General features: G+C 42.3%; 1 long non-coding RNA gene across 1 annotated transcript; it reads left to right on the top strand.

Annotated features, from left to right (window-relative positions):
- The first annotated feature begins 27741 nt into the window (after positions 1 to 27741).
- On the top strand, positions 27742 to 28368 carry LOC113030492 (uncharacterized). Its single transcript, XR_003273589.2, has 3 exons — positions 27742 to 27908; positions 27983 to 28127; positions 28210 to 28368. It is a non-coding gene; the product is annotated as an uncharacterized LOC113030492 (long non-coding RNA).
- The last annotated feature ends 115811 nt before the right edge of the window (positions 28369 to 144179 follow it).

Raw genomic sequence — 144179 nt, 5'->3', positions numbered from 1 at the left:
ATATTTTTAAATACAGGAAATAACAGGAAAATGTAAAACAACCCCCAAAATTACCCACATGTACTGAATAAATCAACATGCTAACACATAATACATCATGTTTGTTTATAAATCATCCCTGTTTATATGTATCATATTGATAACAACCATTTTAACATTACATTGATTAATCATGTAAATTCCCTGCACCTGTCATAGACGTCCACATGTCGCCCTTAAAACCCACCCAGTCCAAAGTTCTAATGCTGAACATCATATCGACCTCCAAGTCGGGTCATGGTTGGACGTCCAAACTGTGGACCATGTTTGGACTTTGTATCGATGTCAAGAATTGTTCCTGGACCGATGGGCCCAACACGATCTGCACATCTGTCCGACGTCCAGTGTTCAGTGGGAGCAGACCCTTTTTGTAGTGCCTACGTCCTTTTGCAAAGTAACCTTTGTAATATTATCATATCTTTGTCTTCAAGGCTTGAAGACTGTCAGAAGCAGCAGGTGAAATAAATTTAAGACTGTTTGTTGCCTCAGCAACTTCAAGTAATACAAATATGAATCGCTGTAAAACGAATATAACCTAAACAGAACCCAGTGAGGGCAATGTTTGCATTTTTTTACTTTATTTATTGGTTTAATTTCATCTTGACTTTCATTTAATTTTCCCCATTTTTGTCTCTTTACAGTTCAGCTACAACCGCCTTCCAGCTCATAACAGGCACATTGAAATGGGACGCATCGTTGCAGTGCTGAGTGCAGTAGATGACTCATGCCTTATTTAACAAGGCGGCCTCTCTGAATGAGCTCGGCAGGCAAAATAGATGAGCAGCTCTTCAGAAAATGAGCACAGAGGAAATGTAAAATGGAGGCGAGGCAGTGGGTTGTTATTTATTTATTTATTTTTACCCCGAGTCCCATCCTCCAGGCTTTTGGCACTCGGAAACACTGGCTGGCGCTGCCACTCGCACCTTTCATGGCATTCTCTCTCTCTCTTTGACGAAGCTTCAGTTTGTCCCTGGTGGGGATGCAGCTCTGGCCAGGATGACATGGAGAGAAATGCAATGTGACAGCAGCAACAGCAATGGCTGGGGGTAGCAGGCTCGTGTTTATGGTGGTGGTTTATATGTTACAGAGATTTGGGAACTGTTTTAATATCAAAGCAGGTCCGTTTTAATCCAACTGCAGTGCTTACATGTATTAAACAACCTTGTTCGACCATCCGTCACAGAAACAAGAGCATTCACTGACCTGAACATATTAACCAGGTTAATACCCTGTGCCAACACCAGCACCTTCCATTACTTGATCAGTGAGTAATTCATTTGATACTTTTCTATATTTCAGGAATGCATCTCATCGACATGCATCTCCCTTCAATAAGTAGTTTCAGAGAGACACATTTGGAACAGCACATGCTAAGAATATAAGCTATGGTACTCAGTAAAACTATGGAAACTCTTTTTCTTGGAACTTCAGATCATTGATAAACGACACTACTAGAGATGGACCGATCCGATATTACGTATCGGTATCGGTCCGATACTGACCTAAATTACTGGATCGGATATCGGAGAAAAATAAAAAATGTAATCCGATCCATTAAATATCACGAAAGCACCTCACAAAACTTGCAACACGCCGTAACTCACCTCAGAACGTTAGCATGTGGAGCAGTATGCATCACGTGATAGAGCGGCTGTGGCATGCGGGACCTGTGGTCTGGATAGCATTTGGAGCTTCGCTAGCAACCTGGCATTTCATCTCCGACAAAGTTATCCCCGAGAGAAGTAAAGCAAGTGTGTAAGTCCATCTCTGAATGTTTGTAAAGCATTCCTGCGTTAAGCTTAACGAGCGACTGCCTCTCGCTCTCCGGCTGCTACTTCAATCGTGAAACTGCTTAAATGATCAGCTGATCGGCTTTTCTGTCGCGAGTCCGTCTTTGTTTTTGGCCCACTTTGCACCAGAAAGAGGAAACCAGCGGCTGAACAACAGCAGCACGTTTAAGCTTGATAAGCTGTTGTTAGAATTTATTTAATATTACTTTCTACTCGAGGATCTTTTTCTACGTAGCTGACGGCTGGTAACTGTGCAGGGGCGGATCTAGCAAAGTTTAGCCAGGGGGGCCGATAGGGCATGAACAGGGAAAAGGGGGCACAAAGACATACTTTTCTTTCTTATTCTCATTTAAAATGTCGAGCTTTTAATAAATAATTATCTGACACCCAAAGTTTTAATTTGATGTAAAATGAATAGAAGTCAATTACTGTATATAGTGACTATTAAGTCTAATATATATACCCTAGTAAGCTATAGTACTTTTTCCTTTGGGAAGGTACCATCTGTGCAGTCTGCAATTTTGTTGAAGAAAGATGTTGAATCTATTTAATATTTCTTGAAAAATAATTGATTTCTGTGCATTTTTTTTCACACTGCATCAAATTAAGGTTGATTACGTCGATTAAGCATCATGAGGTGGAGCGTGAGGGGTGGTTCCCTATTTTTTATTTATTTATTTTTGTTGTTGCTGGGAGTTGGAACCCTATTAGTTAGGTTGCTTAATATTTATGCTAAGTACTCTTTAAAATACCAGAATAGGGAGGATGGTGTAGGTCTAAGTTTATTAGATTGATCAGTATTGCTGAACTATGAAATATTTTTTTTTTGCATACAGGTATAACAGAATAGCTTTAGTGTAGTTGTTGTTTTAAACTTGAGTATGAACTTATACAAAATGCAGCAAGATATTTAAAAAACAGTTTTGTTGATTAAAAAACACTATATCGGATTCATATCGGTATCGGCAGATATCCAAATTTATGATATCGGTATCGGTATCGGACATAAAAAAGTGGTATCGTGCCATCTCTAGACACTACTAGACTTTTTTCTTACACAACTTTTAATTTGTTGAGGAAAAACAAACATCTGGTTATTTTAACCACTTCAGTGCAATAATATCTTTTTAAAGTTGAAATCAAAAAACTTTTCTTGTGGCTGACCTGAGGTTGTTAAAACAAACAGACGTTTGGTATGTTTTTGTCACTGCAGGAGAACTGCTGGTTCTTTGAGAGGCTGTTGCACAGAGCTGCTTTGTCACCACGCCAGCAGAAACCCGAGTGATGACGGTCCGAATGCATGGCGTGGTCGTCTGTGCACAGATCCTCATCGCTTGACTCAGGGTCGTGCAATCACATCACTGATCTGCAGAAGCTTTGTTACAAAAAGCTTCTGCAGATCAGATCGAATCTCCCTATGAAACATTGTTCCTTTTATTTATAGTGCTCTTTGTAGGTTGTATACCATATCACAGATGTTGGTTGATTGCTGCCCTGGAGTGTTAATTAACTTAATTCAGCTGTTAATTCTGCCATTTTGCTCATAATAACTTAAGATATTATTTTCCCAGAGTGCCTCATCTGTTTTCCACGGCAGTTTCCCAGGATCAACTCACAAACATTTTAATCTTGTACACTACACTTAATAGAAAAGTGTTAAAAACACTTGAAATGTACATATGGTTACAACTACTATATACAGCTTCCTTCAGATCCTGAAATACTGAGATAATAATCATGTTTCTACAAGCTGTGTGCCTGAGCTTCACACTGTAGTCTCAGATTTAAGGATTACAACACGCAAAGCAAGCATTAAAGATTTGATCATTTTTTGACTGTATGGGATAAATAATGTTGCTGCAGATTTACAGGTCACTCACAAACAGTACAGATATCTGTGTTTAGTAAAGATAGTTCAACCATCCTCTGTGACTACCCTCTGTGACTTGAAGCCATCTTTGTAAATTTGTAAAATATTTATTTTTTGCATTTTATAGATGAACAATACACATGTTGCATTTTTATTTTTTCATAGCAGGACTAAAATGGGTGACCTCGAGGAAATCTGACAGACACCCTATGCTCAAATAAAAATATGTATCAGTAACAAATATCTTGCATGCAAGTTTAAAAATGCAAGTCTGCATTATTTCATACTTGTATGTCGCTCCTATTTATTGCATTATTTAATTCATGTCATACATTAAAATATTAGTTATAGTTATATAGTAAGGGGCGATCGTGGCTCAAGAGTTGGGAGTTCGCCTTGTAATCGGAAGGTTGCCGGTTCGAGCCCCAGCTTGGACAGTCTCGGTCGTTGTGTCCTTGGGCAAGACACTTCACCTGTTGCCTACTGGTGGTGGTCAGAGGGCCCGGTGGCGCCAGTGTCCAGCAGCCTCGCCTCTGTCAGTGCGCCCCAGGGTGGCTGTGGCTACAATGTAGCTGCCATCAGCAGTGTGTGAATGTGTGTGTGAATGGGTGGATGACTGGATATGTAAAGTGCTTTGGGGTCCTTAGGGACTAGAAAAGCGCTATATAAATACAGGCCATTTACCATTTATAGAATGTAAAATACTAATTTCCTCCTGCAGGGAGGGGCGCCATCTCTAAAATAAATAGAACATTCTAACAACAGTGCTCTTGTTTGGTGATTGTCTGTGTTACCGCCCCCCTCACCTCCACTAGTGGGCTTGCACAGCATTGTCTTTTTTTTTTTTTTTTTGCGCCTGTCCCATTTGGCTCTTTTGCCATCAGAATTGTTGTCTAAAGGCTCTGACCAACTGTGAAGCACTTTGGTCAACTTTGTTGTATTATTATGTGCTATAGAAATTTTGATTTGATTTGATAATCACTCATCTGCCTGCTTTGTTATGCTGCTTTTCTCTTCTTTACATCATTGCCACTTCCCCACGCTATGCGTCTCAATACTGACATCATTACTCTAGTCCAATCATCTTCTTGTCCACCTTCTTTGAGCCATTCAGCTCCTACTTTGTGTGGTTTAAATCTGTGCTCTCATTCTCCCATTCATGTTTCATTCCAGCAGCCCAGCTCTTCTCCTTCTCCAAATCAAATAAACATCAGTCAGAGCTCCACCCAAGCCTCAGTATTTATCTTCAGCACCACCACCATCTCGACTCCGGGGGTCCTGTCCTAAGTCCTACCACCGCTGGGATTCTGTTTTGGGTCATCGGACTCTAACCTCCAAATACATTATTTTCTCTGTCTCAATAAATAACATTCAATTCTTCGAAGGATATCTTCTTACCGAATTAAATTAGTAACTCTTTGAGCGACATGGGGCACCAAAGCTGACATACAAGGTGGGACACGCATGAATAAGAAACGTCAACTGTTCTAGGAAAACATTCATAACTTGTTGTTAGTACTACAGACAGTGGTTTCCTGAGTAAACTTACTATTACTAATTTTTCAGAAGTTTCACATATCTGTAAGTTTATGATGGACAGTTAAACAGTTTAAAGGACCAGTGCTCAAATAATTACAAAATGACTCAGTGCAGATAATGTTTATGGTTTAGAATTGTGTGCCTAAAATTACAGTGTGAGAACAAATGAATGTGTTGTGTGAGGACATTTGAACACTCACACACAGTGATTTCATAGATGCTGTTTCTTTTTTTCAGTTCTTAAATTTGTTGTGGGGACAAAAGTTATCCAAACTGGACTAATGGGGAAAAAGTAACACTTTGTTAAATCCTCAATTAACTGAATAATCACATATTTTGGAAAGCTGAGTTAAAATTTGACTACCCATGCCCAGGCCTCATTGCTGTCAGGCCTGTTGAATCAAGACACCGATAAATTTAAGCTGTCTGACAAAGTGAAGCAAAATAGTAGAGAAACAAAGTCACTGACATCTATTAGTATGGAAGTGCTACAAAGGCTATGATCAAGGCACTTGGCTATTGAACCATAGTGAGAACCATGATCTACAAATGGAAAACCTTGGAACAGTGGTGAACATTCCCAGGAGTGGTTGACCGACAAAAACGACATCATCAGCATTTTTTTTGCACACAGTGCGTCAGTTACACCCCTTTGTATATCATCTACAGTGAAAATAACAAAGTTTTACAGTTTGCAACAAAATGTCAATCATATACTTCTGTAATATTCTGGATATTTATAATTGAGCTATTTTTATATATTGCATTATTTAATTTAGTTCAGTCTGTTATTGTTTTTATTGTCTTGGAGCAACTGTAAAAACATAATTTTTTCAGTGATTAATAACGTATCCTGATTCTGAAAAGGCTCGAGTACAAACAGAGAAGTGCTGAGGCTTTTAAAGCAGTTGTGATGCTTGATGCTGGAGCTGATGAAAGGCAGAGAGTCTACTGGATAAGAAGTAGTGATAAAAACTCGACCACCGTTGTGTTTTTTTGTTTTAGATTTATCTGTGATGGCTTATTTTTACATAAAATTTTCGAAATGTTGGAACCAAGTAAGACAGGGTTTATTAGGGATCAGTGAGAATAAGTAGTTTATTTTTGGCAGAATCATCATTTTAATGGTGGCAACTCGTCCCATGACTAATATAAATTCTGCAACGTTTGACCTCATCCTCTACTGTTTTTTTTATTAAAGAAATATTACTCAACCGATGCCGTTTCTTATATATAATTTCCCACTCTTATATATCCTCAGATAGAGGTATTTAGTATATAATGACCTAAAATGAACTGCATGTCATGTTTATTCCAATGAATGGCAAATTTCACATTTATAGAAAAAATTTCTTTAAAATTGTTGACTTTGCTGAGTATGTGTCATGGGGAGGTCTTCTCCTTGTTATCCTTGTTCTGAATGCAGATAGAAGTTGACATGTAACAAGACGAGCTAAAAAAGCCTCAGAACGTTCTTTGACCTTTTCCAAGTCAGCGGTCCATTTCTGTGCCACTTAATCAGACAAACATAACAGTGGCATGTCAAGCTTGGACTTGCTCGATCAACACTTTATGGGTCAAATAACATCACAGGGTTTAGGTAGTGCACAGTCTGCATTCCTACCAATATTTTTCAGATCATCAAACAAAGATTTATATTAAACAAAGATAATCAAAGTACCAGGTGATACGTAACTAAGTACAAATCCTTTGTTACTGTACTTAAGTAGAATTACTGTTTATTTTTACTACCTACATTTTAACACAACAGGAAGTACTTTCTACTTTTGGTTTAAGACATTGGATGAAGTGTTATTATTTCGCCTCACTCATCATTTGAACCCAAACAGTAAGACATGAAAGGCAATCTTGAAGACGTATCAATCACCAAGCTAAGAGAGAAAAAAAAAAAAACTAAAAAAAAAAAACTAAATGTATGAAATTAAACAGAAATAATCAATCATTGTTGTCGAGTGAGCACTGGTGGTCCACCATTTCTGCACAGAGTGTGTCGCAGATGCTGTTTCAGATCATCTCCTGAGTCGACATCCTGAAAGAGTGACCAGAGCACCTTGTTCATGTCTAAAAGAAAAGAAAGAATTACTGGGCATTAAATCTGTTCTGGCAAACATCTACTACCACCCTCAGACTGGGGGGTTGGTGGAGAGGCTTAACAAGACCTTAAAATCTATGATTTCACAAGGATGAAGGCTGTTGGGATTGCTGGTTAGACCGTCTGTTGTTTGCAGTTTGGAAGGAGTCCCAGGCTTCCATGGGCTCTTTTCCCTTTAAGTTGCTGCTTAGCAGGAAGCTGTGGGGGGTGTTGCACCTAATTAAAAAAAACTGGGACAGACGTCAAAGCCCACGCAAACAGGGACAGAAATGCCAGCAGTGTCTTCACAACACAGTAGCTAGGCTCAGGCAATTTTCATCGGTAGACAACTTTTTCTTATTGCTCCTTTTATTTAGCTCAAAAGCATTTGCGAAGTGGCAAGGACCCATCATGGGCAATATTGACTATGAAGTGGTGCAGTCAGACAAGGGTGGGCCCACACAGATATAACCCCAACTTCCTAAAAGCTTGGGAACAGGATGCTTCTCTGGTGACCGACATGAGTTAGAGCCCAAAGTGCCAAATTCATCGATTCGATCCTCAGTCCATTGTGATGACCATCTCACACACATCCAGAGTGTGGGTGTTGCTGCATTGCAACAGCAGTTTGTGGATGTGTTCTTTCCCCTGTTCTCCCCTTCTCATCGAGCACCATTTTGAGTTCCACCTTGGCGTGATGGTGCATTCACAGCCCCACATATTATGTGACCATAAAGACAAATTGTTCAGAAGCAATTGGCTGCTATGATGGAAATAGGAGTAATAGAATATCAAACAGTGCTTGGTGTAGCCCCTTAGTTCTTGTAGTGAAGAAATATGGGTCTACACAGTTCTGTGTAGGTGGATTTGACCAACATGCAGAATGCCATGTCTCGAGTCCAAGGAAAGAACTCCCTTGTCGCACATTGTCTGCATGCTGATTATGACGTTATCATCCATAGCGACACCTGGGCAGAGCATATGCAGTAGGTAGCCATGGTCCTGATGCAGGCACGGCTCATGGCCAACCCAAAGGAGTGTGCAGATGGATGGAGGGAGGTACAGTAATGTAGGTTGTCACTTGGCAGGAGCATTCCCAAACAGACAAAACAGCAGCTGTCGCATCCTGCTGTGTACCAAGATCAAAAATGAGGTGAGGCAGTTCTTGAGGTTGGCCAGTTCATCCTGAAATTCACTGAGCTGACCAGATCCTTAACTGACTTCAAGAGGCTGCCCCAAATGTGCCCAAGTGAAAGGAGCAGAGTCAGGTAGCATTTAAGCAGGTAAAGGCGGCTCTCTGTGGGGAACCCCTCATCCTGCAGACTGATCCCTCGAGCATGGGGCTGGGGGAGAGAGTCTACGGCCCCGTTGTTTACATCACCCGAAAGCTTGAATCACTCAGTGGTGTCTGGCTTTCCAGCCTTTTAAAGTCCTGCCCTCTACACACTGTTTCTCACTCACTATGTGTTAACAGACCTCTCTGCACTGAATCATATCTGTTATTAACCTCTGTCTCTCTTCCACAGCATGTCTTTATCCTGTCTTTCTTCTCTCACCCCAACCAATCACAGCAGATGGCCCCGCCTCTCCCTGAGCCTGGTTCTGCCGGAGGTTTCTTCCTGTTAAAAGGGAGTTTTTCCTTCCCACTGTCGCCAAAGTGCTGCTCATAGGGGGTCATATGATTGTTGGGTTTTTCTCTGTATCTATGAAGCGCCTTGAGGCGACTTTTGTTGTGATTTGGCGCTATATAATGATGCTTAATTGACGTAATCGACCTAAATTTAATGCACATGTAAAACAAATGCACAGAAATCAATAATTTTTCGACAATAATTACACAGGTTCAAAATATTCCTTCAACAGAATTGCAGACTGCAGAGATGGTACCATCCCAAAGGAAAAAGGACTATAGCTTACTAGGGTATATATAAGACTTAATAGTTACTATATACAATAATGGACTTCGATACATTTTACATCAGATGAAAACTTGAGTTGTAAGATTCAGATAAGTATTTATTAAAAGCGAGACATTTTAAATGCGAATAAGAAAGAAAAATGTTGCTTTGTGCCCCCCTTTCCCTGTTAATGCCCTACCTGGATCGGATTACATTTTTATTTCTCCCCGATATCCCAGTAATTTAGATCAGGATCGGACTGATACCGATAATGTATATCGGATCGGTCCATACCTAGTTAGAACCACCAGAAGACTTCCAGACTCAGTGCAAACCAAAACACTGCTTACTTGGCTTATAGAGTACTTGTGGATGTGAGGAGAGATGCCCACTAGAAGTCGCTGACATTTTATGTACATTTGTGCTACTTGTTTGATATTAAACACATTCACAGAGTGCTTGAATTTTCGCTCTAATGTACTATAATTTTGCTGCTCTTAATTTTCCTTTATTGGGGTGGTGGATTTCTTTTGCATTGTTTTTTCCCTCGTGTACAGTAAATTAAATGTTTTCACTAAAGCCTTGTCAGCTGATAGCAAAACAAGAGCAAGAGTGTAGGAACCAGCTTGTTTTGTTTTTTGAAAAACACTGATTTTCATAATGGTGGATGGCATTTTTTAGGACAACAGGTGAAATGTTTTTTTGCATGCATCCATCAGCTCCTGTCTTCAGTGTACATATATTATGAACACATTTTTACAGTTCTACACTCCAAATTCTTGTACTAGTGTGATAATTTCTTTCTTGATTATCTACACAACCTTAAATGGTACGATGGTTTTATTTTTGGAAGAAGTACTGAAAGCTGAAACAAAACAATAAAAAAAACAAACAACTAAAAATAGGTGCAGCAAAATGTGTCAAATTAACCGACATCTTTGCTGTGAACAGTCACAGAAGGCTGCTGCTAGCACCAGATGTGGACTAGTGAGGAAGAGCCGAGGAAGGTGAAATGAACGTTGTCAGAAATTAGAGGAACATAATTAGGAAGAGAGAGGTTCAAGCATTGTGGTAGAATGAAAGGCTACTTTGGCAATGAGCCACTGCTAATAGCTCAAGTGTAGCTTTTAATTGTCACATGCTGCAGTGCAACTACGAACTAACCAAAGAAACACCTGTACCACGCTGAATTAAATCTGTTTCAATATCAATAATTAGCTTGAGGGTCTGGACCATTGACTGTAGAAAAGATGGATGACGCGACCCCGCCTCCTCCCATTGTGCAAAAATGAAGCCAAAATATCCCACTTGTGGAGGCTGCCATCTTGCAAATTTGGAGCCAGAGTCTGCGCAGTAGTGACTTGAGGTGGAGGAACTGTGTAACGCTCCCGCCAACACACCCGCTGGACGTGACCGCTAACACGCCCCTCTACACTTTACGCAGCCCGGCGACTCAACAGCCTGGTAACATGGAAACTTTAAAAACAGCAGCAGAACATTTCAGTAGTGTAGTCTAATTTGTTCTTTTCATTTAATAATAGAGTCCATATTATATCAACAGCTACATTCACCCTGGAGAGAAACTAGTGAGGGAGACCATCAGGACCAAGCTGGGTTTCTGGCTCCAGAGGTTTGGAGAAACTTCTTCCCTTTGTTTCATCACAGCTGTCCTGTGCCAGATGTTCTGTTGACCCACTGAAAGAGGCTTCATTTAAGAAACACCAGGAACACTGAAGCTCATCGCATTGATCAAGCAGGACTCATGATCTTCACCAGCAGCTCCCTCACAGGGAAATCTTCAGCACTCCTCCGTAGGCCCGCCCCAGGAGATGGATAAACCCAGCATTTCACGAACACTGTGATGGAGACCTTTGGTTTGTGTAATGTTATAAATACTCGGATACTCCCCAGAGGCTCCGGACTTTTACATAAAGATATTATATTCAGTCCTGTAGAAAGTTATATATTTAAAAATATGTGATCCTCTCTGGTTACTCTGGTATGAACAACTCTGAATCACTTTATGGTAAATAACACATTATCTGCAAAAAACTGCATTTTGTTGCCCTGTACCTGTGACATGTGCAATGACAATAAAGTTGAATTCTATTCTATTCTAAAAAACTGTTTGTAGTTCAACATACAAGTGACGACCTTTGACCTTCATCAGGTTTTATTTAATTGTGTCAGAGAAACTCAAACGTGCTCTTCATGCAGCTGAGTACATCAAGTGTTTAAAACGGAAGCAGCTGTCTGAAACACCAAACCGAGGTCCTGTTAATGCTGATATATAGTGACACAGTTACAGGGGTGATTAATCCTTTTGTTTTTTTGTCTTTAACTTTATAAATAAAGCTGCAGCTTTCACTACAGCACATGTGGTACTTTAACCTTTGTATTGTTTTCATCAGTTCATTTTGCAGTTAACATGTGAACATGTTGGATGATCTGTCTGCTGTCACTGTGTGGTGCTGAGGTCTGAATCTGAGGGCAGCTCCTGTAATCACAAAGAGAACAGAACCATCACAAACTGAATTATAAAGTTTATCTCTTACATCTGAAATAAATCTGATCCTTCTGTCCTCACACTCAGGATCTGAAGTTCTTCTCTTACATTTTTTTCAGTATTACAGTACACTACAGTACTTTAATCCATACTTCCTGATTAATGAGGAGTTACTGAAGTACAAGCTTTTAAAAAAGATGTTACTGTCTTTACAGATGTGGCAAGAGACTGAAAACATGCTGTTGTTTGCACATATTTAATATTCAGCTCTGCACAGGAGCTGAAGCAGGATGCAGCCTGTTGCTTTTACAGTATAATACTTGTAATAAAAGTACAGTAACAGTAATTAGTGACTGAGTAGCCCGGAGCGTTTCTCTTGATTTCTTTAGTAAATTCATTCACCTGCACAGATTAGCTAAACGATTATTCTAAGCACCGAGTGCTCTGATTACCACTGATTACCACCGTTACCTTCCCCCTCCACATCTTTTCAAATTCAAATCAAATTCAAATTCAAATTTTATTTGTCACGTACACAGTCATACACAGTACGATATGCAGTGAAATGCTTGGACAACTGCTCGTGACCTAAAGAAAACAAAAAAGGAAAAGGCTATGAATAAGATAGGAAATAAATATGAAAAATTAAAAAGGGTAAATTTAACTAGGAAGGAATAAAATATAAATTAAGGTTAAAAATGAAATAACTGTACAACACAAATTAGAATGAAGGGTAAATTTAACTGGGAAGAATAAGATAAAATATATAAATTAAAGTTGAAAATAAAATAACTGTACAACAAAATACACAATATAGAACTATATAAGAATGTATGAAGAAATATAAATAAATATATACACAATAACAGCAGTGTGATTTAAGTAATGAAGTGAAAACAATGTCCAGAAGGTCCAGTGTGCGTGTAAGAACCATATGTGTGGGTCAGTACTGTGTGGTGGTGTGATTGAGAGACCGTATCGCCTGCGGGAAGAAGCTCCTCCTCAGTCTCTCTGTGTTGGTCTTCAGGGAGCGGAATCGCTTTCCTGACCTCAGCAGAGAGAACAGTCTGTTGTTGGGATGGCTGAGGTCCTTCACCATCTTCCTGGCCTTGGTCCAGCACCGCCTGCTGTAGATTGAGTGCAGGTCAGGGAGCTCGGAGCGGATGGTGCGCTCAGCTGACCGCACAACCCTCTGTAGAGCTCGTCTGTCCTGCATGGTGCTGTTCCCGAACCAGGTTAAGATGTTTCCCGCCAGGATGCTCTCTATGGTGCACGAGTAAAAGTTCCTGAGCACCTTGGAGGGCAGTTGGAAGTCTCTCAAGCGTCTGAGGTGGTAGAGACGCTGACGGGCCTTTTTCACCACGGTGTTGATGTGACAGGACCATGACAGGTCCTGCGTGATGTGAACTCCGAGGTATTTGAAGCTGTCCACTCTCTCCACTGGGCACTCGTTGATGACGGGGGTCTGGTAGTTCCTCTCCTGCTTAGTGCTGAAGTCCACTATCAGCTCCTTTGTCTTACTGACGTTTAGAAGGAGGTTGTTCCTCTGGCACCAGTTCTCCAGATTCCTAATCTCCTTCAGGTAGGCCGTCTCGTTGTTATCAGAGATCAGGCCCACCACGACGGTGTCGTCAGCAAACTTGATGATGGTGGTGGAGCTGGTAGTGGCCACACAGTCATATGTGTACAAAGAGTACAGCAGGGGGCTCAGAACACACCCCTGGGGGGCTCCAGTGCTGAGAGTGGTGGAGGCTGAGACATGTCCGCCCATCCTTACTGCCTGTGGTCTGCCAGTTAGGAAGTTGGAGATCCACTGACACATAGATGAGCTGAGTCCCAGATGCTCCAGCTTGGTGGTGAGTGTGGAGGGAATTATGGTGTTAAATGCAGAGCTGTAGTCTATGAAGAGCATTTTAACATAATTCCCCCTTCTAGTGTCCAAGTGAGTGAGTGATGTGTGGAGGAGATGAGAGATGGCATCGTCTGTGGAACGATTTGGACGGTAAGCGAACTGTAGTGGGTCCAGTGTGTCTGGCAGTGAAGAAATGATGAAGTCTCTGACCAGGCGTTCAAAGCACTTCATCACTACTGAGGTGAGGGCTACAGGGCGATAGTCATTGAGAGAAGCAGGGTGGGGTTTCTTCGGGACAGGAACAATGATGGACTCCTTGAAGCATGTGGGGATTACCGACTGAGATAAAGAGATGTTGAATATCTCAGTGAACACAGGAGCTAGCTGGTATGCGCAGTCTCTGAGGATACGACCTGGGATGCCGTCTGGTCCTGCTGCTTTCCTGGTGTTCACTCTCCTGAAGGCTCTCCTTACTTCATGCTCGGAGATGACGAGCACGTTTCCGGTGCTGGCAGTATCTTCCTGTCTGCAGCCGTTAGCGCCGCTAGCACTAGCATTGTTGGAGTCCTTAGCTGCAGCCTCGAAGCGAGCATAGAAAGTGTTCAGCTCGTCTGCCAGAGTCACGGCCGCGTTCGTCATACCGGTTGTTGGTGCTTTATAGTCCGTTATTGTCCTTAGTCCCCGCCACAGGCTCCTAGAGTCACTCTGTTGGAGTTGTGACTCTAGTTTCCTCCCATAGCGCTGCTTCGCCTCTTTCACCGCCGTCGTGAGTCCCGTGTTGTAGGCAGCGGTTTTCCAGCTTTTCTCTAAACCCTTGGTACTTCTCCAGCTTCTTGTGTTCCTTCTTCCTCATCTTGCTGTCATTCAGAACCACTGCATCTATCACTACAACCATCTTTCTCTGCTTGTCCACCACTATTATGTCCGGTTGGTTAGCCATCACCATTTTGTCCGTCTGTATCTGGAAGTCCCACAGGATCTTAGCTCGGTCATTCTCCACCACCCTTGGGGGTGCCTCTCATTTTGACTTCTGGACTTCCAGGTTATACTCGGCACAGATGTTCCTGTACACTATGCCGGCCACTTGGTTATGGCGTTCCATGTATGCCTTGCCTGCTAGCATCTTGCACCCTGCTGTTATGTGCTGGATTGTCTCTGGGGCATCTTTACACAGCCTGCTCCTGGGGTCTTGCCTGGTGTGATAGACCCCAGCCTCTATGGATCTTGTACTCAGAGCTTGTTCCTGTGCTGCCATGATTAGTGCCTCTGTGCTGTCTTTCAGTCCAGCTTTGTCCAGCCACTGGTAGGATATATATATATATATATATATATATATATATATATATATATATATATATATATATATATATATATATATTGATCCAGGCGGTCCACACTGAACGCTTGTAACACTCAGTGGTGGGGAAAAGATGACAACCAATAAAATTCTAAAAGACAATTTATTAGTACAATGTTTAAAAAAATTAAAGGATCAAACTGTCCCGTCTCCCACTTGCTAAAGGGATGAAACACACAGTCCAAGGCCAGAGCCAGCGATGCCACAAGTCAGTTGCAGTCTACATGTCAACCAGTTCAATAGGGATCAGCAGTTGTCCTCCAAAACCCACTGCTCTGTAAGCAGAAGGCCGGCAATCACTCAGGCCTCAGCAACCCAACGCTGCCTTTAGACTGCAGAACAGTAGGCCCTGACCTGCACAGAGAGATGAAATATCACCACATCTTCATTACACAATTCACAGTGCAGCAACTGATCCATCATAAATCAAGTCACCTTAGATCTGGCCACATGACATACCTGCACAGAGAGACAACATTTCACAGCAGTGTTTGTAGTGTGGGCTGTAAGTAGACTAGAATATCAGTGCAATCAAATAAAGCTGCCTTCAATGAATCCAACTCCATCACAGCCACTGGCCCACAGCAAATGTGACACACAAAACCACTCCCACACCAGTGCAACTTCCCACAACCAACATGGAGATGAATCCATACAGGCAACATTACTATACCATGATACACGCTCAATATATGTATACATCAGCTTTGTCTTCAGTACCTGAAAACCATGCTCCATGGAGCTGAGATCAGGCGTTGAAGTAAGTGCTGGTCTCAAGGCAAATAAATGAGTCGGAGATTGAGTTTGCTTTGGATTGCTTTGGATTATTATCCACTCACGCTGTAAAATGCAGTTTTGTAACATTTTCTTGTCTCTGGGATGTTTGAAATGTGTGTGATGTTTGTTTCTTTAGTTTATTGCTGAGTCAGTTCCAAAATGCTCCTGAATTAAATACAATAGTCTCGTGCATTCACACAGGTGAACTCAGATCAAATAAAAGAAGTACTGGATGGTCTCTTTCTTATTCAATAAAAACTCTGAGCGTTCTCCATTGAGGAGAATCACATGGAAAAGGATATTACTACACTAACGACCAATACTGAATGGCCATAATGAAAACAGAATGAGAATGCTCAAGTACTACTACAAGAGTATTTTTGGTACAGTAATTGTTGCACATTATTCCACCTTTTTGTACGAGCGAACTCAGGTGCAGTTTATTTACAGTGACACCAGGTGATATGTACAACAGTGCCGGGAGAAAGGGGCTCCAGGGATTCCTGGGAAAAAGGGTTCATGTCACGGCTGGCGGAGGGAGCCGTGTGGTGTGGAGGAAAAGGAGGACCCAAGATGCAGCAAACTGATGATACGAATGACGTTTTATTTACAAAGGTGGTGGTGGCAAAAACAGGCAACGAGGTATGAGTAAATTACAAACGGAAACCTAAACTGGGAGAACTAAATAACAAACCTGAGACCATACAAAGGGGGTGCAGGGCAGAGGGACGCAGAGACAGGACACCATGGAACGCAGATGAATGCAGAGATACGCAGAAATACACGGATGAATGCAGACGAGCCGTCAACGAACACAGACCGACACCCACTAAATATACACACACAAGGTAATCAGGTAATCACACACAGGAGGGAAGAACAGCTGAACCTAATACACATGGGGACCGGAGGAGACAAGCTGAACACAATAACAACAGACACAGCCCTTCAGAACAGAACAGGAAATCCAGAACACGAGCCTTCAAAATAAAACAGGAAACAGACTGATGTACAACACAACACGGGGACATGAACAGAGCACCAAGGACAGACACAGGTAGGGCTGACAATACACCAAACTTCAGGTTAACCCCTAAACTAATACAAATTAGAATAAACACAAAACGCTGGGTCAACGACCCAGGACCATGACAGTTCATGTCACACTCTTCTTCTCCCTCGTCAGTCACTCACTCTCATACCACCGTTCACTCACAATATCCACACTCATGATCAAGTCCAGGGAAAAGCAGGGAAGGGTTGAGGATGGTCTATACATAGGGAGAGAACAGAGGAAATTCGGTGGAGGAAAACAGGATTTACTGGAATGAGCTGGAGCTACACTGATGGAAGCAGTACAATATGTAGCACAGAGCCTTAAGTAGTGGCAGAAGAGGTGCGAGGATCGATTGCTGGTGTGTTGGGGAAGGAAACTCCGCCCAGCGAAGAGGAGGAGAGAGAGCGAGAGAGACAACAACAACAAACCCAAACTGGAGAGACACGGAGGACCCTGACATTTTATTTATTCAGCACTTTACTTAATCACTACTGTCTTTTAGCTTCTTTTATCAATGAATTGCAAAAGCATTAAAAGATAACAGGCAGATTTCTCCCAGTAATTGTGTATTAAACATACATGCAATGGTTTGAAAGCTTACAAACACAGCTGCCATGATTAGTAAGAAAGGCGTGAGCAGTTTAAAACTCCTGCTAATAGGAAGATTGTGCCTCCTTCTCATGTGTATGTTTTACTCACATGAAACAAACTGTGTGTGACTGAGACTCGACTGTGTTCCTCTCAATAGACTCGATCATGCAGGTGAGAGTTTAGAGTCCAGGCATGAAATCTATGGGCTGCCCAGGGCTGTAAAGTCACTCTCACACACATTCAGTTATCTCAAAGGCCGACCATTTAGACCCTCAGGTGTTGTAAATCTTGCACCTTGGCTCCCCGACAAGTCAGGTGCAAGGATTACCATTCCACATCCATTGCTCACATGAAAGCCCCTAAGTCCCTGTTACACAAAGCAGGCACAACCATCCCTCGCAAGTGCTCCAAAAAGTTAAAGGATAAAGAAAAGAGTTCTTGGGAAAGTATTCTGTACAGAAGCCAAAAACCAGAAGTGACTTTGCAGCTATTTAATGAAAGTAGCTGTAGCTGCTGAGCTTTGTGCATCATCACATTGAATCTCATTCAAAGCTGCTCATGATGTGCATATTAACACTGTGTTAGCTATTAATGAGTAATTATCTCAGACCCACACCTTTGCAGACCAGAAGGGAAGCAAATAAAAAAAATCTGCGTATTTGTTAAACATCACTAGTTTTATGCACATCCTCGTTTAACTGTATAATATTTCAAAAAAGACTTTTCTTTTTTACTCGGATTTCCCTTGCACTCTCAGTATTATATGGAAATTATTTCATATGTGGTACTACATTTTTGAGGGTACTAATCCTGTATGACTGGTTAGAGGTATCTGAACTTTTAACAACTCTCTGAACTTTTCCTATAAACCCTTTTTTGCACTGTTTTAAAATTTAAATTCCTTCTTAGACATTAAAATCGCTACACTGTTGCTGAGGAGCCTGGTAGAGTTAACTTTACAAACACTACTGCAATTTTCCCCATTAAAATTGTCTGTACTGGCTCCACAACAGCAAATTTTCCAAACCACATGAAGATTTGAGAAATCTGAACCTATCCTTTAGTATTTTATGCATTATTTTCTAGGTTCAACTTCAGCTGAGAATGCAGCATAATTAATGCAAGTACGTAGATCTAGGGAAGTACAGTTCTACTGTTACCACACGTTTGTCTTCTCTTATCTAACAGACTTGCTACATAGAGCAAGTTATAGAGCTAGGTAGGATCCAATTATTTTCTTTGAGGGTTTTGGGTTGGTAGAAAGGTAAGTCCCCCCCCCCCGCTTTTCTAGAATGGCTTTTTATAGATAAGTAAACCAATCCGCCTCAACTCCAAATCTTACTGTGGCATTGGTCATCTTTGGAGGGCAACACTTTAGTTTCCCCTGGGCAAGGATGTAAAATAATAATATACAACTCTGGTGACATTGGGTTAAAAGATGAGGAATTGTTAGATGCAGACGTTTTAGGATACCAGAGCACCTTCTGGGGCCACTGAAGAAAGAGGTGGATCTCATATTGTCCCTTGGAATCATTCAGCCTTGTGATTGGTGTAACCCAGCTGTTCTGGTTCTCAAGAAGGATGGCTCCATAAGATTCTGCATTCATTTCAGGTACCTTAACTCTGTTTCAAAGTTTCACTCATATCCAACACCACGCATGGATAAGCTGATTGAGCACCTGGAAAAAGCAAAACTACCACTGACCTCTCTAAGGGCTACTGGCAGGTCCACTCAGGGAGGGGTCTTGGGAGTTGACAGCTTTCTGCACGTCATGGGGGCTGTTTGAGTTTATAGTCCTCCCATTTGGTTTACATGGGGCTACCTTCCAGAGACTAATGGACCAGGTACTGTGTGGACTTGCTTATTACACATGTGGAGGACATTGAACATCTGAAGGAGGTCCTGGATCATTTGCAGTCTGTATTCACCATTGGAGGTGGAGTTATGAAACCACAAGTTGATAAAGTCCAAAGCCATTGAATGCTGTCCTCTTCCACAGACTAAGAAGCAGTTGAAGTCCTTCCCGGGTGTGGCTGCCTTCTACCAACGATTTATTCCAAACTTTGTCGCTAGAAGTGCAGTCTTGATGGGTATGACAGGCTCACTGTGCCCAAATCAGGTTCAGTGGACTACAAAAGCAGAGGCAGCTTTTTGGAACATCCAGCAGTCTCTGGGTGAAAACATAGTTCTTCACAGTCCAGATTTTGATGCGGATTTGACTTTGCAAACAAATGCTTCTGAAAGGCGTATTGGAGCTGTGCTTCTGCAGGGACCACCAGTGGACCAGCATCATGTCGCCAACAACAGTCGCACGCCATTTTCCAGAGATGAGCTCTGTGGCATGGTGAAGTTGTAGTCTCTGACTATTAAGTGGATGCTCGGCTCCTTTAAATACAACCAGCCATGGATGGAGTTCATGCTGTTCAGCCACTGCGGTGCTTTATGGTCAGTCTGCAAGATGAAGGGCACAAATGAGAGGATTACTCATTGGTACCTAGCCATGCAGCCATTGAGGTTAAAAACATCTCTGGAAGAGACAACATTACAGCTGGCTATCTCTCTCTTTCGCTGTTCTAGCGAGAGTTTGTGAAGCAAGGGGTTGTGCAATGGCTGCACCTGCAGCCACACAACTTTAAAGTTGGGCAAAGATGTGCTCTGGGATGCTACTGTGTTATATATGGGAAGTGTTGATTGGACCATACCAAGTGCAGCTCTTTCACTGGTGACAATAAATAAGTAATTTTTAATGTTGTGCCTTTTCTTTGATTTATGGTTTGCTTTGTATTTTATTGAGTATTATTGATTTGAAGTGATTCTTACTGTTGCTTTGTTGTTTGATGTTAGATAATTTGTTAATATTTGTGTTCGCCTGTGTGTGTGTCAACTTGGGCTGATCAGCCAGTATTTAAGCTTCCTTTTGATTCTTGTTACGTCAGTTTTGTTATGTGGAGACATACAAGTTACTGTTTTTGTAACTAGCCTAAACATGATACAAAAGGCACGAAACTCAAAATGCTGGGTCATAAGACAGGAAATGTGTTTCTCCATGACTGCAGTTGGCAATCAAAGCTGTGATGATTATGAGACAGATGTCACTCGTGGAGTCCTTTGTACTTGGATAGTGCCGGCATGCAGCACCAGAGGGACAAAATGTGGAGCTGTTGGCGGTGTGCAGCACTGCTGCTGGATTTTTGGAAAGTGCTTTTGAGTTCATGTTTAAACAGCAGTATTTTCCTGCATCCTTAAAACCCATTTATTCAAATTATTTTATTAGATATTTCATAACCATATTTATAAAATTCATGCTAGAATGGCTGTATGAGTTTAGCTCATGTGTGTTCCTGAGATTACATCACCTGAGTCGGCCTAAGGTTGTAGAATAGAGCATTTAAAATGGGTTCTACAGGGAGTGCAGAATTATTAGGCAAATGAGTATTTTGTCCACATCATCCTCTTCATGCATGTTGTCTTACTCCAAGCTGTATAGGCTCGAAAGCCTACTACCAATTAAGCATATTAGGTGATGTGCAACTCTGTAATGAGAAGGGGTGTGGTCTAATGACATCAACACCCTATATCAGGTGTGCATAATTATTAGGCAACGTCCTTTCCTTTGGCAAAATGGGTCAAAAGAAGGACTTGACAGGCTCAGAAAAGTCAAAAATAGTGAGATATCTTGCAGAGGGATGCAGCAGTCTCAAAATTGCAAAGCTTCTGAAGCGTGTGGAAAAACCAAGGCGCAAAATAACTGCCCATGAACTGAGAAAAGTCAAGCGTGCAGCTGCCAAGATGCCACTTGCCACCAGTTTGGCCATATTTCAGAGCTGCAACATCACTGGAGTGCCCAAAAGCACAAGGTGTGCAATACTCAGAGACATGGCCAAGGTAAGAAAGGCTGAAAGACGACCACCACTGAACAAGACACACAAGCTGAAACGTCAAGACTGGGCCAAGAAATATCTCAAGACTGGTTTTTCTAAGGTTTTATGGACTGATGAAATGAGAGTGAGTCTTGATGGGCCAGATGGATGGGCCCGTGGCTGGATTGGTAAAGGGCAGAGAGCTCCAGTCCCACTCAGACGCCAGCAAGGTGGAGGTGGAGTACTGGTTTGGGCTGGTATCATCAAAGATGAGCTTGTGGGGCCTTTTCAGGTTGAGGATGGAGTCAAGCTCAACTCCCAGTCCTACTGCCAGTTTCTGGAAGACACCTTCTTCAAGCAGTGGTACAGGAAGAAGTCTGCATCCTTCAAGAAAAACATGATTTTCATGCAGGACAATGCTCCATCACACGCGTCCAAGTACTCCACAGCGTGGCTGGCAAGAAAGGGTATAAAAGAAGAAAAACTAATGACATGGCCTCCTTGTTCACCTGACCTGAACCCCATTGAGAACCTGTGGTCCATCATCAAATGTGAGATTTACAAGGAGGGAAAACAGTACACCTCTCTGAACAGTGTCTGGGAGGCTGTGGTTGCTGCTGCACGCAATGTTGATGGTGAACAGATCAAAACACTGACAGAATCCATGGATGGCAGGCTTTTGAGTGTCCTTGCAAAGAAAGGTGGCTATATTGGTCGCTGATTTGTTTTTGAATGTCAGAAATGTATATTTGTGAATGTGGAGATGTTATATTGGTTTCACTGGTAAAAATCAATAATTGAAATGGGTATATATTTGTTTTTTGTTAAGTTGCCTAATAATTATGCACAGTAATAGTCACCTGCACACACAGATATCCCCCTAAAATAGCTAAAACTAAAAACAAACTAAAAACTACTTCCAAAAACATTCAGCTTTGATATTAATGAGTTTTTTGGGTTCGTTGAGAACATGGTTGTTGTTCAATAATAACATTATTCCTCAAAAATACAACTTGACTAATAATTCTGCACTCCCTGTAAAGTGCACTGCACTGTGTGCCGGCGCACTTTTTCCATAGGCCATGGTGGACTGACTGACCTCAGCATGCTTCTAGTGGTGGGCACATGATTAACATGAGGGGCGTGAAAGCTCGGGGAACCCTTGACCAATTTGTTGTCCACCAGGCCACGGCAGAAGCAGATATGGTATGTAAACATTGTTTTTTTTTAAACCCTCTGGTTAAGGTTAATGTGGGCGTGTGCAATGAATATCAGCGCTATGTGGCCAGAAGTGTGATAATATCATTTATTTTGTGTAATAAGCAACTGCAAGGATAGATGATTACAACAAATAGATGACTAATACATAAAAGTAATACATAGATGAATAGTGATGATGAGTTATGATGCGTAATCATGGGAACAAGCGGGTTTACAAACGGGAGCAGCTGATTAGCATTAGAAAAGCTGAAATAATACAAATGGAAAAACTAGTCTGTTTCCACAGATGTAGCATTGAGCTTTTGAGTTCATGACTTGGTTCTTTTTTACTTCAGCTACAGTCGAGGCCTTTGAGGCACAGATATTGTGTTTACAGGTGTTCCACAGACTTTCTGTTTGCACTTCTCTAATTGCACTAAATGTGCACTGTTACAAGAACGTTTTTCTTTCTACTGTTTTCTATTAATTTATGTCATTTTAAGTAATGCAGGACAGAGTTCTTATAAAGAAAGATTTACTTATATTCTCAAAAGTTAAGCATGACAGGCTTTTTATCTGACATAAAATGTATAGAAATCATACATATAAACCAACCAGACTGTACATCACTGTCACAACAGCGTTTGTTTTCATTCAAAGGCTTTATGGCTTTTCCTACAATACCTGGTGGGCCGGGCCAATTTCTTGTCCCAGTCCAGACCTGCCTGTGGATTTCTCTGGTTTCATTTTATAATACTGGACTTATTTTTCTATGAAGGTTGGAACTTTGAGAGTTTAAACAAGAGAGAAAATTGTGGAAATGTTCATGCCTGTCTGATAAAAGTGTATGAAGTTTGCAGTGAGGGGTTTTACAGCCTTAAAACATCTATAATAATTGTAAAAAATTAAGTTGGCTACTTCGCGAATTTTGCCTATCACGGGTTATTTTTAGAACGTAACTCCCGTCATAAACGAGGGGCCGCTGATAGGAAAAAGTGTGAATGGGTGACTGAGGCATGTTGTATAAAGTGCTTTGAGTGATCAGGTAGTGTAAAAAAGCACTTTATAAGAACCATTTACCTTACATTCATCTTGCACAGGCTTTCCAATAGCATTTTCTTTTTACTGTGTATGTTGATGTTGTTTGACCTGAAGTCCTCTTGTGTGTGAGTTGATTCTTGCATGTATACAATCCCAAGAACTTTCATGTTTGGTTTGTTATTGGTTTAAAAGACATTTGGACACTGGAGAAATGTCACCATTTTTGCTTAACGAGAAGGTCTGTGCAACATGATTTAAGGTCAGCATGCACCTTTGTGCTGTGATAATGTCACCAGACATGCAGAAGACTCTTTGTCCTCTGGCAGTAGTACCTGGGATGTGAAGGTGTTGTTTTGGCAGTGTGGCCAGGAAACAACACCCGTGCTGGGTTTTTTGTGAGTGCAAAACACTCTCCTGGTGTTTTTTCCTCCTCCTCAGCCATGGGAGATAAAGACTTTGGGATTTAAACATCACAATAAATCTGACAAAGGAAATCTATTTGGACTGCATGACTTGTGACTCAACTTGTATGGCATGACAGGGGTCTGGGATCCTCTTCACTGTAACCAGATTCCACGTGATGTTCCTGGGCTTCTGGCTCAGAGAGCTTCTGACCCACTGAGGATGAACCAGTTTTTGTCTGAAGTACACTGAGCTGTTGTGCTTGGAGAACACGCTCCTGAGTTTCTCTGATAAACCTGCTACATAAGGCAGCGGTCCCTGACCTTTTTTGCACCACGGACCGATTTATTGTCAGACAATATTTTCACAGACTGGCCTTTAAGGTGTTGCGGATAAATACAACAAAATAAAACGATACGACCAAGACAAAAATGGTGGTATTTTGTAAATATAATAATAAACACAAACTCACTGTGTAATTATGTAACTTTATTAGCAGCATCCTCCTGAAACGCGCCAACAACATTGAGAGCATTATCCTCCCCTTAATGCTCTCTGGTCACTATGGTAACGCGTAAATGTTTCTTTCAAACACACAACTACAACACGGGAAAGACCCAGGGAAACCGAGTTAATGATAAAAACCCTGAAAACCATCAACTTCACACCACAGCCTCAACTCTCGCGGACCAGTACCAGTCTGTGGCCTGGGGGTTGGGGACCGCTGACATAAGGGATGACAGTGTTGTTCCGAAGGTAACGATACCTTTCTTTTCTTGGAGTCCAACTCAGACCCACTGAGTATAAACTCAGAGAACAGAACTTAGAAAACAGAACCATCCTCACCCCAATCAGATCTGCACACTGTTAGACCTCTGCATTACCGCCACATATTTTATATACAATGAGGGTTTCTATAGACAAAAACATGGCTGTGCCATGGGCTCTCCGTGACACCTATTATAGCCAACCTTTACATGGAGGAAGTGGAAATTAAAGCTCTTGGCCCTTTCAAAGGGACAGCACCTAACCACTGGTACAGATACATGGATGACTCCTGGGTCGCAATCAGAACCCAGGAAGTAGATTCCTTCATGGTTCACATCAACTCAGTGGATAGAGACAAAGTTCAGCAGGGAAGATACAAAGGATAAATGTTTGCTTTGCCTGGACTGTGCGCATTGAAGAGAATGGAAACCTGAGCACTGAAGTTTACCAGAAGAGCAGTTTCAGCAACAGTTCTTTCAACCTCGCTGTCTGAGGGAACGTTACAGGAGCTCGTTGCTTCTGCTGCTGTCAGACTCTTTAATTTATCCACTGAGGTCAGATCCACACATGTGGAACAGAACTGATCACACATCAGTGCACCCTGTCACTTTGTATACCAGAACACACATACTAGTCCTTTAATCTCTATATTTATCTTAATATTTATCTATCATAACTCTTCACTCATTTTATATGAGCGCTTGTTGTTTGTTGTATATTTGCTGCCTTGACAACTCAGTTCCTCTCTGGGATTAATAAAGTCACAACATCTCAGTGTAGGTCACACAAAGCCACTAAGCTAGTTTTGAGATCCCTTCCCAGACGCCTTGACACCCACTCACATCTTATGTCTGTTGATCTCAGTAAGTCACATGATAGGGTGAGGCAGGATCTCACAGTGGTTCCACGCAATACCTCTGCTGATAGAGACACCTTTTTTCAATTCAATTCAATTTTATTTATATAGCACCAAATCACAACAAAAGTCGCCTCAAGGCGCTTCATAGATACAGAGAAAAACCCAACAATCAGATGACTCCCTATGAACAAGCACTTTGGCGACAGTGGGAAGGAAAAACTCCCTTTTAACAGGAAGAAACCTCCGGCAGAACCAGGCTCAGGGAGGGGCGGGGCCATCTGCTGTGATTGGTTGGGGTGAGAGAAGGAAGACAGGATAAATATATGATGTGGAAGAGAGACAGGGGTTAATAACAGATATGATTCAATGCAGAGAGGTCTGTTAACACATAGTGAGTGAGAAAGATGACTGGAAAGGAAAAACTCAATGCATCATGGGAATCCCCCGGCAGCCTATGTCTATTGCAGTCTAAATATTTAAGACCTTATATGTGAGGAGCAGGATTTTAAATTCTGGATTTAACAGGAAGCCAATGAAGGGAAGCCAAAACAGGAGAAATCTGCTCTCTCTTTCTAGTCCCTGTCAGGACTCTTGCTGCAGCATTTTGGATCAGCTGAAGGCTTTTCAGTGAGTTTTTAGGACTTCCTGATAATAATGAATTACAGTCGTCCAGCCTGGAAGTAATAAATGCATGAACTAGTTTTTCAGCGTCACTCTGAGACAGGATATTTCTAATTTTAGAGATGTTGCACAAATGGAAGAAAGCAGTCTTACATATTTGTTTAATATGTGCATTGAAGGACATGTCCTGGTCAAAAATGACTCCAAGGTTCCTCACAGTGTTACTGGAGGCCAAGGTAATGCCATCCAGAGTAAGAATCTGCTTAGATACCATATTTCTAAGATTTTCAGGGCCGAGTACAATAACCTCAGTTTGATCTGAATGAAGAAGCAGAAAGTTAGCGGCCATCCAGGTCTTTATGTCTTTAAGACACTCCTGCAGTTTAACTCATTGGTGTGTGTTATCTGGCTTCATGGACAGATAGAGCTGGGTGTCATCTGCATAGCAGTGAAAATTTATGCTATGGCTTCTAATGATGCTGCCTAAGGGAAGCATGCATAATGTAAACAGAATTGGTCCTAGCATTGAACCCTGTGGAACTCCATAATTAACCTCAGTGTGTGAAGAGGACTCTCCATTTACATGCACAAACTGGAGTCTATTAGATAGATATGATACAAACCACTGCAGCACAGTACCTGTAATACCTACAGCATGTTCTAATCGCTCTAATAGGATATTATGGTCGACAGTATCAATCAATCAATCAATCAATCTTTATTTATAAAGCACTTTTCATACAAAAAAAAATGTAGCACAAAGTGCTTTACATAGGTAAAAGCAGCCCACCCCACCCTCCAACTCACTCCCCGCACTCTCATTAACATAAATGATGTGAATACACACATATCCCCCCCCCCCCCCCCCCCCCACACACACACACACACACACACACACATATACACACACGCGCACACTTAAAGAGTAAAAATTGGGCTGGGCTCGCATGAGCCAAGTGAGGAAACACTATAACAGGGAGCCGTCTGCACCGGGAGCCGGTCACAGACCGCAGCCTCCAGGCTGGGCACACAGCAGGAGGGAGGCAAAGGAGCCCCCCAGCCAGGCTGAGAGGACCCCCAGAGACCCAGCAGCCACAGTCGATCACAGCCCCGGTGCAGAGAGCGCCCTCTGAGGAAACACTGGAGATATGACACAATAGGCTATATACAGGGTAAAATGATAAAATAAATAAGAACGGGATACAATATAAATATAAATATAAATAGAGTAAGAAGATTAAAAATGAATAAGAATAAAATCAATAAATATTAGGTAAAGTCTAAATTAATAATAGAATAACAGGATAGAATAAATAAGCATAAAATAAATAAACGCTAAGTAAAAGCTAAATTAAAAAGGTGGGTCTTGAGCCTGTTCTTAAAAACATGTACGTTCTCTGCGGCCCTGAGCTCCTCCGGCAGGCTGTTCCACAGACGAGGACCATACCACTGAAAAGCTGCCTCTCCGTGAGTATGTGTCCTGACTTTAGGGACAATCAAAAGGCCAGCACCAGAGGACCTCAGGGTCCGCGAGGGTTCGTATGGTAAAAGCAGATCTGAGAGATAAGAAGGCCCGAGACCATTAAGACATTTAAAAACCAATAAAAGAACTTTAAAATGTCATGGTCCGTGGTCCTGTGTCTGTGGAATGCGTGATGCTCGGGTAGCCACACCCCCGGGCTGGGCCATCACCAGCACACCTGCTCTCCATCCCGGTGATTACACGGAGATCCACTTAATCCGGCGCTGACGGATGCTCCACGCCAGTCCGTAGTCATCCCCACAGTGGTAACCAGACTTCCACGAAAAGTGTGCATTCTCTTCTGCTTGGAACTTTGTTTAACCTGCCTACTTCTGTCCAGGTTTCTACTCGGCGTCTGCTACCTGCCTGTCCTCCGGCTCAACTGGATCTCGCGGTGCTCACCTGGCCCACTCGCCATTCCACGGACTTCCTGCCCCCACGGACTGCCACACTTCCCTCCCGAGCTCCCACGGTTCCGTTCTATCGTAAGCCCCTACTCTAACTCAGTCCTGATATGTTCTCCCCGCTTCCTGGCTCCCTAGTAATCATCTCCCCTTTCTATTGCAGCCCCCCGCCGTCCCGATCCCGGCTTCCTCGTGTCATTGTTTCCCCGGATTTTTAGTTTCTGTTTTGCTCTTTACTTTCCCCGGGTCGCCTTTCGTTGTTTTAATAAAGTGTCTTTTTGTTAGCTCGGAGTCTGCGCCTGGATCCTTTCGTGCCCGCGCACCACGGCGCATGACATAAAATCGATCCTGAAACACACGGGGAGCCAGTGCAGTGATTCTAAAACCAGTGTAATGTGGGCCCGCCCTCTGGTCTTCGTCAGCACACGAGCTGCCGAGTTTTGCAAAAGTTGTAAAGTTGAAATATTCTTCTTAGGAAGACCAGAGAGCAGGGCAGTAATCAATGCGACTGGTAATAAAAGCATGCATCAGCATCTCCGTGTTGGCCCGAGAGAGAATAGGGCGGACTCTGGCTATATTTTACAGCCAGAGTCGTGTTTGAGAATTATACCACGGAGTCAGGTACTTCTGATTTGAGGTCTTAGTTTTCACAGGAGCTACAGTATCCAGAGACGTACGTAGTGAGGAGGTAAAATTATTAACAAGATGATTAACCTCTGTTGGAGCAGCGTTCAGATAGCTGTTCTGCTCTGTGTTGGTACAGGGCATTGAAGATGATAACAGTGGGTGGATTATATTCTTAAACTTAGTTACAGCACTTTCAGAAAGACATCTACTGTGATAAAGTCTACTCCCCACCGCTGTGTAATCAATTATTGTAAATGTAAATGTTATCAGGAAATGATCAGACAGGAGAGGGTTTTCAGGAAACACTTTTTTTTCACGACTAGCACATGTCTCCTTGTGTACGACCGACAAACATTATTGGACATAAAAGACGGTCTTTCTTATAACTTTCCGGAGTTCAAGTTTTGATTTGTTAAATGTTCAGTTTCTATGCCATATGTTAAAACAAGATCTAGAGTGTGATTAAAGTGGTGGGTGGGTTCTTTTACATTTTGAGAGAAGCCAATTGAGTCTAATAACAGATTAAATGCCATGTTGAGGCTGTCATTTTTAGCATCTACATGGATGTTAAAATCACCCACAATAATTATTTTATCTGAGCTGAGAACTAAATCAGATAAAAAGTCTGAGAAATCAGACAGAAACTCTGTGTAAGGCCCAGGTGGATGATAGATGATAACAGGTAAAACTGGTTTCTGAGTTTTTTCTTCTAGTGTACACTTTTTGTGAGCGAATGCAAACTGTAGCTTCAGGTTTCTGTTGTTAGCTGTAGGAACGAGACCCTGTGTTGTCTTCTGCTTCAAGGTTTGATGTGTTGTGTTTTCAGATATTCTCTTCTGTATACGTTGGTTGTGTTGTGTGCTTATTTGAGTTATTGTTGTCTTCCTGTCAGATTAAAGCAGTTGGGCCCTCTCATCTGACAGCACCTTGTTGATCGTATGGCCCATATAACCGCAGCCCACTGAATATTTTCACGTTCTCTGGACATTCTCTGTAAGCCCCAGAGATGGTTGTGCAGGAAAATCCCTGTAGAAATACCAGCTCATCTGGGACCATCAACCATACCATGTTCATAGGCACTTAAATCAAATATTTTCCTTATTCTGATGCTCAATTTGAGGCTTTACAATACAACCCTGAAATATCAGCAGGCCAGTGCATGGGTCTGATTTCCAAGTGCTAAATCACCAGTTAGTGGATTCCCTTCTTTTCTGAAACTGTTTACAATACTCTGTCCTCCTAATTCCTGCTGACAGGGGTCATTGCCATACTGATTCCCACCTACCGTTGCTACACAAAGCCCCGCCTTTAAGCCTAATGGGGTGCAGATGGAGCTCCAACACTCACACAATAACATCCACATTGCTTCATTGTGAACATGTCAGAGGCAACAAGAGAAAATGAGAACGACAATTGGGAGGCGGCAGAGAGCGAAACAAAATCAAAGAAGATGAGCAAGGAAAGGGGGAAATAAGGGAGTGGGGGCACATGTGGAAATAGGCGTGAAGTGAAGAAGAAAGAGTGAGGGCGGGAGAAAAAAAGATGTATGAAGAGAAATGGAGAAAAAGAGGGAAAAGGAGCAGACTGTGGACATGGTAATTGATGGATCCAGACAGCCTGGGTCTGAGGAGAGGCTACTCCACGGAGAAGCCCTACAATGTCCTTTGATTCATATTTGATACACCAGCTTCTGAGACCTCTGTCTCATCAACATCATCAATACTTGCTATAATTTCAAAATGTTAAGGACTAAACTTTTAATTAATAAACATCTCACTTAAAAAACCTGATGGGTTGGGTCTGACAGGGTTAGCAGAGGTGTCAACTAGAAAACAGCGAGCTGACGAGGGCTTTCTCTGTGGGGCTTGAGAGAGATGGGGGGGCTGTTTACTGCATCGACAGTACCTGCATTTGGTATGTATACTAGTACTATAGTATATATATAGTATATACCCTGATGCTCTCTATCCCTCAGCCCATCTAGTCTGACTGAGACACATAAACATGCATTAACTTCATTGCTCTCCTTCCCTCTGCCACCTCCAAAGAGTGTCCAGTTTACATTTGTCGTATGGCGTGTTAAACATTTCAAAATACATACACAAGCAAATACTCCTGTGAGGTGGGAAAGGCTGAGTTTTCACGCATTGACTTTTTCTGTAGCGTTTTTCAGGCCAAGCCATGAAATGAGATGTTGTGTGGTGCAAAACTGTCTCCATGTCTGTCACTGTGTTACAGAGCCTGCATCTTAATCCAGCCACACACTTTTGTGTTTTTACATCCAAATGGTTTTTGGCTGAGACAAAATTATATAAATTGAATTTTTTATCCTGTATTCAGCACTCCTAAGCATAATCATAAGCTGTTAATATTATTAGTTATATGTTTGCTGCTCTAACAGCAACACTGTAATGACTGTGGCCTTTAATGTGTGCATGGTTTACTGCAGCAGAGGCCTGTTGTAGTAACCCATCACTCCCTCACTCACATGATCTGCTGTCATGGGATTGATTGGTTCATTTAATGACCTCATTATCGCCGGAGTCAGTCATGTTTCATTAGGGACAGTTGATTAAAATACAATATGGTTAAGACCAAAATATACTTCATGATGATTTAACATCGGCGGTACTGGGTTGGTGCACTGAGTGATTTAAAGCCAAACCTGAAGAAGACAAAGACAGATCACTTAGAAACAAAACATAGCAGAAAGCCAGCATTTGAGTATTCTGATGGTTCAATTTCAGTGAGTAGAATTCTGTCATTGCACAACGAAATTGTTGGAATGAGAAGCAATAGTCTCTCAGATGAATCAGTTAACGGTTACAGGATCACCTACAGTCTAGAAGACACGTGAAAACATAAAGTTAGAAGTGGCCAGAGACCATTTTGAACGGCTCACTGCATCCTAAACAAAAACACTTCTTCAAACAAATAATTAAAATATTATCATGGGCAGGTGCAGTAATAGCATCTTCAATAAGTAATAAATCATTCTATATATTTTCTTACACTAATCGCTCGTTCCCAGGAGTACCTACTCCACTCATATTGCTCAGTTTTCCACCACCTGGTAGTAAATGCTATCATTTGTATGGTATAAATGAAGTAACCTTAACCTTAACCTGATGCCAGGTACTAAAAAACCTACTCGGCCAGGGCTTCAAGCGAGCTGAGTCAATCCACCTGACATCAACAGACTGCATGCCCCCGATTGGGCAGTCAGTAGCATCACTCGTCATAAGAGCGATTTCGTCACGACAATCAACATTATGCAGTTACAGAAATGGGTGCAAAAAAACCCACCCTGTGCTTAGCGGTGAATGATAGTATTTAGAGGGAGCTAGATGGAGCAACTTGAAATGCGAAGGTTAACTGGGAGATCTCCTGACTGATGGCCGCTCACAGATACCAATGGACATTAAAAGTTTGTACATTTTTTGTTGGCACTGTTTTAAAGTTGTTATTGGGCCATCAAGGACCGCAGCAGCTGGAGCGCGTCATGTTCCGGGTGAGCGGCTGCGTTTTTCCATTAGCTCTGGGTTTCCACCTGGTGGAGCCTCATCAGCCTGCCCATTCTCCACACCTGATGGCAATCCAGTTGGCTGTGTTTAAGACTGGCTCTCTCAATGAGTCTTTGCCACAACATCTGCTAACCTCTGTTAGTGCTAGTCCATTCATGTTTTATGAGAAGTCATTGCATTTTTGCTTTGCTAATTTTGCTGTGTCTTATGTCTCTAGTTTTCTCTGGATCATCTATTCACGTTCACAGTTTAGGCTGTTCATCTCTGTTCATTCACAGTCACGTCCTACGGAATGGGTTGAACCACAACCCATTCCCAGAGACCCCTGTGAGCTTCATGCTAGGACCAATTCTGTTTACATTATGCATGCTTCCCTTAGGCAGCATCATTAGAAGCCATAGCATAAATTTTCACTGCTATGCAGATGACACCAGCTCTATCTGTCCATGAAGCCAGATAACACACACCAATTAGTTAAACTGCAGGAATGTCTTAAAGACATAAAGACCTGGATGGCTGCTAACTTTCTGCTTCTTAATTCAGATCAAACTGAGGTTATTGTACTCGGCCCTGAAAAGCTTAGAAATATGGTATCTAAGCAGATTCTTACTCTGGATGGCATTACCTTGGCCTCCAGTAACACTGTGAGGAACCGTGGAGTCATTTTTGACCAGGACATGTCCTTCAACGCACATATTAAACAAATATGTAAGACTGCTTTTTTCCATTTGTGCAACATCTCTAAAGTTAGAAATATCCTGTCTCAGAGTGACGCTGAAAAACTAGTTCATGCATTTATTACTTCCAGGCTGGACGACTGTAATTCATTATTATCAGGAAGTCCTAAAAACTCCCTGAAAAGCCTTCAGCTGATCCAAAATGCTGCAGCAAGAGTCCTGACAGGGACTAGAAAGAGAGAGCAGATTTCTCCTGTTTTGGCTTCCCTTCATTGGCTTCCTGTTAAATCCACAATACTTAAGGTCTTAAATAATCAGGCCCCATCTTATCTTAATGACCTTGTAGTACCATATCACCCTATTAGAGCACTTCGCTCTCGCTCTGCAGGCCTACTTGTTGTTCCTAGAGTATTTAAAAGTAGAATGGGAGGCAGAGCCTTCAGTTTTCAGGCCCCTCTTCTGTGGAACCAGCTTCCAGTTTGGATTCAGGAGACAGACACTATCTCTACTTTCAAGATTAGGCTTCAAACTTTCCTTTTTGCTAAAGCATATAGTTAGGGCTGGACCAGGTGACCCTGAATCCTCCCTTAGTTATGCTGCAATAGACATAGGCTGCCGGGGGATTCCCATGATGCATTGAGTTTTTCCTTTCCAGTCACCTTTCTCACTCACTATGTATTAACAGACCTCTCTGCATTGAATCATATCTGTTATTAACCTCTGTCTCTCTTCCACAGCATGTCTTCATCCTGTCTTCCTTCTCTCACCCCAACCAATCACAGCAGATGGCCCATCCCTCCCTGAGCCTGGTTCTGCTGGAGGTTTCTTCCTGTTCAAAGGGAGTTTTTCCTTCCCACTGTCGCCAAAGTCCTTGTTCATAGGGGTCATCTGATTGTTGGGTTTTTCTCTGTATCTATGAAGCGCCTTGAGGCGACTTTTGTTGTGATTTGGCTCTATATAAATAAAATTGAATTGAATTAAATTGCGCTTGTCTCACTCTGCGTCAGACTTTGCCTTGTCGCTACAGCATTCTCCTGCAAGATACAAGCACAAAAAGATTAGCCACAAATTCTGTTGGTTAAAAAATATGCATGTTAGCAAGTATATATGATAGTTGTTGAAAAAAATAGTTTTTCAGCCTCTTGATTGACCCTGATGAAGACCACAAACGCGTTGGTCACTTAATAAAGTTCTTCCCAATTACTTGAAGTGTCGCTGGAGTCTTCATGTCATCAGATCTTTGTCTTCTCCATGCACCTTTGAAATAGGTGAAGTTTTGCCAGTAAAAGTTTCAATCATTTTACAGCCTTTTACTCACTTCTGCTGTTTCCTGGTTCTGGATTTGTTAGTGGGGAAAATTATGCCCCAGGACCCGCAAACAGTTTTCGACATGGAATTTTTTTTATTTATAATAGGATTAATGTGGGTTATTGTTTTAAATGTGGGGTGAGATGTAAATAGTGTCACTGTTTTATAAATATTAATGTGTTATTATGTAACTTTTTTCGGTAGCATCTAGTCCTGAGTTCAGTTTGTGGAATATCCTGTGAGGTTATTTAACCTGCCTGTTCCATTCAGTCCGAGGGCTGCAGGATGGTGATGTGGAGGGTTTTCAGGATCAAGGTGTGCTTTAATAAATTTCTAAAAAGGTCATCTCGCTTCTTTGGTTCTTACTTTGGCTCCATGACCGCTCGACCAAACTGACAGAAGTGTAGCACAAAAGCACCCAACACACCAACTCCTGCTGGCCTTCATTCACCACACGCTTAGTTTTAACATAAAAATAAAACTTAAACGTAGTCTGCCTTTTAAAGCTTTTTGCTTTGCTTTTGGTCCACGTGTTGCTATAACATAACAAGCTGTACTGTATCAGTGATTTAATGTTTCATCTTTCTTCAACCCAAATTTAACATCTAACTTCAGAGGGATGAAAATGTTACAATCTAATTAACCTCCTTCAATTGTATTTATGAGCACACCTGCAAAAGGAGGAACCAGATAATGAATAATCTCAGGTTATAGGGAACTACTAAAGGTAAAGGCATGTTGATTTGCAGTCAATTTGTTTATCCATCTATCTGATGTCACAGGTTGGGCTTTTCTCAGTTGTGTACCTTCTATGTTTTCTGAATCTTGAGATCCCAAATCTCTGTCGAATTTCTAAGTATGGCAAAAATACAATGGATATCTTTACATTTTATAATGTGGCACTTCCTTTGAAAAGGAAAAATTCAAGCTCTCAGAGATCAGGCTACTGGATATCACAAAGTGTGTAACAGACCCACTAGTGATGGGAACCGAGAACCGGTTCTCGGTTCCTAGTAGTCAAATTCTGCTTATCGGTACTTGCACTACAATCAGCTGATTTCAGTTGTCAGTGGACCAAAGTAGTAAGGCAGTATACAGTGTTAATATAGACATTACTTTTATTTTTATTGCACAAAAGGACAAGCGTAATGGTAAAGTGCCAGCTGCATCCAGTACAGAAACAACTGCACTATGCTGCTAGCACAAGCACCTGCACAGAAAACATGCTAACACTAAGCTACCCAAAAACTCAAAGTGACACTAAAGCTGAGACTGCTGATCCCAGCTCAGCATGGTTGGGGTCTGGGCCAGTCTGCTTGTCTCCATCCCAGAGCACAGGGAACCATCTCCTGGGTCTGGGGACAGATTCTGACTCCGGGGGTGTTGGTGTCTGCACCTGGGGGTATAGAGTGCTAACATAGCACACGAGACTGTCAAAGTAGAACAGGAAACAAGAGACATTAACAAAGACAGGGGGAACATGGAGACCAGAGTGACTGGACATGACACGGGAACACGGGGAAAGCAAAGTAACACAAACCTAAAGCCTAGGAAGAATATAACACAGGCAGAAAACAATAAAGAGAACCAAAATCATGAATAACAATAATCAAACACAAAACACTGGGTCACAGTGCCCTGACACTGGCTGTCTGGGGCCCGGGTCTCCACCATGTCTGCTTGATGACCTGGGGGGCAGGACCACGGCTCCAATTGTGTTGTCCCATATGGTAAAAGAAATAGGAAAAACTTATAAAAGACTTGCATCAGTTTTAGCTTGCTTCATATAGTGAATTATATCAGGCTTATATGATTTACTCATGAAAGTGGCCAGTTTCTCATTACTTTCATATATTGTTTTAGGAAGTTTCATTTATATAATTTTTCAATGGATCTTATATCTGTTTTCACTCTTGTATGCTTTTCATACAAGTTTCACACAAGACAGATGCAAACTTTATAAGATTTTTTTATATCTTTTCCATATGGGCTTTTGTTTTGTTTATTTTCAGCAGGTGATGAAGCAGATTTTAGCGTCTCTCTCTTTATCCCTCTTGTTCTGCCTTTTATAACTTAAATCGGATATTATAGTTGTAAGCTGCCCTAGAGCTCCCTCTAGTGGCTGCTTTGTAATATGGGTTCGGTTACTTTGGGAAAGGAAAAAATGAGAACGTGAAGAAGAAATAAAAGATGGCGGAAAGTGATACCGTAATGTTATCGTTCTAAGCTGATACGGACCTTAAAATGTTGTTGCCTTGGACAAGATATGTCTGTAAGTATGAATGTCGATAAAATAACTATTATCTTTTGTTTTGTGTAAAAATGGCACAATAATGTGTACATTTGAAAGTTTTATCTTGTTAGCTTGCAGTAAGAGTGTAACAAGCTAGTTTACATGTTAGTTAGCTAATACAGTATTTTGTACTTTCAGTTTTACGATGGTCAAAGAGAAGGCAATGGTCAGAGGCCATTCTTCAATAAATCAGCGCAAAAAGGAAAATAAGTCTGGTTATTGGAGCATCGTTATCTCGCTGTCTAGCTGGTGAAACTAAGAGACTCAGGGCGAGGACAGCATACCTCTTCTCCTTTATTTTTCTCTTCCTCTCCTTATGTTAACTTTCTTCCCAACTCTTTTCCTTTTATTTCTCTTTCCCAGCCACAGTCCTGTGTAATAACTGAAAATAAAAATAATCCTAATAAAAATCTAATAAGCTATGACTACCAAGTGGACAAGTATAGCAAAAGCCCTCCTCTTAGGAAAAGTAAATCTGTTGGCTATTTTTCTTGATTGATACACTGTGAGACAGGACAGGCAAAAAACACAACCCAACAACATGTAATTTATTTGCAAGAATGTAATGTCCTATGAATGGTGCTTGGAGATGGTGGAGACGGCAGTGAGAATCAAATTCACAAGTGATATTGATAACGGAACCTGAATTATTCAGTTCTTATCAAGTCCCATCCCTTAGGGGGACTTAAACACCCAAGTGTCCTTGGTCTGCTGAGCGACCTTACTTGGGCAATAAGTGGCCGGCACGAGTTACTCATTTCTCTTGTCCCTGGTTGTTTCCTCATGGCTGTGAAAAAAAACAAAAATAGTTTAGCGCTCTGTTCCAGGAGAGGCTTACTGCAGTTTAGACTTTGCTGGAGCTGGAACTCAGAAGATGGAGCAGGTCATGTATTGATCTGAATGTTGGTGGTTCTATCCCTGGCTGTTCCAGTCTGCATGCCAAATATCCTTGGGAAAGATACTGAACCCGAATGTCTTTCCAGTGGAGTCTGGATGTACGTGAATGTTAGATAGAAAATCACTTAAGCATAGAAAAACAGACTGCATCAACTTGTTAATGAGGCATGTTGTATAAAGTGCTTTGAGTGCTCAGATAAAGTTGAAAAGTGCTGCACAGGAGCGCTGTAAGAACCAGTGAAAAAGACCCTCACTGTAAACAGATTGGACTTTGCTGCTGACTGTAATACACATAATAGAAAATTAAGATGCACATAAGAGTCACTTTGTCTGTTACGACACTGCTCAACAGCACAAACCAAACATTTGTCAGTGAAGTTTTGGTGCTTTGATTTTTGTCATGGAGGTGCCAGTGCAGAGGATGCTGCAGACTTTAATGGCAGGACCAGTATATCAAGGAATCCTGTGACAAACTACTGTCTGTATTCCATATTACTGTGTTCGTTTTTATGGGATTTAACAAGCTATGTTGTGATTTGTTGGTGACTGAATTACACCAAAACAACAGAGATTTATGAGACGGCTTCTTCAGTCTTTTACCTTTAATTTATGTTGCTAAAGTGCAGCAACATAAATTATCACAAATAAAACCTACAAACAGAAGTGGAGACGAAATGGAAAAAATAGTTTATTATAAAATTCATTGTAACATAAAAAAGCGAGCACATTTGTAGACACATGACCAGAAGGCGACAAGAATGCTTTTAACTAAAGCTCAACAAGACTGCATCAGAGCATCTTTCACATCCCTGCTCCTTCTCTGCACACTGTGCTAATGCTCTTGTACTGCCACTGAGAGTACATCCCAAGTGGTCTCATAGGTGCCCCCATGTTTTCGCAGATTATGCAGAGCACAGCACGTCAGCACCTTATAATAGCCAGTAGTCACTACACCAGTGTTTGTGAGCCAGTAAGAAGTTTCCCTGACTGGACTCAGAACCTGAGCATCTTATAGCAGTCCAGCAAACACGTTCTAGAATAGCCTCATTCCATCAACAACAAGGATTACAGAGTGCCAGCATTAACGGCTGGAACAGTCAGTGTAATAGTGTTTTGAGGCTATAATGGGTATGTGGAAGCCATCAGTCGCACCCATACAGTGTAGGAATCCCCATCTATTCTCGAAGCAGGCAGCAATGTCTCTGAACCTCCCTTAGTCAGGAAAACTGATTTGTTTTGGCAACAACGTCTGTGCTGCAGCAAAAAATTCCTGCACGTAACTCTACGCAGTTTTAATGCTGACTCCAAAAAGTTGTCTAGAACTTGATCTAGAACTCATGGGCGATCGTGGCTCAAGAGTTGGGAGTTCGCCTTGTAATCGGAAGGTTGCCGGCTCGTTGTGTCCTTGGGCAAGACACTTCACCTACCGCCTACAGGTGTTGGCCAGAAGGGCCGATGGCGCGATATGGCAGCCTCGCCTCTGTCAGTCTGACCCAGGGCAGCTGTGGCTACAACTGTAGCTACCTCCACCAGTGTGTGAATGGGTGGATGGCTGGGTGTGTAAAGCGCTTTGGGGTCCCTAGGGGGGTAAAGCGCTATACAAATACAGGCCATTTACCATCTCCTGTACTCTGAGCCAGTAGCAAGATTCCTCAGTACAACAGCCTCTTTCTTGTTCAGAGATACATACTAGGTTGTTTCTTGTTGTTGGATGCAGTTTGTTGTACAGGAAGCTCAATGTTCCTTCAAACATCCTGAAGCTGTGCAACCATCCGTGAAGGTGGGAACAATGACATCCCACCTCTGGGAGGGTTGGTTGATCGCCCAGGTTTGCAGCAATAATTTTGTAACAAAAGAGCAATCTAAAACACACACACACACACACACATTTTAATACCAAAAACCATCACCCGTTAAAACGTTGCTCTAGTTATCATTTAGGTCAAAAGTCTCACGTACAACTAGATACCTTTAGATTACCCTCATACATCATCTAGTTGGTATCTTGTTGGTCCTGTTCTAGCACAACATTGTTCTACAGCTTCATGAATGCTCCTGTATTTTTCCAGAGTGTTTTGTTTTGCTGCTCACTGCCTTCTCTGGCTCTCTTCATCTCTAGTCTGACAAAAAAAAAACATAGACAGCAGTCATCATCTCGATTGTTGGGTTTGTGTTGCATACAAATGACATCAAAAGGACCCCGCCCACATTGATGTGGTACTCAGTTGTAATGGAAAACCATATCATACAATACAACTTTATTTACAAAGCACTTGAAAGATTCACAAAAACCAAAGAGCTGTTGAAGTTCAGCAATACAGGAGGACATAAAAAGTAACTTACGATCATAGTCAACATCTCACACTGGATCGCAGGGGAGAGAAGTTAGTTAGAAGTTAGCACACCTAAACTAAATCAGTGTAATCTGGTTACTTATGACAGTAAAAGAGACTGCAGCAACAATATTTCACACATTTTTTTTAAATCAGACATTACCATTACATAGGTGAACTAATTCAGACTAACGACATAGGAAGCAATATTGAACATAACGCACAGGACAAGAGAGTTTCAAAATAAGACAGGAAGCAAAAACAGAAACAGAGATCCAGAATAAAATACAACCAGACAGTGGGAACGGGGAAACAGAGGAAAACACAGAAAACAATCTATCAGGAAACTATGAGGCTTCAAATATAAATTCTTACAAAAAGCAAAAACAAGAATAAAAATAAAAAAACCTTAACTAAGAACACAGTCCAACGACATGCAGTTAGTGGGGTTGGCTTAATGCTTGGTCCTAAATTACCTCTACTTGTGATGTGAGTGCAAATGGTTGTCTGTCTCTCTGTGTTAGCCCTGTGACAGGGTGGGAACCTGTCCAGCGTGTCGCCTAGCACTCGCCCTATGCTAGCTGGGATCAGCTCCAGCACGCCATGCGACCATGATAAGGATAAGTGGAAGAGAATGGATGGATAGAGAGTCCAGTCCTTGTTCTTCAAATGTACCTGTTTGGTTAGCAGAGTTTAGTTTAGTTTAGTTTGTTTTAGTTTGAAATGGTTTTCTTTACATAGATATGTAAATACTTTATATATAGTAATTAATAAATATTATCAGCCTGTTAGCCAGCACCCATAATGAAGAAGGGAAAATGAGAGTTGTTAAGAGCTTATAGGGATAAACACAAATCATACTATTTTAGGCTCTCATCTAGTCAGTTCTAAGCCCAGTCATTGGAAATAATGTATAAAAATGAGAAGCCTTGTTGTACAGTATTTGTTCTATACCAGTTTCCACAAAAACCACAAACTTTCCTTTTTCAGATCACGTGAAGACAAGAGGCCGCTCGACTTATTAGTCCTCGTTTGTTGTTAAGATTAATAGTTTTCGGTAGTGCAAGAATAACATGCACAACTACAGACACAAGTGTGTCTGTTGTGTTTTGTTCTGCAAAATATTAAACCAAATAGGGAAGTAAATCAGAGTATGCTACATAAATTACTTTTTCTGTCACTGCTACTGTTTATGTGTGTGTGTGTGCATGTATCTTGGCAGACATTATCCACCCTCTACCTCACTCCAGAAATGAACATGTTTTTCCTCTACATCATCCCAAAGCCTCTGAGATTTGTTTAATTATTTCTCTGGCTTTAGCGAAGGAAGGCTAACTGATTTGGGGCAACAGTAAAGCCCACATTCACAGGAAGCTGAAAGCAGAAGAGCAGGAAAAATCAAAACACATCTGGTCAGGCAGAATAGGATCAAGCTCACCGACTGTTTCCCTGCCTTGCTTGATCCCTGTATTCCCCAGCACTAAGCACTGCTTTCTCTGGCCTTATCATGTCAGCCGCTTGCACCTTGCCGGAGAAAACAAAACTCCAGCTATACCTCGAGGCAAAGCAGCTAAAAGTACTGCTGCACACCATTCAACAAAGGTTTCCTAGCAACCTCGTGTGCTACCTTCTTAGTGTAAAAACATCTCTGTCTGCAGAGTGTAACCGGTGCTGTGAAGTGGTTGTGTAAACCTTTTGTGCATAAATGGGTTTTTAACCCAGAACATGAAAGCCGACTTCAGACGATTCAGTTGTGACTGGTCAGGTTTCCTTTGTTAGGATGCTGCACGTAATTGTCGTACATGTATTGTGTTCATCATGTATTCAAATGGCGACTTAAAGTAATGCCTGAAACATGAAACAATGTATGACTGTGTGTTTTTTCACTGGAACAAAGGAGACTTTTTAATCTTACTGAGCCATACTCATTTTTTTAATGCCCTAACCCTTTACAGAGTCCACACGTGTGTCTGCACAGTGCCCTGAAGTTTAAAGTTTATGTTTTTACTCGCTGTCATCCATGTGACTGGATATGTGTACAGCTACCAACGATCCAATTTTTAACACTAAAACTCCCAAAGTTGTCATTTTGACAACTTTTATTTTGAATAATATTTTTTTTTCATGCAAAACTCCATGAGCTTCTATTTCATCACTTTTCTAAAATCAGTTTAATTCTAACATTGAATATTTTGGAGTGTGTGGGATAAAAAGTGAACCTTCATACACTGAACCACTAAATGAATCATGTTAGACATGAATGTAAAACAACTTTGCAGGCCTGGGTTCCTAGTTACATTTATTATTATTTATTATTTATACATTTATTTACACACAACATGATATGAAGGTTCCTAAAGAGAAGTTCTCTGAGTGACATAGTGATACCAGACTGCAGCATATACAGGACTCCCCTACTTCCTGCTCCCAAGGAAGCACGGTGGCTGCGTGAGATTTACACGCATATTCATTTCTCTTTTTTCCAGGTAGAAAAATGTCAGGGTGACAAATTAAACATTCTAGGGACGTAAAACGAACCAAAACAAAAAACATAATTAACTTACTTAATACCAAAAAGCCTCTTACCTACATTCTTAACCTAAACAAGAAAACAGCTCTCAAAAATAAATGACTCTCATCTCTTTTAGTGCAAATTCACAACATTTAAACTATGTACACAGTAGCTAATTTAGCTTTTTCAAAGTCAAAAACACTTTTCTTCACAAAGCGCTGATCTCTACAATACACACCACAGTCTGCTTGGGAATCAGGAAGTAGACATAGCCAAGCTGGTCTCGTCAGGCCCTAATTTAAATGTGGTACCTTCATTCTCCAACCTATGGCCAGCTCCCAATTAGAGCTTACATAAACAGCACCACCCACATGCAGGGAGGACTGGTTATTATACACCAGCGGTCTCCAACCTTTTTTGCGCCACGGACCGGTTTATGCCCGACAATATTTTCATGGACCGGCCTTTAAGGTGTCGCGGATAAATACAACAAAATAAAACTAGTACCGGTACCGAAAAAAAGAAGATTTATTCATAACACACATGAAAAGACCCAGGGAAACAGAGTTAATGATAAAAACGATAACAAAATAACTGAAAACCGATAAAAACCTTGAAAACCAGACATTTCACACCTGAACCTCAACTATTGCGGCCCGGTACCAAACGACTCACGGACCGGTACCGGTCCGAGGCCCGGGGGTTGGGGACCGCTGTAATACACAATACAAAATTATGACCTGGATCATAACACTCCCTCACTTAAGATCAGGCATTATACCTGATCTACAACACTACATGAGACTGAACATCTGCCACAGTGTTATCATCTTAATATGAACTCTGGCAGAAATAGGCATCAGTGCATATGACGTCGATTGTTAATGTGCATGCAAGACAGGAACACCAGGGGACTGATCAGTGTAAACAGCAAATGGGGTAGAACTGGAACAAGATACAAATTACCAAATAATGCTTTCTTTGTCATGGTGCTGTATTTCATTTGGTCATTACTGAATTTCTTTGAAAAATAGCAGACTGTCTTAGTTTGAAGGCACGGGTGAAATAGTACTGGGAAACTGAACAAAAGGGCAGAACAGGATAAGTCCGATACTCAGAATTCAGCAAAGACTGCCAGGAATTGACAAATGACTGATGTCTGTGAAGGTTCTCAGTCATCCAGGTCATCGTAGTCAAAGGAGCTTGCAAAGAAAAGCGTCTGGACTTCTTTAAGTTGCTTGAAGACGTTTCACCTCTCATCCGAGAAGCTTCTTCAGTTCTAAGGTCAAATGGTGGAGAGTCCCAGATATAAACCTAGTGGGAGTTTCCCCCCACAGAGGGACAAAAGGACCCCTGATGATCCTCTAATCGCCTGAGCCAAGGTGTGAAATTGGGTGTGGGTCCCAATCAACCAGAGTTTCGGGTGAGCTCATTGTGAAACCTGGCCCCACCTTATCATGGAAATTCCTGAGGTCAGATGGCCCAGGATGTGAGTGGGCGTTAAGGCGTCTGGGAAGGGATCTCAAAACTCCTTTGACTACAAAGGTGTAGTCAAAGGTGCAACCATGCAAAGTTCTGTGAAAGTCAATAGAAATAGCCACACGTGTGTGACAGAGTTGACACTGGGTCTGGTAGTGGTGTGCAATACTGTACATTTTGGTATCGATCCGACTCCAAGTAAATATCACCGATGCCGATACGTTTTAATAAATACGGTGGATGCGGCATTGAATTGCTAAATCTCAATTAATTGTGCCTGCTCTGCGCTGACACAGGAGCAGCGAGTCCGGCGACCTGGCTGCTGCGTCTTTGCCGAAAGCAGAGGACTGCAAACAAGAGCAGAATTTAAAGTAAAGAATCGATCTCACCAGGCTAGTATCGATCCGGCTTGGTATCGCTACAATCGATATTTGGATTGAGCCGCCCACCACTAGTCTCTGGCACGAACTTACATTTTGCTGCATTTAAAGTCAAGTTTGCACATTCAAACTTGACTTTAAATGCTGTCATCTATGTATGCCTCACAGTTTCTGTAGCTAGGGAGCCAAATATTCATCAGCATGGAAAGTGACAGGAGCATTTCTTTATCTGAAAGACATTACAGTAAACTATAGGAGGTTGTGAGATGTCACTAAGTCAGAGATTTCAGATACGCAACAAAACCAGCATCCTTTCAGCAGATCCATTCTTGTGACAAATTTGCGTCCCTTCCCTATCTATGCATTTGTCCATGTACGAGATAGGAAAGGACAGGTTTGGTGATTGTGAAGAATCAATGTTTTACAGCTTCACAATGCAGGAGGGGTGAAAAATCGCTGTGAATAGGAACTTCAGCACTTACATCTATAAAATACTAAGTATTACAAGAAAGTCAGAAAACAACTGACATGTTTGAGTGTATGGCTTTCCTCTGTGTTTCTGTCACACATCCCTGCACAAAATACCGCTGGGACCTCTTCCCCCAGAGGCAGCAATCAGTAAGTCATCAACCTACAAAACTAATGGCGTGTCAACAGCACACCTATATGGTGAAACTATCTGCGCAAAAAACATCATGCACAATTAACTCACTATTAACTCTCACAGACACAAACATACCAATTCTCCAAATGACCTGTTATAAATCTAATGCTGGGCAAACTAAAAATCCAATGACATGTCAAACATTACACAGAACCACATAAATTATATATACATACACTAAGGATCAATGATGAGTAATACAGCCTAAATAAGTCCATGTACCCCATCTGATAACCATAAAAACAGTGATTCCCCACTTTATTCCCCACAGGCTACACATTTTGTTGATTATATGTTCAATAAACCCCTTTGTGTCATAATCCACAGCCAAGGACTCTGATGCAGACCAACTAGTTACCACTAGAACATGTAGCAAAGAATGGTAGCTGAACCATTGGTTTTATGATAAATGGTAAATAGACTGGTTGTTATATAGCATTTTTCTACTCCTCACTCACACAAGCACATTTTTCTTTGTTTTCCTTCTAACTAACAGTCACACATGTTCACACTCCAGCTGATCCACTGGAGAGCAACTTGGGGTTAGTGTCCTGCCCAAGGATATTTGGCAAACTGGAGCAGCCAGAGATCAAACTAGCAACCTTCCACTTAGTAGATAACCTGCTCTAACTGTGGAGCTACAGCCACCCTTTATGAGCAGAATGATGATGAGAGTGGAAACAGATGTGTGTCCCAACCAAAGCAACATTTCCAAGAGAGAAAACAGTGGCCAGGACCTCAGAGAGGGAATAGACCAATGACTATACAAGACATGACTTAAATGCTCCCTAAAAACGTTTCTATCGCCCCCTGGTGTCTGGGTATATTATAGGTCAACCCCATCTCCTCCATGCTAGCAAACAGAATTGGGGTCAAACTAAATCCAAACATTTCTTATCTGATTTTTGCCCAAAGATGCTTTCAGCCATTATTGGTAGTTCTCATCACAGCGATGTGTGTTTAAGGATCTCCTTTCTCATAAATTTGATTCTAACAACTAGTGTTGTGTGATATCACTGATCAAGTACGCTGTATATTTTAATGATACCTAGCACATACAGGGAGTGCAGAATTATTAGTCAAGTTGTATTTTTGAGGAATAATGTTATTATTGAACAACAACCATGTTCTCAATGAACCCAAAAAACTCATTAATATCAAAGCTGAATGTTTTTGGAAGTAGTTTTTAGTTTGTTTTTAGTTTTAGCTATTTTAGGGGGATATCTGTGTGTGCAGGTGACTATTACTGTGCATAATTATTAGGCAACTTAACAAAAAACAAATATATACCCATTTCAATTATTTATTTTTACCAGTGAAACCAATATAACATCTCCACATTCACAAATATACATTTCTGACATTCAAAAACAAATCAGCGACCAATATAGCCACCTTTCTTTGCAAGGACACTCAAAAGCCTGCCATCCATGGATTCTGTCAGTGTTTTGATCTGTTCACCATCAACATTGCGTGCAGCAGCAACCACAGCCTCCCAGACACTGTTCAGAGAGGTGTACTGTTTTCCCTCCTTGTAAATCTCACATTTGATGATGGACCACAGGTTCTCAATGGGGTTCAGATCAGGTGAACAAGGAGGCCATGTCATTAGTTTTTCTTCTTTTATACCCTTTCTTGCAGCCACGCTGTGGAGTACTTGGACGCGTGTGATGGAGCATTGTCCTGCATGAAAATCATGTTTTTCTTGAAGGATGCAGACTTCTTCCTGTACCACTGCTTGAAGAAGGTGTCTTCCAGAAACTGGCAGTAGGACTGGGAGTTGAGCTTGACTCCATCCTCAACCCGAAAAGGCCCCACAAGCTCATCTTTGATGATACCAGCCCAAACCAGTACTCCACCTCCACCTTGCTGGCGTCTGAGTGGGACTGGAGCTCTCTGCCCTTTACCAATCCAGCCACGGGCCCATCCATCTGGCCCATCAAGACTCACTCTCATTTCATCAGTCCATAAAACCTTAGAAAAACCAGTCTTGAGATATTTCTTGGCCCAGTCTTGACGTTTCAGCTTGTGTGTCTTGTTCAGTGGTGGTCGTCTTTCAGCCTTTCTTACCTTGGCCATGTCTCTGAGTATTGCACACCTTGTGCTTTTGGGCACTCCAGTGATGTTGCAGCTCTGAAATATGGCCAAACTGGTGGCAAGTGGCATCTTGGCAGCTGCACGCTTGACTTTTCTCAGTTCATGGGCAGTTATTTTGCGCCTTGGTTTTTCCACACGCTTCTTGCGACCCTGTTGACTATTTTGAATGAAACGCTTGATTGTTCGATGATCACGCTTCAGAAGCTTTGCAATTTTGAGACTGCTGCATCCCTCTGCAAGATATCTCACTATTTTTTACTTTTCTGAGCCTGTCAAGTCCTTCTGTTGACCCATTTTGCCAAAGGAAAGGACGTTGCCTAATAATTATGCACACCTGATATAGGGTGTTAATGTCATTAGACCACACCCCTTCTCATTACAGAGATGCACATCACCTAATATGCTTAATTGGTAGTAGGCTTTCGAGCCTATACAGCTTGGAGTAAGACAACATGCATGAAGAGGATGATGTGGACAAAATACTCATTTGCCTAATAATTCTGCACTCCCTGTATAGGTGTTATCGCGCACTTTTTCCAGCCAGGTGTTTTCCTTTTCCCATTCCTCCCTGCATTTTTGCAGCCTGTTTTTTCTTTCTCGGAGGGGTACAAACATTGCTGGTCGAAGGTGTGCTGTCGTCTGACACTTGCACCGCAGTGTCGGTGTTTGTCTCCCTGTTGGCCATGCTTCTTGTTGTGGTCATCTGTTGTCTTACAGTATCTTCTTCGTAAGCGACCTTTCCTCGACCAATGAGATAAGCGATAATCTGAATTGTCATACTCGTGCGTAAGTGTGCTTTCAGCTCATTGGTCACAGAGCAGGAGAGGAGCTGGGAATTATGTTTTCAAACAAAGCGTTAATTCCATTAACATTTTAGACTACTTTTGATTCTCACTGTATTACGGGACAAAGTGCGTCCCTTTTCAGCTCAATACAGGACGTGTACTTTTGTTTCTACGTACGGGACGATTCCGTTTTTCAAGGGACGGTTGGCAACCCTACTTATAAATAAAATAAAGTTCACTATCAGTAGCATCATAGCACCACCCAGCTGTATAGAAACTCCATCATGCTAGCTAATACGCAGTACGAGTTATTGTAACTGACTGTAAAAAGTCAGCACAACGAAAATAAACTCCACCTAAACGTGGTTTATATCTGACCCAGATAGACTGCAGGTCATAACTTCTTACCTGAAGTTCAGTTCACCTGACACTCGGCCGCCTAGGGTCTCTGCTGCTCCTGCCTCCCCTTTCTCTCATTCACCTGCTGGTGTTACACCCTGAAAAGGGGCTGAAAAGGGGATAAGTCAATGACGACGCTCAGACACAATGCTTCTCTTTCAGCAGCTTCATTGCGAATGAGGCATCGTGGCCAGAGCTCCCCCTTCTGGCAACGGCAGCCATAACTAATCAATCACGATCACTAAATCACATGGATTATTCCCCAGGCTCGACAAGTAGATCACAGATTGAATGTTACACAGGTTGTAGTCACATTAAGGATTATTATCCGGTTGAACATAGTCATGAACTCTATTTTAGCCTGTGTTACATTACGTCTCTTAATGGGACTTCTTTTACCCTTGTTTATACATTTACATATTTGAAATAAATTGAATAATATATTGGGTAACTTTTAACCACAACTTTTTACTCCATTATGAACTTCAACAAATAATCAATCTATCACACTGGCCTCTGTGGAAGCTCCGCCACAGCCACCACCAAACAACTCAGTTATTTTTACACATCAGCCAGCATCTGGCCAGTCCACCACCTCTCATTGTTTATACAAGAAAAAAACCCCATCGGTCCATAAAAACGAAAAATCACCATCGGCCCACCGGCAGTCCAGCTATGCCCGCAGGTGATGTTTGTTGGGGAGAAAACTTACAAACATACAGTCCAGCACTTAAGAGTCACACTGCAGCGAACGAAGGTTTATGTAAATTTGACGAGCTGAATGCACTCTGTCCTGTACAGGAGACACAGCACGAGAGTGATTGACAATGGTCTACAGCCAATCAGGAGTCAGAACACAATGCGCTGTAAAAAAAAAAAAAAGAAAAAGAAAAAGAAAGAAAGAAAAGTAAAGAAAACCGTATGCAAAATGGCACAAAAAATCTGCGAAATAGTGAGGCCGTGATATAGGGAGGGACCACCCGACTTAAATCGGAGAGCAATTTGCTGACCGTATCTTGCCCAGAGATGTTTGGCATGAAGACTGGAGGAGCCCGAGATTCAGCCACTAACCTTATGAGCAGTAGATGTGCTGCTCTGAGCTACAGTAACCCCCTATAACAGGGGAGGGTATTCATTCTCAGTGATTTTCAGGCTTCATGTATAACCTTGATCATATTAGCACATCATTTCAATGCTTATTTTTTTTGCAATTTTGAACAGAAATCCAGATGAACACATTTGTATATTGTCTGTTACACATGAACTGTAAATGTTTTGAATGTTTATTATATGGTTGTTGTAACTACTTCTCCCTTTGTCTGTGATGGCGAGAGCTTTACTGAGTGCAAGAACGTAATTTACAACCACAAGTGGAAGCTGGTAATCACTGGAGTGGCTTCATGGAAGAGTGGAGCGCTAGGGAAGAGGAAAGCTGAATTAATTGAACCAGTCCACTAAAAGGAAATTCAATTGCAGTTACTGGAATCCAGGAGGGCCGGCAGGATGACTGAGAGCAGGTGGAAGTACCGTAGTCTGGTGCAGGGTGGGGAAGGCCAGTGTTGAGGAATCCAATAAGTTAAACAGCTAAGTGAAATATTCTTAACCAGAGCCAGAGTAAACTGGGGACAAAGAAAAGACAAGGTTAGAAGTCAGCACAGCAGCATCAAGGACCCAAGTCAAAGGCTGGTGATCCAAGGAGCCAATGTACCACTGGAAGAAAGCAGACAATCAGGCAAAGACAGGAAGTCTTTAATTATAGGTACTTGATTGCCCCTTGATGGAATGCAAGTGTGCCTGGAAAAATGAGCGGGAAGCCAACTCGATCCCAGACAGAGGAAAATCCATCCTGGACTTAGAGCCGGAGAAAACAGACTCCAAATACACATAAGACCTGGACTGTGACAGTCTGTATAACTGATGCTGAGGGACGTTATCAGACTGCTCTGTATGCAGCGTGGATTCCATAATTCACCTGGCTGGGCTCTTAGAGACCTGAGAAAAAAACATCAATTTACAGACTAAAAAGCAATGTCTGCATTTCCATTTAGATTCATGGCTCATTCTCATTGATCAACACAGTTTACTGCTGCACTCTGGAAAACACAAGTGTAGAAAAAGATAATAAAAAGAGAAGGCGAGTTGGTCAAAGTAAACAGTCTGTTGGCATCTGCGACCATCAAGCTGCTGCCCCAGCATGCAGCAGCATAGACCACAGCAGACTCGCAGAAAATCCTGATCATAGACAGATGTTGAAGGACCTCAGTTGCCTCAACAAATAGAGACGACTCTGACCCTTTCTGTAGAGTGCTGTGGTGTTTTTAACCCAGTCCAGTTAATTATTTATGTTCACTCCAAGGTATTCACAGTCATCCACAATGTCTATATCCAATGGCGTGTCCAGCGGGGTGGCCTGGGGGGGCACAGGCCACCCCCCAAACCAGACTGGCCACCCCAGGTGCCACCCCAAAGGCAAAACAATAAAATTCAATCAAATATCAAATGTCCGATTATGTTTTCACGGTGACGCTCAGATATCCGAGTGTAAGTGAATGCAGCATCGCTTCTGCGCTATGCCCATCACGTTAGCAAAGGTAGGAGAGCCAAGCGCGAAAGACGGCACTGCAGGAAACAATTTTTCGGTGAAAGAAAATGAGGACAGAATAAATGTCCCGGTAAGTAATATTAAGTTTGTTGAGTTTAGTAAACTTCGGTGAAATTAGAATACCAAGGAGAAAATAACACTTAAAGAATTATTGCAGCTGTGGAATATTTCAGACAGTATGCTACTGAGGGCAGCTAACATAAGAGTTATGAGTTATAAGATATAATCTAAGTCGTAACATTGCTGTATGGAGCTGCAGATTTGGTTGCAGGTTAACATAGCTGGACTGGCCATCGGGCTTATTTGACTTATTTTTTATTTTTTTTGTAACGGCATGAACAATGAGAGGTGGTGGATTGGCCAGATGCAGGTCGATGTGTAGAAATAACTCCGTTGTTTGGTGGTGGCTATGACGGGGCTTCCACAGAGGCAACAGGTGGATGAGGGAAGGGGAGGCAGGAGGAGAGACCCGAAGCAGCCGCCAGTCGGAGTGTCAGGTGAACTGAACTTCAGGTAAGAAGTTATGACCTGCAGTCTATCTGGGTCAGATATAAACCAAGTTTAGGTGGAGTTTATTTTCATGTTGCTGACTTTTTACCGTCAGTTACAATAACTCGTACTGCGTACTAGCTAGCATGATGGAGTTTCTATACAGCTGGGTGGTGCTATGATGTTACTGATAGTGAACTTTATTTTATTCATAAGGTTAGTTAGTAGAGTTGCCAACGGCTCCTTAAAAAAATGGAATGGTCCCTCAATCAGAGAAAATATTACACGTTTCGTATTGAGCTGAGAAGAGACGCAGTTTGTCCCGAACTTCAGCTAGAATGGAAAAAAGACACAAAGCTGGATTTATTCTGTCGTTATGCTGCACAGCTGCCTCTTCTTCTCTCATTCTCTCCCCTGCCTCTCCTGTTGCTACTTCAATCATGAAACTGATCAATGATCAGCTGATCGGCTTTTCTCTCTCGTTTGTTTATCGCCCACTTTGCGCCAGAAAGAGGAAACCAGCAGATATTGCGCTAAACAACAGCAGCACGTTTAAGCTTGATCATCTGTTGTTAGAATGTATTTAATATTAATTTCTAGTATCAGCTGATGTTTGCTGGAGCCACAGCTGTAAAGCTGCTGGTCATGATGTCGGTTTGGATATCTGGTGAGAGGGAAACATGAAAATGAAACCAGGAGATGTCCTTACTGAATCATCAGAGCTGAACAGGTGATGGAGAAACAGGTTTACCTTTTAGGTGACATGAATGAGTTGAAGTTATCAACTGTTTCTGAGAGACAAATAACACCAGGATCCTTTTCTAAGCAGCTGACAGCTGGTAACTGTGCAGGTGCAGGTCTAGCAAAGTTTTGCCAGGGGGCCAGGTAGGGCATTAACAGGGAAAGGTGGGCACAAAGAAATACTTTTCTTTCTTATTCTCATTTAAAATACCTAGTTTTTATTAAATAATTATCTAAATCTTACAACCAAAGTTTTTATCTGACGTAAAATGTATAGAAATCATACATATACCAACAAGACTGTACATCACTGTCACAACAGCGTTTGTTTTCATTCAAAGGCTTTATGGCTTTACTACCTGGTGGGTCGGTCTGTAGTCAAAATGCCCGATTTTTTGTCCCAGTCCAGCCCTGCAGGTCAATACTGGCAGTGTCACCATGCCAGCTGACTGTATTTTATCATCAGCCAGTGTTGTTCTTTATCAATATTACCACAGTTTACCATAAGGCAGCATAGAAAGTATTTACTTGCTTTCAGGTTTTATTCAAATGTTAGTCTTTTCAGTTGTTTCCCCACTTTTTTCCTGTTTCAAAATCAAAAAATCAAAATCAAAAAATCAAAATCAAAATCAAACACCAGTTTGTGAGAAGATTATCTTCTTTTTTTAACAGGCAGATAAAGTTTTGCATTGGCATTGGCTAATTTGTCAATTGTTTGTTACAAATGTTCATATTTTAATATTCAAAAATGTTTTTGCCCAAAACATATGTGCACTATATGTCAGTAAAAATACTATGCAAATATTGATGTCCTTGAATGCTGAGTAAACACTGACAAAGCACTGATTGTATCTCTTGTACTTTATCAACGCAGTATCTAAAAACTTTGCACCGTAGTGGTTAAAATCTCATTCTAATAAGAGTTAAAAGTGCATTTGGTTATTCCTTCTCCAAATCTGTGCCCCTACCTGGCCCCCCCAACAAAAATTTTCTAGACACGCCACTGTCTATATCGACCTCCTGGATTGAAACAGTGGTCACAGATTTTCTGGTCCTCCTTCAGTCCACATTCACATTTAGTCTTCGTCACGTTGAGCTCCAGATCATTCTGCTCGCACCACATGACAAAGAAGTCGACCACAGCCCGGTACTCTGTCTCATCATCCCTGCTGATGCATCCAACCACCGCAGAGTCATCAGGAAACTTCTGAAGCTGGCAGGTCTCTGTGCAGTGGCTGAAGTCTGTGGTGTAGAGGGTGAAGAGGAAGGGGGAGAGGACAGTCCCCTGTGGTGCCCCTGTGTTGCTGATTACCTTGTCAGACACACACTGTGGGAGACGTACATATTGTGGTCTTCCTGTCAGGTAATCAACAATCCAGGACACCAGAGAAGCATCCACCTGCATCGCTGTCAGCTTATCACCCAGGAGGGTCAGTCTGATGGTGCTGAATGCACCAGAAAAGTCGAAAAACAAGACCCTCACAGTGCTCGCTGGTCCAGATGAGCATATACACGATTGAGCAAGTACATATATGTTGGAGCTGGTCAAGGATGAGTTATTCCAGGGTCTTCGTGATGTGGGAGGTCAGTGCCACAGGCCTGAAACTTGGGGCCACTGGGACGTCGCGTCTTTGGTACAGGAACGAGGCATGATGTCTTCCATAGCACTTAATTCTCAACAACTGTTCCCTTCAGCAAATGCCCCACTAACTACTTACACCACAGAGATGAAAGATATTTGATTCATCCCAAATCTGGGAAATTCAATTTAAAGCTACTCTTCAGCAATGTGATGCCAGACCCTCGTGAATCAGTATTGTACTGCAGAAAGTAGAGTGTTGCTACAAACATGCTGAGAAAAAGGAAATGAACAGTGGAAGAGACACAGACCATCATAACTCTTATAAATGTCGGTGTGTCCCACAGAAAGACTGCAAGGATGCAGCAAGAAAGCCAGACGTCAGAATAAGACACAGAGGCTCGTCTGGGCCATGAAACACCGACACTGGACTACTGAAGACTGGAAGAAAGTTTTATGGATGATGGATCAACATTTGAAATCTTCATGCAGGATCTTTGTACACCGTGGAGTAGGTGAAAGTTCCACAGTGTGTGGCATCAACGGTTAAACATGGAGGAGGAAGTGTGATGGTCTGGGGCTGTTTGCTGATCCATGGTCAGTGACTGGTACAGAGACGCTCCCTGAACCAGAACAGCTACCACAGCATTCATGCAGCACCATGCAGGACCCTCTGGTATGCACCGAGTTGGTCAGGGCTTCATCCTACAGCAGGATAAAGACCCCACACAGTCCAAGCTGTGGCAGAACCACCTCAGGAACAAAGAACAAGATGAGCTTGGAAACATGGAGGTCCGGCACAGTCTCCAGACCTAAACCCATCGAGCTGGTTTGAACTGGACAGAAGAGTGAAAGCAAAGCAGCTACAAGGTCCACATTCATGGGAACTTCTGCTACAGATATGGGAAGAACTTTCTAAAGAATATTTGATTTCAGAGTTCAATGAGACTGCTTAATTTTCAATAAAAAAATTGGGATTCAGTGAAACTTTTGACCAGTAGTGTATATCCATGAACATTGCACAGATTTAAAGTTGGTTTTGAGTTTGCACTAATCAGTATTTCTCCTCTTTCTTTCTCACCGTCTGTCCTCTGTGTGTGTCGTTATGGACACGTACACTTAACTCCCCTCAGATGTGGTTCTTGTGGATTTCTTTGCCTCATTGTCAAATGTTCATTTGCCAGAGATCAGTGTGCTCTTGCATGCCTGTGCCTGTCCGATAAAACAGAATCCCCCCCCCCCCCCCCCCCCCCTTTGCCCCCTGTACCAGGGGCACCAGGGCCCCATCAGTTGAAGTCACGGCACAGGCAGGTCAGGTAAAAAATGATTCCTCCCTCCATTGTCTGATTCCTGCCACTGTTTGTTCTGAAGGTAACTCGGTTCCACTTCAAACTTTAATCGACTCTGAGGCTGAGCAAAGCCTTTTGGATACCAATCTTGCTAACCAGCCAACATGTCATATCTCTGAAAACCACTGTAAATGTCATCCTGTTTAGTTTTGAAGCACCAGGCACATCTTTAGTTTTTGGCCATTCCTACCACACCATTGACTGGACTTATGATAATGAAGCCAGTGCCTGAAGTCTGCACTGTCATAAACATTGTTCTCCTGATCATCCCCAGACAGCCAGTCTCTGTTCTGAACCTGCTGATCTCTCCTCTGTTCCTCCCATCTATCATGGTCCAGTAGGACCCGGCTCTCTCTCAGAATAGTTCTTCTCCTGTGTGCTCCATGACATACCAGCCATCCGTATAGCCTTTCTAAACTGGGAAGAACAATTATGGAGAAATATATTAATGACTCTGTGAAAGCAGGTATACTCTGGTCTTCATCTTCTATCCAAAGATTTCATTTTATTTACTCTAGAATTGGAAAAGCTCTTTATTTTACATTCCTGAGTGTAACCGGGGGTTTGTGCCTTGTTGTATTTACGTTCATGAATGCAAGATTTCACAGAGGGGTTTTCTTAACACAGGAAAGAGTTCTGTCATCAACTACTTTAGTTGTCTTCTATGGTCTCCTTTTATAGAAGGTACCAGATGTGCACACGCTCAGTTTTAGAGCAGCATATGCTCCCATCCATGATGTCTTTTCAACAGCAGCCTTACTTATTTTGCTAAGACATGCTGCATCTATTGACAGTGCATTGACTTTGTAGTAGACAAGTGTTAAAGACTCTGGGTGCTGATCTGCTCTCCAGGCTTTTCACTTACTGAAATCATTTAGCACATCATACAAATGATAAAGGAGATCCAGGACTGAGCAGCAGCTAAAATCCTGCTTTAGACCAAAATGGGACAACAAATAAGAGGGAATACCACACAGCGGTAAAGATGATCCTGTCACCACTTTTCAGATGTGTCACTGTTACTGTTACTAAAGATTAGCTAAAGTTTTTCTTAAAATGCTATATTTTTAGACATGCCGTGTTCTATTGTGGATACAATCAGTTTAATAAGATTTGCAAATAATTGCATTCTGCTTTTACTTATAGTTTACAGAGTGTCTCAACTTTTGTGGAAGTGGATTTGTAAAAGACAGATGGTGCACTCAAATATAAAAAGTTGAATAAATTAAGAACAGTAGTGAGTCAGACCTGTCACAAAACATCTCATTGCTGTGATTTTTACATTTATGACGTCTGGGATTGCCAGATCTCCACTGTGCTCACCTTTGTCTTCTAATTGTCTCCTTTCATGAATAATCTATTTGAACTCTAAGTTGAGGCTTACAGCAAAATATCTGGTCGTGTCCTTGGAGGGAAAGACAGCTTTGGCTTTTTTGCTCTGGTGGAGACAGCAGCAGACAATAGCACCATCAAAGCGTGCACCTTTGACCCTGATGGGCCGATGGTGCGATATGGCAGCCTCGCTTCTGTCAGTCTGCCCCAGGGCAGCTGTGGCTACACCTGTAGCTGCCTCCACCAGTGTGTGAATGTGAGAGTGAATGAATAGTGGAATTGTGAAGTGCTTTGCGCTATATAAAAATGCAATCCATTATTATTATTATTATGTGAATGGCTGCAGGGGAGGAAAAGGCTCTCCTGTGTCTCTGTTTCTTACTGTGTCAGGTTAAACAGATGTGGGTCTTTGAAAGCTTATTCTGATATTTTTGGACTGTGTTGCCAGAGGGAAATCTTTAACCAGACAAAAACAAATGTCAGGTCTGACATCATTCTCAACATAAAATAAAAGCACTTTATTTTAAAAGCCACATCTTGCACAAATGCTAAACCATCCCAGAGGGAGTCCTATCACAGTGCATGTAGCGAGCTCATTTTGATTGTCACAAAGTCAAACAGAATTTGGTCAATGATAGATATCAACAAACAGCTGATATCTAAAAGATGGGCCTGTGTTTGTTGCTGGGTTCATTTGGTAATGAATTCATTCATATGGATAAAATTCAGCCTGTTCAGGTTGAATAGTTGCTGCATGGCTGGAGTCAAAATGCTGATTTGTTGGGATTACGGATGAAACAGTTACTGGTTACCAGAAACAGGTAACATTGTTATTGTTCATTTAATTCTTTACATTTGGCTGCAGCACTTAGAATACATTTTACAAGAACAGAAGGTGGTAAATGGACTGGTACTTATAAAGCACCTTTCTATTTATGTAGAGCACTCAAAGCATTTTCAAAACAAGCCTTTTCACTAAGTCACACATTCTTATATATCACACACTCCAACAGATGCACGGCGAGAAACGGTTTTATATCTTTCCAAAGGATACTTTGAGGATCAATTCACCTTCTGATGGGTAGATTACCTACGCATCATTTAACCAGCTGGAGTCACGCAGGCGTAACATTGTATGCATTTGTTTTGCATATGATGCATAAAGGAAACCATTTTCAACTTCAAGAAAGAAGCATATTACTCTTAAACTTTGAGGGAAGTGAAACAAAGCTGCAGACAGTTTAAAGCTGAAGAAAGTAGTAGGTTTAGAAGAACTGCCTAATAAAGTATTAAACCTGTTTTACTTTTTGTTCACACGCATCAATTTATTCTCTGCAGAATAAAAAATACTGACTTGAACAGAATTTTTCATTCTACATCAAACCCATCCTTAAATCCTCCTAAAATCTCCTGAAATCCTCCTAAAATCTTCTAAAATCTCCTAAAATCCTCCTAAAATCTCCTGAAATCCTCCTAAAATCCTTCTAAAATCTCCTAAAATCCTCCTAAAATCTCCTAAAATCCTCCTAAAATCTCCTAAAATCATCATAAAATCCTTCTAAAATCTCCTAAAATCCTTCTAAAATCTCCTAAAATCCTCCTAAAATCTCCTGAAATCCTCCTAAAATCTCCTGAAATCCTCCTAAAATCCTTCTAAAATCTCCTAAAATCCTCCTAAAATCTCCTGAAATCCTCCTAAAATCCTCCTAAAATCTCCTAAAATCCTAGGAAAACAACAACAGTCCAGTGACGAGATGCTCTGAGCATCACCTTAATTGTGGCCAGGACACAGGAGAGAAAGAGAGGAAGAAACCAAAACCTGCCGGCCCGGCAGGCACAGAGACTATGACAGTATCATTGTGCAAGGCATGAAAGTTAGGCCAATGTTACTGCAGGACGACCACGTGTTGTTTAAATCTTCACTGGAATGGAGTCAGTCTTCAAATTCGACTGTTTCATGCAGGACTAGAGTCATTCTGAACAAAACCAGATCCTGATTAAACTACCGATGTCTGTGCACACGTGTCTGCCAATCAAAGTAATGCTGGTAATAGTTAAAACTATGAGGAAAACGAAACAAGTAGCTGTGATTTTTCTACAGACCAAGATTTTTTAACATATTTTAGCCTGAACATAAATAATAAGTGAACTGACACATACCAACATTTCCTGCCCACATATTTCACCATATTTTATTTTTACTGTATATGTCTTCTCAGTAGGCCCAAGGATGTAATTGCATGTGTAACCACACGGGATTTCACAAGTAGAAATTTGACTGAAAGATATTCTGGTACTGAAATCTGTGGGTTTAAATAGCCTCACAGATTGTACTTTTCTTCAAGACATAATTCCTTTTTGCACATCTTTGTGATCATAAACTCTTATTTTGGCTCGTACACTGTAAGTCTGCTGCTAGAAGACAAACTAGTGAGGAAAGCTGGAGCCAGACTGGACACACTGGGGGAGGAGGTGGAAACCAGAGCAACTCTGTCACCCACCTTAAAACATCTTTATGGAACAAAAAATATCAAACTAGAATCCAACATCCTGTTCATTGTAAAACAGAGAAACACAGAATGTCACAGCCATCAGGCTTTTCAGTTATCACACAGATATAAGACGAGCCATGTCAGATATATGAATTTCCTCTGGGATCAATAAAGTTCTCATTCCTATGTGATACACACAGAAGCTTTAGATCTTGTATATCTACATATAATAGTAAAACTTTCTTCTGAATTAAATATAAGGAGTAGCTGTAAGTAAAAAATGTTAATGTATAGCCTCGAGTGGGCAACACTCTCTCTTTTTCAAAGCAAATCACCTCAATCTGATTATCTGCCTCGGTCTTTCCCTTATTATGGTCCACACAGCAGATGCTGTTAGTGAACACACTCTGGAGGCTGCTTCTCTAATTAACACACTCAACCCAACCAGCCCTCAATTATTACTACACAAACACACATAAACACACACCAGCACTGCCAACTGTTGCCCCACCATCCTCCAGGCTGACACAGATACTGGTACGGTGGCTCAGCCAATTCCCCACATGCTGCTTTTTAGAATCATGGGGGGCATATGTCACGCCTCCACACACACACATGTAATAAAAACCTGCTACAGGTGGAAATAAGGTGTTTATATTATAAGGTGAAAACAACGTTAGATTAAACCAAAAAAAGAAAACGCTTTACCTATTTATAAATCCTGACTTTGTGTACACACGGAGACAAGTGTGTCTTAACCAGGGCAGGTATGGACACCATGTGACACCACATGGCACTGAAGAAGAAGCACTTCCTTCATATTAGTTACAGTACTTTTACAGAGAGACATCTACTTTAGTGAAATTTCAGTCCAGCGCTGTGTAATCTGTTACTGTGAAATTTGTGTTATCAAAAAGCTTTTCATACAAATACTCAATAAATATTCAGTTTCTGTGCAACATGTCAAAATCTAGAGTGTGATTAAACAATGCGTGGGATCATTTACATTTTAAGGGAAGCAATCTGAGTCTAATCAAAAATTAGTGAACACTAATCACACACGTGAGACAGGGAGGACACACAACAGAGTACAGTGCTCTCTGTAACGCTGTCCAGCAGCCTCGCTGTTTCGCTCATTTGTTTTTTGCAATTTTTTTTTTTTTCCAGAACATTGTGTTCTGCATCCTGATTGGCTGTAGATCATTGTCAATCACTCTCGTGTTGTGTCTCCTGTACAGTACAGAATGCATTCAGCTTGTCACATTTACATAAATCTTCGATCGCTAGCAGTGTGACTCTGAAGTGGTGCACTGTATGTTTGTACATTTTCTCTTCAACAAACATCAATGTCGACGAAACGTCGTCACCTGCGGGTTCCTTTGGACTTATTTTTCTACAAAGGTTTGAACTTTGAGAGTTCAAACAAGAGAGAAAAGTGTGAAAATGTTCCTGCCTGTCTGAGAAAAGAGTATAAAGTGTGTAGTGAGGGCTTTACAGCCTTAAAACATCTATAAAGTTGGCTACTTTGCGGATTTCACTCATTGCAGGTTATTTTTGAAACTAACTCCCGCGATAAACGAGGGGCCGCTGTACTCTAACACTGGACTGTCAGAGTAAAACAGGAAACACGCAAACACAGAAACCAGGGTAACCAGACAACACAAGGAATGCAGGCACAGCAACAAAAACGAAAGCTTAGAATTCACAAAATACAAAAGTGAACCTAGAGAGCTACAAAAGACCACGAGAACCACCAAAAAAGAAAATATTTATGATCAACACAAAAACACTGGACCCAGGACCATGACTTCATCTTTAGATCTCATCATGTCTAATCATATTTTTTCATGCTGAATTTTGTATTACAAGTATGTTGAGATGTATGTTGTCGGGATTACCTGGATGGAACTGAACTAAAGTCAGTTCAGTGCCTAATAATTCACTTTAAAAGAAATGCCTGTTGACATAAAACTAACCCGTTCATAAATTACTTTCCTGGCTGTATAGGAGAAAAGATAATGAATGCGAGATGCTTGTTTCACTTTCTTGATTAATTTCTGAAACACACCCAAAGTCTTGGGCCACATCATATCTTTTTTTCCACTACAGACATAAATCTGCTTTTATTTAAGGTCTCTTATTCTTTCTCTGCATGCTGCTAAGCAGTTGCAATATCTAAAAGGAATACAAACATGAATCACAGCAAGAATGTGGTTGTCCATATAAATGAATTGTAATGGGACGGGGTGGGTGGAGGGAGTAATGCAGAATAATTTGAACTCATAATCGTAATGCATGTTGCCTTGAAGGAGACTTCATGAATATGCTCAGAAAGTCAGAGTGGCTGGCTGGCACAGGGTTACATCTGATTTGCATATTGTTTACAGCCACTAGCTTAATTTGAAACACAGGTTTGAGCCTCTGATAGTACAGCGGTCTGCAGAAGTGCTGCAGGAGTACAGGCCGTTTCATTTAGCATAGACCTTTATATTATATTATTATATTATATTTATATGTAAACATGTGATTTCTTTAAATGTTGGCACACTTCATATGTCCAGAGAAAAACCACTGATACGTAGTTTAGCTTCTAAGAGTGGAAAAAGTTCATCTTTACAGACAAAACACAGAAACGTATTTAGTGTAACTTAACAGTTCGTGAAAACATTTTTTTTGTGTTGATTTTTGTTAGTTTTTCACTTAAACTCAAGCTTTATCCCTCAGTCCAAAGACATGGATGTCAGGTCAATCTGAGATTCTAACTTTGGTCATGGAGGCCAAGTGGGTTTTTAATTTGGTATGCGAGCCACAGAGCACATATTTAATGCCAAACAGTGCTACATTATACAAACCAACATACTACCAACCTTGAAGATGATCAATGGCAGCTGAAGAGCAAATCCAGCTCTTGTGTCCATTCTGGTCTCAAATCTGATTGCCCAGCTGATCTCATTTTTTCTGCAACACTTATTAACACTTATTGAGAACAACTTAAACTTGGCTTTACCTTATAAGAGCATTAGACTCCCACTTACCCTTCCGGTTGGCTCTCCATGTACCTTTTGTCCCTTATCCCATCAGACCAAGAACTCTACAGCCAAGCTTCATCTGATCTTTTTCAGGCAGTCCAAGAAACCCAAACTCTCATCACCAAATAATATGGTCGGACCGCTGGCCATCCCATGGAACCTTCTAGCAGTCATTTTTGTTTGTTGTTTTGCATCATCTTCAGCTGCTCCTCTATCACAGTCTTCCTCAGCACTGGCAGCGAGATGCCAGTTTCTCTGCCCTCTATCCCTTCTTTGCGAAATACAGCAGCAAACATTGCTGACAGCAGGATGCCAGCTTTTCTTGCTTCTGGTTCAGATGCTTCAGGGAGAGGTTGATGATTAGTCCCTTTCCTCGACTGCCGTTTGCCCCGTTTCTGCATCAGCCCACTGGAAACATTTAGAAAAATAAAAACACATCACACATCATAGATTTACTAGAGCCATACTGCAGAGCTCATCAACCTTTCCCAGGAAGCTATTATCAACAGTATCAGTGTCAAGCTTTGTATCATAAGCACATTGAACCCTGGCTATGAAAATCCCCACAAATAAGGCTTATGTCAGTAGCTGCAATTTCCTGCTAAAATGCTCACAGGCTCCTGCTGCTTAGCCCCTACATCGACTCATCTGTCACTACTCATCAAAGAACTCCAACGCCAGACACCCTTCAAGCCCACAGCGTCTACCTGTAACTTTGGACCTTTTGTTCTGCTCAAATTAAAACCAGTCGGTCAGGCAGCCCCCTTTCACGATCTACTTCAAGAATATAGAAAAGACACATCGACGGGACAAGACTCAGCAGTCCATCTGTATCTAAAGGACAAAGGTCACTCTTTCAAGGATGCCAACGTTCACATTTTGGACAGAGAGGACAGATGGTTTGAAAGAGGAGTGAAAGAAGTCATCTTTGTCCACTGTGAACGACCATCTTTGAACAGAGGGCGGGGCTTACCACACCAACTGTCTGCCATCTATAATCCAGTTTCGAGATCCTTCCCAGACGCCTTAACGCCCACTCACATCCTGGGCCTTCTGACCTCAGGAAATCACATGATAGGGTGGGGCCATGTTTCACAATGAAATTACCTGAAACCCTGGCTGATTGTGACCCACACCCAGTTTCACACCTGGCTCGTGTGATTAGGTAGAGGATCAATAGGAGGTCCATGACCCTCTTAGGGACACTTCCATAGGGATTCAATCTGGGACTCTTGCTCTTGGAACTGAAGAAGCTTCTCTGACGACACATCTTCAAGGAAACTTAAAGAAGTCCAGACGCTTTTCTTTCCATGCTCCTTAGACTACGATGACCTGGATGACTGAGAGCCTTCACAGACACATTCAAGATAAATTCACTTTTAAGCTCTCATGACCTGTCAACCCACTTCCTCAGCCACAGAAGATCCCAGCACACCTTGCCTTCAGAGCCCAGCATGTTGCTACCAAGTCCCAGTTTCTCTCACACGTCCTTGGAGCTCTCATTGTCTGGAATTTCTCTCTGGTCATTTCTTCCACCTGGGTGCAGCCACATCTGCTTCTCGCAAGGGAATCCTTGACCACCTGATCGAACAAGCCTACCAGTTATATATACGCAACAATCTTAACAACAACAATACCCAACACTACTTCTAGCGGTTACCTTCTTCGGGGATCAGCCTGGGAGCTATTGCCAGTCCCCTCCAAGGCCCAATACATGATTTCTCCATGGCTGCTGGTGCCAAATCTAAATGAGGATGTGGTCCCAGGTAGTGAAACTGACCATTAGTATGAATGTGATTGTGAATGGATGTCTCTATGTGTTACTCTGACACAGAGATGACCAGTCTGCAGTGTACCTCACAACTTGCTCTATGGCAGCTGGGAGAGGTAGATGCTTAGCATCCTCAAAGATGGCCTCCTGACCTCCAGACCATAGAGGCGGAGATGAAGAAGAAGGGCAGGTGTCCAGGTCAGATTGTTCTGGAGGTAGATGTGGCTGGTAAGCAATGGCACGTGTTAAGATTACCTGTGTTCAGAAGATTTCTGTGAAATGGACTTTAAACAACTACAGTTGTTTAAAGTTTGAAATGTTATTTACTGTGTTGTGGTAAATCATCAGACTGGCTTAGACTGTTGTTAAAGGAAATTATCTTACGCTATGAATTAGTTATCGTTAAGGTTTTCAGCAACTACACTGACCATGACACTGACCTCTTTCCAGGGGTTTTACCAGATTTGTGGATTCTTTTACTTTTACCCAACATGTGTCTGGATCTACACATAATACATTTCTGCTGTATTACCATGATTACTGTTGTATTCTTTTTCTAGGCCACAGATTTTCATTGGTTTCCTTGAATGTTTCCAAAGTTTGACTACTGATCAGTCTAGTGAGTTATGTCAAACAAGTCTTTTTGTATTCTGAGAGAAAATTACTGGTGTTTGTCAACCATGATAATTAATGAGAAGTTAAGAGGCTTTGGTCTTGTGAAGTGAAAAGACATTTAAGTGATGCTATGCATAGATTTGAGTCCATGTGCTGATTTTAGAAATCAAAAATAAATTCAGACTTGTGCATCCAATTCATGATTGTTGAAGTCTCTAAAGATGCATGATGTCCAATCGTTCCACACTGGATCAATGTTCAGAGCAACCATTAAAAGCCCAAAACTGCCATGACATTTAATAGTTACAATATTTGTTTTGTGCTGATGTTCCTGTATGTTCTGACTTATGTCCATTGTTTTAGTCTCTTTTCCATCCATCCATCCATCCATCCTCATGCAGGAGGCGCCCAGGAGGCATCTTCATCAGATGCCCGAACCACCTCAACTGACTCCTTTCGATGTGGAGGAACAGTGGCTCTACTCTGAGCCCCTCCTGGACGGCTGAACTTCTTCTCTAACAGGGTAAGATGGGGTCTCTTTTCTATTTTAACTGAAAAAAAAAACACTTTAATTGTGAAAACACTAAATACCGTAAATAAACTTCACTTAGCTATTTGACTTGAAATGTAACTTAGTGTGACAGTGAGTGCTTGAGCACGTTGCTAACACTTGTGCAGCACTGACACTGGGGCTACGGACATGTCCAGCTTTTCTGCTGAAGATTTACTTATCGATGTTGATCACAGTTGGTCATGAAAAGACATTTAAATGTGTTTTTCAGCCCAATAAATTACACATGGTGCTCTTGCATTGTTTTTTAATTGGATGTTTATACTAATGATATAATTTTTGCATGAGGTGTAATGCACTGTTATTTTGCTAAACCGCGTGTTGCATCAGTCGAGTGTTCACAGTTTATGTTGTATAAGTGACAAAACTGAATCTCAATCGTAGCTACTTTGCCTGTCCTCCAACGCGTGTGGATCCCAGCGTTTTGTTTGGATTTTGACAGTATTCTCTGTAACAAAAGAGCTCTGCACATGATCCTTTCTCTCCTCCACTGTTGCTCTCTACTTCCCCCATCGCTCCGTCATTCCCTTTGCTCTCTCTGCCCCACCCACCTCTCTCATCTCTCTCCCTCTCCAGCTTTCTCTCCTTCTCTCAGTCATTCATTTTACTTGTGCCTCTTCAACTCCTTCTTTTTTTATCATGCATCAACTGCTGTGTCTGATTAGCACATCATTCAAGGCCTAGCTAATAAAGTCCCTCTCCTTCACCATTAGTGAAAAAAAACCCTAATCTCTCTCACTGTTTCACTCATCTAACCGAATCACTCTCCCCTCCCTTCTCTTCACCGTCTCCCTCTAATCCACCACTCCTCACTTCTCTTTTTCTCTGTTTTCCCTGAAGACTTTGCAAGGTTAAGGCTGTAGATGTACTAGGTCGTACGCAGAGAGAGAAAAAGAGGAAAAATGGTTTGTGGAAACCATGACCTCAAGACAGTGATGACGAAGAGGCTTTAAACTTTCTAAACGAGATCATCATTTAGCTTTATTTTCACTAACTACAGACAATGACCAACCGCCACTTCATCCAAACGGTTAGAGTGAGAGAATTTGATGAAAATGAATGTAAGTTATTTATATTTGGGAATGAGCTGTTATATTTTGGGGCAAAGCCTTATTTCATTAATTTAAACACAATAAAAATTAATAACTTGATGAGATTCTATATTTTTTGTCAAAGTTGAGGCTGGAAGGCAGTTCAGGAGCTCGAAGGAAAGAGCAAACAAAACCAGTTCTTCAGAGGATATTTAGTTCACTAGCTGGGGTCCCAGTTTCTGCTGCCGAACCCTTATACAACTCACAGGGACAGAGAACGGACATGGCTGTAGCAGTGGTGCAGACCCGACTGGCTGCACTGGAGGTGTGGAGTTGGTCTGCTGCAGCTGCTTCGGTGAAACTTGGTTGCAAACACAAGTAGCTGGTGCTGGAACAGGCTGAAGCCAGACGGTGGAGAACCAACAGAAGAGACTGAAGCCTGGGAGATGAGCAGAGGGCCAGACTATGGGCTTGTATAAATCACTAGAACCACCACAAGGGGTCATTTTGACAGCAGTAACAGCATTTTACTTGAAGAAGTTAAGATGTTAATCTCCTAGGACCTGGCGTCCACATATGTGGACATCACATTTTGGATTATTTAGACTAAAATACTTAATTTTGCTCTACATGGGCCTGATATCCACTTACGAGGACATTATACCGCTACTGTTCTATCAAAATTTTAAACGAATATCTTCGTATGTGGCTCTGATTTTTCTTAGAAACAAAAATAAGGTTTAAAAAAAAGTTGTAATTCTTTGTTTTTACATTCATCAGGTCCCGATCAGCCCAAATATCAAAGAGAAATTAAAAATGCTGCTGTGGAAGAGTTCGGCTCTTAGGAGGTTAATTTTCATCTGTTTTTTGTAGTTCTAAGGAATATTTGACAAAAAAAAAGTATTTAAGATTCATTTTAGTTGTTTATGAAATATTAAGATCATTTTACTACAGATTTTAAAGTTAAAATAGACATTAGAATAAACGAATAATATATTAACAACGTAATATACTAACAAATACATACAGCTAACATCTAAAAATGTAATTATTTCAGAAGAAGAGCATTGAAATGGAAAACATGGGATTAAAATGATTTTTCTGTGAAACAGATTGAACAGCTGATTTAAATGTCAATGATGCCTTCATAGGTCGTTAGGCCTCTGTCCCAGTCAAACACCAGTCTCACATCTACATCAAGACTTATGTAAAATCAACTACCAGAAAGGGCCAATGCAGCCAGGATACGCCACACGGTGCTCTAAGACTGTATTAAAGTTTATTATCTGCTTTACTATAATTACAGAAAATGCAGAAATGACCTAAAACTGGCAAAAAGAATGAAAACATTTTAACGACTCAGTTTGTTATTCAAAGCAGGGTTATATGGTGAAATTAGTGAACAGTTTTTGAAAGTTTGGCTGTTTTGATTTTTAGATTTTCTAACACCTTCCTGCTTCTGTTCACAGAAAGTGTCTCGATATGCAGAACCTAAAAAGCTCCCCTTCACATTTCCACTATCAGATCCAGATTTGCATCTGGCAGTTTATGTAAGTTTGCAGGTAGAATATCTGATGGGCAATGACAAAGGTACGCTGTCTTCAAACCTGTCCTTTGAAGCTTTTTTCATTCTTTCTCTCTGTAAGTACTTTCATGTGTAAAAACATGGTTGTCTTCAAAGAGAAGATCAAACTGTTTGACTGACCACCTCTCTGATGAACCCAGATCCTCACCCTGTAAGCCCGTCTGCTGGGAAATGGTGCAAATGTATGTGTTTGAAAATAGACTTCAGTTCTTTACATGTCAGAACGTCATAAAAACCACAACAAACCATAAACTTCTGCCCTTATAAAGTCCTAGAGTTACATAAATAAAACCTCAATTAAACAGCAAAATACAGCATATTAAGTGGAAGTTGTGGCCCAGGAGGTCGAGTAGATTGTTTACTTATCGGAAAGCTGGTGCTTAGTTCAGACTGGCTACTCCAGTCTGCAGGACCAAGTATCCTTTGATACTAAAGCCAAAGCTGCCTCTGACATATCCAAGTGTGAACGTGAAACAAGGTATAGATACAGAGAAAAAGCCCTTGTGTGACAGGGTGAATGAGGCATGTAGTAAAAACTATTATCGCATTTAGCATATTTCACTGTCATTATTATTAATATTATTTATTAATAAGCAGTAATGCTGAATTGTGTGAAAAATTAAGTATACCCATACTGTTCCCATGGGAATTAAGAGGGTAAGCAGCTGCCAGCTGCTGCTAATCAAACGCACGTGATTAACTGATCATTAGCGAGCGTGACCACCATGATAAATTCTGAACTTTTGGTACGTTGCTCATGTGAAGAATTCAGGAGTGTGTTAACATATCATCAAGGACAAAAAGACATTAGCAGTTATTTCAGAGAAGAAGTTGTTGGCGCACACATAGTGGATCAAAATGTTCCTGCATCATTATTTATCATTATCTAAAGTTAAAATCCTTCTCTTCTCATAAAAGGTCGGGAATAATCAGGCGCCGTCTCACCTTACTGACCACATAGTATTGCATCAACCCAACACCTTGGCTCTCAGACCATAGGGTCTTTAAAAGTAGAACGGGGGGGGGCAGAGCCTTCATCTTTCAGCTCTCTCATTTGTGGAACCAGCTCCCAGTTTTATTCAGAGGACACCCTCTCTACTTTTAATATTAGCCTTAAAACATTTGATGAATCTTATAGTTATGGCTGGACTAGGGGTCCTGTCTTCCTCCCATTTATTTGTTTATTTTATTTCATTATCCACATTATGATAAGGGTATGACGTCAGTGCAGACAGGAGGTGAAGGCCATGTTGGGATAAGAAGGAATAGAGAAACAAAAGAAACAGAAAGAAAGAGAAAAAAAAAGTCAAGGATAAAGACAACTGACACCCAGATGGCCCAGAGACCCCGGCCTTCAACGGGCCCCAGGAGTACTGAAGACCTGCAGTCACAACGTTGTGTCCAGCCCAGCAAAGGAAAGTGCACAGCTGACCCCGGCACAAGCTGAGGTCGGGGCCCAAGAGTCCCGATACCCGAGAACCACCCATCACGGCACACTGTTCAAAGAAATACCTTCAGAGAACCAGTGAACTGCTGCTTCAAACCATCAACATTGCACATTACCAATAAATACAGTATCTGCTGTGTCAAGTGACATCTTACTTGAAAGATGTACGGCCTAGATTGCCACATTTCCTGCTATGGAAAGGTAGGGTAAAAAATACATGTCAGCCTTTGGGAAGCTTGTTTGTTATTCTTTAACAGTAAAAACAACAACAATAATATAAAAAGGTATATTCATTTTCAAAAACAGGAACAAAGTGCTGGAAAATTCTGATGAATCTATAAACGTTCATACAGAGAGCTGGTTCATGCTTACATTAATTATTTAAACTTAATGTTTTTTTCTTTAATAGAAATATTAAGTGTGGGTTTCAGGAGATTCCTCCAGGTGCTGCACTTTTAAGGAGTGATTTATGCCCTGACATCTGATTCTTGTCAAGAATTCGAGTAATGTCTTGGGAAAGACGTTTAATGTCTAATATGTAAACCCAGCGTAGGATCAATCTTGTCTCCGCTGCTACATTTCAAAACGTAAAATTTGCTTTATGCATCGTAACATCCATAGGACGTCTGGAGAAGCCAGAATGAAAAGAAGAAGGAGGTCACATTTCAGCATATTGTTTACTTTTGATACGGGAACAATATCTTACAATCTGTAATAAAAACAATATATTACTCCTGGTAACATCAGCAAAGAGTTCAGAGTTCTGTGGTTGGAGGAACAAATCCTACTTGGTTTCAGGCTCTTTGTTTATATCTGAATTCTCCCAAAATGCTGCAAGTTTACACAGATGGTGAAACCAGCAGTCAAAGGATTATGAGAGCCAGTTATGCTATTGTGAGTGGGTTTTACATTATTGCCGTTTACCAAGTTATTTAACATTGCAATCCTCTGTGGAAATAAAGCAGCCACTCTTCTACAGCTGAGGGCATTAGCACTGAACAAACATGTTTAACAAAAGTTCCAAATACTTCAGCTCTCAGAAACAGATGCCCGATCCACATTTCTGCTGTGTGGTGTAGTCACAGCCGTGACCGGACTATCTGCAAACCCTGATGGCTGGAATCAGAAAGAGCTGCCTGGTGGACACAGTCCTATCCTCAAGTAAACAACATCGGCAGGTAGCAGCACCTGCTGTGGCCCCAGCCAGCTGGAGGCCTGGTCAGGTGATGGAGAAGGAACCTGGGCCTCGCTGATATCACCTGCTGGGAGAGGGCTCTTCCCTCATTAGCTGAAGGGAGCTTAATCCCTCTTTCTATCCACAGATTCAGAAGGGTCTTTAGATATCCTGCATTACACACAGGAATGACAGGGTTATGCATAACAAACAAGAAAGCAAACTTACACAGATGCATGTGTCACACATGCTTGGTGTGCAGCATGTTTGGAGCATCGTGCTGACTCTGTGAGACTCGAGTGTAGCTGATTGAATTTAACCAGCGTTTTGTTGGGAAAGGCTTTTATTTGCTGCAGGTTATATAAGAAAAGCAGAGAAAATAACATTCTTGTTTTTTAACGTTGCCTTGTTATTCGTCATTTATTAACCATTGTTTTGGTCACAGAAGCAAAGTTTGAAAGGTTTTTTCTTCCCTTCCCTATTCTAAGCTGTCAAAGCACAACATTTAATACAAAAGAACAAAGACTGTACTCCACCGTGTCACTGATGTTTCCTCCTTACAATGTCAAGAGCCCTCTGATGCTCTTTAGCTACATAAACATAACAGAATGAAATCAGTGTATCTGTGAGAATCAACTCTTTCACAGATATTTGATGAGGGGCTACGCTGACACAGCCCCGCATCAGATATGCAGCAGGAATAGCTCAGTGGCTTCTGTCAGTGGTTTCATTACCAAAGCAAGAATACAATAAGGTGAGGATAGTGATAAATAACAAGTGTGTAGAACTGAAGCTGCATGAATTCACCAGGTTTAAATATTAAGCTTGCATTATTCCTAATATTAGTGACAAAAACTTTCCACTTATTACTTTAATATAAATGTGTAATTTAGAACTTCAAGGCTTCCAGTCTTTTTTGGTGGGGCGTATAATGGTGTACGTCGCTTTTTAAATAAATGAATAAGCACCTCTGCCTTCAAGGCCTTAGGAAATTTGAAATATTTCTGTATGCCCTTGCCACCGGGTGTATATATAGAGTCTACAGCAGGCTCGGCACAGGGACATGACAGGGCAAAGGCAATGCACTTGGTCTGTTTGTTTCCCTCAGAGGAAGCTTGTCCTTAGTATTTGACCTTTCCTAACTACAAGTTGTGAGATGCTCGTCAGTTTTGTGGAGACCAGCTCTCGTCCTGGAGCTGTGTCTTGGTCAAGGGCAAGGCCAAGCTCTTGATCAGGGCATGAGCGCACTGTTCTTTTACATGGTGTGCAAAGAACCGAGGCCTGTCCAGGGGTAGAAGGGGCACAAGCAGCAAATCTGTCACTTGTGTTTTTGTTGGTGTTTTAGTCTAAATTGGTATCAGGGGCATGCCTTCTTTAGACAGATGATAAATAAAAACATGAAGAAAAGGACACTTTTCTATCTAAAGTTCAGTCTAACCGTTTCAGGAAGCTAATTTGTTCTCTAAGTTTCCTCCCCTAGAAATCAGTATAAATTAAAATATAACAGCTGCAGCTGTAGCTTAGTCAGTCCATCCAATGCTTCAGCGACGGTGTGTGTAGGAGCCTGTGGTCCTGTCCATCAAACACACTTAAAATTAAAAGTCCAATGAGAAAATGCAAAACATAAATCAGCTCTCTAATGTTGTGCATCCAAGTAGAGAATTGCACTTGATGCATGTAAGGATTACAAACTAATTTCAAAGGCACTGAGGTGCTGGGTAGAGCACAGAGGAAGGAATTACATTTGCAACGTATGCTATCATTGCAAATTTAGTCGAATAGAAGCAGTTTGGAGTTTCATATACATAGTTTTTCTAAAGATTAGTGTTAAAGTGAATTGTTAAATGTTGTCATTTTTATGCTTACCATCTCTACATTGCTTCAACTCTCCTTTGTCCCCCCCCCCCCCCCCCCCCCCAGCCTCTCGAGGTTCTGGGGGGGCTGTAGTGTTTTATCACAAGCACATCCTTGTGAAGGGTTGTTTGATGTTTGGGAAGCTTCCTGCCCTTTTTATGGCTTCACTGTGTTGTGCACGGTGAACCAATACAGGGATAGAACCACATATTGGGTGTGGGGGAGATTATTTTATGACTAAGGATGTTGTTAGAAACAGTTGGAAGTCACGCACACAGAGAGACACACATTCTCACATGCGGAGGCCAGATTTGGGGTCATTGTGTGGTAGACACCGACGAGGCCTCCCTTGCAAGTAAAACGATCGATCGCTGACTTGTTTTCTTCATGATGAATAAGTCTCTAAACTAGCGGGGCTTGTGGAAACACAGACCCAATAATTAGATCTCAACATTTCAGTTGATGTTTAGCATAATCTGATGACTCCGTTTGTTTTACCAGTTGTGCCGTATTTGAAATAAAGACTGATAGAATAGTACAAACTTTAAAGAACGAATAGAATAGAGTAGAACAGAATGGACCATGTTGATCTTCCCTTTCTGAGGCAGAGCGACTGGCAGAGCACACTGTTGTCTGTGCTCCATGTAGAAGTTTAGCAGAAGTTTTTGTGGAAGTTTAGGCTCTTTCAACTTTCTGAGGAAGAGTCTCTGCTGTTTCTTCTTGCGCAGCTTGGAGGTGTTAGTCGAGTGTTCGTGTTTGTGTAGGAAGATGTTTTTACAGTGTGGTGTTGCTACTTTGCTGAAGGAAAGGTCCTAAAAACAGTCCAACACTTGTTATTGTCGGTTAATGGTGAATCACAAAACAATGCATGTTCATACTTGCCTTGGTACATTTTGATTTAGACATACCACTTGGTCCACAGTTTTCTATTGGTACTTGCTTTAGTTCTAAAGGAATGGGTCAGTGTTCCCATGATGTGTATTGTATCTACTTTTGCACATTTTGGTGGAATATACAGTACCATACCCGTCTGGCTAGAATCCACAGAGTAAAGTCGCGCTCCTTTGGGCCTGTTTGCAGTTCCTGTGGAGAACACTGGGCAGATTCACTATTCAGTCACTTAAACAGAGCCTAAACCTTCAAGGTGACATGCCAGATGTCAGTAGCGGTTTTTGATAGGGGCGACACGGGCGGTTGCCTGGGGTCGCATCGTGGTGGGGGCGGCATCACGGGCATCGGCAAAAAAAAAAAGTTGCTCGTACTCATGTTGCCCTGACGTCAGCCAGCACATTTTGGAGATGGCATAGGCACCGATTGGTTTTCTGTCGCCCATTTGCTGGGAGTAAGGGCGCCCTCCGTTTGTGAGGTGCGCCTGCTGCTTGTGGCACAGGGAGGAGGGGGCGGGGCGGCGGGCGATTCTCTGGCTGGCTGGAGCAGCATCTAATAACCGACCCCCAAAACAAAATAAAATAAAAACAAAACAACAAACACAAAAACACCAGACATCATGATACAGACTTATAATTTGCACCGATGTCTTTTTCGAAATTCTATACGCGAAAAGTGAGCGCGAGAGCCCTCGGTGCGCATGCTCGCTGCTGAAGTCAAAGTAAACTTTATTGTCATCTCCACTACATGCAGTCCAGGATATAGAGAGACGAGACGACGAGGCTCCAGTTACAGCAGTGCAAGTAAACCAACAGTATATATAAGAAGAGTAAGAAAATAAATATACACTTTAGGACTCGGGGTAAAGGATCAATAACAATTTAAAATTTATATTTATTTGATGATTTAAAGTCTCACACACAACCCGTCGAAAGGGGAGGAAGACCTGCTGCTTCCAAGTAGAGCACATTTCATTCATAATGTTGTAAATCCAAGCCCATTATGTATTCATGATTTGAATCCTGGGTTGTGTGAAATCCCAGGAATAAACAAAGTGAATCTGTGAACTAAGGTGTAGGTCTGTTAGATCATGTTGTGGTGATCCTCGAGTTGGGGGATGATTGTTCATACGGGAGTGCAAAATTCAAACCAAGATGGACAAGAAAAGTTCAAAGCCATCAGGTGCTCAGTTTAGAAAAAAGAGAAAAGAAGACGAGGAGAAGCGAGCAACAGATGGAGGTAAGCAGATGTGTGATTGGATGATGGCAGGTCATCCTGAAACAATCAGAATCAGAATACTTTATTAATCCCTAAGGAAATAATGTGGGTTACAGTTGCTCCAAGAAGAAATGGTAAAAACAGCAACAGTAACAGACTAAACTCCAAACATTATGTTACAGATTTTACACATTTAGGAAACAGCACTAATATATACAGATCACTCAATTATAAAGATGAAGGATTAACAGAGGTGATTATAAATAAATATCAAGAAAATTGACAAGAATATTCCAGAGTAGAAAAGAGTGTGTGTAAAAAGGATGTTACTATTGCAGTGTTCACAGTGTGTTAGATGGAGGAGTAGTACAGGGAGCCACAGGCAGGAATGATTTCCTGTGTCGTTCAGTGGTGCTTTATGGGTAATCTCAGTCTCTCACTGAGCGTGCTCCTGTGAATAGCCAGCATGTCATGGAGTGGGTGGGAGGTGTTATCCATGATTGTCTTTATCTTGGACAACATCTGCCTCTCAGACACCACCCTAACGGAGCCCAGCTCCATCCCCACAACATTACTGGCCTTGTTATCAGTTTATTTAGTCTGTTGGCATCTGTGACCCTCAGCCTGCTGCCCCAGCATGCAACAGCACAGAGGACAGCACTGACCACAACAAAGATACAACAAGAAAACACCAATTAGTAGGTATAGTGAAAACTTCTGTTTACGTGTGTTAGTCACTTGGCTATGATAGTAAACAGTAGAGACTGATGTAGCTGACTGAATCTTTTGGACTGTTCAGCACAATATTAATTAGTCATCGTCAGTTGTTGATTTGTCCTATCTGCATACTATGCACACTCTGTCGCTCTTACTTAAATTCAGTATGGTTCCAATAACAGCTTTTACAGTAAAATATGTTAATGTACAATCCTTAATAGAGGGGCCAGAGGGGCCGATATGGCAGCCTCTGTTCTGTCAGTCTGCCCCAGGGAAGCTGTGGCTACAACCATAGCTGCCTCCACCAGTGTGTGAATGTGAGCGTGAATGAATAGTGGCATTGCAAAGCGCTTTGGGTGCCTTGAAAGGCGCTATATAAATCCAATCCATTATTATTATTATTAATATATTTTGTGTGTGGGCGTGGGGTGGGTGGAGGGGCGCCAGAGGGGGTGTTCACCCAGGGCACCGAACAGGCTAGGACCGCCACTGCCAGATGTCTTTCATGTTGAAACTATAATTTTGCAGAAGATTGACTAATGTGCATCTTAATTCAACAAATGTTCTTACTCTGTCGTTTAATATGAGAACGCCCTGTAAAAATACACAAGTTGGAATTTTGAAGACAAAGTGACATTTAGAACAATACGGCACAAAACCTTATGACATAAAAAGCTGCTGGATTTACTGAAGTGTTACTGAGAGTTGTGAACAGTGCTATCATGACATCATAGCTTATGTACATGCTTTTCAGGAAGAGAATATTTAAATGAGTCACACAAATGTAAATGAAAAATTCTGTGGTACAAAATTTACTTTGCAAACTGTACAATATATAATGTGGAAGACAATAATGTCTTTTGCTACAAGGAGATAAAATTGTTAGCAGGGAGAGATGTTAGATGAGATGGCTCAGGACCCAAACTGTGTCCTCAAACTCTGTGTTGAACCTCAGTAAGTGTTTTAGGTTGACCCTGAAATATTACTGCTCCACAATAAAACTGATTCAAATTGACTTGAACTGAGCAGAAATGAACTGAACGAGTGCACAAACATCCTGCATTGGATCTAAATCTTGGCTGCATCTTTGTGTCATGGCTCCGTCTCTGTTGGTAGGTCTACTCTGTTCTTCCCTCTCATGCCAGCTGTCTGGCTCCACCACTTTCTCCTCTGCCTCTTTGGCCCCTTGTGAACTGTGTACAAAAATTGATTAGTTTAATTAGTCCAGTCGTTATCTGTCATTGGAGTGCGCTACACCATAACAGGCCCAGAGGAAATGATTGATGGAAGGGTGGAAGGCAGGAAGGGGTGTGTGTGCGTGGAGGTGCATTTATATGGTGGAGAGATAAGAACGGCTCCTGTACATTGTGTCCAAGAGAGAGAAAGGAAGAAGAAAGTTAATAAAGAGAGCAAGAGCAATGAATATGAGGATCAGAATAAATAAAAATAGTTAGAGGAAGGAAGAAGGGAGTGGTGAGATTAGGGGAACAGCAGGAGATGCCAACAGCATTCTGAACATCTGTTTACGCTCTACGGATTTCTGAGAACACATAAATATGGACAGTATTTCCCAACATGCTACAGTGTTGGAAGGCAGGCCAGCTGTTCTACTCATCATCGATTAATATTACTTACCACCACTGCAAAAAAAAAAAATGAAAGGAAAAAACGAAATAACACTTGAATCAAGTATAATTCTTTATGGGGGTAGGTGGTTGTGTAGGGGTAAGATTTTTATGACAAGTGTCAAATTTACACCAAGAGAAATAAGTAGGAATGTGTGTAGAAAGGAATCCTGGGTTTTTGGATTAACCTCCTGTCACTCCAGTAAAAGACAAGAGACGTAAATGACTGGTGGCAGTGCAAAATAATTACACTTGTGGTCCAGCAAGGACATTTAGTCTTGCCCCCAGTAGCAGAAAGCAATCAGTTTGCTTTGGAAGGAGCTGAAATGCAATAAATACTCTAATGCAAATGTCTGAGCACAAAGCATTCAGCTGGAGAAAAAACAATGTACATTAATATTTCAAGACTAGACAGCAAAACAACAGTGAGAACTGTGCATTGCATGAGGCAATTTAAAGGCCGGTTTCCCAGTCGTGTTACGTCTGGGTGGCTGCTCTATGGTTTGCTATTGTTGTTCCTGCAGTTTAGAGGTAATTAATCATCTAAATATTTAGTGGTTTTAACTTTATTACTGAATTAGACTCTAAGGGTTTAGAGCAAACTTGTAATTGGGCTTAAAGGAAAGCTTCTGCTTCTATGGCACCAACTTTAGCTGTGAACACTCTTGTGAGTCCTTAGTGGCGAAGTGCTTTTCACAGAAGGAAAACCACACGGTAACGATTCACTACAGTTCAATAAAAAAAATCAAGAAGCCAGATTAATTTGTTTGAATTACAATACAAAGTAAAACAGCAAGTGTTAATGTAATATATGCAAACTGTTTATCACCTCTACACTACACAGTGACCTGCAGTAATGTGGAAATACTTGAACCATTTATGTTTAAAAGAAAAAAATGGTTTGGTATAAGATTGGACTATTACTTGGGTAGTAATCTGTTACTAATGTACACAATGAAGTATGCAACTAATCATTAGCTGACGTTGCAAAACTCACCTTTCCCTGGTTATCTCCTCTGTGGGATGTGGAGGATAAAAAAATAAAAGCAGCTCAATTACTGTCATGGCCCTGTGCCTCCCCGGCTAGCCCAGTCTGGCTACAAGTGTTTTTGCCTCTATTGTCCCTTCTCTCTTCCCTCTCGCGCTCAGCGCACCACGGGGGCGGAGTTCTCTGTGGGCTCCTGCACCTGGCTCCCGCACCTGCATACAATTTCCTGTGATCAGCGCTCACTCTAGCTCGGTACTTAAGGAGGTGGCTGGAGGTGCCTCGTCGCTGGATTATTGTGTAACTCTTGTTAGTGTTCTCTAGCCTCTTCGAGTAATATTCACAAACCATTCTCTTGTCTCTGTGTCAGATTCTACCCGCCTGCCTGAGGACTTCCTACCCCTGCTTAGTTGAGAGTGGGTGAGTCGGCGTGGTGCGAGCTGAGAAGAGGAGTATTTGTGTTGAAGTGTTTTCCTAAAACTGCCCTCATGACCCTTGGAACCCCCTGGACCCGTTCCCCGCACTTGTAGATATTGCACTTGGTGACTGGGGAAAAATAAACAACTCTTGTGATTTCAGTCTGCGCTAGTCCTTTCTGCATGTGTGACAATTACTCTTTAAGGATCTATAAGGAACCAAAGTAACAGGTGAGGGTTTTTTTAATCAAAGTATAGTATATTTAATATATGTTAATGTGTAAAAATACACATTAATATATATTTATTCCCCTCTCACCTCTGCAGGTGGTTTATCCTTCAAGCTCGGGTCCTCTACCAGAGGCCTGGGAGCTTGAGGGTCCTGCGTAGTATCTTAGCTGTTCCCAGGACTGCGCTCTTCTGGACAGAGATCTCTGATGTTGTTCCTGGGATCTGCTGGAGCCACTCGCCCAGCATAGGAGTCACCGCCGATCACCACTGGGACCACTGTTACCTTCTCCCTCCACATCTTCTCCAGCTCTTCTCTGAGTCCTTGGTATTTCTCCAGGTTCTCATGTTCCTTCTTCCTGATGTTGCTGTCATTCAGTATCACTGCATCTATCACTATGGTCACCTTCTTCTGTTTGTCCACCACCATTTTGTCCGTCTGTATCTGGAAGTCCCACAGGATCTTAGCTCGGTCATTCTCCACCACCCTTGGGGGCGTCTCCTATTTTGACCTCGGGACTTCCAGGTTATACTCGGCACAGATGTTCCTGTACACTATGCCGGCCACTTGGTTATGGCGTTCCATGTATGCCTTGCCTGCTAGCATCTTGCACCCTGCTGTTATGTGCTGGATTGTCTCTGGGGCATCTTTACACAGCCTGCACCTGGGGTCTTGCCTGGTGTGATAGACCCCAGCCTCTATGGATCTTGTGCTCAGAGCTTGTTCTTGTGCTGCCATGATTAGTGCCTCTGTGCTGTCTTTCAGTCCAGCTTTGTCCAGCCACTGGTAGGATTTCTGGATATCAGCCACCTCCTCTATCTGCCGGTGGTACATACCGTGCAGGGGCCTGTCCTTCCATGATGGTTCCTCGTCTCCCTCCTCTTTCTTGGGTTTCTGCTGCCTGAGGTATTCACTGAGCACTCGGTCAGTTGGGGCCATTTTTCTGATGTATTCGTGGATGTTCGTTGTCTCATCCTGGACTGTGGTGCTGACACTCACCAGTCCCTCCTTCCTTCCGCTTAGTGTACAGCCTCAGGGTGCTGGACTTGGGGTGAAACCCTCCATGCATGGTCAGGAGCTTCTTGGTCTTGATGCCAGTGGCTTCTATCTCCTCCTTTGTCCAGCTTATTATCCCAGCAGGCTACTTGACCACGGGCCAAGGTAGGTGTTGATAGCCCGGATCTTGTTCTTACCATTCAGCTGACTCCTCAGGACTTGACTGACCCTCTGCAGGTACTTGGTGGTTGCAGCTTTCCTAGCGGCCTCTTCATGGTTCCCATTCGCCTGCGGGATCCCAAGGTACTTGTAGCTCTCCTCTATGTCTGCAATGTTGACTTCTGGTAGCTCGATCCCCTCAGTTCTGACTACCTTCCCTCTCTTTGTTACCATCCGACTACACTTCTCCAGTCCGAATGACATACAGATGTCATTGCTGTATATCCTGATGGTGTGGATCAGTGAATCAATTTCTTGTTAGCATACAGCTTGATGTCATCCACGCACAGGAGGTGGCTGACAACTACTCCATTCCACAGTTGGTATCCGTAGCCAATCTTGTTAACCCTTTAAGACCTACCATAAAACCCAGTCCGCCAGAGCTTATATTGTATTTTTAAATGTTGTGGAGCCATTTTTGGGAGCATTTCAAGTTGATATACATCAATACAACCATTATAGCCCAAATTTTAATAATATGCATACATTAAGTGCATAGTAATTACATAAATTGCAAAAAAGTGCAATAAACTACAAAAAAAATTGAAAATCGTTTTTGTTTTTTTAACATATATTTCTAGTTAGAGAAATTTAAGAGACTTATCCCTCAAAACTGTAAATACAAAAAAGTTGCACAAAATAGTCTGCAACAACAGGAAATTTATTTTGAATATCTTCATAGTTTTATTTTTGAAATATACCAATTTTTATATACTGTAGGAAAAACGAAAATAAATATTATAGTGCAAATTTGCAAAAAAGCAGCATGTGCATCAAAATAAAGTATTTCCAGCAGTGCAATATGAGTCCTAAACGACACAGAAAGTCATAAAGTCAAAGATAACTTTTAAAAACACCAGTATAGGCTCATGAGGCCCTGATGGTAAAAAACTGCATTTCCGCAAAATGACGTCACTTCCAGTTTTGGGCAGGTCATGGCGAACATGCGATAGTTCGCACTGATGGACGTAGGAAGTGTTATGAACAGCTGATCAGATCGGCAAAGCGTGTTTCTGGACTATTATGTTTTTGTTGCTGCAAGTGCTTTTTATGTAGTTTTTGCAAAGCTATGTGTGGAAGGAAGCTGTGACTTAGGACAACCTGATGGCATAAGATGTAAGTACAACTCCTCTGGTTTCATATGCAAAAAAAATTATTGCGCTAGCTTACGTGGTTGCAGTGCTACCTGGATTTAAAAATAGTTACGCAAAACGGAACAGAACACCAGTGGGGACAGAGCATCTGTTTGGTAGATCTCACACTTGATAGTGACTTTTGCTTTGAGCTTGTATTTGGCCTCTAGTGACAGACACTATCTGTACTTTTAAGATTAGGCTTCAAACTTTCCTTTTTTTCTAACGCATGTTGTTAGGGCTTGATCAGGTGACCCTGAATCCTCCCTTAGTTATACTGCAATAGGTGTAGGCCGCTGGGGACTCCCATGATGCACTGGGTGTTTCTTCTTCTTCACTAAATGGGGGTGTCCCAATTCATGGGCTGCATCCTCCTGAGGATTTGTAGGCCGATTACATCACAGCGACGCGATGAAGGCCGTCCAAATTCGTAGACTCCTCCGAATGCAGCCGACAAATGTGACCTCCTTTTCCCCGAAGTTGAAGGATCGGTCGGGTGTGTCCTTCGTGGCCCACCATATCCCAGAATTTATTGCGCGGCTCAGCTCGTTTTCAACAATGGTGGCCGCTACTAAGTTTTTAATATTACTCTTATGACTCTTTCTGGGTCACAAAATAACTTTTAACATATTTTCAGGCAAGAATGTAGCTGTGTAAACTTCAAATATCTGCTCGGTTTATCAAGACATCACATATTTGCAAAAGTGCTTCGACGTTTTCAGAGACGTCTGTTATCCACTAGTTTGACAGCTAGCCGGGAGCTTGAGGGTCACTAGAGCCGCCGAGAACGGCACAACTCCCGGCACATCATTTTCAGATCATCACGGTCTTTCGCTACTCAGGTTACTCACGTAATATATAAGTCACTTAGACAACCTAAAAAGTTATTGTTTGGCTTTTTTCTGTTTTATTTGTTTGTGAGTGAATCGGTTTGGCTGAGATTGAAGTTATTAGATTAGGTTAGATAAAATAAAACTTTATTAATCCCCCGGGTGGTTTTCACACAGCTGAATAAATGTCAAACAGAAAACTGATTACACAGAAGTGTGAGATGATCGAGAATTTAAACCAGTGTCCTGTTATATTTTAGATAGCAAGGACCAGACAGCCGAGTTTATTACAGTTTTTCTCAAATGCTAAAACACAAAAGCAAATCCTCTAAACCAAATGACCAGTTGTCTAAACACATTTACTAAATCTAGCCATCATTTACCAATATCATAAACACATGTCACATGAAGACACAATTCACAGAACACAATCCACCGTTGTCATAAATCTAAACACAGCTTTCCTAAAACACAAGTTGCAAAAGAACTCTGCTCATATTCTCAAATGAAAGCAACATGCTTGCCACAGTCAGCAATATTTGAACACAATGAACACACCTGGCGTCATTCATTACACACAACGACTCAAAATTGAAGACATCTGTTGCTAATGCTGTGACCACATGTATAAAAGCGAGTTCAGAGTGCACAGTATGCTGAAGATGCCTGAACACCATGGATGAAGGCAGAGTCAGGGGAAGAGGAATTCGATGCAGAGGAGCGAGAAGAGCTGGCCCTAGAAGGAGAGGAGCAGGCCAACGAGGAAGAGGAGTTCAAACGAGAGGAGGAAGAGGAGCAGGCCAACGAGGAAGAGGAGCAGGCCAACATGGGAGAGGAGAAGGTCCAGGAGGGAGAGCAAGACAACCTCGCACCATCATTACGGACGAGATGCGAGCAACAGTTATTGACCGTTTCATCGTCCATGGCATGACAAAGGCTGAAGCAGGACTAAGAGTCCGTCCAAACCTGAGTAGGTTCACCGTGGCCACCATTATCAGGGCATTCAGACAACACAACAGGTACTCGATTGCTTTCTTTGTCACAATACAGTTTTACAAACCTGTGAAAGTAGTCTATTGGTTTCACATCAGTTGTGACTGTATTGTAACACATGTGACAACACATGTTTCTTTCTTTAGAGTTGAAAGAATGCCACATAGAGGTGGGAGGGTTGCCATATTCACAGCGGCACAAGAAACCCTCATTGTGGATATGGTTTATGGGAACAGCCTCATCAGACTCCGGGAGATCAGAGACAAAGTCAATGCGGATAATGTCTACTTTGAGAGCACTGACGATGTCAGCTTGGCCACAATAGACCGACTTCTCCGGCGCCAAAAGACGCGGATGAAACAGGTCTATAGGGTTCCCTTTGAGCGCAACTCTGCGCGACACAAAGACCTATGTTACGAGTATGTGCAAGTAAGTATACATCCATGTTCACAGTAGTTAGTGGACATACTGTGTTGCTCAGTGGCCTTCATTACTTCTGGACAATACTGTGCTACCTGATTGACTGTTGTTCTGAACACATGTCCACTTTCACATTTTCACAGAGGATAGTACAGTTGGCCAGACCTCATGAGTACCTCTTCCTGGATGAGGCTGGCTTCAACCTGCAGAAACGAAGGCAAAGAGGCCATAACATCATTGGCCAAAGAGCCATCACTGAGGTCCCTGGCCAACAGGGGGTGTGGCTGTAATATTACCCTTTGTGCGGCCATGGGTTCGGAGGGGCTTGTCCACCGGCATGCTGTCCTTGGGTCTTACAACACCCACCGTCTCCTCACCTTCCTAGGGGAGCTGAAAGACATCCTCCTGGACCGCCAACAACACCATCCTGGGCCCGCACATCACATTTATGTGATCATTTGGGACAATGTCCGCTTCCACAGAACAAACCAAATCAGAGAGTGGTTCACCGCCAACAGTGACCACTTTTTAAACGTCTGTCTGCCACCCTACTCCCCTTTCCTGAACCCTATAGAGGAGTTCTTCTCATCATGGAGATGGAAGGTTTATGACAGAAAACCATACACAAGAGAGAACCTCCTAACGGCCATGGAGCTGGCCTGTGTTGACATCCCAGCGGAGGCCTTCCAAGGATGGATTTGCCATTCCAGGGCGTTTTTCCTGTGGTGCCTGGTAAGAGACAATATAGCCTGCGATGTGGATGAGGTGATGTGGCCCGATGCAGCTCAGCAACATGATGCCGCACAGTGATTGTGGTGTGAATAACATAATTAAAAAACTTCACACCCTGATCATGTTTTCAGGAGTACTCTTGTGTGCAATAGATTCTGTTTTTGCATTGAGTTGTGTTACAGTAGTGTACGTACATGCAGGATTTTCTATAGATTTATACTCTTCATATGAAACTCACAAATCTAAATGCCTAATCCTCTACAGAGATCTACGACGATCCGTTACTGTATGGTTTCTAAAAATATGCATTGGCAGTTATGAAACAAAGAACCTTCTCACAAATTGAGCATTGTGTTTTCAATTGTTTTGCTGTAGTGTGTAATGATGTGTTTACAATTTTGAAAGCTTTGAGTTGCTCTTTTGGTGTGAAAGTTTGAGTTTTGCAGTGGGAAGGTGTGGTTGTGTTTATGTAGCTTTAGAAAAGGGTGTTGTGTTTAGACATTGGGGAACATGATGGAAACGTTTGTGAAATGTGTTTTAGCATTTGAGGAAAAACTGTAAACTCCACCGAGACAGCGGTGATGCTAATCAGAAGACTAGACTGTCCAATTTCACAGCCGTTTATATCTACCCGACCTTCTGAGGACCCGGCCCACATAGACTGAATTGTAATATATGTTTGCACTGATTGCCGATCACACAAGTGAGTCGTCTTCGGTCAGAAGGAATGGTACTCCAGTGATGTAGTTCAAATCACTTGAGAGTTTGCTATCAGAGATAGCAGGGGGACTAGCTTCTTGCTTAGCAAATAACACAGATAAAGTTAAACAAGCATCACTCTTATCCTACAATACTCACGTGGTAAGCACGCATACACATGCATGCACGTCTTTTGTGCATCTGGCCCAAACAACCGACCTCGCACTACAAGCAGCTTCCGCAGCACCTGTCTACAGTCAAAGGACATATGCCCCTGTACAAGCCACACTTGACGACGTGTCTTCTGAGATGGAGGAGGATGCCATCGCTGCTGTTTTCACCACCTATGACCACACCTGCTTGCCTCCTAAGTGGTACCCCAGATACTGTACCTCCCTACGTCCAACTGCACACTTTTTGGCGTTTCTCTGTGAGCTCTTCCTGCCTCAGAGACTTGAAGACCATGGTCAACCGCTCTGCATATGTGCTGCCCCAGTGTCAATGTGGATGATGGCGTCATGCAGGTAGGCAACATATGCAGCATGCGGATGCGGCAGCCTGTCCATAAGATGTTCGGCAGTTGTGGGGGCTCTCACCAAGCTGAAAAGAAGTGAGACTAAGGTGAAGTGGAGAAGGCTCTGGAGAGAAGGGAGTCTGCCAATAGCCCTTGGTTAAATCTAGTGTTGTGAAAAGCAATATGTCATTTTTTAACCAGGGTCACCAGAGAAGCACTTTCAGCTCCATGCTTTAAGGAGGTTGATATTATACCATATTATACCATGAATGAACTTACAATTTATGGGTGTTATTAGTTTTATTCAATTGCTCCACCAACTCATCACTCTCAGGGTGGTAGGGCATTATACCTATGCACTCAGATGAAATGGCCTTAGGAGGTCCTTTCCAATTAGCTCAAAAGGGACCTCTATTAACAGTAAAAGGCGCAAAGTTGCTTTTGGAATGGTAGGTTGGTTTACCAGTGGACATCGGCGCACATCAACCTGACTGCCTGGCGAGTGATTCATTCCAGAGCTTTTTCACATCCCATGTGAACTAAAGTGCTGACTGGAAAATTATTTTCGGTACCTACAACTGGGTGTTCTCTTCCTACATCCGAGTGTCATGACGCACTCGATATAACCTCTCATTAAAAAATGTGGAAGTGACAGTGTTGGGTCAGGGCACACCATTTGATGATCATGAGACTGCTCTTGTGGGAAATTTTCAGTGGAGTAAATTTTCAGGACTGGGCAATTCTGGTGAAAATGTCCCAGTTACCTGCACCTCCAGCACATCTGCTCTGGCACTCATGCTGCTCCCAGTGAGAGGGGGCCAGTGTCTGCAGCTGCTGGGAGCTGTGGGGCTATAGTAGGGTTAGTGGATAACCTCGAACGCTGCCCCACAACAGCAGGCCAAGGTGGAGATGCCATTCTCAGGCTTCTCCTCGGTGCTGAGACTGGCCCTCTCTCTGGCTGTCCCACCCAGTCGTCCTCTGGCTGTGCCTGGTCTCAGGTAACCCATGCTACTGGCACTGCTGGCAGCCCTTCTACGAACTGCTGCAGGACAGTTTGCTCCAGAGATGAATGGTTTTGGAAGTGGTAATGTGCTTCTTATGATCTGCTGATCAAACTGGAAGACAAACACAACAAATAAAGAATGCAATGGAGAGAAATTTACAACTAAAATGGTAAGCCCTGAACATGTATTTCATGCTCATTATAGATTCTGCAAATAATTGCAGTTCCATGGAAAATATGGTTGTTTATGCAGATTAAACATTGGTATTGAGTGTTATCATCCTGCTAGGGTTCAGAATCAGAATATTAGGCTACCTGTAGCCACAGTCATTTATCACTTTACTAGCTTAAGTAACTAATGAAAGGTAGTTACAAAAAAATCAAGACAACCTCCCCCCCAAACAACACGAAACGTGTGTTTATTGTTAGATAACAGATTTGTAAGTTGTTTTTCTGCAAATTGCTCAGTAACTAAGACCTAAGAAAATTTCTCTAGATCCACTCCTGTTCTTAAGTAGGCTAGATGATGCAAATGGGGTTTTCTTAGCCAAGGAAAGAAATGTGAAATCCTCCCCTTTTGTTTCTTTCTGTGGCTTTGGACAGCTTTCAGATTTGCTAGACAGGTCACCCTTTGCTGAAGTCAAATACTGTGCTTCAGACCTCATTCAACATCACCATCTATGTCATCATCTGCTAATTATATCATTACATGCATGTACATTATAGGTATTTAATGCATGGCACATTACCCTCTTTGACCCCCCTCTTTCAATTGATAAATGTGTTGTAGCTTCATAGACACTCCTCGTATAAGCGAGCCTGTGAGTGCAGTATCATATGTCCCTGTGTGAGTCTGTGTCACACTCAAGTAAAGAGAAGGGTCATGCTGGTTTCAGCATTTCCCTGAGGGAATCGAGTCAAAGGGCTGGGCCTGGTGAGCTGCAGCTTTAGCTCCCTGCATCAGAATAATTCACTGAACATCATGCCATCCCCTCTACTTCAGTGGTATTAGACAAGCAGAATAAATGTCAAAGACTGCAGACACAGAACAGAGAAGAGATACAGAGCTAGCAGATTAGTAATGCTGAGATTTTCAAGTCTTTGTGCATGCTCATAACTAGCTAAGTTGTCCCTGGCTCGACAGCTATCTTTGGGCAACATCTGTCAGGGAGAAAAGGGTAAACAACAGCTAGACTTAAAAAAGGAAGATGGTGGGAAGAGATGGCAGCATTCAAAAGAAACAGAGTGGAAACATTTTACTAATCTCTCTTGCCAGACCAAAAGCAGAAAATTGGTCATGAGAAATGAAAACCAGGCCATGCAGGCATCCCCTCGGATACTAGCTTTCAAATGACGGCCTTGATCTTTCTTAATATGGTCTAATGGTGCTTGCAGAGTGATTCGGTTTCTGGACTTGGGCCCTGACTGCTCAGCGATAAACCGTGATGCACTGAAGAGCAACTGAAGGCTAAAGTTAACCTCATTACCAAACAGTTCGTCTTACATAACAGTTTCAACAATGACACAGGCTGGAGCAGCGACTCTACAGCCCGAATGAGAAAATGCTTTTAGCCCTTTATTCTGTCACACATCATTTTGAATTTGAGTAAACAAAGAACCCAGAAAGTTCAGGGAACAATTAAATTGCTTCATTGACACTGATGAAAGCTCATCAGTAAATACCTCGGGGGACAGATATGTCACTATCTGCTCTCTTGTCACATCACCTGTCAGTATAAATGCAGCTAACCTCCTGGTTGGGTCCAAACAGGGATCCCTGTAATTGGCACTTGTTATCTTGGTTAAACATCAGAGGAAGAGAGGTGTGTTCAAGTAAACATTCACACACACACACATGCGCTAACTGAAAGAGTGCAGTCAATACCCAAAGGGAGATGTCCAAAAACCACCACCACTTGTGGTATGTTTGATAGGTTGCTATCAAATTATATTTGTGCAAAAGTAGTACATGAAATAAAACATAATAACGAGCAAATGATTTCATTTCACAGGCTCAGTTATTCATTGCTCACATTCCTGGCATTAAATCCAACAACTCACAGGAGAATTCAGCAGCCAAACACACAGAAGTCATCAAGCACATGAGAGTCTCTGCTCAGCGAGTGCTGCAGGAAACTGACACACTCACAGGTGGCTCTGCTGTCAAAGATGAATCCTCTTTGCTTTCATCAATCTGACTTTTAAGAGTAAAGTCAGTTTCTGAATTCTCTGTATTCCTGTCCCATTAGTCTGTTTTATAATATCACACACCTTATTATGATTTTTTTTAAATGACAACAAGCAGAATTATGCCTAAGAAAAAGAAATTAATCAAACATATTTTTTTCCAAAATATTACGTTTGCTTAGTTTTTGTAGACAAATATGTGTAAAATGTGCTTTTGTTGCTGCCAGATGTCACTCTCTTAGCAGCTTTATTGAAACAGGTATTGAAGGGTAGAAAGTTATCGCATGTGGCAGGGCTTCAAAAACACTAAAACTAAAGGTTTCAAAGTCACAGCATGGGGTATTTGTTTACATGGATGTGTGTTGTTAATTAGACAGCTGTGTTGTAACAACCATAAGCTCCATAAGCTTCATGACAAATAAAGTGCCATCTGGATAAGCTGGGGAGAAAATGAATTGGAGACCAGTTTGTCTCTGATTTTTACTGCTGCTAAACTGTATTTAGATACATGGAAAAAACAGGAAAGTTTGATTAAAGTTAACAGCATTCCCATTGAGACTCCCTTTTTTGTCGCCCAGTGCAGCATTCTGTTTTCCCTCAAACCAAAGGGAAATTTAGGGAATGTCATGGGCTAGTGACATATACTGCTTGTTGTTAAGGTAGGTGGCAGTAAAGCATTGGCTTCAAGACACCAACATGGTGGAAGCCAAAAAGTTCATGCGAAAGCTTCATCACAATCTCACTTTTTAAGGAACTGCTTATGAAGCTAATGACCAGAGCACTAGATGCAGTGACCCCCAAGCAAGGCGAGTGGCTCCAGCAGATCCTAGGAACAACATCGGAGATCTCTGTCCAGAGAGTGCAGAGGAACAGCTAAGATACTGCAGGACCCTCAAGCTCCCAGGCCTCTGGTAGAAGACCCGAGCTTGAAGGATAAACCGCCCGCAGGGGAGAGGGGGTGTTTTTTTTTTAGTTTATATCCTTATATTTATGTATATTTATGATCTACTATAAGCGACCACTTGGTCGTAGTGAGAAGACATGCAGATTTACAGTATTTTTGGGACCATAAGGTGCTCCGCATTATAAGGCACATTACGTGAAACAAAACATTTAGATAAGTCAAACTTTACTCAACTCATTCTTCTTGCTTCCTCCACTTCTGTACCATTGATTCATTAATGTTGAATCCTCTGGCAGCTGCTCTATTCCCATGTTGTTGCAGTATATTAATGACTAACCTCGTATTGTGGATGGATTATCTCAGTTGTTCTCCTGACTGAAGTTTGGTCCGTTTACAGCATCCTGCCATGTGATTGCATTTGTCTCTAACCATCAGGAACCTTCACATTAACTTTTATCGAGTGGAAAAAAGTTGGCGTTCATCCTCCAGCTTCACTGTTTATGCTATGCTAACATAGCTGTGTCGCTAGCGATCACATAGCACATCATTATGTACCAGCTAGCCCAACTTCAGTAACCCTACAAACGTCACTGCTGTTTAGTTTTCTGTCTTCATTTATGTTGGAAGTGACAGCAGAGCTGTACGTTTGAATGCTTCAGAAACCTCTCAGTCAGAACATGCTATATCATGTTTAGGTGGAAACTAGCGAGCTAACTTCCTGCTAAATTCTAACTCTGTTAAATTTAATAAATTCTGTTTTCATGGATGCCTGGATGTTAAACTTAATTGTTACACCTGGTAAAGCAGCAACGCTGATCATTTTATTAAAGATGAAAGAATTTGGACAGTTTTTAACTCTCATTGATGACACAGTGTTCCTTTGACTTTGGGACCTGAAAAAGACGGAGTTTAGGACCCAGATTACTCAGCAAGGCTCCTGACTACGGTAGCCGTAATGCTCCAACAATCCATCAAGCGGTGCGGCTTCGTAGCAACCATTGTAAAACATACTAAAGTAAAACAAACTAAAACATTTTTGACAGCTATTTGAGCGCCGTGTACCACATAAAATCTGTTCGAAGTCAGTAAGCAGAACCAGAATTCATACATAAGGTGCACCGGATTATAAGGCGCACTGTCGATTTTGAGAAAATTAAAGGATTTTAAGTGCACCTTATAGTGGGGAAATATGGTAGTGTTGTGTTGAGGACCCAAAAGCAGACACAAGTAAACTTAGTCTGAGTCATTGCTTATCGGGCTAGTGTTGAACCAGAAGGTAAACAAAAATTTAAAGTAGAATTTAAAGGGGAAGACTGCAACTATGAATACAGAGAAGAGTGATGGGCAGAGAGAGGAAACACCTGGGGAATAAAACTAAAATTGAAAGTGGAAAACACGACTAGGGAAAGTAAAAGTGAAGACTAAACACAAAGGATAGGGATTCTCAAAATAACTGAATGAGTGTAACATCACTAATGCAGACTTGACACAAAGCAGAACAATATAACATACAAAAATAAGGACCAAGAACAGAACTAATACACTAAGGGAAAAGAGAGACAAATATAAGCTCATAAAAACTGAGAAATAGATGTCTGTAAAGACAAATAGAAACATTAAAAACATCTCAAAATCACTGGGTAACAGACCCAGATCATACCAGGGAGGAGTGGAGTGGATAGTGATGGAAGAAGAAAAAAGAATATAGAAAGACAACAAGAAAAACAAAGCAAAATGTGAGTAGAACAGTGGAAAGTCATATTTACCCAGACTGAGCCGCTTAGGTCCAATCAGATTCTGTGTCATTCAAGCTGTGGAGACTTATGACAGGAAACAGCAGCAGTGTCTTAGTATAAACTCATTGGCTTATTATTGAACTGCATCTGTAATAGACCATGCTATTTGTCCAAAGACTACACACATACACACACGGCCACAGTCAGAGATCCCTCAGAGCTGTGGTCATTGCTGTGTACATGCATGATTCACCATGTTAGTGATATTTTGATATCCTGCTGCTCTCACAAGATTACCCGCTTATCCTAGTCTGGCTTTGAGCAGTGTGTGTGTGTGTGTGTGTGTGTGTGTGTGTGTGTGTGTGTGTGTGTGTGTGTGTGTGTGTGTGTGTGAGCAGGCTGGCACTGAGGTTTCATCAGTAAATGTTGCGTTTATCTCTGTCACTGGTCTGCTAGGTTAGTCAGCAGTGGCTTGCTTAAGCTCCAGGTATAAGGAATACACACACAAGCTTTACAAGCTCCTTTGACCACACAAACACACACACATACACACACCACACACATTTTCACATGTCAGTGAAGACAGTGAATTGAGATAATGCTTTCCTTAGCACCTTACCTTACCCCAAACTATCAGATAAATGTCTAACCCCAACAATTTATCTTAAGCCTAACCATAACCAAGTTCAGGGGTGTCCAACTCCAGGCTTCGAGGGCCGGTGTCCTGCAGGTTTTAGATCTCACCCTGGGTCAACACACCTGAATCACATGATGAGTTCATTACCAGGCCTCTGGAGAACTACAAGACATGTTGAGGAGGTCAGTTAGCCATTTAAACCAGCTGTGTTGGATCAAGGACACATCTAAAACCTGCAGGACACCGGCCCTCACGGCCTGGAGTTGGACACCCCTGATCTACACAACCCCTGGCCTAGTTGTGACCCTAAAACCTCAAAAATGCCTTCAAACTCGAATTTCTAGGAGCAGTTTTATGCTGCTGCTTGCTAATGCTAAGTAAGCTGTCCAACATATGCTGAGTTTCAACCTTTTTATACTAAACTTTTAACTAAATAAATACACACTCACCTCAAGCCATTACTAAAAACTGGCAAGGATTGAAGTTAGGGTAAGATTTAGAAATGCTTAAAAGAGCTGTCAAAATCAGTGATTGTTCATGCCTGATGGGAGGACGTGGTTCATCCTCCCATCAAAGAAACCTAATCCTCTCGCTTTTAAAATAATGTAGTACATAGAAATGTAATTAATAAAAATATTATACTTTACATTTCTACATTTCATGGGACTAATTCCATCACTACTACAATAGTCACCACACTGTTTATTTTTCTAAGACAGTTACTACCATCACACACTAATCATTTTCAATGTTTTTGTAATTTGCAGTAATTTAATTGTTAAATGTTAATTAACATTCATGAACCCTAATACTTCCTATCCTAACATCTCTAAAATTAGAAAATATCCTGTCTCAGAGTGACGCTGAAAAACTAGTTCATGCATTTATTACTTCCAGGCTGGACGACTGTAATTCATTATTATCAGGAAGTCCTAAAAACTCCCTGAAAAGCCTTCAGTTAATCCAAAATGCTGCAGCAAGAGTCCTGACAGGGACTAGAAAGAGAGAGCAGATTTCTCCTGTATTGGCTTCCCTTCATTCAAAATCCTGCTCCTCACATACAAGGTCTTAACCCTTTAAGACCTACCATAGAACCAAGTCCGCCAGAGCTTACCTTGATATTTTTACATGCTGTAGTGTCATTTTTGGGAACATTTCAAGTTGCTATACATCAATACAACCACTTTAGCCCAAACTCTAATAATATGTATGCATTAAGTGCATAATAACTACACAAATTGCAAAAAAGTGCAATAAACTAAAAAAAAATGGAAAATCTTTTTTTTTTTTTACATATATTTCTAGTTAGAGAAATTTAAGAGGCTTATCCCTCAAAACTGTAAATACAAAAAAGCTGCACAAAATAGTCTGCAACAACAGAAAATTTATTTTGAATATCTTCATAGTTTTATTTTTGAGATACACCATTTTTTATATACTGCAGGAAAAACGAAAATAAATATTATAATGCGAATTTGCAAAAAGAAACAGCATATGCATCAAAATAAACTATTTCCAGCAGTGCAATTTGAGTTCTAAGCATCCCAGAAACTATGCAGAAAAGCACAAAGTCAAACATGACTTTTAAAAACACCAGTGTAGGCTTATAAGGCCACAAAGGTAAAAAACTACATTTTCCGTGAAAGTGACGTCACTTCAGGCAGGTAATGACGGACATTCGATCGTTCACGCTGACGTCTATTCCAACGTAGGAAGTGTGGTTGGCAAAGCGTGTTTCTGGAATATTATGTTTTTGTTGCTGCAAGAGCTTTTTATACAATTTTTGCAAAGCTATATGTGGAAGAAAACCGTGACCTAGGGCACATTGATGACATAAAATGTAAGTACAACTCCTCTGGTTTCATATGCAAAAAAAATTATTGCGCTAGCTTATGCAGTTCTACAGGGGTTTAAAAATAGTTACGCAAAACGGAGTGTGCCCGCTCCGACTGGTTGTAAAGGGTTAAATAATCAGGCCCCATCTTATCTTAATGACCTTGTAGTACCATATCACCCTATTAGAGCACTTCGCTCTCGCTCTGCAGGCCTACTTGTTGTTCCTAGAGTATTTAAAAGTAGAATGGGAGGCAGAGCCTTCAGTTTTCAGGCCCCTCTTCTGTGGAACCAGCTTCCAGTTTGGATTCAGGAGACAGACACTATCTCTACTTTCAAGATTAGGCTTAAAACTTTCCTTTTTGCTAAAGCATATAGTTAGGGCTGGACCAGGTGACCCTGAATCCTCCCTTAGTTTAGTATTTAGTATTTATTTATTTATTGTCATTGTCAAGAACATTGAAATTGCGTTTGGGGCTTCCATACAACCCCAAAAAAAGAAGAAAATAATAAATACCCCTTAAAACCCAAGTGTACATATTTAACCCAGTGTGACTCCAATGCAATAAGACAATCCTTAGCAATAATGTTCGTAGAAATTCAGACAAAGACCTGAGAAACATGACAAAATACAACAATGCAACCCATTCAATATTATTGTACTGTGAGATATGATATCAGATATGATAGTTATCTATTTAAGAAAGAGGGGGGGGCAGGAGGGGGAAGAGAATAAAGATATGATGCACCAATGCAGACCAGTTCATTGCTATTAAGAAGTTGGATATGGTTATTGTCCGTGAGAGGGGGGCAGAGAGTTCAGGAGCCTCACAGCCTGTGGATACAGGCTGTTGGCCAGTCTGGATGTTCTGGCCTGTATAGACCTGTACCTTCTCCCTGAGGGCAGCAGATGGAAAAGGTGGCGCGCAGGGTGATGTTGGTCCCGCAGGATACTGTGCACCCTCCTCAGACAGCGAGTGGGGAAGATATTACTGATCTCTGGCAGACTTGTTCCAATAATTCTGCCAGCTTCTTTCACCACCCGCTGGAGTGCTTGCTGATCGGCCTTGGTGCAGCTGGGGAACCACACTAGAAATCCATACGTCAGAACGCTGCTGATGGCACAGTTGTAGAAGTTCAACATCAGAGATCTGGGAATGTGTGCGCTCCACAGTCTCCTCAGGTAGTAGAGGCGCTGTTGGGCCTTCCGTACAACTGAGGTGATATGGTTGCCCCAGGACAGGTCCTCGGTCACAGTTACCCCCAAGAATTTAAAACTGCTCACCCTCTCCACCGCCTCACTGCCGATGAAGAGAGGCAGATGGTTGTTATGACCCTTCCTCCGGAAATCTACATTGATCTCCTTGGTCTTTTTGGTGTTTAAGACCAAGTTATTGTCGTGGCACCATGACTCTAGTTGTTGCACCTCTGTCCTGTAGTTTGTCTCATCGTTGTTGGATATAAGTCCGAGCACTGTGGTGTCATCGGCAAACTTAACAATGAGATTGGACGCGCAGGAGGAAATACAGTCATGGGTGAAGAGAGTGTATAGCAGAGGGCTCAGAACACACCCCTGAGGGGCACCGGTGTTGACCACAAGGGTGGAAGAGGTGTTCTTACCCACTCTGACACTCTGTCTACGGTTAGTGAGGAAGTCCACAATCCAGTTGCACAGAGAGGAGTTAAGTCCCAGTTGGTGGAGTTTGGGACGGAGTTTGTATGGCCGGATGGTATTAAAAGCCGAGCTGTAGTCTACAAAGAGGAGCCGTGCATAGGTGTTCCTGTGTTCCAAGTGCTTCAGTAATGTGTGCAGCACTGTGGCGATCGCATCCTCGGTTGACCGGTTCTCCCTGTATGCAAACTGGTGCGAGTCCAGGGATGGTGGAAAAGCAGCTCTGATGTGTTTAATGACCAGTCTCTCCAGGCATTTGGCGGGAATGGGGGTGAGTGCCACAGGTCTGAAATCGTTCAGACATGTGACATTTGACTGTTTTGGGATGGGAACGATGGTTGCTGCTTTGAAACAGGATGGTACCAGTGAACAGGACAACGAGGTGTTATATATAGAGGTGAAGACGTCCGCCAGGTCCGCAGCACAGTCTTTTAGCACTCGGCCCAGCACTCCATCCGGCCCGGCCGCCTTCCTGGTGTTAATGCTCCGGAACACACGCCTCAGCTCATGAGTGCTCAGGACCGGAGCAGGGTCGGTTGAGGGGAGAGGGGACAGGACAGGGTCGGTGTTCTCCCTGTCAAAACGGGCATAAAAGAGATTTAGATCCTCAGCCAGAGTAGAACTGTCGGCTGAGGGTGATGGTGTTCTTCATTTGTAGTCCGTGATAGCCCTGATGCCCTCCCAGACCTGCCTTGGGTTTGTGTTGTTCTCAAACCTGGCCTCGATACGCCTCCTGTGCTGCTGCTTGGCAGTCTTGATGCCTCTTCTCAGGTTGGCCCTGGCAGCACTGTATGCCTCCTGGTCCCCGGATTTGAAAGCGTTGTTCCTTGTTCGAATAAGTTGTTGAACTCCGTGTGTCATCCAGGGTGGATTATTAGGGAACACACGGAATCGTTTCCAAGTTGTTACATTGTCCACACAGAAACAGATGTAGTCCAAGACAGTGGAGGTGTAACTGTCCAATGCGACACGATTGTCAGTGTCCTGCACCTTGAATACATCCCAGTCTGTGCAGTGGAAACAGTCCTGAAGCATCGGAATAGCATCCTGCGGCCATGTTCTCACGGTTTTGGTTGTAATCCCAGTGCTCTTGATCTTTTGTGTGTATATTGGGTGTAGCAGAAGGGAGAGATGGTCTGACAGACCCAGGTGGGGATAAGCCTGGGCTCTGTACGCATTCGCCATGTTGGTGTACACCTGGTCCAACGTTCTATCTCCTCTGGTAGCACACTTCACATTACGGTGGAAATTGTGAAGTACAGATTTCAGGTCCGCGTGGTTAAAATCCCCAGCCGCAATAAAGACACTGTCCGGGTGTGCTACCAGGCTGTTATTGATGCTGCTGCTCAATTGTGCTAATGCTAGCTTAGCATTAGCATCTGGTGGAATGTAAACAGCGCAGATGTAAACGGCAGAAAATTCCCGAGGGAGATAGAATGGACGGCACTTTAACACCAACAGTTCTACCTCTGTACTGCACAGTTTTTCCGTTAGTTATGCTGCAATAGACGTAGGCTGGCAGGGGGATTCCCATGATGCACTGGGTGTTTCTTTTTCAGTCACCTTTTTAGTGAGTATGTGTTTATACACCTCTCTGCATTTAATTTTTACTTATTATAACACTTTATAACTGACTTGCAAATAAGATGCAAGTTTCCTGCAACAACCGGACCTCCCTCTCCCCAGCCTCCTCCTCCAGCTTATCCGGGGGAACACCAAGGAGTTCCCAGGCCAGCCGAGAGATATAATCTCTCCAGCGTGTCCTGGGTCTGCCCCGGGGCCACCTCCCGGTAGGACATGCCCGGAAAACTTCGCCAGGAGGCATCCTTGTCAGATGCCCGAACCACCTCAACTGGCTCTTCTCTGAGCCCCTCCCGAATGGCCGAACTTCTCACCCTATCTCTAAGGGACAGGCAAGCCCTCCTTGGAGGAAACCCATTTCCGCCGCTTGTAAATTTCCCACGTGTGGGACTAATAAAGGTTATCTTATCTTATCTTATCTTATCTTGTATTCGCGATCTCGTTCTTTCGGTCACTACCCACAGCTCGTGACCATAGGTGAGGGTAGGGACGTAGATCGACCGGTAAATTGAGAGCTTCGCTTTTACACTCAGCTCTCTCTTCACCACAACAGACCGGTACAGTGTCCACATCACTGCAGCCGCTGCACCAATCTGTCTGTTGATCTCCGGCTCCCTTCTCCCGTCACTCGTGGACAACACCCCGAGATACTTAAACTCCTCCACTTGGGGCAGCAACTCATCCCAGAGTGAGCACTCCACCCTTTTCCGGCTGTGGACCATGGCCTCAGATTTGGAGATGCTGATTCTCATTCCCACTGCTTCACACTCGGCTGTGAACCATTCCAAGGTGAGCTGGAGGCCATCACCTGAAGAAGCCAACAAAACCACATCATCTGCGAAAAGCAGAGATGAGATTCTGAGACCACCCAAGTGAAAGCCGTCCGCCACTTGGATGTGCCTAGAAATCCTGTCCATAAAAATTATGAACAGAATCGGTGACAAAGAACAGCCCTAGCAGAGTCCATCACCCACCAGGAACGAGTCTGACTTATTGCTGGCTATGCGGACCAAGCTCTTGCAACGGTCGTATATGGACTGAATAGCCCATAGCAATGGGCCAGACACCCCATACTCCCGGAGCACCCCCCACAGGACACCCCGAGGGACATGGTTGAATGCCTTCTCCAAGTCCACAAAACACATGTAGACTGGTTGGGCAAATTCCCATGCGCCCTTGAGTATCCTCGAGAGGATAAAGAGCTGGTCCAGTGTTCCACGACAAGGACGAAAACCGCATTGTTCCTTCTGTATCTGAGGTTCGACTAATGGATGAACTCTCCCCTCCAGCACCCTGGCATAGACTTTCCCAGGGAGGCTGAGGAGTGTGATCCCCCTGTAGTTGGAACAAACCCTCCGGCCCCCTTTTTTAAAGATGGGGACCACCACCCCGGTCTGCCAGTCCTGGGATCCTTCAGGAACTCGGGGCGGACCTCGTCCACACCAGGGGCTCTGCCAACAAGGAGTTGTTTGACTGCCTCAGTGACCTTGCCCCCTCATCCTCAGACTCTGCTTCCTCCTCGGAAGACATGTCAGTGGGATTGAGGAGGTCCTTGAAGTATTCCTTCCACCGCCTGACAATTTTCTCAGTCGAAGTCAGCAGCGCTCCACCAGCACTATACACAGTGCAGGTAGAACACCGCTTTCCCCTCCTGAGATGCCTGATGGTTTGCCACAATCTCTTTGAGGCCGTCCGAAAGTCTTTTTCCATGGCCTCTCCGAACTCCTCCCACCGCCCGCGCCGCATTCCGCTTGGCCTGTCGGTACCTATCAGCTGCCTCCGGAGTCCCACAGGCTAACCAAGTCCGGCAGGACTCCTTCTTCAGCTTAGTGGCTCCCCTCACCTCAGGTGTCCACCATTTGGTTCGGAGATTACCACCACGACAGGCACCAACTACAGTACCTTGCGGCTGCAGCTCCGTGCAGCAGCTACGGCAATGGAGGTGCTAAACATTCCATAAACAGTCCATTCGGACTCAATGTCTGCAGTCTCCCTCGGAATGCTTTTGAAGCTCTGCAGGAGGTGTGCAATGAAGATCATAAGTTAAACACTTAGGTTAAATGTAGGGGTAAGAATGGAAACAACTGATAGCTGTCAGTGACTGGAAAAATGTGTTCTAGTTATGATCAGTAAGCAGATCAGAAAATGAATGTATTAGGTTCAGTGGTGGGTAAAATGTTTGAGGTAGCCAAATTGATGAAAAAGACAATACATTTATTAACCCAAAATGCTTTAGGTTGTCCTTTTTTGTATAATTCCACATGTGGTAAATCTACAGATGAGAAATGTTCTTGGAAATGGGAGCTTTGTGTTTTCACTCACTGATTACAGATACTGTATGTTCTAAAGAAGCATTCATGTGTGAGGGCTCTGCCTCCTTCTGACCACAACGCTAAAGGGCATGTTAAACACTAACAGGCTTAACAAAATAGCAGAAATTGACACACAGAGAATATGAATGGACTGGGCTCTGAGTAAATGTTACAGGAGTCAAATTATGATTATTTCATAAATGTCAGAATATCTCTGAAGTGTTGCTGTTACACTGTGATTTGTCCCTGGAAAGACAATAAAATAATTAGAGACAGAGTTGTAGTCATTGTTGATACATGTGCAGGCTGGCATGTATTTTCACTGGCTTGTGTGATCCAATATCCAAGAAAATCAACTTGTATTACAAATTAAAACCTGGACAGGTGCAGCAGACATTTCATCATCTGCTTGTCCACCTCCAAAATGAACAGATGTAAAATTGACAATGTGAGGAAGGCAAGCTTCTGGAAGATTGTTGATGCTCTGTACATCTTCTTGAAAACCTTGGGCTTTGTATTCATCTTAATGTTACTTTGACAAGAAGCATCTACCTAAATAATGCTTATCCTGCTGGAGGATAAAACTTGCTGCAAAAAATGTTCTTGATTATACTACAGAGCATATTAGGGGGCTGATCGCCAAATTCCTTAGATCTAAATCCAAAAGATTAAAGCAGTTCATCACACTGTTTCATAAACAAGACAAAATTCTGAGTTTAGCATTGAAACATCAGAGAATATTTAATGCAAACACTTGTTCTTGACTAAATATCACGTCCTTTCAACCTATCTCTGATCAACTGCACAATAATATGAGGAGTTGTTGTAATAAGCACTGTGCATTAGCATTAGCATATGCTTAAAGGCAGATTATTAACATGTCACTGTGATATTAGGAAATATTTCCACTATTCAAAGGCAAAAGCACTGAAAAGGATTCTTCAGTGTGCTTTCCTTTGACTAACACACACACATTGTATGTGTGTGTAAAAATTACTGCTGGAAACTTCTCAAGGTTGTAAATTAGGTGAACTTTTATTACTTAAGGTTTGTCCTCTCAGTAACAATGTAGCCTGAATGTAAGCAGGCTCTTAATTCGTGAGAGGAAGTCTTTATTGACTTTAAACCAGCGTATCAACACATAGCTTTGAATTTGATGTTTAATTAATTACTATGTGCTTTGTTTGGTCTTCAGTATAATTTCTCCCTGAAATACAGTATAAAAAGTAGTATCTAGCTAATCACTGTGTTCAGGGTTACTATGATCAGTAACATTTTCTGGACTAATATCCTTCACTAAAAATGTGGAAATTGAATCCTGGGCTGCTTGCAGTGTGGGTAAGACCTCCCACGTCATGGGATGTTAAGATTTGGTGATCTCTTTATGTGGCAAATTAATTCCTAAAATGAATATCCCAGGGCCATCCGCAAAGGCTTGCTCTCATGAATAAAGAGCATTTTCAAATACGTCTCCACCAACCTTAGAGCATATTCTTTTTTGAGAGGCATTCTTTATTTCTCTACCCCTTTCTCTCTGGTTTGAGGTCTGTCTTAATCAGGTAACTACACCACTTGCCATCGTAGCAGATAAATGGAGAGAACAGGAAGCTGACAAAGAGAACTTTATGGTCACCTCTGGATTTGTGCTTGTTAATGACCCATGATGTTTAACAGTATCAACTGATGACCCCGCATCAGAGGACAGTGAGTGGTGGGTCTGTCTGGCACAGGCCCACTGCTGGAATGAGACAATTGTACTACAACAGCAAAAGCAAGACGCAAGTCACCAAAGTTCTTTGTGTTACTTATGCACGAGGGAGAGAACTGGACGCCTTACATAGGTCTAGATGTGAACAAAGAGTACCTTGTCTTGTGACCCCCTGAACGATGTCCCTAAACCTGCTGGCCTGGAAGTCCAGCAGTTCATCTAAACAAAAGGCACTTATACTAAAACAGATACAGCTGTGTTTAACATACCATAAAACAATAAAAGAAGGTACGACCTCTCTCATGACCCCAGTATATGAGTGTATATGCCAGAACACTCTGGAATGCACACAGAGTCTTCGCAGACTACTAAGGATTAGAGATGGCACGATACCACTTTTTAATGTCCGATACCGATACCGATATCATAAATTTGATATGAATCCGATATGAATCCGATATAGTGTGTTTTAATCAATAAAACTTTTTTTTATATCTTGCTGCATTTTGTATAAGTTCATACTCAAGTTTAAAAAACGTAAAAAAAAAGTACTATAGCTTACTAGGGTATATTCGACTTAATAGTTACTATATACAGTAATGGACTTCTATACATTTTACATCAGATTAAAACGTTGGGTGTGAGATTCAGATAATTATTTATTAAAAGCTCGACATTTTAAATGATAATAAGAAAGAAAAGTATGTCTTTGTGCCCCCTTTTCCCTGTTAATGCCCTATCGGCCGCCCTGGCTAAACTTTGCTAGATCCGCCCCTGCACAGTTACCAGCCGTCAGCTGTAGAAAAAGATCCTGGTGTAGAAAGTAATATTAAATAAATTCTAACAACAGCTTATCAAGCTTAGTTTCCTCTTTCTGGCGCGAAGTGGGCAAAAAACAAAGAAGAGAGACGGACTCGCGACAGAAAAGCCGATCAGCTGATCATTGATCAGTTTCATGATTGAAGAAGCAGCAGGAGAGAGAGAGAGACAGTCGCTCCATATATTGGTTGTTAAGCTTGCCAAGGTTTGGAGGCCTATCTCCCCCCACCACCACTTCCCCTGCCAGTGGCGGACTCCCTCAGACATCGGTGCGTTGGTGGTTCTTTGTGTCCGGGGATGGGCGTCCAGGTACACACCGGCTCACTCCTTGGCGGCCGCTTATCGGGGCCTGGAGCCTGGGGCTCGGTCACTCAGGCACAGCTGGCTGCCGGCGGAGCTCACGGGCGCGTCACTGCAACTCCCCCTGGCTTCTGCTCCGCGGCTGCTGAGTGAGCCCTCATCTGGGACTCTCCTCAGCTCTTTCTGGGACAGTGGCGCAGCTGCCCCTCTGTTGGTCTTCCTTGGTCTCTTGTGTTCTGGGGGCCTCTGGATGTCTGGAGTTTTGATCTCCTCCATACCTGCTTCATGCCCTGGAGGACGGGGCTGTGGCCCCCCCACACCCTCTAGCAGATCATTACATGAAGGAACCTTTTAAAAAACAAAAAACAAGCGCGTCCATGCTCACAGGTGTACACACGGGTGATCACACCCACAAACTACACCCTTTTTGGCTCCTACCTCAAAGCACACTGTGTTCTGTTGATCTTATGTGCTGCACAATAATGTTTAATATTTAGTATTTACTGTCATATTCCCATATATCATTGTGATGTTGTTTATTCTATTACTCTTGTTCTCTTCTGCTTGTTTTCTTTTTTCTTTCTCAGCAGGTGATCCAGGTGATTGATATATGCTTTTTTTTTTTCTGCTCATTCTGTCTGTTTTTGGTTTTTGCCCTTCTCCCCCGTCCCTCTTCTCAGCTGTTTCTCTTTCCCTCTCTCTTTCTCCCCTTCTTTCCTCCAGTCAAGTCTGTCCCGTATTCAGTAAGTGAAAATAAAATAAACAATAAAAGGTGAATCAAATGGACCGTTATGGCAAGGCTGGGATGGTCAATTTGGTAAAGTAAATCCGTTGGGCATCTTTCTTTGCCTTTAGACAACAATTCTGATGGCAAAAGAGCCAAACGGGACAGGCCAAAAAAAAAAAAAAAGCTTAACGCAGGAATGCTTTACAAACATTCAGAGATGAACTTACACACTTGCTTTACTTCTTTCTGGGATAACTTTGTCAGAGATGAAATGCCGGTTTGGTAGCGAAGCTCCAAATGTTCAACCAGACCGCTGACAGGTCTCGCACGCCACAGCCGCTCTATCACGTGAGCACACTGCTCCGACGTGCTGGGGTTATGAGGTGAGTTACAGCGTGTTGCAAGTTTTGTGAGGTGCTTTTCTGATATTTAATGGATCGGATTACATTTTTTATATCTCTCCGACATCCGATCCAGTAATTTAGGTCAGTATCGGACCGATACCGATACGTAATATCGGATCGGTCCATCTCTACTAAGGATCAGACCTCTATCATTATGCAATCAATTATAAAACTCTAAGCATATATGAGTAAATATTTCTAAGCATAAATGACAATCAACAATATAAACACTGAGCTTGACAACCGCTTTGACTGATCTTGATGGAAAGTTGATTTCTGTCTTTTGCCTTTCTTGTCTCAGATTGCTGTGCTCTCTTACAAATGACTGCTGGGAGAACTGTTTTTGATGGGAGGTCTAGGCAGCAGACAATGGGACTGAAGGTCACCAGATTCACCTACACATTCTCATATCACATATCTCAGAGGTACTTTTCATTGCTTTCAATGATCATCAGTTCTACATGTAACTACATGTAGAACTACATGTTACTGTAATCTACATCCACACTACCCTTGGATCCCCTTACTTCTGCTGGAAATGAGGCTCTTTACACACAGACACCATTTAAGGTTTCCGTAGTTTTAGCTGTAACTCAAAGCAGTTAATAGAATTATAGTGTTTCTCCCTGAAACAGATTCTACGGTAATAATGTCTACATAACTTTATAATAAGTCTTTTTTCATCCAGTACCAAAATACATAAAAATAGTTGAATGCTTCTGTGTGGTGGAATGTAGGACCAATAATTACTTACAAGGAAAATGTAGCTGTACAGCAGTGATGATTTATCGTAGACTGCAAAAAAAGATGGCTGGATGTAGCTTTTGGGTCTGAAAGTGAAGTCAATGCTCGCAATATGTTCCTTAATGATACAGCAGTGCGAGTGTGTGTTTGCAATTAATCTCTTAGGCTCCATAGAAAATATTATACCCACTAACTGTAGTGATATTACATATTTTTCGGCATAACACCTTTTATATGATGGAGAAACAGCCTGTAATGGAAAAGTAACTTTTAAATAAAGAGGAGGAAGAACAGAACTCTTTGACTGAGCTAACAGTCAGTATTTGTCCATCCAGCCTTCCCCTTTTTGCTGCTGTGGGTTGAAAGACTTTATTAATACACAGAGGTTTGTCAGAGATCTTTCAGGTGCTAGCTTTTCTAGCCCATCATGCAATCAATGTACTTTCTTACTACAAGCCTCATTTACACGCATTCATACAAGCACTTTTTTCTATGTCTAACCACTTTGAGCCTAACATTCTCACACACCAGTGGATGGGGATCAAACTACTGAGCATAATGTTGGTAGTTAAGCTGCTCTACCCTGTGAGTCACAGAGCCTCTAGTTCGATTCTGGCAACAAACTGATTCTGTTCATCACGGAGATAGAGCCCTAAATGTTGTCTGTAGTTGTGCTGTGTACAGTAAAATTGCTTATTTAAAGACTACACTGAAAGACTTTTAATAGTTCCGCATTAAAAACTGCTGAAAACTCTTTGTGGGCGGATAGAGTCATCATCTACACAAACTGTGAAGAAAATTCATTTGTGTCATTGATTAAAAATCCTCACAGTAGACATGGTTCACAATTACATCTTGAAAGAAAGATGATTCAGTGCAGGAGCACCTGTGGCATCAGAGACATGTTAACTAAAGCTGAGAGAGGGAGCGTCATCTGCTGTGCAAATTAAAATCTCTAATTATAATCACTTCATCTATGGAAGTCGAAAAACAGGTGAACTCAATTTGACTGTTTTTAACTAAAACACAATAAAATGGCTTCAGCTGTTCAGCTTTAGCCAACTGTAATTCAAATGAATTAAAGCCTTTCAATGCATATCAAAGCAACTTGGTGATACTAAGCAGTGGAAAACAAAGAGGCTCCTCCTTTATACACAGTAATAACTTCCCTCCTGTGAGGGCTAAAACAGAGAATGTTGATAATGGTTGGACCAACTAATCATTTCAACAGTACTACACTTGCTGTATTCAAATACTACTAATGCACACAGCACAGCACTACTGCACTCATAGCACTTCCATCACCACCGAGGTATTAAAGGAACTGCAACACACGTTGAGTCTACAGACTGGAAGATGATGTCATGTGTCACACAGTAACAGTTTGACTGGATACATTTAAATTCTTTGTGTTGTGAACATCATTAGTGACTCAAAAGATCTGTTTAATAAAAAGAAGAGGATGACTTCAGCATGATGAAGGGTGATGCTGAGGAAATGCAAGGACTCCTGCAGGAGGAAGGCATAGGTCATATCAGCAGTAAGCACCTGGCAAAGCAGCTATGGGAGGAAGGTAGTTAATTCCTACATAGTTAATTCAGTCACTGAATTAAAACAGATCTTGAACATGTGATTTCTTTTCTTTTCTTTTTCTATTGTTTAAACAGTGAGAGCTGATAAATCCCAGCTGCAGGTAGAGGCTAAAATGATTCACACAGATCTCTGCTCTGTATAATTGTACTGTGGTGGATCTTCAGATGACCACACACACACACACACACACACACACACACACACACACACACACACACACACACACACACACACACACACACACACACACATTTGCTGGCAAACTCACAGAGGGCCATAAAAGTGTTCATTTGCTCTCCCCCGCCACTATTACATCTCTTTATCTAGTCCATCTTCTACTCTCTCTCTCTCTCTACTCCAGGCACTGCAATCACACCCAGAGGAGGAGGAATGCTTCACTGCATGCAAGCACACAGAGAAAGCCTCTTTCTTTTAAAGCCTGGCTGATAAAGGAATGAGGCAGTTGGCCATTCCTATCACAGAAAGAGACCTGATTTGGCTCATCAGCACTCATCAGCTCTCCTTTTCGGTCACCTGCTTGTCCTGATCCTTTTAATGCTCTTGCAGACTTCACTGATGTTGCATTCATACTCCTGTGCAATTTGTGATTCACATTTAGACAGTGTGTTGACAAAAAATAAGGTGATACAAATGCATGAATAACTGAAATTGAGGTGAACAGAGTGAGATGAAAGGTCAGTGCAGGTGCAGGACCAGAGGGAGTGGTATCTGGACAAAGTTTGTATTTGAAGAATGCCTTCATGTGTTTTTGACTGATTCTGTCATGGTCCACAGAGGCACTTATATGTTTCAAAGCACAAGCACATACTTATGCTACTAATGGCGGTGAGCATTACTACCGAAGGGGAGAGACACTGTCAGACAATAAAAACTGAACTAAAGTTTGAATAAAAAATGTGAAGAAAGGATTCTTCTGTGGTTTCAGTCTGTCTCAGCGACTTGTGTATGTTCACGTAATCCCACTGACCTGATCATTTAGAGATCAGAGCTGTGAGTGGGCACACACTCTGTGGCCCAAATATTTGTTCTTCTTGAGGCTTGAGTTGTCTCTTTGTGACTCTGGTTGGTTGTTTGTGCTTGCTGTCGTCATGCATAACAAATTAAGGCCCAATACCCAAGTGGATTTGTCTCTCGTTTCGTTGTTTCTCTTGTCGCCTGTCTCCCACAGAAAAGAACTATGAAGTAGGGGACAGGAGCTCCTTGCTGTTAAGCTCGCGCTGGAGGAATGGTGACACCTGCTAGAGGGAGCTGAGCAGCCTTTTTGTATTTGGACGGATCATAAGAATCTCACCTACCTACGGACAGCCAAGAGACTGAATGCTCGCCAGGCACGTTGGTCTCTATTCTTCACCAGGTTTAATGTTTCTATCTCTTACTGTCCAGGCTCCCTCAATGTCAAGCCTGATGCGCTGTCCAGTCAGTTCACCTCCGACACCAAACCATTGGAAGTTCCAACCATTCTCCCTGCTAGCTGCAAAATTGGAAACATCACCTGGGAGGTGGAGGAGGCCATCCGCCAGGCACTGGAGGCTAACCCAACACAGTTACAGGCCCGGTGGACCAGCGTTACGTCCCAGCAGCCGTCTGTTACAAATTTCTAGACTGGATTCATATGAGTTGGTTTTCAGGCTACACGGGGAGAGGCAGGACCAAGGCTCTGATTATACATATTTCAGGTGGGAGACCTTGGATAGGGATGTCAGGGAGTATGTGGCCGCTTGCACCGTTTGCGCTCAGATTAAGTCTCATTCTCAACACCCGGCTGAGCTGTTACAACCACTAACCACACCACATCGCCCATGGTCACATATCATGCTGGACTGTTACTGGGTTACCAGTTTCATCTGGGAAGTCAGCTATTTTCACCATCATAGACAGATTCTGCTGCCCATTTCATTGGCCTGAATAAATTACCCACTGTCATTGAAACAGCCCAAAGTAGTCGAGCAGGTATTCCGATTACATGGCATTCCAGTAGAAATACTGTCTGATAGAGGTCCTCAGTTTTCATCACAAGCCTGGAAGGCTTTCTGTGCTGCGCTTGGAGTCAAACCCTGTCAAAGTTCCAGTTACCACGCTCAAACCAATGGTCAGACAGGAGGACTTAATCAGGAGCTAGAAGCTACCCTCCGTTGCATGCCTACCCATGATTCGGCATCCTGGTCTTTATTTCTCCCTTGGGCTGAATACACACACAACACACTTACCTCCTTTGCCACTGGGTTGTCTCCTTTTGAAGCATCTTTGGGATACCAGCTTCCTCTATTTCCTGAACATGAAGCAGAACTTGGGGTACCTCCATCCAGCACCATCGACAGTGCTGCTGTTGAGCCTGGACACGAACAAGGCAAGCTCCTCTCAGGTCAGTGGCTCACCAATGCCTGTATGCCAACCAGCATCACATGGGCACGCCAACATATGCTCCAGATCAAAAGGTATGGCTGGCTGCAAAGGATATTCCACTCAAGATGGATTCTCGCAAGCTATCATCACACTGTAATGGCCTCATCACTAAGGGTGCATCCCATGTTCCATGTGTGTCAGGTGAAACCACTGGGCTCTAGTCCTCTCTCCACCTGCAAACAAGTAAGCCTCTGTAAGATTCTCCTGTGCTATGCCACCGGTTTTCTCACCAGTACAAGTCTGACATTTCTCTCCCTCTGTTTCGGTGACTCTGACTACCATCCCTCGAACAACGATCCCTTCTTCCAACCTCACAGTAGTTCACTCTCCCTGCTCACAGCCTCAAGCACCTGAACCCCCTGTAGCTCATGCTTCATGTGCACAGCTTCAAGTGCAATTCTTGTGTGTTGTTATTAAAGCTTTGTTATTCAATCTAGTTCAGAATCTGCTTTTGGGTCCACACAGAACCACCGCCGCAACACATAATGCTTTTTTAACCTTAAAAAACTAGTGCCTAACCCTTTGCCTAAACATAAACATAACCTAATGGTAACCCTGACACGAGAACCACATTATACCTTTAAACTCTTGGGGACAAATAGTCACTTAGGGGACAAAATGCCCGTCCCCACAAGTATAGTGGCATGCCAGTTTTCTGTCCTCACAAAGATGTCTAAACATGTACACACATGGCAGCTTATATATTTTTCCACCACCTTCCAGTCCACTCCTACCACAGCCCCTGACCCATCCTTACAAAGCTGCACCTTTACTCCCCACTGCTTCACTCCTATTCATCAAACCTGAACTGCATTCTGGGAGTATAATAGCTCAATCACAGATTCCCCCTCCCCGTTCCACTTCCTCAGCTCAAGCATTTGGCAGCACTCAACTTTTCCATCACTGAGCTTTTAAAGATATATATAAAGAAGATTTCCTGCTCTGACTCTGTGTTTATTCAGGCTTTTCAGGAGTCACTTGAAGGCTAGAGCTATTTGTTCTCTGCTTACAGATGAATCTTGATCCAGTTTCATTCGCTGATCTTTACTGATGATACCAATGCAAGGCTGACTTTAGATTTGCTTTCAAGGCAAAAATAACTAAATTAATTTACTGGCAGCTACACAATATTGATATTAAGGCACAGCATAAATGAAACAAAAGGAAGGAAGGAACATGATCACAGTCTCACTGTGGAGGTCAGTAAGTAATTGATAAAACCAAGTCAAATGAATATTGGCAGCTATGGCTGCAGCTTGCTTTTAGGTGTGACAACAAAAGACAAAGTGAATCTTTAGTCACAGATTACATCAGTCACATCATTTAATTTATTAGTTTGAAGACAAATCAACATAAAGTATTAAAAGCAAAACTAGTAGTTCATCGTCATTTAGTTGCCTTTTACTTGTTCATATTTAATATGCACAGTGATTGACCCACCCATGCTCTAAGGCCATGTGGATACTACTTTGAGACTCACCCTATTAAATTTTTAATTCAACTCGATATTGAATTCATTATATAAGTATACAGTGCCAAATCACAACAGCAGTTGGCTCGAGGCTTTAATATTTTAAGGTAAAGACACTAAAATAGAGAAAACAATCATATGTTTGGCTCAGACTGACCTAGAAGCACGTCTCTTGTTCTGATTGCAGATACAATTAGGTTTAATTTGGGCTCCTTCAGCAACAAAGTAGCAGTTTTTTGGATATGAAATTGCCTAAAATTCATGAGCCAGACTTGACTGTGTGGGCTGGATATAGCCCATACTATATGGACAGGAGCTTGTTTGGCCATGTGGCATGTTTGTGCATGTAAAAAAAGAAAAAACCACACAAAGAAAAAACCTCTGACGTATATTTTTCATGTAGACAGCCAGCTTCTTGGACAACACAGGCCATTTTTATCGGTGCAGATGGACTGAAGCCCTGTGTGTGTCCACCAACAGCAGCAGCAGCAGCTCAGTGATATTTTAGAAGCAGGAATGGCTTCCCCTTACGCTGACCTCTTTCTAAAAAGGAAATGTATGCACAGTGCTGGGAAATGGAAAATCAATTTATCCTTTCTCATTTAACAAGATTGAGGAGAAACAGCCAGGAGAGGGAGTCCGCCCTACCTTTTTATTTCTCTCATCCCTCGTCTTCATTTCTGTTTTTACTCTCTCTTTCCTTGCCTTTATTTATTTGAATTACCATACTATTTTTTCTCTCCCTCAATTTCTTATCTTCTTCTGCACTTGTTACAGCACTCAAGGCATTTTCTTAGCAACAAGTCCGTCATCCTGTGTGTTGATTTCACATATTGTTGTGTGCATGTGTCTGTGTTGTGGTACCAGTATGAACGCAGGAAAAACATCAGCTGTTCAAATGCAGTTGAAATGTTTTTATGATAAATGGTCAAAAACTGGATATTTTTTTGGCTCAGAACTCAAAACATTTTAGCTTTGAACAGCTCGAGTCTCCACAGAAGAGGTTTTTTCTGACAGTGTATGAAAGACTACAGATGTGACAGCTGTGTTGTTTTTAATGGTAGATGAACATGAAATGTTCACACTGTCAACCAAAACTTAAAGCTTAACCATAAATGTAAGACCGTGATGGTCATTGTGACTTATCGTTATTGTTCAGCTCTGCTCTTAACACCATCCATAAAAAGACTCAGTCTATTCTTGTCTTCTCATCAGTTCAACCTTTTGGTTGAGTTGCCATAATCATTGTCAGGCCAATATATTTTTGTGCCATGTAACATAAGTACAAAAAAACTATATAAGGCAGTAACCTGCCGGTCTCGTTCCCATGACTGTGTCAAAGCCCTCACTCTGCCTTAGTTACAAACAAGGTGTCCTTTGGCAGTGATGCACGGTGTCCTGGGTAATGGCCACTCAGTGGTGACTCTCAAATCATCATTTTCCACACTGCAGGGTTATTGTTATTAAAGACCATATTCTAACCCACACTACAACCTTTCCTTAAAGCTTTCAAATCAGTGAGGCAAAAATTAAATGAGAAAAAGTTCAAAACACTAACTCCAAACAGGATACGAACCAGGGTGTCACAGTCAGCGGGCTGAGAGTGTGTCGAGTGAAGAAAAGGACTCAAATACAGACCAAAAACAGAACGTGAAACGTGACTTGAATTAACAAAAAAATGAGCCGTTTATTATGGCTGGCAACAGACGTACAACATTAAGGCAAGGTGAAACTAAACTAAAACCTAAACTGGGAAACACTAGACATAGACATGGACATGAAAACATGAGCAAAACTTGAGCTGGACCAGAGAAAAACTGAATCTGACGAAGGAACGCAGACTGACAAAGACACAAGAATGACACACACAGACAAAATACACATGGGAGGTGATCAGGGGAAGTAGAAACACGTGAGGAAACAGCTGACAGAAATAAACATAATGACACCACAGGGGAAGAGCAAAACTAAGCACACTGAACATGGAAGCACCAGATTTTCAAAATAAAACAGGAAACATAACACAAGACACTGAGACATGGAATACATGAGGGTCGAGGGAGACGCACTGTTGCTGTCAGTGCTCTTTCATCTCTCACTCTCTCATGTCTGGGAGATTTTTCACTCTTGGTGGTGCTGTCACTTGGTGTTCGCTCGCTCTGTGGTAGAGTATCACTTCCTGTTCCTGCTCAAACACAGTGGTGTTTCTGAGTAGCTTATCTGCTTAGCAATTTAATTAACAACTTTTAGATACATTCTTTTTTCATAGTATAATCTTCACGTGCTTCCCTTTCTGTGTACTCACAACCTAATCTACAAGGAGTGCAGAATTATTAGGCAAGTTGTATTTTTGAGGAATAATGTTATTATTGAACAACAACCATGTTCTCAATGAACCCAAAAAACTCATTAATATCAAAGCTGAATGTTTTTGGAAGTAGTTTTTAGTTTGTTTTTAGTTTTAGCTATTTTAGGGGGATATCTGTGTGTGCAGGTGACTATTACTGTGCATAATTATTAGGCAATTATTAGGCAAAAAACAAATATATACCCATTTCAATGATTTATTTTTACCAGTGAAACCAATATAACATCTCCACATTCACAAATATACATTTCTGACATTCAAAAACAAAACAAAAACAAATCAGCGACCAATATAGCCACCTTTCTTTGCAAGGACACTCAAAAGCCTGCCATCCATGGATCCTGTCAGTGTTTTGATCTGTTCACCATCAACATTGCGTGCAGCAGCAACCACAGCCTCCCAGACACTGTTCAGAGAGGTGTACTGTTTTCCCTCCTTGTAAATCTCACATTTGATGATGGACCACAGGTTCTCAATGGGGTTCAGATCAGGTGAACAAGGAGGCCATGTCATTAGTTTTTCTTCTTTTATACCCTTTCTTGCAAGCCACGCTGTGGAGTACTTGGACGTGTGTGATGGAGCATTGTCCTGCATGAAAATCATGTTTTTCTTGAAGGATGCAGACTTCTTCCTGTACCACTGCTTGAAGAAGGTGTCTTCCAGAAACTGGCAGTAGGACTGGGAGTTGAGCTTGACTCCATCCTCAACCCAGCTTGGAGTAAGACAACATGCATGAAGAGGATGATGTGGACAAAATACTCATTTGCCTAATAATTCTGAACTCCCTGTGTAGCCAAAGTATTCACTCACTGTCTCTGTACTGTTTCGCTAGCTTAGCTTAGCTCGTAGCCGACTCCTCACCTGTCCCTCCTGCACTTTCCTGCTCATTGTGTCAGATGTTTAGTTACTCCTCGGCCTCCTTTAGCAGTAATGATATCTGTAACAAATGTAGCATATTTGCAGCTCTGGAGGCCAGGATTACTGAGCTTGGGGGCCCTTTTCCCCTTATTTCTATTTTTCCTGAGTTGCACGCCGGTTGCCTAGGCCGGGGTGTAACAAGCGTAGGCCCCGCTAGCTGTTCCCTGGCAGACCCCAAGCAGCTGGGGAAAGAGGGTGGCTGGGTGACGGTGAGGAGGAAGCATAGTCTTAAACAGAAGCCCCGGGTACACCACCAACCCGTTCATGTGTCTAACCGTTTTTCCCCACTCGGCGACACACCCGCCGGGGGTCAAACTCTGGTAATTGGTGATTCTGTTCTCAGACATGTGAAGCTAGAGACACCGGCAACCATAGTCAATTGTCTTCCAGGGGCCAGAGCAGGCGACATTGAAGGAAATTTAAAACTGCTGGCTAAGGGTAAACGTAAATTCAGTAAAATCATAATTCATGTCGGCAGTATTGACACCCGGTTACGCCAATCAGAGGTCACTAAAATCAATATTGAATCGGTGTGTAACTTTGCCAAAACAATGTTGGACTCTGGGGAGGGGACCAGAGAAAACTACAATCAAACTAGGAGTGACATGTTTAGCCGCATGTTCTCCTTAAATTGCTGGCTGTCAGAGTGGTGTCCCAGAAACGATGTGGGCTTCATAGATAATTGGCAAACCTTCTGGAGGAAAGCTGGTCTTGTTAGGAGAGACGGCATCCATCCCACTTTGGATGGCGCAGCTCTCATTTCTCGAAATATGGACAAATTTATTAAACCCCCCAAAATATGACTATCCAGAGTTGGGACCAGGAAGCAGAGTTGCAGTCTTACACGCCTCTCTGCAGCTTCTCTCCTCCTGCTACCTCCCAAATACCCATCTCCATAGAGACTGTGTCAGCTCCCAAACAGACAAAAAACTAACTAAAAACCAGCAACAAACAACTTAAACATAAACAATCACAAAGAAAGAACAATACAGTATCCTCTCTTCTGGCTCTTGGCGAAGGTGGTCACACTTTTTCTCCTCTCCTCCTTCCCCTTATCTTCCCTGCTTAGCCTCTTGTGTCCTTGTCCTGTCTCGTGTGCATTACTTTCCCTGGAACAGTCTCTCACAGTCTGTGTCTAAAACCTAAAAGAGAATTATGGATTTGATCAACTGGTCTCTGAATGCTATTGACACCCTTTTCTCAACGAGAAGTCTGGGCTCGGGAGAGCCCGAGTGCCCTGGAGGGACTTTCCCTGCCGGATACACGATGGACGGGTGGCAGAACTGGAGGGTCATGTGCCTGGCGGGACTGTCGATCGAGGACGCTGAAGATATCTACCTATTCGGAACCATGATAACAGGGTTCTTGCTGATCGGAGCTGGCTTGGCCCTGACTTATCAGAGAAATAAGAGAGTGGAACCAGCTGTTCAAAACCCCCCAAAGCTGACCGCTGGAATCGAAGCGATGGGACGAGGCGCGACCTCTCACAACAAACGCAGCATGGTTAACACCTTGGAGACGCTTACAGCTGCCGTGAAGACTCAAAATAACAACATTGAGCGTATGGTGGGATACAGCAGAGAGGGGCCTGCTCAAAACGACACCCTGGAGCGAAAGTTGGATCACATCGCAGAACGGGTCACTGCAGTTGTGAGGTCTCAGAATCAAAGAATGACAACACCACAGAACAGAAGTTTGATACCATCATGGGGAGGCTTGCAGCTCTCCAACAGGAGATCGAGAGACCAGTGTCAGAGTGTTAAAGAACAGCTTGAAATTCAGAGCTGCTCGCATAACGGAGAAATCAACAATATTCAACATGTGGACACCACGGCGCCAGCTACTCAGGCCCAAGGCTGGAGCCGAACATACACTCCCTGACAATGACTGGGTGATAACTATTCTTCCCATCCCATGCAAGGCCACCTGGGTTGGCTGGCAGACTGTTTACTTAGCCTGATAGAGCGAAGGACACTGTCTCAGCTGAACTCTGGACACGCACACACATACACTTACACTGATAAGCACGCACTCATCCCCCTCCCTTTCCAAATGCCTTTGATGCTTGTCTCCTGTGGGGGAAGACGGCGGGTCTGTGTGCCGCGCTGGAATGGTAGCGCTGTGTAGGACGACTGCTGTGTTCCTTCGGATTACTCCTCACCCCCTACCCAACCCCTGTGGCTTGTCACGTGCTCCATTGCTGTAATGTGGACATTTATGTGCTCTCTGTGCAGAGGAGTTTTTTTTGTTTCCTGTTCTCATGCTGTCCTCCCATAGGTGCCCAGCGTGAGAAGAGGTCTCTGTTTTTCCTCTAGTACTTTTCCCATTGTTGTGTACTTTTTCAGTGTTTTTTTTTCTGTAACGCTGCCGATCTCCGACTGCATTCCCATGTGATGTCTTTGTTGTGTGTGTAAGTCAGGGGGGGGGGGGGGGGGGTCCTATTCCTCTGCGGGGCAACCTGCATATGGCCAATAAAGCATTCATTCAATTCAATTCAATTCAATATGAACCAAAGAATAAAACAGTGAAATGTGGATTATTAAATATTAGGTCTCTCTCCTCCAAGTCTCTGTTAGTACATGACTTAACAATTGATCAACAAATTGATTTACTCTGCCTTACAGAAACCTGGTTGCAGCAGGATGATTATGTTAGTTTAAATGAATCAACACCCCCGAGTCATTCTAACTACCAGAAACCTCAAAGCACAGGCTGAGGGGGCGGTGTGGCAGCAATTTTTCACACCAGCCTATTAATCAACCAAAGACCCAGACAGACTTTTAATTCATTTGAAAGCCTGATGCTTAGCCTCGTCCACCCCAGCTGTGAAACTCAGAAACCAGTCTTACTTGTTATCATCTATTGTCCACCTGGGCCTTACACAGAGTTTCTCTCTGATTTCGCAGACTTTTTATCTGATTTAGTTCTGAGCTCAGATAAAATAATTATTGTAGGTGATTTTAACATCCATGTAGATGCTAAAAATGACAGCCTCAACATGGCATTTAATCTGTTATTAGACTCAATTGGCTTCTCTCCGAATGTAAAAGAACCCACCCACCACTTTAATCACACTCTAGATCTTGTGTTAACATATGGCATAGAAACTGAACATTTAACAGTGTTTCCTGAAAACCCTCTCCTGTCTGATCATTTCCTGATAACATTTACATTTACAATAACTGATTACACAGCGGTGGAGAGTAGACTTTATCACAGTAGATGTCTTTCTGAAAGTGCTGTAACTAAGTTTAAGAATATAATCCACCCACTGTTATCATCTTCAATGCCCTGTACCAACATAGAGCAGAGCAGCTACCTGAACACTACTCCAACAGAGGTCGATAATCTTGTTAATAATTTCACCTCCTCACTACGTACGACTCTGGATACTGTAGCTCCTGTGAAAACGAAGGTCTCTAATCAGAAGTACCTGACTCCGTGGTATAATTCTCAAACATGTAGACTTAAGCAGATGACTCGTAAGCTGGAGAGGAAATGGCGTGTCACAAATTTAGAGGATCATCATTTAGCCTGGAGAAATAGTTTGTTGCCTAATAAGAAAGGCCTCCACAAAGCCAGAACATCTTAATATTCGTCACTGATTGAAGAAAATAAGAACAACCCCAGGTTTCTCTTCAGCTCTGTAGCCAGGCTGACAAACAGTCAGAGCTCTGTTGAGCCAACCATCCCTTTAACGTTAACTAGTAATGACTTCATGAACTTCTTCACAAATAAAATTTAAATCATTAGAAGCAAAAATTACCAATAATCATCCCACAGATGTAATATTATCTACAGCTACTCTTAGTACAAAAGAGTCTAACTTAACATGCTGTAGGTATTACAGGTACTGCGCTGCAGTGGTTTGTATCATATCTATCTAATAGACTCCAGTTTGTGCATGTAAATGGAGAGTCCTCTTCACACACTGAGGTCAATTATGGAGTTCCACAGGGTTCAGTGCTAGGACCAATTCTGTTTACATTATACATGCTTCCCTTAGGCAGCATCATTAGAAGGCATAGCATACATTTACACTGCTATGCAGATGACACCCAGCTCTATCTATCTATGAAGCCAGATAACACACACCAATGAGGTAAATTGCAGGAATGTCTTAAAGACATAAAGACCTGGATGGCCGCTAACTTTCTGCTTCTTAATTCAGATCAAACTGAGGTTATTGTACTCGGCCCTGAAAATCTTAGAAATATGGTATCTAAGCAGATTCTTACTCTGGATGGCATTACCTTGGCCTCCAGTAACGCTGTGAGGAACCTTGGAGTCATTTTTGACCAGGACATGTCCTTCAACGCACATATTAAACAAATATGTAAGACTGCGTTCTTCCATTTGTGCAACATCTCTAAAATTAGAAATATCCTGTCTCAGAGTGACGCTGAAAAACTAGTTCATGCATTTATTACTTCCAGGCTGGACGACTGTAATTCATTATTATCAGGAAGTCCTAAAAACTCCCTGAAAAGCCTTCAGTTAATCCAAAATGCTGCAGCAAGAGTCCTGACAGGGACTAGAAAGAGAGAGCAGATTTCTCCTGTTTTGGCTTCCTGTTAAATCCAGAATTCAAAATCCTGCTCCTCATTTACAAGGTCTTAAATAATCAGGCCCCATCTTATCTTAATGACCTTGTAGTACCATATCACCCTATTAGAGCACTTCGCTCTCGCTCTGCAGGCCTACTTGTTGTTCCTAGAGTATTTAAAAGTAGAATGGGAGGCAGAGCCTTCAGTTTTCAGGCCCCTCTTCTGTGGAACCAGCTTCCAGTTTGGATTTAGGAGACAGACACTATCTCTACTTTCAAGATTAGGCTTCAAACTTTCCTTTTTGCTAAAGCATATAGTTAGGGCTGGACCAGGTGACCCTGGATCCTCCCTTAGTTATGCTGCCGGGGGATTCCCATGATGCATTGAGTTTTTCCTTTCCAGTCACCTTTCTCACTCACTATGTGTTAACAGACCTCTCTGCATTGAATCATATCTGTTATTAACCTCTGTCTCTCTTCCACAGCATGTCTTTATCCTGGCTTCCTTCTCTCACCCCAAACGGTCGCAGCAGATGGCCCCGCCCCTCCCTGAGCCTGGTTTTGCCGGAGGATTCTTCTTGTTTTTCCTTCCCACTGTCGCCAAAGTGCTTGCTCATAGGGGGTCATATGATTGTTGGGTTTTTCTCTGTATCTATGAAGTGCCTTGAGGCGACTTTTCTTGTGATTTGGTGCTATATAAACAAAATTGAATTGACTCACTGTGCATCTTGTTTGGGACTGGGGTGATAGTGTCAAACCAATGCTGCTAAGGAGACTTTCAATATATCAGTGTCATGTCAAGTGATTTCCACAGGCTGCTCCATGTTTAGAAACGTGGGTCAGTAGTGGTTTGTCCAGCACAATAAAGTCACTGCACCTGAAAATAATAAGACTGACAACTGCTGACCTGCATGTGTTGAATTGATATAAAGCATTAATAGATGATTTTCTGTAGTGTGTGTTCGGAGGACTCATCTGATTTTGAATGTGAAGAGAACCAGAGAGATGGTGATTGACATCAAGGACCAGATGACTTCACAGCTCATGTCTATCCTGGGACAGGATGTGGTGGAGTACCAGTACCTTGGCATGTACACTGATGGCGGGAAGAACTGGAAGACTCACACGAAATATAATGATTTAGCCTGGTCACTCCAAGAATGCAGTGACCAGGCTCGTGTCTCTCATAGAAGTTCAGATGGTGCTTGTGTCACAAGCATTAAAGAAGTTTAGTGTTTTCTAAGAATGCACTCTGCTGCGTTCTGCTGAAGGCTGCATAATCCAATCAGAAAGGCTGACTATGTGATTGGCTACAACCACACATATGTGAAGCTAGAATAGAGAGGAATTAACTGAACAAACTGCTATTCAACACAAATAATGTGTGAACAGTTTAATTCAGTTCTTCTGTCACAAACACAGACACAGGGAACTTTTCAAACATAACATAATAGTTTTATTATTACTTTAACAACTGTAGCAAAATAATGTGTTTCCTATTATTACTGCATTATTAGTAGTATTAACACAGCCATCAGGGAACTAAGAAAAAATCTATACCTGAAAAGCTATTTACATTTACAATAACACCAGGTTAGAGTTGAGGTAGAGCTGGGCGATATGAGATTTTTTCATATCACGATATGTTTTTTTCATTTCAGGCGATAATGATATATATCACGATATAAGGCAAATAACTATATTTGTAAGATTTAAATGTGCCGTTGCTCACAAGTAAAATGTGAAATAATCAGCATGTTATGATCCTTGGGTCCTTTTGACCCAGCGTTTTGTGTTTTCTGTTCTTCCTCTGTTTAGTGTTACTCTGTTCTGCCCGTGTGTTCCTGTATCTAGTCCGCGTTTCTTAGTTTGTGTCCTTTCATGCGTAGTTCCTGTTTTATTGTGAAGGTCTGCGTCTTATGTGAGTGTTTTCAGATTGCCTCCCTAGTCTCGTCATGTTAATCACTCCCAGCTGTGTTCCCCCACCTGTGTGTAATCTCCCCTTGTTCTCTGAGTGTATTTAAGTTGTGTCTTCTGTCATAGTAGTTGCTGGTTCGTCTGTGTTGTTTCCCCTCGGTCTCCCTGCATCTCTCCATATGTATTTCCCCGGACCTCCCTGCATCTTCGTTTCTGGTTTGTTTTGTTAGTTTTACCCAGTTTAGGTTCCAGTTTCATGTTCCCAGTGCCTTTGTTGTTTGTTTTTCCCTTCGTTAATAAATACTCACCTGCACCAGAGCTGCCGCGTCCTGGTCCTAAATATTCCACACGGCTTGCCCCGGCAAACCGTGACACAGCAGCTTGTTTTGATTTAAATATTTATTTCCCATAATAAGTTCAACAGGGGAGATGCACTTAAGAAACATGAGACTTTTTCAGATAAATAAAGGCAAATATTGCAAACTACACAAAAGGCAGCCGCTAAAGCGTTTAAGTTTCAAAATAGAACAAAAAAAAAACAAAAAACAGACTACTAAATTGTCAATTCCACTTAGAAACAAAATATTAATTCTATAAATAAATCTTAGTTTGTTTTACAGAAGAACAGACAAAATTGACTAACTTTTGTCAATATCAAATAAACTGTGAACTAAAAGGAAATTCTCAATCTGTCCTTGTTGTATAGCTTAGCTTTTCAAACAGTTACATTAGTCTGACAAAAGCCGAATGACGAATTAGCGCCTCCAGTCAGAGATTGAGCATGCACCGCTTTATTGTATTTCCAGACTTGCTTTCGACACAATTTACAGTGCGCGCTCACAGCTGGACTGGCCATCGGGCATACCGGGCATTTGCCCGGTGGGCCGCTGGTGATTTTTTGTTTTTATGCTCCGATCGATCGATCAATTTTTTTTTTTTTTGGAAGGGTATAAATAATGAAAGGTGTTGGATTGGCCAATTGGTCATGATCAACTCTGGGCTGGACCAATTACAGCCGAGGAGGTCGGATGCACCCTCCCCCTTGTTTAGCAATCTTATAGACGAACTAAAGAAAATGGAGAACAAAAAAAGGAAAGGAGGTGCAGAAAAAATTAGGGCCAAAAAGAAACAAGCCCTTCAGGCAGACGCTGCCAAATGTGTAAAAATACCTGAATTGTTTGGCGGTAGCTATGGCATAGCTTCCACAGATTTAGCAACATCAGCAAGTGGTGGAGGCCAGCAGGTGGATAAGGGAAAGGGGAGGCAAGAGGGGGAGAGACCCGAGGCGGCCGCCGGTCATAGTGGCAGAGGAACTGAACTTCAGGTAAGAAGTTATGACCTGCTGTCTATCTGTGTCAGATATAAACCAAGTTTAGTTGTAGTTTGTTTTCGTTGTGCTGACTTTTTACAGTCGCTTAGAATAACTGGTACTGCTAATAGCTAGCATGACGGAGTTTATATACTGCTGGGCGGGTGTCACGGCTGGCGGCGTGAGCCGTGTGGTGTAGGAGGAAAAGGACCCAAAATGCAGGCAGTTGACTGGTGATGAGAATGAAGTTTTATTTGCAGAAGTGGAGCAACTGAACAGGTAGTGAGACAAGACGAATGACTGAAAAAACCTAGACTGGGAAAACTAAATAACAAACCTAAGCATGAAACGGGGAGCGGAGAATGCAGAGAGACGTAGTTACACCGAGAAACACAGACGATCCGACGATGAACAGAAGCCAACACACACTATAAATACACACTAGGTAATGAGGAGATGACATGCAGGGGTGGACACAGCTGACACTAATGGACATGATGAGAGGCAGACCTACAAAGTAAAACCGGAAACACCCAGACTGTTTTGCAACAAAAACACAGGGACCTGAACGGAGCACAGAGGGGAGACACAGGTAGGGATAATAAACACGACAACCAACCCAAAGAATTAATACAGAATCAGAATAAACACCAAACACAAGATGAACCCAAAAAGAAACACAAAACGCTGGGTCAACGACCCAGGATCATGACAGTACCCCCCCCTCAAGGGCAGGCCCCAGACTGCCAAACAGAAGCACAAAAAACGGCCAAAACCAGAAAACAACCCAACCAGGACGGGCGGCGGGGGACCAGGAAGGAGGGACAGAGACCCAGAAGGTCAAGTTCAGGGGGCCGACCCGGAGGCCGACGGCGCAGGAGGCCAAAACAGTTCAGTTCTGGGGGCCGACCGTGTGGACGGCAACTGCGGCGATGTGGCAAACAGTTCTGGGGGCCGGCCACGCGGAAGGCAGTGGCGGCGACAGAGCAGATCCGGGGGCCGGCCACGCGGAAGGCAGTGGCGGCGTCCAGGAGGGTGTTCAGGAGGGCGTCCATGGTGGCGGAGATGCCCAACAAGCGGCCTGGCAGATGACCGACGATGTGGAGGCGGTAGTAGGGGACCTGAAGGCTGCGTGGCCCCTGCAGCCCCAGGCGAAGCGGAGGCTGGACCAGACGAGGCGGAAGCGGAGGCTGGACCAGACGAAGCTGATGAGGACGCTGAAGTTGGACCAGGCGACGATGATGAGGATGATGAGGATGCGGAGGCTGGACCAGGCGAGGCTGATGAGGATGATGAGGATGCGGAAGCTGGACCAGGCGAGGCAGCAGCTGATGAGGAGGCTGAAGCAGAAGCTGGACCAGGCAAAGCTGAAGCAGAAGCCGGACCAGGCGATGCTGAAGACACGGAGGCTGGAGCCGGACCAGACGAGGATAACACGGATGCTGGACCAGACGAGGATGACACGGAGGCTGGACCAGACGAGGATGACACGGAGGCTGGACCAGACGAGGATGAAGCAGTGGCTGGACCAGACGAGGATGAAGCAGTGGCTGGACCAGGCGAAGCGGATGAAGCCAAAGCAGACGCTGGACCAGGCGAGGAGGATGCTGAAGCAGATACCGGACCAGGTGAAGCTGATGACACTGATGAGGAGGCCGGACCAGGCGGAGCTGATGAAGCTGAAGCTGGACCAGACGACGGCGAAGCTGATGAAGCTGAAGCTGGACCAGGCGACGGTGTGGGTGAAGACAGGGAGGCTGGACCAGGCGACGGTGTGGGTGAAGACAGGGAGGCTGGACCAGGCGACTGTGTGGGTGAAGACAGGGAGGCTGGACCAGGCGACTGTGTGGGTGAAGACAGGGAGGCTGCAGCTGGCGTAGGTGAAGACACGCAGGCTGCACCAGATGAGGATGAAGCTGAAGCGGATGAGGAGGCCGGACCGGGCGACGCTGAAGCCGAAGCTGGACCGGGCGAGGATGAAGACTCGAAGGCTGCAGCTGGCGAGGATGATGAGGCTGCAGCAGGCGACGGCGTGGAAGCCGGAGACTGTAGCGCTGCAGGCGTGGAAGAAGCTGCTGCTGCCCGCGGCGTGGATGAAGCTGCAGCTGGCGAGGATGTTGAGGCTGCAGCTGGCGGCTGGACGGGCTCCTCGGGCCCTCCAGCTGACGAGGCAGGACGCTGGACGGGCCCCTCGGGCCCCCCAGCTGACGAGTCTTGGGGCTGGACGGGCTCCTCGGGCCCCCCAGCTGATGAGTCTTGGGGCTGGACGGGCTCCTCGGGCCCTCCAGCTGACGAGTCTTGGGGCTGGACGGGCTCCTCTGGCCCCCCAGCAAAAACAGTCTCAGAACCAGTGGGCACCGGAGCCCCTGGCACACACAGAACAGAACCAGCAGGTGCGGAGACCTCTGGCAGAGACGGAACAGAACCAGCAGGCCCACGGGCCTCTGGCAGGAATGCAACAGAACCAGCAGGCACACGGGCCTCTGGCAGGGACGCAACAGAACCAGCAGGCACACGGGCCTCTGGCAAACATAAAGCAGACTGCAGCTGCACTGAGCAGTGACTCAGCTCAGGCAGCGACAGTCCGGTGCAGTCCTCAGCTGGCTTCTTAACCTCCAGGGGTCCAGAGTCAGCTGGGGGCTGAAACCCAGCCTCTGGGGAGGCCCTGGAGTGTGTCTCAGTCTCAGAACTGGCCAGGTCTTAAGGAATGTTTCCATTGTTATTGGGTTTGTCTCTCTGCTTAGAGTAAGAAGTTGTTGAACTGTCCGTTATGGGTTGGCTTGCATGTACAGGAGGAGTAGGTGAAAGTGAAGGCTGAACAGGTGGTGGAACTAATTGCTGACCTGCAACCTGAGCTGGTAACTGAGCTAAGGGCAAGTGAGCAGCTGATGCTGGAGACTGAGCTAACGGCTGTGCTAACAGTTGGAAAGGCGACTGCTCCTGAACGACCTGCCCTGGCTCCTTAACCTCCAGGGGTCCAGAATCAGCTGAGGAAGGTGGCTCAGCTTCTGGGGAGGCCCCAGAGGGGGTCGCAGTCCCTTGAAAAACAGGGCTAGCATCTCCAATCCTGGAGTCAGTATTAACCGTACCCTTTAAAGCATCCCTGGATTCAGAGGGTGCATGAAGAGAGCCCCTTAAATCCCTGGGACTGGAAAAAACGGTCTCCGAAACCACAGTCTTTAATCTTGCCGCTTCAGCATTAACTGAGACAGTGATATCTGATCCTGAGCCCATAGAAACTTTGGATTCAGTCTCTGGGGTAACACTTTGCAGTTCAGAGAAAGCAGAAAGACAGTCTTTACCACTCACCACAGCTGGCTGTGTCATAATCTCAGAGTCCAGCTGAGGAGAGGAGCGCTGGCGGCGCATATGCCGTTTCTTGCAGGAGGAGGAGGCGGAGAAGACGACAGAGGAGGCTAGTGATGATGGGGAAAAGGAAGCTGGCTCCTCATCGTCTGACCACATAGCCGCGAGGAAAGAGGCAGGTGTGTAGTGATCAGAGCAGGATGCGGAGGCTGAAGAATTCCTTGGCACCGGCACGGAAACAGCTCTCCGCGGTAAAGTCTGCTGCTGCGTTGCAGAGAGCTCCGTCTGCTGCTGCCGCGACTGTCCGGAGGAGATCTCCATCGGCTGCGACTGCAGCGAGGCCTTCCGGGAATCGACGCGCTCTGACCGCTCCCGAGCCCGCCACACCTCCTGGCCTCGGCTTAATTCTCCCATGAAATCTCCATAGCAGGAAAGCTCACGAAGGTAAGGATTTCCTTCGCCGATCGCCTTAATAGCGTTTAGTCCAACAGAAATTGTCCGTGGGTCCGTCGAGGGGGTTATTCGGCTCATCAGACACTGTACGCGGAGAATATCTTCCTCACGGGCGGAGCCTGCCGGGTCCATAGTATGGTCGGATCGTGCTGTCACGGCTGGCGGCGTGAGCCGTGTGGTGTAGGAGGAAAAGGACCCAAAATGCAGGCAGTTGACTGGTGATGAGAATGAAGTTTTATTTGCAGAAGTGGAGCGACTGAACAGGTAGTGAGACAAGACGAATGACTGAAAAAACCTAGACTGGGAAAACTAAATAACAAACCTAAGCATGAAACGGGGAGCGGAGAATGCAGAGAGATGTAGTTACACCGAGAAACACAGACGATCCGACTATGAACAGAAGCCAACACACACTATAAATACACACTAGGTAATGAGGAGATGACATGCAGGGGTGGACACAGCTGACACTAATGGACATGATGAGAGGCAGACCTACAAAGTAAAACCGGAAACACCCAGACTGTTTTGCAACAAAAACACAGGGACCTGAACGGAGCACAGAGGGGAGACACAGGTAGGGATAATAAACACGACAACCAACCCAAAGAATTAATACAGAATCAGAATAAACACCAAACACAAGATGAACCCAAAAAGAAACACAAAACGCTGGGTCAACGACCCAGGATCATGACAGCGGGTGCTATGAAGTTACTGATAGTAAATTTTATTTTATGCTTAAGGTTAGTTTCTCAAACTCCTCAAAATCTTAACAAATTGTGCCAATCCTTACATGTTGCACCAGGCTGATTTATCATCATAAGTGGAGAAGTCTGTGACAGAGGAGACAGAAGAGCAGCAGAGAGAGAAATAAAAGAGCAGGAGATGGAGATGGAGAGATGTCATCCATGAGGGATGCATTTGACATATGTTTCACATATTATAGCCAAACAAGTTACTTATAGCAATTTAAATACGAGCAATCCGTTTTTGGCAAATACCGGAAATCAGCTTTTTGCAGACAATCACTTTTTGCCACAACACCGGCTATTGCAGTAATAATACAACAACTTCTTGCCATTTTTTGTGTTTCTTTTTATTGCTGTGTAACTGAGGTTTTTTTTTTTTTTTTTTTTGTCCCATTTGGATCTTTAGCCATCAGAACTGTTGTCTTAAGGCCAAGAAAGATGCCAAGCGGATTTATTTTACCAAGTGGATCATCATGGCCTTGCCATATTGGTCCATTTGATTGATCTTTATTATAATTATGAATTTATTTTATTTTCAGTTGCTACAAACGGGACAGACATGACTGGGGGATAGGACAGGGAGAACCACCAACGCACCGACACCTGAGGGAGTCCGCCACTGGCAGGGGAAGTGGTGGTGGGTGGAGATAGGCCTCCAAACCTTGGAGGGCCTGAGATGTCCCCCAGAGAGGTGGCGTCTGATACCCAACCTGACATATAGACACAGACATACAGGCACACACAGACACAAACATCCATTCCCACCCTCATGCTCTCATATGCACTTACTCCACACTCAACCAACGTGGAGACAGACATAAAGAGACGCTGTACACACGATCACACTCCCCAAGCGTACTCTACAAACCGGGTCTAGGTACCCTTGCCCCTGGAGGGGGGAACTGCACCCAGACCCAGGTGGTGTTACCCTTTTCCTTGCGGTGTAACTGAGTTCGATTGAAAGCCTGCATGCGCTAGTACCTCTTGCCACAAGTTCCCAGAATCCTTTGCGGTTTTACCCCTGAATGACGTCACATTTTTGGTGGGCCGGTCTCTAGTCAAAATGCCCGGGCCGATTTTTTGTCCCAGTCCAGCCCTGTGCGCGCTACTCTGTTTGACTTGAAATAGCCGAAATACCTTCACACTACGGAACTTCTCTGGCTCTTCCGTTCGACAATCTCTCCAGCATTGGAACCATCATCTGTTTTATCTTCGGCAACCTTCGGTCACGCTCTCGGTTGATGTTTCTCTAGTCGGCACATTCATTTCCTCCATTACCCGGGCGGCACGGCGGCTGGCTGCTTCCCAAACAAATACACATGTGCGGCTTGGCACTTGTGCTGTACGTAACAAGTCATGTGACGTGACGCTGCAACTGTGATTGGTTCGGCTCTGCACTACTTAATTTGGATTGGCTGTTCTTATTTTTTTAAGAGGACAAGCGCGGTGAGGCCTATCGCAATAGTTACATTTTTCTATCGAGAAAAAGTTATTTTGCAATACATTACGTTATCGTTCTATCGCCCTATCTAAGTTGAGGTTACCACCTATGACGACTTAGGCCTCAATCATACTCTGTTCTGGATAAGTACGACCCAGGGGTCAAGCTGTCGTTCCTGTTACACTTCTATGAAGTTTGCTTTAAGTGGATGGCCTCGTAAAGATGTGTGGTTGGTGCAGTGTAATGGAAATGCTGTTGTGGCGAATCCACTTAGCCAATAAAATGGATTGGACATCAGTTGTAGAAACGATAGTCCTTATATAAGGCTTAAAAAGGGGAATGTACAACAAATAAACTTCTCGACATCAGAGCAACATATAATGGCTTCCAGAAAACTTTCTTTTGCTAGCTAAAAAACCCAGAGTAACTTTCGTCTACCACAAAGGATTCTGGGAAACGCAGTTTTCTAATATGTCTGTGAAGGTTTTCAGTCATCCAGGTCATCGTAGTCAAAGGAGCTTGCAAAGAAAAGCGTCTGGACTTCTTTAAGTTACTTGAAGACGTTTCACCTCTCATCCGAGAAGCTTCTTCAGTTCTAAGGTCAAATGGTGGAGAGTCCCAGATATAAACCTAGTGGGAGTAACCCCCCACAGAGGGACAAAAGGACCCCCTGATGATCCTCTAATCGCCTGAGCCAAGGTGTGAAACTGGGCGTGGGTCCCAATCAGCCAGAGTTTCGGATGTGTTCATAGGGCTTTGGAGCGTGATGTCACGGGGGGTGGGCGTGGAAAGGATTTTGGCCCGATCCGCCATTTTGGGGGTCTAGCGCAAGTGAAAAGGGAGCGAAGTCACACACAACAGCCATGGTTCGTATTTGCTGTGTGGTCGGCTGCAATGTTCGATCACACAACCGGCAAGAGAATAAGGTTGAAAATGGTTTATCTTTTCATTCTTTCCCAACCTGGAAGCAACATGAGGCAGCTCGTGTATCGATGTTACCAAACGAAGGCGTCTAGCCTGGATAGCAGCTGTGAGACGAGCTGACGTGCAGTTCTCTTCCATCTCCAAATATCTGTTGGTGCTCCAGACATTTTCATTCCGGTAAGTTCTAAATATGTTCATATCTTTATAGCCTATTAGTATTATTTTCTATGCGCTCTGAGCTCATAGCAAATTAGAACAAACATCCTACTGAGTGATTTTGCAGAACTACCTTCTATCTATAGAGTTGCTAATTATTTGGCATTATTGCAGCAAACCAGCCTATGAAATGGATGAAACATCGTGACTGGGTTCCAGCGCTACACAAGGGACCTGCTGCAAACATACCACCATGCCAATCAGATTACTTCTTCCATGTGAGGGTGAAGAGGTGACCCTCCTGGATAAGATGGTGAAGGTTTGCTGCGTTTTGGTGAACAGTGTGATAATAAAACCAGGGAAGAATGAAACCTGCTCCTGTTAAATATTCTTAAGTCTTGTGCTGTTAAAATTGCTGTATTTTTTTCAAAAGATACAGTAAATAAAGTTAGTAGTGGGTGATATCATGTAAACACTCATGATTTTGTGTAAACATTTTGTCATTTGTAAACTATGGATTCTACATTGTAACTGATGTGGTGTTCTATAAGGTGGTTTCAATAAAAAAAAAAAGAGGCAAAAATTAGTGTGTTTCTTTATTCAACTTTTGAACAGTGGTACTCAGTCAGTATATATTCAGTAAATGCAAATTATTTACACGGCAGTGCACTACAGGCATAAATGTAGACCCCTAGATAAAACATTATGGGTCATTCCCACAACCCACAGCTTTACTGTGTTCCAGCAAAGTATCCAATAGCAGTGACAACTCCTCCAAAGTAGCAGGTGGGATTTTTCTGTTTTGAGGACGGCTCCTTTTCCCCGTCACTACAGATGGTCTGTTTAGGTTTTGATCAAGAGCCTTTTTTTGGGCAGCTGAAGAGGAGAAGTCTATCTTATGGCCAACCTCTGGCTGTATCTTGGTCACATTACCCAGCAAAACCCAGTATGCAGGTTCATCTGTAACAGTCCTTGTGCCACGATCAACACTGTTGCTTCTACATTAAACAGAAGAGCAGCGACATGGCTGCAGGTCTCTGCGACTCCGGCCTTGCAGGTGCAGTGGGCGGCTTCAACCTTCCCTGTGATGCTCACGGTGACCCATGGCTGCAATGCTGGTTCATTCAGTCTTTGAGAGTGCAGGACCTGAAACACACACAAAGTTCATTTAAAGACAAGAACTATGAGCCAAGGCCGACGTAAATGTGTTTTATCTACTTTATCATAAATGTAACAAAGTGTTTAGAAAGTTAGCACATACATGTAATTTTTCATTTCTTTATGTGTCCATCTATAGAACACTGCATGTTATAGTGTAAATCTGCCTGCAGAAAATGAACCTAAAATATGTACCGGTAATGCAAGGATGTCATCACTTTAGAGATGGAGAAAGCATAAAGTGACAATTATGAATCCCTTAATATGATAAGGAGATTCTGCAGGTCATTGATCAATATATAAAATTAAAATAAATTGTATTTTTAGTGACACAAGATACAAACATGGAAGCAAGATGTATAATTAGAATTATTTATAATAAATATGAATAAATTAGTGCAATTTCTTTAACCATAAAGAATAACAATCCTTCAGGAGAATGTCACATCAATGCACTGAACTCGCTATGTTATCCACCTAACAGCCTCCACATGTTCTCACTGTAATTTCCCCTCATGAATGAATTTATGCTGCACTAATCTGAATGTTTGCAGGGAAACAGACCATCTCTCCCTTCTGCTACACCCAATATACACACAAAAGATCAAGAGCACTGGGATTACAACCAAAACCGTGAGAACATGGCCGCAGGATGCTATTCCGATGCTTCAGGACTGTTTCCACTGCACAGACTGGGATGTATTCAAGGTGCAGGACACTGACAATCGTGTCGCATTGGACAGTTACACCTCCACTGTCTTGGACTACATCTGTTTCTGTGTGGACAATGTAACAACTTGGAAACGATTCCGTGTGTTCCCTAATAATCCACCCTGGATGACACACGGAGTTCAACAACTTATTCGAACAAGGAACAACGCTTTCAAATCCGGGGACCAGGAGGCATACAGTGCTGCCAGGGCCAACCTGAGAAGAGGCATCAAGACTGCCAAGCAGCAGCACAGGAGGCGTATCGAGGCCAGGTTTGAGAACAACACAAACCCAAGGCAGGTCTGGGAGGGCATCAGGGCTATCACGGACTACAAATGAAGAACACCATCACCCTCAGCCGACAGTTCTACTCTGGCTGAGGATCTAAATCTCTTTTATGCCCGTTTTGACAGGGAGAACACCGACCCTGTCCTGTCCCCTCTCCCCTCAACCGACCCTGCTCCGGTCCTGAGCACTCATGAGCTGAGGCGTGTGTTCCGGAGCATTAACACCAGGAAGGCGGCCGGGCCGGATGGAGTGCTGGGCCGGGTGCTAAAAGACTGTGCTGCGGACCTGGCGGACGTCTTCACCTCTATATATAACACCTCGTTGTCCTGTTCACTGGTACCATCCTGTTTCAAAGCAGCAACCATCGTTCCCATCCCAAAACAGTCAAATGTCACATGTCTGAACGATTTCAGACCTGTGGCACTCACCCCCATTCCCGCCAAATGCCTGGAGAGACTGGTCATTAAACACATCAGAGCTGCTTTTCCACCATCCCTGGACTCGCACCAGTTTGCATACAGGGAGAACCGGTCAACCGAGGATGCGATCGCCACAGTGCTGCACACATTACTGAAGCACTTGGAACACAGGAACACCTATGCACGGCTCCTCTTTGTAGACTACAGCTCGGCTTTTAATACCATCCGGCCATACAAACTCCGTCCCAAACTCCACCAACTGGGACTTAACTCCTCTCTGTGCAACTGGATTGTGGACTTCCTCACTAACCGTAGACAGAGTGTCAGAGTGGGTAAGAACACCTTTTCCACCCTTGTGGTCAACACCGGTGCCCCTCAGGGGTGTGTTCTGAGCCCTCTGCTATACACTCTCTTCACCCATGACTGTATTTCCTCCTGCGCGTCCAATCTCATTGTTAAGTTTGCAGATGACACTACAGTGCTCGGACTTATATCCAACAATGATGAGACAAACTATAGGACAGAGGTGCAACAACTAGAGTCATGGTGCCACGACAATAACTTGGTCTTAAACACCAAAAAGACCAAGGAGATCATTGTAGATTTCCGGAAGAGGGGCCATAACAACCATCTGCCTCTCTTCATTGGCAGTGAGGCGGTGGAGAGGGTGAGCAGTTTTAAATTCTTGGGGGTAACTGTGACCGAGGACCTGTCCTGGGGCAACCATATCACCTCAGTTGTACGGAAGGCCCAACAGCGCCTCTACTACCTGAGGAGACTGCGGAGCGCACACATTCCCAGATCTCTGATGTTGAACTTCTACAACTGTGCCATCAGCAGCGTTCTGACGTATGGATTTCTAGTGTGGTTCCCCAGCTGCACCAAGGCCGATCAGCAAGCACTCCAGCGGGTGGTGAAAGAAGCTGGCAGAATTATTGGAACAAGTCTGCCAGAGATCAGTAATATCTTCCCCACTCGCTGTCTGAGGAGGGTGCACAGTATCCTGCGGGACCAACATCACCCTGCGCGCCACCTTTTCCATATGCTGCCCTCAGGGAGAAGGTACAGGTCTATACAGGCCAGAACATCCAGACTGGCCAACAGCCTGTATCCACAGGCTGTGAGGCTCCTGAACTCTCAGCCCCCCTCTCACGGACAATAACCATATCCAACTTCTTAATAGCAATGAACTGGTCTGCATTGGTGCATCATATCTTTATTCTCTTCCCCCTCCTGCCCCCCCCCCCTCTTTCTTAAATAGATAACTATCATATCTGATATCATATCTCACAGTACAATAATATTGAATGGGTTGCATTGTTGTATTTTGTCATGTTTCTCAGGTCTTTGTCTGAATTTCTACGAACATTATTGCTAAGGATTGTCTTATTGCATTGGAGTCACACTGGGTTAAATATGTACACTTGGGTTTTAAGGGGTATTTATTATTTTCTTCTTTTTTTGGGGTTGTATGGAAGCCCCAAACGCAATTTCATTGTTCTTGACAATGACAATAAATAAATAAATACTAAATACTAAATACTAAATCAAACGCATTTCACTCGCAGTACTCGAGCTGACTTACCTTTGCTTGAATGACGACTTGTACGCGCTGATTCCACAGATAAGGTACGAAAATATGTCAGGCTAAGTCAGTAGCGGTTGGTCTTCAGGGTTTCTACTCCACGGCCCTACTTCATACTGGTCCACATTTCCAATGCACGCTATTTTCTGCAAGTACCGCTGCTTCGCCTCTGAATGAAATCGGTCTCTATACAGTTCATTCTCTTTTGAGCTGCTTTTAAGCATCTTTCTTGTAGTCGTCGTTCCAACACAGTGTGTTTGGTTTGACTCGTAGACCCCGAAAATGGCGCTGCGCTCCCATAATGCATTGCGGCGTGACGTCAACTCCAAAGCCCTATAGTGAAACCTGGCCCCACCTTATCATGCAAATTCCTGAGGTCAGATGGCCCAGGATGTGAGTGGGCGTTAAGGCGTCTGGGAAGGATCTCGAAACTGGATTATAGATGGCAGAGAGTTGGTGTCGTAAACCCCCGCCTCTGTTCAAAGATGGTCACTCACAGTGGACATAGATGCTTCTTTCACTCCTCTTTCAAACCATCTGTCCTCTCTGTCCAAAATGTGAACATTGGCATCCTCAAAAGAGTGTCCTTTATCCTTAAGATGCAGATGGACTGCTGAGTCTTGTCCTGTGGAGGTGGCTCTTCTGTGTTGTGCCATGCGCTTGTGAAGTGGCTGTTTGGTCTCTCCAAACAGCCAGACCTCTACATAATCACTAAACATTTGGCTAACACTTAAATCACTTACAAAATAACCAAAATGCTGTTATCAAACAATAAACTGCAATAAAGTTACAACAAATGCTCCATGGACAAAATGCGGTCGCAGAAGACTTAGGCGTGCAGGCATCTACACGGGCCTTTAGGTTCACTGTCCCATAATGAACTTTCCATAATGTGGACCAGAGTGGACACTAACAGACCTGCACATGTGAAAGTCGAGTTGATTCACATTCTTCACAGGCTTTGCTACCATGTGTTTGCTATCATCAGTGACTGTAGCAATTCTATTCCTTTACTAACAGACAACAGAAACAATCAAAGCAATGAGCAGAACACTGGTTTAACATAAAAACACAACAAACTGGTGGGACAAACAGCTACAAACTACGCACAATTCACAATCCAACCTTTTCATGTGACACTTGTCGGAAACCTTAATTGAACCATTAGCTATTAGAATAACCCAAACCAGTCACAGACACTATTCCACTGGAAAATAAAAGATAAAGGAAGAAAGAAAAGCAAACCGCTAATCCTTTCTGTTAATCTTTTTTTGGATTAGAAAATGCAGATGATTAAACATTAAAACATTCAAATTATATGCACTGCTACTAAGATTGTAATTTATTTAGGGGGGAGGGGGCAAAGCATCTTTGGGCTATATAACAGCACTACAGAAATTGTGCTCTTAGCTGAATGAATAGGGAAAGAAATTAGAGCTCTGCATGTTGTGTGTGTTTGTGTGTGTGTGTGTTTGTGTGCGTGTGTACAGTGTGTGAGTGTGTGTGTGTGTGCAGTGTGTGAGTGTGTGTGTGTGTGTCCTTTTGCCATCTGTTGGCAGAGATCCTACTTTCCATACTGATCACCTTCCTCATAATCACCTCATCAGTCAAAGTTCATAAGTCTCAAATGCTGTGAACGCACACACACACACAAACTCACACACACACACACACACACACACACACACACACACACACACACACACACACACACACACACACACACACACACCTTGACAGGTTGACATAACTTCACTACAAAAAAAAAGAAGAACAACGAACTTTGGTGGCAGATCTGTGGGTTTAATAACACTGCAGGTTAAATACTCAAAATAATAATCTGGTACTCGTTCCTTGTTACTATTTTAAGTAAAATGTTTAAACTATTTAGCTCCAAACATCTGCCTCACATGTCTATATGAGTCTAAGGATTGAAGAGGTTAAACTATGCTGTACTACTGTACACAGTGAGTAATTTGCCTGAAATGGGCCACAGCAGTGGTCTTACCAGCACCTCAGACACTCTCGGCTGGGCCCATAAAACTCTGCTGAACATTTTTGGTAGTGCCAAATCTAAGCAATCTAGCTGGTTGACTGCAGGCAATGGAAGTACCTCATTAGGCAGTTGCAACTAGCTCAATCTTCAGTATCACATTTGAAAATGGGATTGATAGGTTTTCCTGTGTGTTCCTGTATGTTTCGTGTAGTTTCCTGTAATCTGTCTTTGTGACTATGTGTGACCTTGTACATTTGCAATCTGCATAGGGCACAGTGAATCATGCTGAGGTATGCCTGGCACTTACCCAATCGTGGCAGCCGACTTTTAAGCATATGCACATCTAATTTTCTCCTGAAGCTTTGCAGACAAAATGAAATTTCCATAAATTTGAAAGGGAACATTTCCTCCTACTACAATGATGTATTGAACTGCTTATTGAGTTTGAAATACTTTTTAACACCACTGAAAGAAAAGTGCACACTGACCATGAAAACACAGGTATACAGACACAGACTACATGCTGAGAAAACAGAAGCAGAGAAAAGTATCAGTACAGTATTGCAGGACTTCAGTCCTCCATGAAATGGAACAATTTTCTTTCTTTTTCCCATCAAGATGACTGCACAGTCACAAGCTCAGCATATTCAATTTATGTCAGATTTTTGGAACAGTGGCAGAGGGATACATTAACAGAAAACATTTAATTGAATCTTCTCAAATCTGATTTAACTGCTTTGCTTGGCAGTTTGAATACAAGTCAATATCTGCTCGGCAACTTGGCAAAGACGTCTTTGTTTTCTTTCCTTTGCCTCACAGTGGCTTTAATGAAGTAATAGAGAGGTGAAAGGACTGCAGTCAATGGGAGATGTGATGAATGATGCTCCATCCTCTTAATAACAGTATTGGACAGGATAGTAGGATCTTAACTGTTTTCTCATTTTCTCCCTGAGCACTGCCGCCTACTCTCAAAGTGTAGCAACTCCCGATGCTTCTACTCAGTCTAATGAGAAAAGAGTGTGGAGAGACGAGGCACTGGCTGATAGGTGAGCTCGGGTCAGGAAATGCAGAGACTTTGTCTGAAGTTAACAATTAATACGTGACCACTGTAGCTGCTTTAAAAACGACTCCTACACGCTTGACTTGCGAGATCAGGTTTTTACGCTGGAGTTAGACTCTCATTAGACCAGGCGTGACAGGCATACTGAAGGCATGCTGCAGCTCAAACCAGCACGCTACTGGGAATTGTGCAGGAAGGAAATATCATTGAATTTCATACATGCATGTTTATTCTGTGTACATGTATGACCTCACATCTCAGCGGCTATTTGGATAAACTGTTGGCTTAGAACAATTTTTAAACAAAAAGAACTTTAATGCACAAATTCATGTCAGTGAGTGACAGTGGGAAACACACTGACATGCTATTTAAATATAGCACTTCTAAAATTAGCAATTACTGTGCAGCCAGTGCTTTACTCCAGCCACTGAGTCTTCAGCGATCAAACGACTTACCGCCAAACAGGGTACAGAATATAATAAAACCACACTGTTAGAAAAAACATCTTAAAAAACAGTAATATTCCAGCAGCTGGGGCGCCAAAATAATACCGTAAAATTACAGAAAATAACTTACTCATAAAAATACGGTTATTTCCAGTAATGAAAATACAATTTGTTGCCCTAATTTTACATGGGATTTTGTCTTTTTCAAGTGCTTTTAAACATTAAATTAGGAACAATTTAATGTGATTAACCAATGAAATTACCTATAAACAAGGTCAATGAATGCGGCAATATGAATAATAATAGTTAAATGTACAGAAATATACCGTTAACAGTTGGTTTAAATAATAATGGATTGCATTCATATCGCACTTTTTGAGACCCTCAAAGCGCTTAATAATTCCACTCTGGCCATCACCAGTAGGTGGTAGGTGAAGTGTCTTGCACAAGGACACAACGACCGAGACTGACCTTCTGATTACAAGGCGAACTGCCAACTCTTGAGCCACGATCGCCCTAAATAACAATAATAATAATAATTATTTGATGTAACAAAAGTTTATAAGAATCATTTTATATATTTTTCCATAGCATTACATTTGAATTTAACAGTTCAATCTTTCAAATAACGGACAAATATTTGTGAAATCATGATACATTTGTGAATGTATTTTAACAATCTAAATATGCATATGTACAGACAGATACATTTAAAAAACAAGAAAATTATGTTTTATTACATTACAGTGATTTTACGTTAATTTACGTTTGAAATGTGAAATCAGTCTATTGATGTAAATTTAATGATATTCTAGAAGAACAGTACAAAACTGTAAAATACACAGCAAAATACTTTTATATTAGGATTTTTTTTTACAGTGCAGAATTTTTTTGAACTTGAAAAACTTACTCAAATTGGAGATGGCAGAGCAGAAAATGATGTAAAAATGTGATGATTTGAGATAGAGTGAACTCAGTAGTCACAATGAAAAATATGCACATATTTATCTCAAATGTTTACTGAGTTTGAATTTGAGTACAATCTGGAAACTCCAGAATTTAGTTTCATTGCGTTGGGACAATCTACTGATATCTTTGTCATATTTGCACGATCCAACATGACAGTTGTTGTTGTGATCTAAGCACATGGAACATGGACACAAGACTTTCAAATTGAACAGGAAACATGACGGACGCAGACATGACATGAGCTTGGCCACGAGAAACACACGACAGACATGAAACATGACAGGTTGACCACACGAACCAATAAGGGAGACTAAATCACAGAGGGCGATGACACAAAGGGATCAAATAAATGAGCAAAGACTGAGCAATTTAGGAGCTTAAGATAACTAGATGAGCTTAACATAAACAATGAATACCAAAGTCCTAAGACTCTCAAATCCTAACTAATAATTGCAGCAACAAGAACTTAACATATCTTCAGTGCTAATATAAGAAATTCACTACAATACAAAATTAACACAAAATGATTTGTCACAGACCGAGCCCATCGCACAACCTGGGTCAGAAACGTATTACCAACCCAGGGTGGGTGAACCATGTTTTTCTTTATTACAACCATGGTGTCGGACTTGGAGGTGTTAACTGTCATCCTAGGAGCACTTGGCTGCAAAAAACCCAAGTGCAAGTTGGAGGTCATGGATCTAGGAATCATCATTAGGCCAGGCCTGAGGCATTCATATGTTTAAAATATTGTTAAAATAATAGTTTCAAAAACATCTTTGTGAAGAAGACTAAACTGAATGAAAGAGGACCAAATACATAAATGGATGGAGCATACAGAGATGGATGACTCAGACAGATGGAATAGGCAACTGTAACCTGACCATTGCTTTTATCAGATTTCCTGAGTGTCTTAGTATGCCTATATTTCCTTGTTATGTTACACCACCTTGTGATCACACACACATACACACACACACACACACACACACACACACTTCCCATCATTGTTTTGGTAATTATACTCTCCATCTAACTCTCTGTATCAATCCACATTTGAAATATAACACAACACGAGTACGTCTCCTTTGAATGATAATGAGGGATGTAATACTTTGGGGTACTTTGACTCGGCTGTGTTACGTTTGATTACAATGTCTATAAAATCAACAAAATCAGCACCCAGACAAACAGTTTAGCACCATGTTCAGACTGGATTTGTCCTCATTAGAGGATCTATTGATCTCTGTGGGGATATTGGGTAGTTATACACTGTAAAAAAATATTCCGTAGAAAAACGGAAAAAGTCCTGGTAATATTCTGCCGGTACATTTTCTGTTTTTTTACGGAAGTTTGACAGACTTTTCTGTAAATGATAAAACGGAAAATTCTGTAGATTTACAGTATACTCTCTGTACTATTTACGGACATTTCCTTCAGCTATAAAACGGAAAATCCTGATATTTTCCGTTAATAGAAAAATTTAAATTTCTGTTTATATTACTATTTCCAAGCACTTCTTTTCACTGTAACTCATTAAATATAGTTCTTTATAACCTAGTACACCATGTACTCAAAAATTAAAACTTAAATTAATTTGTGCTTTGTACACAACAACATTGGTATAATTAATGTTAAATATTCTTTTATTCTCCTTAACTCAAACACTATACTAAAATATAACGACAGCATCCATCTTATCATAAAACGACTAGACAGCTGTCAGCTCGTTAACGTGTTGGCCGTCCAGCCCCACGCACGGGGCGATCCGCGGTAGCTCGTTAATGGAGATTTGCCGTGTTGTGGCGTTAACGTCATTTCAACGAGATTTACGCTGACAGCACTAGTGGGAACACAACGATTATGACTGTACATTTACTCCGACATCATCCTAGTGCAAAGACAAGTGGAAGCAGACAAAAACAACAAGCATGCATGCTACAACCTCATCCTCTTCAAAGTCACTGTCAGACTCAGAATTTTCAGAAATGGTAAATGGCCTGCATTTGTATAGCGCTTTTCTAGTCCATAGGACCCCAAAGCGCTTTACACTACATTCACCCATTCACACACTGGCGATAGCAAGCTACATTGTAGCCACAGCTGCCCTGGGGCGCACTGACAGAGGTGAGGCTGCCGGACACAGGCGCCACCGGGCCCTCTGACCACCACCAGTTAGTATCTTGCCCAAGGATATTTGGCATGCAGCCAGGATGCAGCCTGGGATCGAACCACCGACCTTCTGATTAGTGGCTGACCTGCTCTGCCACCTGAGCTACAGCCACCCTGTGAAATATTGTGAAATCTCTTTGTCAACATCATCATCCGAAGCCCTTGTATGTAATGTAAATGCGTGGGGGGAGGTACAGTATGAGGTCATTGAAAATTAGTTCGGATTTATGTTCTTCACAGAAAATAAGCCAAAGGCAATGAATTTCGGGTTGGAAAAATAATTAATTGTTTAATTTTTCTTTTGAAAAAAACTGAAAACGGGTCTCACAGACCCGAACACCATACAAGGGTTAATGAAGTGAATGTAATTCACATTTGTGTGAACATTTGTCTGAGATTCACTCTTTCGGCTCTTTACCTTACAGTATAACATACTTGAGTCAAAATATGTTGACTGTTTAAGTGGTGCCACATGAATAAAACTGAACAGATCTGAAGAAGATGTTCCTGAACTTTGGGTTTATTCGAACAGGAAGGATGGATAACCACAGGACTTTTCCCCATATGATAACTAAAACACAAAATAAATTAAGACAGATTACTGTCCCAAACTTAAAGATAGAAGTGTATTTACTGGACTTGTTTTGTCAGTGAGGAGCAAAGCACAATTAGAAGTGCTTGTTCTGATGAAAAGTTAAACTGTAAACTGCAGCGTAGTGAATAAGGATCTGTGTCCACGAATCCTCAGCAGTGACAACACTTAAACATCATAGTTCAAAATCCTTAATGCACACCTTTCTCTCCACGGTGTTCAAATGCTCTTAGCTGTTTTAGTAGAGGACAAAGTCTGACATATTTCATGACCATTAAATATTAGACAAGACTCTGAAAACGAGGTTACAGTTACAAACAAAAACCTCTGCTTGTGCGCACACACCCTAAATCACAACAAATAAGACAATAGTAAGACAAATTACTACAAAGTCTTGTTACCGCTCTTCATATACCAGTGTGACAAAGTCCTGAATGCAGCCTGCATGTTAGTACATCAAGGTCCATCTGAGGTTTAAATAAAATACACTCAGCTTTTCCTTGGATTTTCAGAGTTGCTCAGTTCATACAGGAACTGCAGCAGTCGGGGTTAACGTGTCGCTGTGTTGCTCCTCCATGTCAGCCATTGAGACTAGTCGCAATTTATTCTGAGGCAAAAAAGAGAAACAACAAGACATTTTTTAAAAAGTTTGTCATTTTATAATTTTTTTTACCTAGAACATAAACAACATTAACTCATTCACTGCCAGCCATTGGCAGTGAATGAGTTAAACCCATTGACTCATTCACTGCAATTGACGGCTATAGACGTCAATGGCAGTGAATGAGTTAACAAAAAAAGGATTGGGGCTGTGCGATATGACGATATATATATCAGATGACGATATAAAAATGTCTATCGTTTCATATTATACACTATTGTTTGTTTTGTGGTGTTGCAAAATAAACTGTTTACGGCAATATTTTTTCATGGTTTTGATGGTCACTGTAGTGGCTATATTATTTCTTAAAGTTCTCTCTTTCTCTTATACTTACAATAACCACACTATGGACGGACAAGTGACTGTCCTTCTCTTACGCATACTTTCGTTACCAACAATGACGGTAAAACCATTGTGTGGCTCCGCCGTCCGCTTGTTTATTTTCCACATAAACCTTTCACAATAAAGCTCAAGTTTCTCTTGAGACTTTTCAAAATAAACTGAAATGATATACATTATTCTCAAACATAAAATTTCAGAATATGCATCAAACAAATGACCTCAAATAAAAACATCAAGTAACTATAAATGGCGCTTACAGTCACCACGCAGATGAAGGCACAGAGAATACCAGCATGGCCAGCAAGGATGAGGCAGAACCGGCTTAAACTAGGGTCAGTGTAACTTTGCCTGAAACCCTTTAAAGTGTACCATAGAGCCAACTGTAAAGGTATTGATACAGTAGATATTAGAGTCCTAGAATAATTTCTAGGACCATGAAGTTCTCACTTTTCCGAGTTATCCACATCGCTGACTTTTGCTAATTAGCTAGTTAGCAGTCACAGCTGTGTAATACCCAGAGAGACACAGACAGCTAACTATAATATTTATGAAAACTGGTTCAGCCACTGAAGGGCAAAACTGATGGTATCACAGTAAAAATTATTTTAACATTTACTAAAATGGAAAGCTTAAGTCATGTTAAACCTAAATAACAATTATTTTAAAAAATGAGTCAGCAAAATATTCCTGACTTGTCTGGAGACAGCTGAAACCAGTTAACAAATAAATTAACAATTCTTTCTAAATAAAAACGCGGAGTCTTTTGAAAAACATTATTTTAACTAGAAAAATTTGCATTTCCTGCGAAAATGCAGTGTGGATGCCTTAACGGCTGAAGATATCTGCTGAAAAAAGCTGAAAAAGTTGAAACAAAAAAAAAAAAAAGATGCCCTGAGCAGGTTTCGAACCTGGCCCTCCTGATCAAAGGGCAGCTATTTAGCTCACTGAGCCAAACACTTTCTCACAAAGAAAAGGTGGAGAGATTGACAATTGTGCTAGCAGAATTTGGGCAAAAAAAAGGGGTGAAAATTCTGCTGAAAAGAGTTCCATCAGCAGAATTTCTGCTGAAAAGAGGTGAATGAGCAGAATTCTGCTGAAAAGAGTTTTTTTCTGAAAACAGCAGAAAAAACTGAAAATTTTGCTGAAAAGAGTTGAATGAGCAGAATTCTGCTGAAAAGAGGTTTTTGCTGAAAAAGAGCTGATAAAGTTTGGATTTGTGCTGAAAAGGGGTTAAAAAAACTGAAAATTTTGCTGAAAAGGGGTGAATAAAATGAAATTTGTGTTGAAAAGAGTTTAAAAAAAGTTTAACTGTTAAGTGAAAGAAATGTTGCCATAAGCTGGATTTGAACCCAGGCCTCCCAGTCTGAGAACGGATGCTTATCTCACTGAGGTAAAGCACAGCTCAGCCCATCATGCAAAATCAGTGACCACATTGATAATGTGTTCCATTCATTTCAATGGTCAAAAGTCATAACACACATCAGCAGAAATAGCAGAATTTTTTAAAGTTTAAACATAGCATTTCTGCTAAAACTTAGTATTTATACTAAATAATATTTTTTTCCTGCCAAATCATAGCATTTGTGCTGGAACACAGAAAGTTCCACCAAATCATACAATTTGTACTAAAACATTATTTATGATTTAGCAGAAACATTGGGACTTGGTAGAAATACTATGATTTACATGAAATACTTTGACTTAGCAGAAGTACTACAATCTAGGAAAAAAGTACTAAAGCATAGCAGAAATTCTATCATTGAGCAGAATTACTAGGATTTAGAAGAAATACTGAGATTTGGCACAAACACTGATGTGGCTCAAGAACCTTTATTGTGCAGTTATACTATGATTTGGAAGAAATACTATACTTTGGCACAAATACTATGATTTGGAAGAAATACTATGTTTTAGCACAAATACTATGATTTGGCTCAAATACTATAACTATCCTCGGTCAGAAGGAGAGGCTGACATCCAGGGATTAGATTACCACAGGTGGAGTTTATTGCGGTCAGATGGATGGTACAGGGAGGTATGGCATACAGTAGGAGGATGTGGAGAGGTGATATGGTGTGGTTTCTATGATTAAGAACAGGGTATGCATTACAACATGCATACAGATTAAAGATTAAGAAAACTGGTAACAAATTCCTCCACTACAAATCAGTCTGATGCCACTTTTTACAGGGTTCCCGTTTACTAAGGCACTACCCAAAAGGCGCCACAAGAGGGCACTCCAACACAAGAGATGACCTATTTACACTGATGCACTTAGTAAACAGCCCCTACTTAGCCACTACATAATACAGTGATATTACAGTATACAAATTCACACGAATACTATGATTTGGCAGAAATACTATGACTGAGTAGTAATACTATAACATAACAGATTTCCTAAAAAAAACTATTAAATTGCAGTAATTCTATGACTTGGCAGAGATACTACGTTTTAGCACAAATACTATAACAACGCAGAAATACTATGACTTAGTAGTAATACTATAACATAACAGTTCAATGTTCTTGCACAAATACCACAATATGGCAGAAATACTATGTTTTAGCACAAATACTGTGATTTGGTATAAATACTATGATTTGGCACACATACTATATTCCGCAGATACACTATAACATAACAGATATGCTACAACTTAGTAGTAATACTATAACATAACAGAATTATTATTTGGGCACAAATACCACGATTTGGCAAAAATACTATGATTGGGTACAAATACTATGATTTGGCAATAATACTGCATTTTAACACAACTACTGAGATTTAATTGAAATACTATGATTTAGAAGAAATACTATTACTCCATACAAATACGATACTTTGGGACAAATACTATGTTTTGGTTCTAATACTATGATGTGCAACAAATACTATGATTTGGCACAAGTACTATGATTTAGTACAAATACTATGATTTGGCAGAAATACTATGACTTATTAGTAATACTATAACATAACAGATTTCCTAAAAAAGAACTATGAAATTGCATTAATTCTATGACTTGGCAGAGATACTACGTTTTAGCACAAATACTATAACAACGCAGAAATACTATGACTTAGTAGTAATACTATAACATAACAGTTCAATGTTCTTGCACAAATACCACAATATGGCAGAAATACTATGTTTTAGCAAAAATACTGTGATTTGGTGTAAATACTACGATTTGGCACACATACTATATTCCGCAGATACACTATAACATAACAGATATTCTACGACTTAGTAGTAATACTATAACATAACAGAATTATTAATTGGGCACAAATACCACGATTTGGCAAAAATACTATGATTGGGTACAAATACTATGATTTGGCAATAATACTGCATTTTAACACAACTACTGAGATTTGATTGAAATACTATGATTTAGAAGAAATACTATTACTCCATACAAATACGATGCTTTGGGACAAATACTATGTTTTGGTTCCAATACTATGATGTTCAACAAATACTATGATTTGGCACAAGTACTATGATTTAGTACAAATACTATGATTTGGCAGAAATACTATGCCTTAGTAGTAATACTATGACATAAAAGATATACTATGGTTTTGCAGACATACTATGATTTTGCACAAATACCATGATTTGGCACAAATGCTATGATTTAGCAGAAATACTATGATTGGGTACAAATACTATGATTTGGCAATAATACTGCGTTTTAACAACAACTACTGAGATTTGATTGAAATACTATGATTTAGAAGAAATACTATGACTCCATACAAATACGATGCTTTGGCACAAATACTGTGATTTGGCAGAAATACTATGACTTAGTAGTAATACTATAACATAACAGATTTCCTAAAAAAAACTATGAAATTGCAGTAATTCTATGACTTGGCAGAGATACTACGTTTTAGTACAAATACTATAACAATGCAGAAATACTATGACTTAGTAGTAATACTATAACATAACAGTTCAATGTTCTTGCACAAATACCACAATATGGCAGAAATACTATGTTTTACCACAAATACTGTGATTTGGTATAAATACTGCGATTTGGCACACATACTATGATTTGGCAGAAATACTATGCCTTAGTAGTAATACTATAACATAAGAGATATACTATGGTTTTGCAGACATACTATGTTTTTGCACAAATACCATGATTTGGCACAAATGCTATGATTTAGCAGAAATACTATGATTGGGTATAAATACTATGATTGGGCAGAAGTACCATGTTTCAGTACAAATACTATGATTTGGCAGGAATACTCTGGTTTAGCAGAAATACTCTGATTTAGCAGAAGTACTATCTTTTGGTAGAAATTCCTGCTAAAAGGTACTATTTCTGCGTTTTAGCAGAAATACTGTAATTTGGCATAAATACTATAATTTGGGATAAATACTATGATTTGGCACATATAATATATTCAGCACATATATTATAAAATAACAGAAATATTTGGCCCCAAAACCATGATTTTGCACAAATACCATGAATTGGCAGAAATACTATGATTTAGCAGAAATACTATGATTTGGCAAAAGTACTTGGATGTAGTAGAAGTACTTTGCTTTAGCAGAAATACTATGATTGAGGAGTAATACCTAAACATAGGAGAAATATTGATACACAGACACACATACACAGACAGTAAAGGGAACAGGAGCTGTGGAGAGTCTGGGCTTGGTATATGTAGGTCAGTTAAATTAGCTGCACCTGCTGTAGTCAGCCCTTACACACACAGACACAGAGAGAGGTGTGAGTTTTCTTCAGTGTATTTCTGACATTCAGGATTCCCCTCGAACAAATGGCCATAATTTCCTAACCGTAGAGGCTAGAACGGTCATTCAGGCATCGTTTTATTCAGAAGAGATGGGGAAATCTTCAGGTCTTCATAATTCAGAGATAAAACATAAATTCTTAAAGATATATGACTTGTAATACACTGTAACTGAGTAGAGGCGAAGCAAAAACTGCCTTGACTTGCGCTCAAACAACCTTTGGTAACTCTAAATCTATATGGAGCATCAAAATCATTCTTTCACCGTAAGAAACAGCAGGCTTTGGTGAACAGTCATGGAAATTTTCAGGGCTCTGTGGAAATCCATCAAAAAGATATGACGAGAGAAAAAAGTGGTTCATTTCCAGAGATTGAAATCTGATGAAATCTGAGCGAGGGACAAATTTCCTACCCTCAAACAAGTCCAACTCATTTCAGAACGGTAATAGGTGAGAAAGAAATTCTTGAATTGTGAGCGTCAGGAGTGTCTGAACATATACGGGGACAAGCCTCATGTCTTAACTTCGCTTCGTTAAGGAGATATGAC

The sequence above is a fragment of the Astatotilapia calliptera genome, chromosome 2, assembly GCF_964374335.1.
Source record: "Astatotilapia calliptera chromosome 2, fAstCal68.1, whole genome shotgun sequence".
NCBI lineage: Eukaryota > Metazoa > Chordata > Actinopteri > Cichliformes > Cichlidae > Astatotilapia > Astatotilapia calliptera.
This window is presented reverse-complemented; position numbering and strand designations above follow the sequence as displayed.